At 25.4% G+C, this 144,179-nt stretch overlaps 2 protein-coding genes across 13 annotated transcripts; both read right to left on the bottom strand.

The window, feature by feature from the left end:
* Positions 1-16,855: 16,855 nt before the first annotated feature.
* LOC129607299 (uncharacterized) lies at positions 16,856-20,674 on the bottom strand. Its single transcript, XM_055518204.1, has 3 exons — positions 20,646-20,674; positions 20,108-20,576; positions 16,856-16,888 (listed from the first exon to the last, which is right to left on the bottom strand). Exons 1-3 carry the CDS (start codon positions 20,672-20,674, stop codon positions 16,856-16,858), a joined length of 531 nt encoding a protein of 176 aa, XP_055374179.1.
* Positions 20,675-38,469: 17,795 nt separating this feature from the next.
* Positions 38,470-137,616, bottom strand: LOC129606310 (bromodomain-containing protein DDB_G0280777). 12 transcript variants are annotated; one of them, XM_055516611.1, is made up of 14 exons: positions 137,461-137,616; positions 128,358-128,622; positions 94,231-94,725; positions 90,721-91,143; positions 90,415-90,579; positions 86,828-86,893; positions 82,435-82,641; positions 64,304-64,391; positions 60,776-60,958; positions 56,470-56,694; positions 54,693-55,105; positions 52,268-52,382; positions 48,740-50,491; positions 38,470-42,536 (listed from the first exon to the last, which is right to left on the bottom strand). In XM_055516611.1, the coding sequence occupies exons 2-14, from the start codon at positions 128,430-128,432 to the stop codon at positions 41,449-41,451; spliced, it is 5,295 nt and encodes a 1,764-aa protein (XP_055372586.1). In that variant the 5' UTR covers positions 128,433-128,622; positions 137,461-137,616; the 3' UTR covers positions 38,470-41,448. The 12 variants fall into 12 exon arrangements, with proteins under 12 accessions (XP_055372586.1, XP_055372553.1, XP_055372544.1 ...); XM_055516578.1 differs by having other exon boundaries at positions 90,415-91,143; positions 128,358-128,556; positions 137,301-137,616; XM_055516569.1 differs by having other exon boundaries at positions 90,415-91,143.
* Positions 137,617-144,179: the final 6,563 nt, after the last annotated feature.

Raw genomic sequence — 144,179 nt, 5'->3', positions numbered from 1 at the left:
TTTCTGTCGAAAAAATATCGATGTGTATGATATGACCGGGATAATTTGGGATAGGAGTAGGGAAAAGTTCTTGCTTGTTCGGGTGGCGTTCGTATTTATTTTCTTTACAGATGGAACAACGTTTTATCATATCTTTGATTTTTGCTGACATTCTGGGGAAAAAATATTTGCGAATAATTTGTAACCGATTTTCAGAAGCATTTCGATGTGCTCTCCTATGAACTCTGAAGATCGTTTCAGTCTGTTCTTCTTCAATCTCTATGTCTTCTACTAAAGTGGAGCTAAATCGAACCTTATAACTTCGAAAATGCTGGGGATAGATGTTTTGTATTTTACCCATTATTTCTTCGGGGGCAAGTATTCCGTTAACTGCTTGAGGGCTTAAGTATCCCTTAAGGATTCTTACAAGTTCCCTATCGTTATAAGACGGTTTTATGAGGATATGTCTTCTATATTGAGAGGAGAAAAGTGGTTTGAACTGGTAGGAATCTTCATTTCCGATTTTAAAAATTAGTTGATTTTTGAAAACGTTTATAGGTGTTTCGACGGAAGGGATCAGGTTATGGGGGGAGCTATGAGCACTATGTTCTGTGGTTGTAAGGGAGTTTAATTCTGTTTTGGTCGGTAATCTCGAAAGTGAGTCAGCTACGACATTGGACCTTCCGGGCTTATACTTAAGCTCGTAGTTGTATTCTTCCAATGCCGCTTTCCAGCGCTTCATTTTACTATTGGTGTTTTTGCTACTAAGCGCGTAGGTTAAAGGCTGGCGATCGGTGTAGATTTTTACACATCTTGAACCGTATAAGAAGTTTCTTAGCGAGTTGAGAGCCCAAATAATGGCTAACATCTCCTTTTCATTCGTCGCGTAATTTTCCTCCGTTTTATTGAGCGTACGAGATATAAAAGTGATGGGCCTATTATTTTGCATCAGTACGGCTCCTATAGCATAGTCTGATGCGTCAGTGGTTAACTCGAACGGTTTTTCAAAATCCGGATGTGTCAGTATGACTTCTTTCGATACAAGCGCGTTTTTTAATTTCTCGAAAGCATTTAGGGCGTTTTTGTCAAGATAAATACGCAAATTTTTTGAGGCGTCTTTGGGCACGCGTCCCTCCTCCCCACGTAAAAGGGATGTCAGGGGTTGTTCTAATTTCTCCTTTGACCGTGGTGGTATAGGTCAATCCTCTGTCAGGGTCCGAAAAAAGATTTGGGCATTCGTATATTATCTTGTTTAATTTGTTTTTCTCGCTTTCGTCTAAGTGAGAAGTCCTGATATTGTTGACATTCTCCGTGAGGTGCTCGCGCAGTGGAATCTTTTTGTCTGATTTTATTGTCATGTAGCCTTTGTTAGTATGTATGATGGCCTTGAGTTCCCTCAGACTGTCACTCCCTACGATACCGTTAAAAGTCGTCAAGCTGGGAAGTATGTAGAATTTTAATTTGCCAGTTCCGTCACCGAAAATATTGATGTAGGAATGGCGGGAAATTTGGACGCTTCCTCCTACAGAGTTCGCGAGGAATGGTTTTTCATTGGGAATTGGGTTGCGGACATGTTTAGTTTGGATGTAATTTTTGTTGGATCCGGTGTCTATTAGGAATTTAAGAGTCTCTCCGTTGCCAATTTCATATTCGAAATAAGGCAGCGAAGAGCGTTTCAGTCTAAAAAATATATATCGTCTAATTGTTGTGTCTCATCTTGGTCATAATTCTCATTTACGCATGACGTACCAGGTTAAGGATCTAGATTGTGACTATTTAAGTTGGGGTTGTTAATTAGTTCTATGTCTTCATTTATGATTGAATCATTATGCTGACTCAGTCCTCCGTGTATCATCAGTTCGGTATTATAGATTCTTTGTGTTTTGTGAGGATTATGGGTCTGCTAGGTTATTTGAGTTATTTGTGCTTCCAGCGTTTCCGTTTAGGACAGCTGGCTGAATTATGTCGTCTGGCATTTTGTTTTAAAAATTAAATATTTTTCTAAGGAAACAAAGCTTGGTAATGCAAAGGTAAATTTTAAATTTTTCTTAATTTCCGTTTAATTAAAAGGTTATGTAAATATTTTTGTTTAAAAACTATTTTGGTCTTTCTCAACTATTCTTGTTTACAAGATTATTTGTAGTTTGTTTATAGAAAATTTTTTTTTATAACGATAATTATATTATAAATATTTTATAAAAATTTTATTTTATAAAAAGATTTTATTTAATAAATTTTATTTTTAAAAACAATTTTTATATAATGAAAAATATTTTATTTAATAAACTTTATTGCTTTTTCTTTTTTTCCTCTTTTCTCTTTTTTTATTTTAATTAATTAATTTAATTTTAATTAATGAAAAAGATTTTGTTTAATAATTTTTATTTCTTTTTTTTTTTTTTAAAAATTTTATATATTCAAAAAGATTTTATTTAGTAACACTTTTTCGCTTATATTGAAATATCTTATTTTAAAAATTCTGATTTAATTATTATAAAAATTTTTCGGAACTAAATTTTCTAAAATTTTTTTTTTTTGAAACTAAATTTTATTTGAGCTTATTTGTTTAATTTTTATTAACTCCTTCGTTTTTATTGATGAGAAAAAAATTTTATTTTTTATAAAAATTTTTATTTTTGTAAATTTCTTTTTTATATTTCTTTTATTTATTTTTTCTCTAAAACTTCTTTTTAATTTTTTTTTCTTATAACTAAAAAATTAAAATTTGGTTACTTACAGTAACAATATAGTGTAATTGGTTAATCGTGTGGGTGACATCAAGTTGGTGTTTACCTCGGCTGCGAAGGCGGCTGAACTTGTTACAAATCAATGTTGTATAAGAACTCCGTTTCCTCTCCTGTGCTGGAGCTACTTCGGGACCTCGTTCCTTCGACGTTTATCTGCTTCAGTTTTACACCTTGTGAAAAGCTGCTTTTTCTTGTCCTTACTTAGTCTCACTTTTTTATTTATGATTTGTTAATATTTTTTTCTTATTTTTATTATTATTTATTATTATTAATTTTCTTTTTGTTTTTATTTTAGTTTTACGTAGGTTTAGTTTTGTTTAATTGTGTTTATTATTATATTAATTTTATTTTTGTTTATATTACTTTAGAATTTTATTTTAATTTACGTAGGTTTAACTTTTATAAAGTTCTGGTCACTACGATTTTATTTTTATACAAAAAATTTTATTATATTTTTATCGTAATTTAAATTACTGTTTTATTATTTTAATTTATTAATTTCTTAATTTATAGTTTCTGTTTTCAGGAACTTTTTAAAATTCACTTTTCACACTTGAGCCCCACGTTGGGCGCCAATTAATATTATTACTGTGTTATTTTATAAAAAAAACACAAATTTAATTTTAATATTAATTTATTTTTATTTTTTCTGTATTTAAATTACACTATATAACAGAATAATAAGATGTTATGCTGACTGTTATTACTTTATGATTAACAGACGATTAACTGACGATTAACAATGTTTAAATCTTAGGTGCTAATATTTATAACGTAAATATGCTAAATAAGCATATTTGCCTATTGCAACATTCTTGTGAACATTATTGTGGGAAAATATTTTGGAATGTTTTGTTTGTTACGCGTGGTCACGTGGCAGTGCAACGTGAGTTATGGAATGTTTGCATTTTTGGTGTTAACTTATATGAAAAACTTTTTACAGGGGGATTGATAAGCAAGTTCTAGCACTATTTCTTTTCCTTACACTTAATATAAAAATTGGTCACATTTAGCAAAAGTGAACAGAGAAAAATTCTTCTAATCTGATACACGATATTCACATAATTTTAAAAAAGTGTATTCATCCAGCAGAAATTCAAAAAATTGTGCTGAAACCCTGAAACAAAAAAAATTGAGCACAAGTTTTGAACGGGACTAAGTTGTATTCTAAGTTTTATTGTAATATGGGGATCTTGAATAAATTATATCAGTGTAAAATCTTGTTTTACTATTTCTTTACATAAAACATTGTCTGTATAAAGGTATTGGTATAGAGGTAAAAAAAACTACTACGCTAATTTGACTTAAGTACTGCAGCCTGCGGGACTTTAATTTAAAATGCATGAGAATCGCTCAAGTTGGCCCAAAATTTTCATTATATCTTTTTACACAACAAACTTAAACTCAAATATTTTGTTCGCAATATAGAATATAGAGCGTGTTAAATACAATATTTGGAAAAAACACATACGCACACGACTTATTTAGACTACGCTACGTATTTATTGAAAATATAAAGAAATTAAGTATATTAAACGGTAATTTCAATTTTAAATTTTTTTTGTATTATAACGAACAATAATTGGCGAAAAACATAAAAAGAATAAGCAAATCATATATTATATGTACATACTTCTATTATAAATTATTGAAAACTAAGTATTTTAATGAAACTCCAGTTTCTTAACAGTTCATATATTAATTCAATTTCCATTATCGTTTCGCAAATAACATTTCAATTTGACTCATATTTCTGATTCCTATTATTTAACAATTTTATATTTATTGAATTACATATTAATTATATACACTCAAGTCGACTCAAGTTTTTGAATGAAACGCTATATTCTGCCCTGGAAATTATTTTTTTAAGTAAAAAACTTTGAATTACCTTGCGCGAAATCTGACCAAAACTAATATATTTTAAGTATACATATGTATATAATTTAAAAACTAAGCGATATTTTTGAAGGCTTGAACTGTTGTGTGTAAATTGGAATTCGAATTTCAATGTTACAGTTTACCAAAACGTAAAATAAAAACTGTTTAAAAATTGTTTGGTTGCTGTTTTTACAGTCGACACGCAATTTACCATGTTATTTGAACGTTATGTTTACAGTCGGTATGTTGTTCAGCAAGCAATAATAATTCTAAGTTATTTGTGTTTTCATATTTGTACAAAGTGCTTTAAAAATTTACGAGAAATTTAAAAAAAATATTGTCACATAAAAATTTTACACATTTAGTTTTATAATTTTTTATGAGTATGGTTAGTTAGTTGTTATAAGTCTGTTGGAATGCCTAAATATATGCTTGTGTCTTGAATCTGTTTCGAAATACTTAAATCTTCTTCAGTTTAATAAATAAATGTATAAGTAATTCATTGATCAGAAAAATCACAATTCGTAAAAACAAAGGAATATAATCAGATGCTTTCCTTTGGCTTTTGTTCAACTTTGATAGCACATGCATTTCAGATTAGATATTTCAATGCTAAATATAATGTAATAGATTGACAAAGTTATTAGACAAAGTATGCGATTGAAGATTTATGAGAATTTTAAGAATCGTAAATAATTTTTTATTTTAAATTCTTTAGTGAATTAAAAAAAAAATCTATGGTTAAATTTAAAAATCCTTTAATATGAAAATAATTCTATGACATAGAAATTTATGTAATATGAATATTCTTCAATCACTACAATGCAAAAATAATATCCATTTTCTATGTAATAGAAAATGCATATGTGAATTGTAAGCTACATACATGTATAACAATATGACATGTATTTATGTACATAATTGAAAAATTTAATATAAGAAATAAGTAAGCAGGTACTAAAAATTAACAAAGCAATATAATTTTTAAATTTCAAAAGTAATTTGAAAAAATAAAAAAACTGAAAATGGCTTTATTTCCAATTTAAAAAAATCTATTAATTGAGAAAATATTTGTTGATTGAAAAAAATTTTTGAAAAACAAGAAAAAATAAACACGAAATACAAAATTAATACTCGTATAACTTACAAAATGTAAATTAACTTACAAAACACATTAATTTTAAGGAACAAATATAATATAAATTTTACGTTTTGTTAGCAAATTCTATAATATTCTCTGTTGAAAAGAAAATAATGTTCCCAACTTTTGTTTCTATTGTTGTTGATAAAATTAATTTACTTATCAAGGTGGTTCAATTAAAGGTTTTTGACTGTCAAATAAAATAAAATACTGTTTGTATTTCTAGATAAATTTAACGAACCAACTCGACGGTTAGACTGTTAAATCAATTTCATTTTTGAACGTCTTCTGCCGAACAAATTTTTAACTATCGAAAACAACGGTTCACAAACTGTGACTGTAGGAAAATATCTACAGTTTCAACTGTTAATTCCAAAAAAAGAAAAGAAAACTTCTAATTCTCTAAAGAATTAGAAGAAAATCAGCTTTGATAAAGTGCGTATGTAGCGCACGAAATATATTAGCGAAAAATAAAAGTATTTTATTCCGAATAAAAGGAAGTTTTCTTTTCACACCAATTAAAAAAAATTATATTTCGGAAAAATTATCAACCATTGAAAAAAAAAAAAAAAATTTTTTAAATCCAAAAAAAGAATTGAAATTTAAAAAAAACAAAGTGCAATATTGGTGATTTATTTACAGTCATTTTTGGTTCAGTGAAGGTTGCAGTACAACACAAAGGATGAAAGCAGAATAAAGCAAATAACAGCAAGAGAAGCACAAGGATCGATTTTGGGACCTGACTTATGAAATATATTGTACGATAGCGTATAGAGATGCCAAGAAACATTGTTCTTGTAGGATTTGCAGATATCCTACATTGCAACGGTTATTACAACGACAAACATGGAAGAAGCACAAATTAAACTTAACCAGGTAAAGAAGAGCGTCAACACATGGATGGAAGGCCACGGTTTAATACTAGCAAAAGCCAAGAAAGAAATCTATTTATAATTATAAATTAAATATTTTATTTAGATTTGCAATTACCCCGTTTTTTTACAAAACTCAACGCGATTATTTCGTTTAAATTAAAGCAACCTGAATATAGTATTGCAAATTAGATTGTAAGTGTTGGAGATATTGTAAATTATATTCACGGCTTAAATAGATTAAGAAAAGCCGCAAAAATTAATAAATAAAAAAACGCAATTATATCCTTTGTTTGTACTTTAAACTTTGTAGAGCTTATATTTTTGTAATGTTTTTAAATCTCAAGAAGTTATATTATTTTTTTTATTTAGTATTTATATATTTTGTATTATTATTTATTTTGTATTATATTATTTACATATTTATTTTGTTAAATTCTTTTGGTTTTCAATTATTTATTTAGATCATTTATTTTATTAAAATAAAATTAAATAGAGTTTAATTTAATGTGTATTTGTAATATATTCCTACTTTAATTTATTATTTGAAATCAACATGTAAAAAATCTCCAAAAGGTATCTTTATGTTGGTCTCACTTGATCGCGATCAGACTTAATCATAATGTTGAAACAATCTTCCTCATAAACTTTTCTTGTAGTACAATTTCTCATATGTTTACTGAAAAATAATATAATTTTATTATTTTGATATGAAATTAAAAGACGTTTGTTTTATTTTCATTTATTCTAAATTTTATTTTGATTTATTAAAACAATTTTCCTATAAAATAAAAATTTTGGTTCTTAAAAAATGTTCTTAATTAATTATTTTTGTTTTACACGATCTTTTTAATTTCCTAAAATTCAATTACTCAAAGTTACACTTTCACAAGATTCTTTCTTTTACTTTTCACTTCCTAAAACGAACTTTTTATAACTTCATGTTTAATAATTTTGATTCTAACTTGAACTTATTTTTAAAACGACAAACGTTTTACAACAAGAAATATCACGTTTGCCATTGACCTATTTATAATTACGAAATTTTAATTTAATTTTGTTGTTTTCAAATTTACTTACTTAAATTAAAGATACGTAATAACCGATTAGAAATACCAAAGGAAGGAGCATCTTGAAAAAACAATGAGTTCAAATTTTTTCTAGTTGCCTCTTTCTTTGCTTCGAGAATTGTCAAATTTATTTTCTTGTCTGGCCTCTTGTATAAAAAATGTGTAATTTGTAAGAAAGATAAGTTAAAAATTTTTTCTAAAGTAAAAACTAAAAAATATTTCAAAATATTTTTTCATTTTAGATATCAGTGAAAAAAAAAAAAATTTAAACAAAATTCGTGATTTTTTTTTACGTAAATTTATACTATAAATTGCAAATATTTATAAGTATTTTAATATCACAATATTTTATGACCCTCGAAAATAAACATATTTTGTTAAAAATTTTTTTTATATTATCAGTTTTGCTTAACAATTTTATTGAACAACTCTAAAAAATATTTATAACAATAAATTTAATATAAATACATATAAATTTTATGGACTCTAAAAGAGTATAGTTTCTAACAAATTTTAATTAATATGATGGTTATTACTTACTGAAGAAATGCGGTATGTTGTCGTATTCTTCCTTATTCAATAGTTGGACTTCACATACTAATTCATTCTAAAACAATATATTTTATAAATAATTCATGATAATATTTTATCTACTTACTGGATTCAACGGCATCGGAACGTCTTCATACATTTTTTTGGTGACCAAAGCTTCACTCTATATGTTTCATTTCATTATTTCTTGGAAAAATGTGATTATACAAAAAAAAATCTCGATGGAATTTCTTGAAATTTGGTATTTGAGTTCTGGTTGTTACCGAAACTAATTTGTTTTAATTTTTTTATAAATTTCTATAAAATAGTATTCCTTCTTTAACACTTATTATTAAATATTTTACAATTTTTATTTTACAAACTGCACTAATTTTATAAATAAAATAACAAAATCTTTTTTGTTTAATTTTATATAAAGGCGTGTAATTTTCTAAAAAACCACAATATTTGGCATTAAATGTTAATTTCAGTTTTCTTCGGTCGGAACAAAGAAAGAGACTTACTTGATGTCTTCACTATGTTTTTTATCAATGTACGATTTTTTAGGGAGTGTAAGTGAGATAGAAACAACTATATGCTTCTTCTTTAGTATTTCTAATTCGTTGGTACGTAATACCTCTAGCCCGGCTCGAAGAACAAAAATGATTTTAATTAATTCTATTGATTTAAATAACATTATTTTAATTATCTTTTTTTGTAAATTATAATAGATAAATTTTAGACAAATAAAATTTGACAGTATAATATCTCGTTTTTCTAAAATTTTTTTTTTGTTTTTTTTTTTATTATATTTATTAGTACAAATACTATTAATTATCAGTACAATTTATTACATATTTCATTAAATATCTTGCTAACAAAATAGATTTGTAAAAATTCAAATTTTTATTCAGGAACTTTAAATAATTCAATTCAAAATTATAAAATTAAAGAAACTTAAAAAATTAAAAAAAACTTAATAAAAAAGAAAACTTTAAAAGAATTCTTAATAAAATCAACAATAAATTTTAAATAATGTCAAGAAAATACATAACAAAAAAATTGATGAAATTATAAATTAAAAAATTAAATTTCTTTATGAACTAAATATCTAATTATTGCATTTTTAAAGTGATTCAGGCGGCTTTCATTTCTTATTTCAGCAGGTAAATTGTTGAACATCCTTAGTCCTCTTTGGAACAAATTATTTTGAGTGTTTTGCCTTCGGAATAACGGCAACCTGAACGAATTAGTTGATCTCAAATTGTAGTTCGTAACTTCCAAACGTAATTTATAATATTTTTGATGATACTTTGGAAGTACAAATCATATTTTATTTTAAAAACGAATACCAAAACATTGAAACTAAGTCTCTGTCGCACTGACATCCATTTTAATTCTCCAAACATGTACCTAATATTAGTTCTTCGGTTGCATTTTAATATAATACGCATTGCCTTATTTTGTAAAACTTGTAATTTATCTTTTTTCCCTTCGTTGCATAAAAACAATAAGAATGAACAATAATCTAAATGTGGTAATATTGTGGAGTTATAAATGGTAATTGCACATTTTAATGCGAGTTGGTTTCTTATTCGACCCAAATATCCGACTTTCTTAGCTAAACTCAATTTTTCATCTATCAGTACTCCCATATACATAATTACTCTTAATATTTAAATTAACATGACGAATGCAGATACCGTATGTTATAATGTAAAATGCTTTAGGCCTCTTTGAAAACTATGTCAAAAAATACGATTGGGCATTGACCTCGAGTGTGAATTCAGTGTTCTTTTTTTTTTCTTTTTCAACTTAGGTCACTAATAATCATATTATGTTTTTGTAGCGTTAATCATTTTTTGGTACACTCGATCGGCTAGGTAGTGCAAGAATTATATGCTGAAATAAACCAAGATGTCAGCTGCCATTGGACACATATATCAAAACAATGGTAAGATCACTTTGCATTTTTTTTTGTTTTATCTAAATAACTTTATATAGTTAAATTGTGCCTAAAGTAAAATAAATATTATTAAAGTGTATATATATATATTTATAGTGTTTTTTTTGCAAGTGCCATCCCATTTGCAACGTATTTTGTTAATGCATTATACATTGTATTTGTTTACATTTTAGTTTTAATTTTGTTTGTAATATTTTAGTGTAAATATTTTTTTATTTATTTTCTCTGTTTCAGAATAAAATGGACCATTGATGGAGAACCAATAATGTATACGGCCAATGATGATGGATCGCAATAAGTAGCAGGTGAATATTTTTACAAAATAATTATGTCTTATTAGAATACGAATGCATTTTAATCTTGTTCTTGCTTTCTATTTTTTTAAGTTTTTGTAGCAGCTTGGACCGAAGCTGAACAATAGTAATAATATTGTTAAAAAGTTACAGGAAATAAAATTGAAATTTAAAGAAGAACTAGCATAATGCTTGATTTTAAGGGTTGATTGTAAGAGTTAAGAAAAATAATTATGTTTTTTTATGGCATGAAATTCACCGTTAGCTTTCAGCTTTTATAGAAATTTGAAAGAGTTTGTGGTTTCGGAATTAAAAGATGCCAAATATTCAAATTTTACAAATTTCGGAGCTGATAACTTGAGAGGGGGTGGAGATGGGGAAAAATTTTCTTCTAACGAACTATTTATAAATATCTAAGAACTGCTAAAACTTCAGACTATTGTAATGTACGATGTAGAAGAAAAAGGGTATCAAAAATTTTAGAAAAAAGGGATTTTAGATAACGGCAAATTTTAACGGCCATATTGTTTTTTTAAACTTCAAAAACGGTATGCTGCGATAGAAGAAGCCAGCCAATATTTTTCTACTTTTGCAAAATTTGAAAAATACTTATGGTTTAACTGCAACAAATAGTTAAAAGCTGCCGTTTTTAGTGTTTTAGGGGGGTATACCAGTTAGAGGGGGAGATATAGGTGAAAATTTTGTTCTATGAAAATAAGTTTCTGGTAAAGATCTATGTTCATATAAAATTTTAGCTTTCTATCTTCAAGAATGTAGAAGTTTTGTAAACAGACACACGGAGAGACGGTCGGACGGCCGGACGGAGAGTGAAACTAATAAACACTTTTTTTCAAATTTTTTTTGGAAAAATGCTAAAAGGTATGCTTATAAGTGTACTTCACACCATGTATAAAAATATTGTAAATAAAAATTATTATCAATTTCATAAAATTAGATCAATGATAAAAAAATTTAAACTACCTAATCAAACAAAACTTTTATATAGCCATAAGTAATTACTGGAGACCTAAAGTTGAAAAAATAGTTCACTCCAATAAATATTTCCTAACTTAAACAAATTATTTCGAAAAAACAGAAAGTTTTAACATTAATTTTTTGAAAATAAGCGATGAGGATATTAATGGACTAGAGCATGTAAATATGTGAAATAAAGATGCTGAAAATAATTTTATAGTAAATAATGAACAAATGGAACAAATTTTGGCCTCAACATTCTGGAAAAAAAATTGCTTAATGAGGCTGGAAACGAGGCTTTAAATAATAAAGTGAACCAAATAGTCGAATCGTTCGAGTAGTCAGAACAAAATAATGTCATTCTGTGTGTGCACGGGTGTAACTCAAGTTTGCCTGAACCGCTTTTGATGAAATTTTATATGTAAGTTTATTTCGACTAAGCTTCATTCGACCGTTCGCGAAAACTTCTAACTTTTGAAAAAAATCAGACGTCAGCAGTTGTACATTTACAACGGGCCAAATATATAAAGAGAAATAATCAACCGATTTCATTGAAATTTAATATTTAAATTCGAGGTGTTAAAACAATGAATTTAGGAAGAGCATAGGGCTTTAGAAGGAGCATAGGGCTGGTGCATGATTTCTCATGCACTAGTTTCATAGCGTCATAGGGTTTAACTAAGTAGGTGACTAGAATGCCGTAGTTTTTATTTATATATTAATTATTTGAGGTTATTAATATTTACTATTTATTTTTCTTAGTTTTTTTTTTTTAATATCGAATATTAGGAATATTTGAAAATTACTTGTATAATATTTTTATTAGTATTGTATATTAAGTTATAATAATATTGAATATAATTTTTATAGTGACCTGACCGGGGTTTGAACCCGAGACCCTTCGGTTAAAGGACCGGTGCCATAACCACTGCACCAATGGTCAGATTTTTTTAATAATTTTAGGATCACTTTATTCAGCATTAGTTTTCTATTAATAGTAAGGCGGTTTTTTCCAGACTTTTAACATACATTAGAATTTTTTTTTTTTTTTATTTACTTTATTAGTATGAATACTATATTTAAATCTAGGTACAAAATTCATATAATTCATTTTTGATTCATTATTATAACAAATTTAAAAAGTTCATTCTTAGTTAATTAAATATCAATAGATTTGGAATATAAAAGATAAAATGGAAAATTCAAAATAAATTCAATAATAAATTCAAAAAATTCAATACAAAATTCAATACAGCAATCCCTCCTATAACGTAACCTCTTACTATATAATTTCGATATATGTAAATTTTATTTTTCCTACCTACTTTCACTTAATGTAATTTTTACCTCGTTTTACGTAATTTTGAAATAATTTAATATGCAATAATCTATTTTTTTTCATTTAAATTTCTTTCTTTACCAACTTACTAGTTTAGGCAAATATCAAGTACATACATATGTATGTACATACATATTAGTCATATTAGTTTAGTTGGACCTCCTATAGTGTAATTTCGCTTAACGTAAAAATTTTTCGGTCCCAAAAATTACGTTATAGGAGGGATTGCTGTATAAGTTCAAAAAAAGAAAGACTAAAAATTAGATTTCGTTACGTAATAAAAATTTTACAAGACTGGTTTTAAAATTATTCAGCATTGCTTTATTCTGAAGAACTTGCAGCTTATCTTTTTTCCTTTGTTGCTTAAAAATAAAATAGATGCACAAAAATCCAAATAAGGCAAAATTGTTATTATAAATTGTTACAGCGCACTTTAGAGTTAGTTGACTCCTTATTCTAGCTAAGTATCCGATTTTTTGCGCTATTTTGTTGGTAATGTAATCTGCATGCTTGTCAAATGCGAGTTTATCATCTATTATAACACCTAAGTATTGATTGAACTGACTCTTTCAACAGATGTATTACCAATCTTAACGTTAAATAAAGTTTGTGTTCTATCATTCATTACCATACATTTCGTTTTATTAAAATTTAAATACAATTTGTTCATACATAGTCAGGCAAATAAGTTATTTAAATCACCATTCATTTTACTACAACATTCTTCAACACTTCGTTCAACAATATAAATAAGGACATCATCGGCAAACAGGACTATTTTACAAGACTGGACACTCAATTTAATATCATTTATATACAACAAAAAACATAATACACCTAATATTGCACCTTGTGGAACTCCATCATTGATAAAAATACTATCTGAATAGTTATAGTTAATTGAAGTTTTTTGCTTTCTGTTTTCGAGAAAACTTTTGAACCAGTTCAGTTCATTATCACAGATACCATACATTTCCAATTTTCTAAGCAATATTTCTCTTTTTACCGTCTCAAATGCTCTCTTAAAATCTAAAAAAAACAGCTAAAATGACTATACCACCATGTCGTATACCACCATGTTTAATGCCAATTCGCATGAATGTAAACCACGAAAACCATTTTGCTCATCACACAAAATGTCGTTTTCGCTAAGATAATTTTCTAATTGAAGATAGACAACTTTCTCAAGAATTTTTTCATTCAATGGAATCATATTAATTGGTCTACAATCTTCTGGTGTTTTTGGCCCTTGCTTTTTCGGAATTGGACGGATAATTGTTTTTCTGCAGATTAAAGGAAAAAAACCTTGTAATTAATAATATGTACAATACCATCTCCAAATGTACTACATAATTCTAAAATGATTTTCTTATTAAAACCCAAAAAATCCGTTTTTTCATTCATCTTTTTTACAATCTCAAACAATTCTTCTTTGATTACCTCTTTAAATCAAAATCTGCTTCTTCTTTCTCGAATTAAGTTTTGATATTCTACAAAAGTGATATTATTCCTAATTTCAATAATACTATTTACAACAAATTGGTTCAATTCACTGGCTATGAAAGGAGTTCCACTTATGACTTCATTATTTACATGTAGCTCATCAATTGTTTCATTTGTATTGCTTTTCGTAACATACAGTTTTATCGATTTCCACATTGATTTTAAATAGGCACAAATTATATTTTTATTCGATGTTATACAACGATCCTCAAACCAATTTTTCAATTCTTCAGAAAACTCAGCAATGCTAAATTGAGAGGGTGATTTGTACAAAATTGTAAAAAACCAAAATTCTCCATTCAACTTAATTTTAATTTGTTAAATCCAAAGCTTATTATTGAACACATATTTTTTTTCATTATAAATTTTAATAGAATTTTTGACGTAAATCATTACACCGCCTGTGTGTCTTGAGTGAGAAGCGCAACGGAATAAATTATAACCATCCAAAGAAATTTCAGCATCTCCAATTTCCTCTGTTAAATGTGTTTCACTTAATAATAGTAAATCAAAAGAATTGTTGCTATTCATGTATTCTAATGATGACAAGTTTCCTGAAACGCCATCTATATTTAGATATATACAGTTTAACGATCGCTTGTTTTTTTGGTTATAAGCTGAAAATTTTTCTGTTTCTCAATTTTGATTTTCCTAATTAGAAAAGGGCATGATTTGTGCTATTAGCTCTAATACAATTTATACATTTGATCATATTTGTGGTACAGCTCTCAGCTTTATGGTCACCTCCACACTTAATGCACGCAATATTTTTTGCTGAACTTGTTTTAATCGTATGGTTGTACGCCAAACATTTTAAACATCGCTTAACATCGTAACTTTCGTAAATTTCACATATATTCCAACCAACTTTTATTTTCCCTATTAGCATTAACTTTTTGAAATCAGCTATATTAACTTCAACAATAACATTGAATCTACCATTTTTCGTTTTGTACGATCTTACAACTCTAATTCCATTTTTCTCTACAAAATTATTTTGAGAAATTATTTTTGTTTTTAGCTCATTTTCATTATAGTCTTCAGATATTCCAACTACAAGTATTTTTGGTTTTCTTTCTTTTGGAATAACTACATCATATTCTTTTAATTTGCTTTCTACTTGGTTTTTTAAACATTTCACTGACATCGTTACAAAGTACTGCGATAGTGCCATTTCTCTTTTCTGACATTCCATTAATATTTAGGTTTATAGGGTCGATATGACGTTTCAATTGTGTTTTCGTTTTATCAGATGTTTGATTTTTTTTTGGTTTGACTAACACAACTGGATCTTTCTTTACAATATCAGCGTAAGAAAACTTTTTATCACCAACATTACTTGCACTTACGTTTAAATTACCAACTATCTTTTTAACATTTTCATCAGTCTTAATCAGTTTCTTGTTACCTTCTTTAATATCATTCATTATATTTTCCAGATTATCCATCTTTTGGTAGAAGTAATTTTTAAAATGCAACCATTCATCAGATTGAAAAGTAATATGAGGTTTTTCGATCACTAATCTGACATCATAAGCCGCCAAATTATAGCGAGTTGGATGAAAAGATCTTCCACAAATCCCACTGCATTTAACTTTAGAACCAGTCATCAATGCTCCTTCACACTTTCCGCAATTCATTTTTGGTTATTTACATACATACATACAAATATTGTATCATGTATACGAGTATTACCGCGAAAAATAAGAATAATAGCAATTTTCCGCTAGTGAAACTTTCCGCTAATCAATGTGAAAAAATATTTAAATTATCAATAAATTTATTAGTTTTCAATAATCTACTCGTGAAAAAAAAAATTCTTTCTATATGAAGCTCGAATTTTCTTAATATTCCAGTGTAAATAATTAAATTTTACCGAAAAAATTAAATTTTAAATGAATTTTCAAATGTATGAAGTAAATTCTTGTGTGCATTTTCCGACAGTCACAGTTTGACTTGAAAATTATAATTAGTACGAGTATTATAATTTTCAAGTCAAACTGTGAACTAATTGAATTGATTTAAGAAAAAGTCACTGAGAAAAAAGTCGATAATAAATTTTCCCATTTTTATAAGAGCCCTTTTTTTGGAAATTTTCCAATATTTTGAGCCAAATTACTATATTTTTGAGACAATTGCCTATTTCTTTCTGAACCTTGACAATAGCAATATCAATTTACTCACTTGGTAATTTTTCTTACTTGGTAAAATAATAATCTATCTCACTATATAGTAGTAAGTTTGCTTCAAATAATATATTTTAACAAATGAAAATCCTTATATTTATAAGATTATTTACAATAATTTTCTTATAAATATATTAGAAGTTCATATTTGAACAAGAACGTTTATATGTTTTTATAGTAATATCTCCAAATTAGTCTACATAATTGGTTATTTTATTAACGACCAGAATAAAAATAAGTATCACAAATTCCTAATAGTTGTAGGAATTTTTATCAAATAAAATGATAATATCTCCTATTAATAAGGTAAACGGTAAGTTCATTGTAGCTAAAATTATTTTTTATATAGGAATATTTACAAAAAATTTTTCATTACATGTTATTAAAATCGTCATTTTGATTCATCTTCAAAATATTTAGAAAAGTTATATTTTTTGTAGAAAACTTCTCCTACTACTCGTACTAATAAAAACTCTAATAAAACATAATAGTGACTCTTATTTATTTAGCAGATAATCTCAAAATTGTAATAATATGTTTTTTGTTGTTAGTAATATGTTCAAACATTTAAATATAAAAAGAAATTAAAAAAAAATAGGTAAAATGTTTTCTAGCGCATCTTTAAATTATTTTTTAATTATCATTTAGCATACAATAAATATTATAAATATTAGATAGACTCAATTATCAGAAAATGTTCTTGAAGTTGGCAGAAAATGTTCTTGAAGTCGGTTTTGGTTCAAACTAATTTGTTTATATTCCTTTTTAACGTATTTGTGTATGCATATCGGAGCCATTCAGGAATATTGTTAAATCCCCGAACAGCAATGTTGAAAACGTTACTTGACCCAATTCTGCCAGTTCTTATGTCGTTTGCTGTTCTTGTGTTGTGTTGATGCATTATTATTCCTTGTGTGAAGCTAATATTTGATAATATACTTCCGTGTTTTATTTTATGTATGTGTTGAATCTGGTTTGCTTTTAGCTGTTGTCTTATATTTAAAATGTTATAATTTGCGTATATATTATTAGTTGGTGTTCTTATTTCAAGTCCATATAGGTTTTTTATAGCTTTACTTTGCAATTTTTGGATTTTGTTCAAATTTTTATTACTCGTATTTCCCCATATTAATATGGCATATGCTATATAACTATGAAATAAACTATAATATAGTGCTCTTCTTTGTTTTTCGGGGATAAGGCCAGATATTTTCCGAAAAATGCCTGCTACTCTCCTACAAGTTTTCATTAATTCATCAGTATGATGATTCCAGGTGAGTTTGCTATCTAAGGTTATACCGAGATACTTATATGTCGTTACTGTTTCAATTTTATTATCATTGAATATTAAATTAATATTTTCTTTATTTTAGCACAAAAATTTTTTGAAAAAAAGTGCTTATTAGTTTCACTCTGTCTGTCCGTCCGTCCGTCCGTCCATCCGTGGACACTTTTTTTGCTTACAAAACTTTTACACTCTTGAAGATAGAAAGCTGAAATTTTATATGTACATAGATCTTTACTAGAAACTTACTTCCTTAGAACAAAATTTTTACCTATCTCCCCCCTCTAGAAGTTATACCGCCCCAAAACCCTAAAAATGGCCGTTTTTAACTATTTGTTGCAATGAAACCATAAGCATTTTTGAAATTTTGTAAACGCAGAAAGGCAGCGGCTTGCTTCCACTAGCGCGGTATACTATAATTAAACTTTAGAAAAACAAAATGGTCGTTAAAATTTACCGTTATCTAAAGTCCTTTTTTTCCAAATTTTTGATGTCGTTTTTGTTCTAGACTCCAGCTTGTAGAAGTTTGAAATTTTAGGGGCTTTTAGACATTAACAAATAGTTTATTTCGTCAGAAGAAAATTTTTTTCCATCTCCACCCCCTCTCACGTTATCACCCTTTGAAATTTGTAAAATTTCAATTTTTGACACCCTATATTTCTGAAACCGCAAGCTTTTTCAAATTTTTATAAACGCAAAAAGTTAACGGTAAATTCCATGACATTAAGAAAAATAATTATTTTTCTTAACTCACATAATTAAACCTTAAAATCGAGCATATTATGTTTACCCCACTTTATATTAATTTTTGCTTTATTTCATTTCATTCATTTAAGACTGCATAAATCGTTCATCCTAAATATATGGAATCCTAGGAATAGTTTTATATATGAATGAAAATAATTTTAATAGTGTGATAGGTATACATAGACTGTATTAAAAAGCAGAATTTTCACTTGTTGAAGGGAAAAGTACTACAATACAAACCATTGGTTTGACCCAACTTTATTATTTTTTAGTAGCATGTATTTGGTTTTGTCTATACTTATTGTAAATTTGTACTTACAGAATATCTTGTATATTATTTTATTATCATAATTTATTTCATATTCCATATTTTTAAAGCTATTCGCTAAATATTAGTAGGTCGTCTGCATACAAAAATATTTTCCCGTACAGTTTTAAGTTTGCAATTTCATTTATATAACAAAGAAACAAAGTTGGCCCTAGTGAACTACCCTGTACTATACCACAATTCACATAATTCCCTCTAGAACTGATTTTTTTTTTGTTCAGTGAATTGGGTCCTTCCTTGAAAGTAGCTTTTAAGCCAGTTGTAAGCTGATCCTAATATACCATAACTTTGCAAAACTTTTAATAGTATATTTCTGTCAACCGTATCAAACGCCTTTTTAGCACTTTTCCAAAAATTTTTTGAAAAAAAGTGCTTATTAGTTTCACTCTGTCCGTCTGTCCGTCCGTCCGTCCGTCCGTCCGTCTGTCCGTGTGTCTGTTTACAAAACTTCTACATTCTTAAAGATAGAAAGCTGAAATTTAATACGTGCATAGATCTTTACTAGGAAGTTATTTTTGTAGAACAAAATTTTTACCTATCTCCCCCCCTCTAGAAGTTATTCCCCCCCAAAGCACTAAAAATGGCCTATTTTAACTATTTGTTGCAATGAAACCATAAGCATTTTTGAAATTTTGCAAACGTAGAAAGTCAGTGGCTTGCTTCCCCTACCGCGGTATACTATAGTTAAACTTTAGAAAAACAAAATGGCCGTTTAAATTTACCGTTATCTACAGTCCTTTTTTTTCAAATTTTTGATGTCGTTTTTCTTCTAGACCCCAGCCTGTAGAAGCTTGAAATTATAGGGACTTTTAGACATTAACAAGTAGTTCATTTCCTTAGAAGAAAAGTTTTTTCCATCTCCACCCCCTTTCAAGTTGTCGCCTCTTGAAATTTGTAAAATTTGCATTTTTGACACCTTATATTTCTGAAACCGCAAGCTTTTTCAAATTTCTATAAACGCAGAAAGTTAACGGTAAATTCCATGACATTAAAAAATATAATTATATTTCTTAACTCACACAATTAACCCTTAAAATAGAGCATTATGCTAACCCCTGTTTATATTAATTTTTGCTTTATTTCAAGGACTGCATAAATGGTTCATCCTAAATATATGCAATCCTAGAAATAGTTTCGTTTATAAATGAAAATAATTTTTATAGTGTGGTGGATATACATAGACTGTTTTTAAAAGGAGTATTTTCACTTGTTGAAGGGAAAAGTGCTACAATACAAACCATTGGTTTGACCCAACTTTATTTACATCGAAAAACATAACACCAATTTTCTTTTTTTCACATATTTGTTGCTCTATATAAGAAATTACATCAAACAAAGTGGTATTTATATTAGAATTTTCCCTAAATGCGTATTGTCTTTTACTGATTATAACTGATGATACAGATATGGGTCTGAAGTTGTCAATATCACTTACATCACCCTTTTTATATATCGGCACAATTTTACAATTCTTACTTGCTTTGGGAAATGTTACAAGTTCAAAAGACGTGTTAATCAAGTCTCTAATGTAGTGTACCAATTCATTTATAGATTCTTTTAAAATTTTTGAGTTTATATTATCTGCACCAGCAGAATTCGTATTTTTTAAACTTTTTATGCATTGATATGTGTCACTTAATGTTACTTTTTCAAATTTGAATCTAGCATTTGTTTCTATCTTTAAAAAAAATACGTTGTGCTTTATTTTTGCAGATAGAACTTCACCTATAGTGCTGTAATATTCATTAAATGCATTTAATTTTTCAATTTTTTTTTTTTCAGTGATACAATCACTAAAAAACATGTTGTCTACATCTTTCTTATTCGGCATTATTATATTTTTAATATTTTTCCAGTTTTTTTTGCATCATTTTTACAGGACTCAAATTTACTTTCATAGAATTTTGTTTTCTTCCTTCTTTTCAAATTAGTTAATCTGTTTAACCAGTATTTATATTTGGTTTTTATGTATTTGTCCTCGTAGTTTAAAGTCAATTTATTATGCCACTAGTTTTTCTTTTTAATTAAATCTATAACCTCAGTAGTGATTGATTTCACTACAGCCTCATTAATTTTTTTTGTCAACATGTTGCATTTATCATCTGTGGTAAGTTTGTAGTTTAAACGGTAAATTTCTTCGTTAAGTAAATGCTCTCTTAATAAGTCATAATTAATTCTCTCAACTACTTTTTTTGTTTCAATGTTTTTGTTACAACTCTTAGTCTTGTAGCACTTATTTTCGATAAATATTAATTTGTGGTCAGAGATATCATAATTTAATTGAGTAATGTTAATTTCGTCATTGATAGAATTATAGTTAGTATTATGGTCTAAGCACGTGTTGGATATCGGTCGTGTTATTATTTTGTTACATACATATAAGGAATGCGTTTGATTTTATTATACTTTTATAATTTTTTACATTTTCATTATTCCTATCTAATAAGTTAAAATTAAAATCGCCGATAATAACAGCTGTTTTATTACTTAGTGAATCTAAGTGCGTGTCAAATAGTTTAAAAAAATCATTTATGTGATGATTATCTTTAACAGGTGGACGATATACAATAGATATATGTATTATATTTTATGTTATGGCTTGAGTACAAATTTATATTTATTAAGCTGGTGAAATTGTCGCAAAACGTTTTTTCACTTTTAAAGTTTAGTTTATGGTGCACAAATATTCCTGCACCACCACCTCTTTTATTCATTCGTGAACATATAATTTTTTTATATCCATAAAAATAAGAAATATAAGAAATATAAGAATATAAATATAAGAAATATGAGAAATGCAAATATGTATAAGAAATTTTATAAATACAAAATTTATAAAAAAAAAAATTTCTATGTACAAATTTCTTTTTATTCTAATCATATAAGTATATCTGTATATCAATATTATAACATAAAATACGTCATACAGAAATCAGATTTTTAGAAATGGAAAATAACACTGTTTTCATAATAATAATTTCATTATTTTTTGTTTCTTTCACTGATGAAAAAAAATTGAGCTTGGTAATTTGTTTTTTTATCACTGGCAACCTTGAAGCTAAACATTCTTGAACAAATTATTGCGAAAAGTTTTTTTTAAGACAGTTTGCCTTCTTGTTTACAAATACTGTAATTCAATGACTTGTTGGTTCCTATATCTTTAGGAAGTATTCTTAAAAAAAAATGAGGTAAAATTTTTTTCGTTTACAAGTAAAAATGTTTACCAATAAATATAGGAAATTTTGTTAAATCTAAGTGATCATTTTAAAAATTTTGGAAATTTCCTCAAAATAAAGACAGCGTTCCAAAAAGTATGAGAAACTTTATTAAAAGATAGATTCTAATATAATGTCAATGCCACATATAGTCAAGTCTCAGCAGAAACTTTGTCAGAGTTAAATTCAAGCAAAACGAAACTGGGAAGCATGCGAAATATTCACTTATAAGTAAAAGAATGTTGGCAAAGATTTGCTACAAGGCTTAAAACTTGCCAAATGTTTAAAAAGCGAAATACTTATTTAGTATACAATAAATATTCATATAATTAGAAGTATTTTCCAGATCGCAAAAAAGTTTGTTTCTATGAAAAAAAATTTAAGTTTATCAAATTTTAAATGAAAATTTTACTTTAATGCAATAAAACTGTAAACCAATTGGAAATTTATTAAAAACGGTTTAAAAGAATATTAAATTGAATGATGCGTCAAAATTTCTGCATAAAAAACATGAAAACCGATTTGTGGCAAATTTAACGCAATTTATTTTTGTGTGAATTTTTTCACAATATTTCTTGTTTAGGTAAATTTTATATCCCTAAAAGATTACTTTTATAAATAAAATAAAAGGTTTATCGAAATAAAGTTGGGTCAAAACAATGGCCATTTTTACCGACCGTATTGTGTAAACAATAGGTAGGTTATGTGATGGCAACAAATTTTGCATATCGAATTTTCGGTGGGAATGCACTTCTCCATAGTAGGGAAGTGTAAGTAAACTATTTTTAGCAACCTGAGGGTCCGTCGGTCTGTCGGTCTGTCGGTCTGTCGGTCTGTGTGTGCGTGCGTGTGTCTCAAGTTCTGCTGAACCGATTTTGATGAAATTTTATATGTAAGTTTATTTCCACCATGGCACGGATTGATCAACTTTTAGGATATATCAGGCCTCGGGAACTGCACTTTTTAGCGGGCCTGTTTTACATTTTTGAACATTTTGAATAAAGTATTCAATCGATTTACTTGAAATTTCATATATAAGCTTTGCTCGACCGTAAACGAAAATTTCCAACTTTTGGAAGCAATCAGGCATCAGCAACTGGGCGTTTAGTACGGGCCAAATATACATTTTTGCGTATATAAAGGGATATAATTGACCGATTTCATTGAAATTTAATATTTAAATTCTTCGTATTGAAACAATGAACATACGAATTTTTTAGAAAGATCATTTTACATTTTTCACCATATCTAAGGAACGAATTGATGGAATTTCTTGAAATTTGACATTTGAGTTCTGGTTATTACCGAAACTAACTAATGGCGAGCATTTCAGTGAGTTCGGGTAGCACAAAGCGAAATTCTACTAAGAGCCAAATTTACATTTTTCTAGATATGTTAACTATAAGCTTACTAAGGTCCTAAAAATTGGAAAGAAGTATTTAACAGACATTTTTATAATATTGTGTAACATTTTCACTTAACTAGACAATACACATTGCGGTCGGTTATGTGCTGACCACATTTTTTTTTTTAAAGTTCAAATATAGTTTGCCGTGATATAAGAACCAACCCACTGCTTTTCGGCGTTTGTAAAATTTGAAAAATGCATATGGTTCAACAACAGTAAACAGTTGAAAAATGGCATTTTAGACTGACTGACTGACGGACGGACGGATGGACGAACAGAGTGAAACTAACAAGCACTTTTTTCAAAATTTTTTTGGAAAAGTGCTAAAAAGTTAACGCAGTTTTTACAATTTGAAAATTAGCAATTATTAGGTGCTACATAATAAATGAAAGTAAAATTTTGAGTTACTTTGAATGATTTGAATAAAATTAAATCATATTCAGCAAAAATGCTTTCTTTTACAAGTAAGAGTGCTTACCAATAAATATAGTGAATTTTCCTAAATCAAAGCGATCGTTGTAAAAATATAGGAAATTCTGCTAAAATCAAGGAGATCGCTGCAAAAACTGTGGGAAACTTTCTTAAAAAGAAGAGAAGTGTTCTTTAGTTTTTACCAAAGTATATCTATTAATAAGTAATTCGCCTCGTTCCATTAGTTTTCGTCCGTTAGTTTTCGTTTGCATCTTGCTTCCAAATTCTTAAAATATTCCAGTTTTTTAGAAATAGATGGTAAGAAGAGTTGTGTAGGCAAGAAAAAAACAAAATATTGTAAACAAACGAGTGTATCAAAAACATTGAACTGAAATAAAATTAAATTAAGTTAGGTCAAAATTTTGATATTTTTATTTTGATAATAACAAAATTTATTTTTCATTTTACTAAAGTTAGGTAAAAAATTCGAATGTATGAAAGCAAAAGAGTTTGAAATTTCATGTATGAATGTACACATGCATGTACCTGGTACAGTAGATACACAGTATCAGGTTGTGACATAGAAATAAAGTAATTTATAAGGAAAAAAAAGGTGTATGCATACTGATTAATTCTTTATGAAATATAATAAATTATTACCGATTTGTGGGAAAAATGTGCTAAATTTAGGAAATATGTTCTAAATTTATTTTTTTTAATTGTTTAGTGCAGTGAAACCATAAGCATCTTGGAAATTTTGCAAACGTAGAAAGGCAGTGGCTTGCTTCCTTTGCGCGGTATACTATAGTTAAATTTTAGAAAAACAAAATGGCCGTTCAAATTTACCGTTATATAGAATCCGTTTTTTCCAAATTTTGTGATGTCATGACAAAGAGTTCATTTTGTTAGAAGAAAATTTTTTTACATCTCCACCCCCTCTCAAGTTATCCCCTCTTGAAATTTGTAAATTTGAATTTTTGACACGTTATATTTCCGAAATCGCAAGTTTTCGTCGTCAAGAAATCGTCAAATTTCTATAATCGCAAAAAACTAACGGTAAATTCCATGATATTAAAAAATATAATTATTTTCCTTAACTCACACAATTAACCCTTAAAATCGAGCACTATGTTAACTCCTCTTTATATTAATTTTTGCTTTATTTCGAAAACTGCATAAATCGTTCATTATTTTCATTCATAAACGAAACTAAAAATAATTTAAATAGTGTGGTGGATATACAAAGACTGTATTTAAAAAGCAGAATTTTCACTTGCTGATGGGAAAAGTGCTACAATACAAACCATTGGTTTGACCCAACATTATTTAATTACAATAAATTAAATTAACAATCATTGAGGTACATGTCGCCATAAATAAAAATTTAAACGAATAAAAACTAAATTATGAAATTTGTGAACTACGAAATCACTGATTACTGTAACTGAAATCGTGATCTTTAAATTATTATTAAAATATGTATAATACTTAAATTTATGTTACTATTCGAAGTATAAAGAAAAGTTATTTATTTTATAGACACTTTCTCCTCATATAAGAATCTTGACTTGAAAACAAATTAAATAAGTTATTATGGAATTCATATTTTATAGATAAATATATTAAAAGCTTCAGTAAACAAAAATAAACAAAAAATAAAGAAAAATTTTACTTGCATATTGTACTTTAATTTAAAAATTAAAAACTTATTTTAGCCGAAAACATAACAGAGGAATCATTTAAATTAATCCAAAATGAAAATCTGAAAGAAATCATCAAGAAAGCGGGACTGTGAATCTTATATTGGAATAAATTCCAAAAGGAGTTTAGCCCGATAGCAGTAACAACTACCGAGGTAATTTTCAAAATGAAGTTAAAAAAAGTTAAGTTAAATTTTAAAAGTTATTTTACTAATATAAAATTTTAATAACAATGAATATGTAATTATTTGTTAAATATGATATTTGAGTTTGAATTCTGGTCTATTTTAAATTTTTTATACATAAATATTCTTTTCTACAGCTCTTTGTATTCTAATCAAAGTGCTCAAAGTGCCCTTTCTGAAAACTTTGTTGGACCATCTACGAGGTCTCAAGGACGAAATTTAATTTCAGATAATCTTAATGATAGTTTTTTCACAACATTACTAGAAGTTCCTTTAATTACATTGCCAAAACCGTGTGTTGCCAAATATTTAAAAACTTTTAATTATTTTTGCAGAACCAACACAGTATCAGCAGGAAAAAATTGCTGCAATTCTTCAAACACAGAAATTTCAACTAATATTGCTTCTGATAAACCAATTGAAGACAAACTGAATTTTAAAAAAAAAGTATTGAGCGATGGAAAACAGTTAAATTTTTCTGGAATACACTTACAGGTATAAATACAAGTAAAAACGTTTTAAAAATTTTTTTAATAATGATATTTCTTTTATTTATTTTATTAACTTTTAATATTTATTATAACGCACAATTTTACACACAACAGCAAAAGCATTTTCCTTTTTTTCCTGTTGCTGGGAAGAAATAAATATTGTAAAACTATTTGTAGAAGAAATAAAAAATTGTTAAATAGTGTTTAAAAAAATCAAATAAAACCAGAAAAACAACCATATAAACTAACTAATACGAAAGTTCCAGAGTCATTTTGCATCAATGTAAGACAAATAAATTGTCTTAAATAATTTAAATAACTAAAATTCAAATAATTATTTTGTCGATGAAAAAATTCAAATAATTTATTTGTCGGTCAAAACTTTTTTTAAGTATATAACTTAACTTTAGAATTATTTTTTTTATTTTTCTGCATTCTGGGGAAACATATAAAAAGCTTACATAATTATAAATGTGTCTGTGCGACATGAGTTTTTTTCCGGATTAATTGTAACTGCTGCAGCATTTTAAATTTTTCATCCCAACTGATTATGAACCTGTTTGGTATTTTATGCAAAAACAAAAAGTATATGAAATTTTTAAAAATATCAACGAGTGTTCCCGAGGTAATGCAGCAAATTAAAACAAAGTAAGGAGTATTTTAAAACATAATTAACTGTTTTTATACTAAGTTCACTATTTGTTCTATACTAACTATATGGTTTAAACTTAAATTTGCTGTACTACTAAAAAATGATTACTTATTAAGCTAAAACTACATACAAATAGTTAAGTAGAAATATTTAAAATAATTATGATTTTTTAATGCAAATTTCATAAATGAAAATCGCTGGGTAACGGTAATAACGAAATAAAAATCCATTCTGTTTTAAACTTGATTGAAAAAATTTGCTTCCAGAATTAAATAATGATTTTTATAATTAATAAAATGATTAAATCTTATAATATATTAAGTATAAGTCAATATCAAACTTTTATTTATTTAAAATAAAAACATTTATTTTTAAGAATAATAATTCATTTGATTATAAAAAATGCTAAATAAATTTTCTTATTTTTAAAACAATATATATTTGATGTTTTGATTTTAGCATATATTCCTATACAAAAAACAGAAAAACTTCCTGTAATAATAAGAAAAGCTATTTTTTTAAGAATCGTTGCTAAATTTGTAATAAAATTTTTCTTTTTTTCCATTCAGTACAAGCTTTTTTGGGGATTATTGCAACAAATAAGAGAAATTTTTCTGTTTTATTGCTCAGTTTTTCTAAATTTTTTCAGGTAATAATTCAATTTTTTCAGGAATCTTTGCTATTGTTTTAGTAATATATCTCATGTTAACATAAAATTTGTTTCATTAATATTAGTTAATACTATAATTAGGAGAAATTTTCTAGTTTAGCACTAAGTTTTCCTAATATTTTTCAGCTAATTATCCATTTTTTTGTGGATATATTGCTATTATTATAGCAATATTTCTCATATTGGCATTAAAATTTTAAACAAATCACCTGACAATATATATGAAGTACAAGAATTTCTGAAAATGATTAAGTTTGACTTTAAAGTTTTAATGAGTCCGGCATTGAACAGCTTTTAAAAGTCGATATTCAAATCATATCGTGAACATTTATAACATTGAAAATTTTCTAAATTTAATTTTAACATATGACATTCCTGTAGTTAGTATAAGTTTCTAATGGAATATAATTTGAACTTTATAAAGAAATATTAACTTTATGGAAAAATTTTATTTACGGAAAAATTTCGGTAATTTCTATTGTGTAACAAGTCTGAAAATCGAACGCGTAAAATTTCCTGTAGAAAATTTTTACATTTTACGAGTACTTACCTTTTGTGTTCTTTATTTAATGAAAAACTTCTTGAAGAGAAAAAACTTAAATTTCGGCAAAAACAACAAAACAACTCTTTTACATGTTTAACATAAAAAAATATTTATTAACGTCATTACAGATTACCTTGCGTTTTCATCATTAAATTAGCACAATATTTAAAAGCAAAAAACATAATGTTGAAAAGATGGGCATAATATGCTTCTGCGAAGCCTTGCCTGTTAAGTATATCCGGAACCCTAGTAAAAACTGAAATCCCATTTTGGTCAACGCTCGTTTCAATAAACATTGTAAAACCTTGAATTGTAAAAAAGTCATTTATTGTTCTAATGCCAATTCTGTTGTCACTAATGTTAAGAATATCCTCAAAAAAATGCATAATAAGAGTATGGTTTGGATTACTCATGATTCGTTACTAAAAACCTGAATTAATATCTAGAAGCTTATACGAAGTATCAATCAACAGTTTGTAACAATATTTTATTAATTTGATTGTTTGAATTATTCAAAGTTTAGCAGAGGTTTCTTTTTGCCCCATTCAAGTCCCGTGGTAAAACTAATAAAAAAAACAAAAACAAATGTAAATTTTATTTTTTCATTTACAGTATACAGACTAAGTTTAAAATTTAATCTGTTATGATTGATAAATTTAGTAAATCATAATAATTGCTTTTATATAATCTTATTAAAACCTCTATTTGATGCAATAACTGGAAAGAAATGTAAATAACAATAAAGTTTTATATAAGAACTATTAATATTGTATATATGTATATTAATATTTGGGATGATTCTAATTTTTAGCACTTTTTTAAGACAATTTTAAAGAAAAGTGCTTGTTAGTTACGCTCTGCCTGTCCATCCATTCGTGGACATTATAACAAAACTTTGATGATCATGGCACATTACTTAAAAATTACTTAAAAAATTACATAGTTTCGGAATACGTGGAAGGGATTACAAATGTTTTCAATTGTATTTGAGTGACCGTATTCAGCACTGCCAGATAGGTAAGTGTAGTGCGTCATTTTGGTAAAATGATTAAAACCTAATTAAAAAAAACCTAAAAGAAGTAATTGAATATGAGGTACCAAAAGGCAGTATTCTTGGACCATTAACCTTATCAATTTATTTGGAGGAAATTAACGAAATTATTATGAATGCAGAGGTTTTTCTTTTGGCTGATGACGTTTGAATGATCTTTAACGAAGATAATTATGTTGGGATACAAAATAAAGTTAATAAAACTCTTGAAAAATTAGTCGAATTGACTTTAAAAAACTAAATTCTGATTATCGATCCCACTGCTTCAGGATTAAAAAATGCAATTTCTACGGAAACTTTGGAGCAAGTAGAATATTTAAAATATTTAGGTCTTTAGATAAATTAAGTTCTCAATTGATAAGCATACACCGCATCTTTATGCAAAAAATTGGCATCTAGCTAGTGTTTTCAGAAAAAGATCATATTTTTTACCTTCCAACGTGAAAACATCGGTGTACAAAATAGAGTATTTAAGAATTTATTCACTTATAATAGGTTGACGCATACGGAGTATATTCATAAGCAACATAATATAATGCTACTTGAAGATTTCATAAAATATAAGTTAATTCCACAAATTCATGAAATATTTAAAGAAAAAATGCATTCCATCACAAAACTAAAAAAATGGAGGAGATCATCATAGTTTTAACACAAGAAAAAGGCTATTTACCTGGACAAAAAGTATACTACAAAATTTTGCATATCGATTTCGATCAAAAAATTTTGTATATCGACTTTAATTTCAGTGTATAATGAAATTCCTAATCTTAATAAACTTAATGAATTGCAATTGAAAAAAGACCTTCGAGAAAAATATATTAACGAATATAGTAAAACAGCAAATAACTTCAATTTATAAAATTTAATTTATCTGAAAATTTGATTTATTTAATTTATTTAATTTATCTGAAAATGGTATCTATAGATGCTAATAAATAGTAATTGCTTCTTTGGAAGAAAGCTTTTTTCCACTTCGATCTCATTTCAAGTCAAAAAAATAGTTTAAATGGTAATACCTAGATTGTTTTTAAAAGCAGTAATTTCACTTGCCGAAGGAAAAAGTGGTACTTTACAAACAATTTGTTTGATCCAAATTTATTATTTTTTATCACATTTTCAAAACATTCTACACGAAATGTCCCTAATATTTTCTCACTGTATGTAAAAAATAAATATTCTTATATATATATGTATACTCGTATATGTAAAAGAAAAGTATGGTAGAAGATATTTTTTATAATTAAAACTTTACAAATACAAGCTTTGAAATTATGATGGAATTCATTTGTTTTAAAATAAATATTGAATAAATATAACATGGCTTTACTCTAATTACCAATATTTATAATAAATATTTTTCGAATAATATAAGCTTGTAAACATTCGTTACTTCGCTCTGATTAAAATAGGTTTCATTCATTTTACCAAAATTACGCACTATACTTATCACTTATGATTTTAACTTTTATTTTAACTATTTTTTGATTACATATTTTCCTTTTCCAAAGGTGATTATTTCAGTAGTAAGTTACACTTTTGATTAAGTTATTAAAAAATAATAAATACATTTTTTATAATATCCAATTGAATTTTTAAGAAATTTCCAAATTAAAATGTACTTACTATCAATTAAATCCAATACTGTGTTTAAAAAAATAAATTCAATTATAAATTTAAAACTTTCAATTTCAAACGCTCTTAATTAAATGACTAAGCCCGGTTAAATATCTTTTTTGAAATATAGTTTGTTTACTTTAAGTTGGTAAGGTATTTTTTCTTAAGAAATTATTGCAGTTGTTATAATTTTTAAGAAAAAGTTTTAAGAGTATTACAAATTTAACATTCATTTGTAATGCTAAGAAACAAATGTCTGAGACATATGTGAATTTTCATTATATTAATTATATTTACGATTAGCGCCGAGTTCTGACTTGATTATCAACCCCTGCGCCGATTGTTTACCCGTCTGTCCAAGCGATAAATTTTAAATATATTGAACTAGCCTTATTAAATATTTGCAAGACTCATTTAAAGTTGTAGAGGAAATAGTTAATTAAAAATGAATCCTTTTGTTAGGTGTGATATTACTCTTCGAACACATAAATACTCATAGAGGTGATATGTTTAAAGTTTTATTATAAGTTTATCACAATTCATCAAGTTACAAGCATTCTTTACTTCTTCGATTTTGTTTTTTTATTTTTTATTCAAAATATTCTATGTAAATCTGTATAAAACAGATTTATTTATTTGTGCGATCATCATGTAAGAATAACTATGTATATACTGGAATTATTCTGACTTCTATGTAAAAATAATTCCAGTGTATACTTTTTATTAACTCATTTTGATTTTCAAATTGTATGAAAATTGATCATTCTACTAAAAATTAAGATATCAGTTCACTTTTATTTAGGAATTTTTGAAATTTTCGTAATAAATATTATTCAAAAATAGAGAGAAGCAATAAATGCAAAGGGATGGAAGGAGACGATTACGCTAAATTCATACATATTCATAGTTAGAAAACTGATCGTAGTATTAAAAATGTTATAAGGTTTATGCAAAAAATAAATTTTTTTATTTAATAAGACAAATTTTAAGTACAGAAACTTGAAAAAAACGTATACTCGTATCAGTTTTGAAATGAAAATTATCTGAAATTTTTTAATTTTGTTGGTTTTGAAATTTTTATATTTTTTTTTATATATAAAAAAGATTGAAAACCATCAAAAAAGCATTTGATTTGAGTCCCGAAACTGTTTATTTTATAGGAAATATAAAAAGGAAAAAGAACAATAACTAAATGTAAGTAAGAACTTTTTTTTTTATTTTATCATGAATTCATTGGATTATGTTAAAATTATTCAATTGAAAATTAAAAAAAAGGTTAAATAAAGGGGTTTGTCATATAGTACAGGATATTAAATCTGATTTTGATAAGAGTTTTCCAAAAAGTTTGCATTTTCCGAGATTTTTGAGATTTAAAATGTTCAGATTCTGTTGCTCCTTTTAAGAGTTTAACTCTTACACTGCTTTAATGTTTATAAGAATGCCAGGATGAAAACGGTAAAATTCTTTTGAGATTAAATCGCGGTAATTTTTTCGAAAAGTTTTTTCGATAAGCAACTTTAATGTTTTTTATTTATATTTTATTTATTTAATTATTGTGTAAACACTCAAAGAGAGCATTAGCTTGCACAGAGTGTGTAAATGTTTATGTTATATGATATTAGATTAAAATAAAAGTTTGAAAAATTATAATAGTATTTCACAAATAGTAGAAATAGTAGTAAAAATTTTAGAAAATTTAAAAAAACAAAAAGAAAAAATAGAGAAACTGAAAAATTTATCAATTTTTACCGACCGTATTGTGTAAACAATAGGTAGGTTATGTGATGGCAACAAATTTTGCATATCGAGTTTTCGGTGGGAACGTACTTCTCCATAGTAGGGAAGTGTAAATAAACTATTTTTAGCAACCTGTCGGTCTGTGTGTGCACGCGTGTATCTCAAGTTCGGCTGAACCGATTTTAATGAAATTTTATATGTAAGTTTGTTTCCACCATGGCACGGATCGATCAACTTTTGGTATATATCAGGTCTTGGGAACTGCACTTTTTAGCGGGCCTGTTTTACATTTTTGAACATTTTGAAGAAAATATTCAACAGATTTACTTGAAATTTTATATATAAGTTCAGCTCGATCGTCCGCAAAAATTCGTATGTTTTGGAAGAAATCAGGCATCGGAAACTGGACGTTTACTACGGGCCAAATATACATTTTTGTGTATATAAAGAGAAATAATCAACCGATTTTATTGAAATTTAATATATGAACTCCTCGTATTAAAACAATGAACATATAACTTTTTTGGAAAGATCAGGGCTCGAGAACTGATTTGCGGGCCGATTTTACATTTTTCACCATATTCACAGAACAAATTGATGGAATTTCTTGAAATTTGATATTTGAGTTCTGGTTGTTACCGAAACTAACTGGCGAGCATTTCAGGGAATTCGGGTAGCACAAAGCGAAACTCTACTAAGACCCAAATTTACATTTTTCTAGATATGTTAACTATAAGCTTACTAATGTCCTAAAAATTGGAAAGAAGTATTTAACAGACATATTTATAATATTCTGTAACACTTTCATTTAACTAGACAATACACAATGCGGTCGGTTATGTGCTGACCACATCAGATTTTTTTTTTTTGCTTTTGTAAGTTAAGCTATGTGATTTATCATTATATGTTTATGTATATTGATTTCTTAGAAGCTTCTTAGTTATGGTTTTGAGCATTTTAATTAATTTTTGTAATTTAATTGGTAGTTTAATATATATTCTGTGATAAACCTCCTATATATATTATGGTTGCCTCTTCCGATTTTGTACTCAGCTGCGTACCTATAGTAAATCAAAAAAAGTATATAAATTCTTCATGTAAATCCTTGAGTTACACATTATTCATTTATGTTTTTTTTTTCTAAATGTGGTTAGCTTATATTGTTATTTAATAGAAACTTTTAATATGTTAAAATTGGTTCCATATCTAAATAATAATCATAGTAATTCTTAATAGCTTAATTTCGTTAAGTTTGAATTTTATTGACTTTTTGCTCAGACTAAGAAACATGTTGATATAAAGAGCAAATTTCACAGTAGACGGTTAAGTATTACTTACTTTAAATAACATACACAGCAATCTTCCTGCATTTTTTAGCGATTATATTAACATCATGCTTCCAATTGAGGACTATCTTTATCTATTGTAATATGCCGTTAGCAGCAGTTAATCGCTGTAATTATAGCTATTGGAAATTACAATAGTTTTTGGCTACTTTATTTTAGTATTTTCGTATTTAATATGCAGATTTATAGTCAGTAGAAAAGTATTTTATTATCTAAATTAATATTTGCTTCGTTATTATTGTAACTAGTAAGTAATAACTTCATTATGAGTATAAATTTGTTTCTTACTAATTGCAAGTTTGCTAATTCATTGACATGGCATAGGAACTATGTGGGTCCAAGTGAACTATATGACTGCTACCTTTTTTTCCTGATTCAGATTTTCCTAAATTTCGCTTATTAGAATAAATAAAATCAATTCGCTTTTCGAAATTTGGGGAAAACCATGTATTGTCTCCTACTTATTATACTATATTTATTATGGCATTCTGTAAGCTAACTATTATAACTTTAGTTTCTAATATCTTTCTGAAAATAGAAGATACTGCAATGGGATTGAAACTATTAATATCCTCAAAATGTCCACTTTTATAGATCGGTATGATTTCGCTACGTTTTAGAGTTTGCGGGAAAATGACAGATGATTTTACAAAAAAGAAAATCTAAGATATATTCATCAAAAATAAGTATTGGTCTGTAGACGACTATATTGTTGTAGCGTTTAGATAGGTTATTTTTGTGCTTGAGAAATTACCACAGAAGATATCAATTATATTAAAATTGCTATAGTTTTGTGGATCAAAATGCCAGATTCACCACTATTGCTATTAAATCTGGAATACAGAACCTTTTTGTATCCTAGAATGTTTTTTTAGGTATTTTTCATCATTTACAATCCAGGTAAGTACAATAATATGAATAGTTTCGCATGTCATATCTTGTAAATATAACACTTCATCATTATTTTTCAAACGTTTAATATTAGCATAGATAGGTTTTGGTGGCTGGTTCAATAATTTTATTTATTCTTATATTTTCTTGATGAAAGGGTAATAGGATATCAAGATTATTGAGGTTAATGGCTAACACTTATGAAAGTTAATGCTTTCATTAGCCATTTTCTTCTCAATTGTGCATATGTTGCAGTTTAATGTTTACAAAAAAAACCAATTTGTTAAAATTGGTATGATAAAAAAAATATTCAAATTACACGTATTTTTCTTTTTCTTGTTATATTTCTAACTTTAGTTACAGCTTTTAATAAAAAATAAATAGAAAATTTTTTTCTTTTCTTCACAAAGTTCAACAAAATCACAAAATCTTTTGAATTGTTTTAGTGTACATTCAAAGTTTACTATTTACAGCGATAGATTAATATGTGTAGATAATGGGCGATCTTCTTTGCAATTGAATTTAATTTCTGCATGGTTTTCTTCCTTTTATAATATCTGGAAATAACTGCTGTGCAATGATGAAGTTTTTTCTGACCAGCGAAAACCGAAACATGGAGTTTCGGTTGCTAACGTTTTCTTCTTTTCAATTGGCTCAACGCACTTGTAATGCAATGTACTATTTGTGTAAATTTTATTCCAATACAAATTGTTGTTGTATAATTTTGCATTTTGCATGGAACAGAGAAAGTTTTTCTTTTCGCTATTTTCACTGTGGAAAAATTATAGAGAGAAACCAAAATTTCGGCAAAAATAACAATGCAACTCTTTCACAGGTTTAATGCGAACAAAACATTTAAAGGATGCTGCATTTATAGCTTTTTAAAACATTTTTATTTCTGTTATTATCGTCTTAATTTATAACTTGAGGATCACTTTGCATGTTCATTATTAAACGAGTAACCTCATACTTTAAATTAACAACCATATCGTTGAAAAGATCGATGTAATACGTTCCTGTGAATCCTTCTGTGCTAACTGTAGTTTGCATAGACATAGTCAGGCTATGAGGAATAAAAAAATCTTTAATTGTTCGAATACCATTTCTGACATCACTCAAGTAAATGCATAATAATGATATAGTTTGGTCATCATTGGTATAGATTCGGATATCATAAAATATATCTTTGCTTAGAGCGAAGTTTACATTTTGAAAAAATGTTTAAACGGCTTTTACTTCAATTCTCTTATTGTATTTAAACGGGTTTCTCTCAATGTTTGTACTTGTTTAATGTTTGAAAACTACTACACATCCTGCCTTCTTCGTCATCCGTGCCATGTTATTGTTTTTAAAAATTGTTCTTTCTAAAAAACCCCCGATTTGTACATTTTCCTCCATAATTCAGGTAAGATCATTCGGTTTATAGCCATGCTGTTTCTAATAGTTTTTAATATTCAGTATGGAAAGCAAAGTTAGAATGTCAAGCTTCACGTAAAAAATTTTTTAAACCACATTTCGCAGACTAAAGAAGTCTTTGACAACAATGTCAGATTGCTAGAAGGTGAATCCCATGAACTTCAAAATAAATATTCACGAAAATTATTCTGCTTGCCACATTTCCCGAGTTAGGTGTTTACAGGCCAAAAAAGAAATAATGAAATAAATAGTCAATAAAATTACAAAGCTTTTATTCATGGTACACTTCCAATAAACTTTGAAAAGAATAAAGCTATTATATACACTCTATCCGTTCGCTTATCGGTTTGTCAGCTTCTCATACCCCGCTTCCACTCCAAGCCATAGCTCTTCAAAATAAAAAAATTTTTCATAAAATATTATGTCTAAACAAAAACAATTTGCAAATTCCTCTACCATAAATTTGCAAATTCTTCTACCATAAAAGAATATAAGGAAGTATTTGGCTATTGAATTAATACTCAAAATTAATCATAAACTCAAACCGGAGTTTTTTCTTATTTTTGGGGCAAAACTTACATAGTAACTCGTGAGTTTTTCGAAGTTAAACATTTTATAGATATCAATGAATTTTTATTTTACTAAAACAAAAATTTTTTGTTACTCCACTCTCTTATGAGTTATAGCCTGATAAATTAATGTGAATAATGAATTTAATGGTTCACTTAACCAAAAGTATCCCCTCTTGTCTTAACTAAACCAATTATAAAGTTAATGTGAATAATGAATTTAATGGTTCACTTAACCAAAAGTATCCCCTCTTGTCTTAACTAAACCAATTATAAAGTTACGAACACAATTTATATGCTTTCTATGATTTAAAATTTTTCTAAAACTGCTACTTCATGATTACTTTATATATGCAAATTTATTTGATAATAAGAGAATTATTTCAATAGATGTTTTTCATTACTTAGATCTTAAGTTACATATATAAGTACAAATTCCAAACTTCAACAAGAAAATGTTGCATTTTACAATGAAAACTTCCCTTTTTGCAATGAAAACTGTTTTGAAATACAAACCATTTTAGTATCATTTGATCTTATAAACCATTTTAAAATAATTCAAAAGACAGCTGGAAAACACTGTCCGACACTGAGAACGAAGATTTACTATTGTACTACATTTTTTATTAATTTGGTTTCTTGTTTGTTTGTGCGGAAATCAAATATAATTGCATTTTTTAGAAAATTTTAAACTCTAATAACTCAGCTCTTAGATGAAGAGAGCTCCTATGGAGCTAGGAAGGGGCTTGTTGGAAAGGTTTCGATAACAGCTTTAATCCTATTGGCTCCAAATATCTTAAGGGGCCCCAAATAATCCGAAAGTAACTAAAGACTCCTAAATCTAGTGAAGTGGGGTACAGTCTAAAAGGTGGTGTGTCAATAATAATTACATTATGTAGAGTACTTAAATATTATATATTTAATTGAAAAAAACTTGAAAACGCGAACTTGAAAACTTCCTATCCATTAAAACGCGAACTTAGTAGGTAATGTGAGTTTCTTACATTACCTACTTACAAGAAGAAATGACATTTTTAACTGACTTTATTGATTATTTTGTTTTGACAAATAATAAATATGTATTTATGAAACGGAGCGCACTTTGCCAACGACTGCTGTAAACCAAAAATTACGAGAAATCTAGTTGTCTAATTAACCTTGTAGTAGAAAGTAGGCAGCCTAAATTTTGGAAAATCCTTAAATTCATATTTAAGGATTTTCAAAAATTATTACATATGCACATATTTACATTTTTTATCTAATATTTACAGAAAATCCACGTAAAGTAACAGAGCCAACTATTTGTTGAATAAATGTTTGACTAAAATAATTAACACAATACATAAATACCGCGAAATAAGAAATTATAAAAACGAAAAAACAAAATGGTCAATAGTAAAAATGAACAAAAAACATTTTCATAATAAGCACGATAAATTTCTTTATTTTTGTATACTGTATACATTTCTTTGTAACGGTATTTTAATTAATAACGTAAATAAAATCATTTTAATAATAATAGTTTTTATTTTCTCTGAAGTTAAGATCGTAATTGATATCCCAAATATCGATTTTTTTTATTAAATTTGTTTATTGGTTTTCTTATTAATTTATTTAACATATATGTATATATATATATATATATATACAACTTTAAGGAATATATAAATATATATAAAAATTCCTTATATATATATATATATATATATAAATTTCTTAAAGTTGTATTTAAGTAACAATGTCGCGTCGAGATTAACAAAAATAAATAAATAAATAAATAAAGAGAATTAAGAAAACAAAATTGTAAAAATTTAAACAAAAATTTTTAAAACATTATTTTTTTTTAACTTCTTTTTTAATTTTTTTTTATTTTTGGTAGAGTTTTAAGGACAATCTTCCAAAATATTCGAGTCACATTTGTTTTTCTTCTTTTTGTGTTTATGTAATTTTTTTTGTTTGTTTATAATATAATAGTATATATAAATATATGATGTACGTAAGTATTTTTCATATAAATAAAATATAACTAACATAAATAAGTTATACACGACCCTTTTAAGAATATCTAAACATCAAACAAAAATTAAAAAGAAAAATTATGAAAAAATCAATATTATTTTTGATCAAATAACTTTCAATTTTGACATTTCAAATTGTTTTCTGTTAAATTTTATAAATTGTATTGTTACGGTAAAAGGTAATTAATTAAAAATAATATAAATATATATAAATATATAATTTAAATAACTAAAAGCGTTCAACAAACAGCTATAGTAATAACAAATTAACAAAAAAAAACTAATGTTTTGTTTTTCTAGTTTTTGTTCATATAATAACTAATTTTATATATGTAATAATATTAAAAAAAAGAAAATTTAAAAATAAAACAAGATTATAATTATTTGATGTTCAAATCTAAATAAAATGTATTAAAAAAAGTTAAAATTAAATATCTTATAAATTATATTAAGCAAAAAAAAAAATGTATTTTATTGAAATACTAAAAGTAAATTTCAAATTTAAAATTTCAAACTCAAACATATTACAAAACGTAGAATGGTTTTAAAAATGTTATAGCAATTATTTAAAAAAAAAAAATAATTGTGATTATAATTTCACCTAATCTATGAAATAACAGTTTATGACAAAAAAAAATCTGGTGTAATTGAAAAAAGTATCAAAGATTTAAAAAAAAAAAAATTTTTTGAATTTTCCTATTTTTCGTCAATGCATAATTCAAAACAACATTTGACTATTTAAAAGCTGGCACATTGCTTGATATTATAAAACTATACAAAAAAAAAAATTCAATTTAAATCAAATTTCTTTAAGGAAAAAAAAAATTAATTTCACAAAAGTACTAAATGAGGAAATTAAATGAAAATTAAATAAAATCTAGAATAAATTTTTAAGATATCTGTTCATTTTCTTATTACAATCGAAATAAAAATTTCTTATATAATAATAATGTTAAACATTTTCTTGTTTTTTTAATTTGAGTTGAAATTTTTACATTTTTAATATTAAATTTTAAATATTGCAAAATTTATATATATATGTATATTATGAACATTGTATATAAGCAATTGTATATTAAACATTTCCAAATTTAATTAATTTTTCAAAATATAATTAAGTTATTTATTCATATAACTTTACATAATTTTATGTCACCATGATAGTTTGTATTATACATGATATATATATAATTTTCTGTACTAGTAATCATTGTATAATAGTTAAGAAAAGTTTCTTTATGCAATGATTATTGCATTTATTATAAATAAACAAATGCAAGATGAAAAATGTAACCTAAAAATCGTAAATGAGTGAGTTCAATCTCTACATTTAAGAATATATTATTGATTTTATGTCAAAAGAGAAATAAATCGAAAAAAAAAAAACAATATTAATTTTTACAATCGTCTAAAACGAAAAACAAATTTATTTATTAATTAATTAATAATCCAATATATAAACAATTTTCAAATATTATCAATCAATCTATTTTTATTTGAATTTGAATTGAATTATTTAAATATTTATAATTATTAATCCAATCAATAAGATAATTTTTCTTGATAATGCTTTAAATGATGATTTCATATCATTTTCATATCATTTATAAAATTTTATTATTAAATTTAACATGATAAAGGTTTAAATTGATCAATTCTATTGCGAAAATCGTTTTACAATCTACTGAAAGATGTCAACGTTATACAAAAAAGTTAAAGAGTAAAATTTGAAATTATAATTTATCAATTGGCCAACAAAAATATCCGTAATGATACTAAATACAATATTATTTTTTTTTTAGTTTTTGGCTTTTCTAGTAAAAATAATATAACAAAATACATTTATATATATGTAATTTTTATTTTGGTATTAATTATAAATTTCAATATCATTTTTATATGTTCAAATGTTGTTCTTTTTTTTTGTTACTGACAAATACTTTAACTTAAAAATATTACGCAAATTATTTTCACTAAGCCTTTTTTAAGAATCAAATTTTTTTATTGATATAAAAAATCACTTTATTGAAAATGTTTAAAAATACAGCAAAAATATTCGTAAACAAAAAAAAAAAACAAATTAAATTATATTTTAATTGATCTTGTTTAAGATTAAAAATATTTGATGTTAAAATCTTTATTTGATTTTGTTTGAAAAACAATTTGTTTTTTATACATTTGTTTTGTATACATACAACGCCATAATTTTCTGTACGTTCATTTTAAGATAAAATGGTTTTAATACAAAAAGTTATAGTTATTTGATTACCATCTTCAAGAATAATAATAAAAGAACTTACTATCAATTATTAATAGCTTTTAGAATAAATAGAACACATATATTTATGTCTAAATTTAATTTTGTTTTGAATATATTATCTTGACTTTGAATCAATGTAAATTTTAGTTTTTAAAATTTAAGAATGAATAATGTTTCTTTCTAATCTTAAATTAAATAAAGAGAACAATAATTTTTAGTTACTATAAATTAAATGAAATATTATGACAAAAATGAATAAGATAATAAATTATTAAAAGAAAAAAAAACAAACTAATAAAATAATATATACACATATATATGTATGTATACACATAATATACATATATAAGCCAATAACAGAATCTTTAATTATACAATTTTTTTATAAATTTATTTTTTTTTAAACACATCTAGATTTTCTTTTCTAAAAATCTGTATAGGGCATATTAGCACCACCAGTTGCTGTTATACCAACTGAACCAACACCAATCCCCGGGCCATCAGATAAACCAAATGTTATCGGTTTATAACAATTTGATGATTGTCCCCAACCACGTGCGGCTGTATTATAATTTTTACATTTATTATAACTACCACCATGATGATGATGAGATTTTGGCGCAACTGTTTGAGATGTTGTTGAGGAAGACACATTATACGATGATGTTACATTTAATGGTGATGATGATGATGTGATATGATGACCCCCAATACCACCAACAGCACCACTACCAACTGGTGCTGAACTTGATAAATATTGACCTGATGGTGATGATATATTGCGTGGTTTTGATGGTGAACGTATTGGTATATGATGTCTTGGCGGATAATATGATGTAGTTACATCATCTGGATCTGGATTTTCAAATTTAGCCAATTTTTCATATGGCAATGGTGATGGATTAAAATTAGTTGATGGATGATGATTAACAACACCACTAGTTTGTTTCCAATTATTAATTCCTTTATATGATGGTGGTGATGAATAATATTGTGCTGATTTATTCGATAATGGAAAATGATGCTGCTGGCCACCAGCACCACCACCACTACTACTTTGAGATTGTTGTATTGTTGTTGCTGAATATGATGATGAGCCACCATATTCATTATTACTGCCACCAATACCACCACCACTTGTTGAACGAGTAATTGCTGATTCATATGCTGAATGTGTTGATAATGGAAAAGATTTTGTTACTTCATAATGTGATGATGTGTTATCAGTTGTACATGATTGACCATAATCATTATATGATGCTAATTTTTCATTGTTTGATGTTAATTTTGTTGTTGTTGACGATATTGATGAACCATAATTTGTCGTTGGTAAACCATAGTTTGAATATGATGTTGATGATGTTGAATAATTACTTGATGTTATTGGAAAACTACTAGTACCACCACTACCATAACCAGATGATGAATATGCTGATGGGTTTGATGGTAAATATTTTTCTGTTGATGGTGGATTATAACCATCTAAAGGTATTTCTTTAGGAACGTATAACTCTGTGAGAAATCAAATAAAAATTTTACATTAATTCATAAAAATATTTTATTATACTAAAGTTAATAATATACAAAAGATCAGGAAAGGGAAAAAAAAAAACAAAAAATTTGTTAAAAAAATTAAATGAAAGCTTTATTATTTTGTATATGGTTGGCAGGGAATGTTTTTAATTTATTTGTTTGTTGATAATATGTGTGGTATAATGTGTGATATTAATATGTATAATTGTAAAGCATTAAGAATTATTATAATTTATTTAATAAAATGTATATATTATCAATATTGTTTTAAGTTTTATATTAATACATAGCTTGTACAATGTACATATATTTTTTATTAGAAACTAATATAGGAATACAGCTCTTACAAAATTTGAAATAAAACAAGGCCTCTTGTACAAACCACTTTTCAATTTTTAAATCAATTTATCAAACATTTGTAAATCTTCTGTTGCACCAAATGTCAAAAATTAAATGTAGAAAAAGTATTTTTTTAAAAGTTAAAAAGTAAAAGTGGTTCATTCAATAGAGCCCAAACATCACTTACAATTTTAACAATAAGTTTTCGTTTTTTATCTTCTATAACAAATTGTATAAATTTAACATGAAATAGAAATAAAGAATTACACCAAATTTAAGAACTCAAAACTTATAAAATATATATAGATACGTACACAAAATGCAAAATTTGGAAAAAACTTTAACTAAACATCTCTAAATGATATATTTGGATCAAAACCAAAAACAACAGAACTAGGATTTATTTCATTGCTTTTGATCAAAAATAAATAATTGGTAGCCTTTTTCATTTTTCATTTAGTTTTTTAGAAACGGAAAAAAATAAAGTCATTTTGACGATCGATTGACAATAATTTGATTTCATAACATCTATTTGCATGATTAATGTCTTAAATATCAAAATTCGTTATTGAACAATTACTTTTTTCAAATTAAATAAATTTTTGCTTATCAAAAATGCGTTAATTCGTAATTTAAGAAACGATATTCTACAGAAATATAGAATATTTAGTGAGTGCTAACTACGGTTTTTCGTCTTAAAACTCATAATATATGTAGTATCACGTAGCATACGAGTACGAAGAATTTGTAGATAAATAAAAACCATACAAATCGTAAGTTTTATGTAAATTTTGGAATTTTGTTGTCGTTTCGTTTTTAGTTGTACGTTAAGATCAAAAATCTTTTCGATGAACCACGAAATGTAAGTTAAAACAATTTTACATTTCGATCCCAAAATGAAGAAATCTTAAAACTTTTTTCGAAATATTTAGTAGCAAAAAGTTTCATAAAATTTTGTTTTTAGAACAAATAACTTTTATTTTAAAAAAATCTTGTGAGATCAGCACATAACCGACCGCATTGTGTATTGCCTAGATTAGTAAAAGTATTCCAGAAAATTATGAAAATGCATTTTAAAAACTTCTTTACAATTTTAAGGATTTAAGCTTTTAGTTAACATACCTAGAAAAATGTATGTAATAGTAAGTAGAGTTTCATTTTTTGCCATTCCAATTATACGAAAAATTCGTCAGTAATTTCTGATAATAACCAAAACTCAAATATTAGATTTCAAGAAATTTCATCAATTCGTTCGTAGATATAGTTGAAAATGTAAAATCGACCCCAGATCAGTTTCCGAGCCCTGATCTTTCTTTTAATTTATAGATTCATTGATAATAAATATCAATTTCAAGATTCATTGATTATAGATTCAATGATAAAAAATTTATAGATTCATTGTTTAAAAACCTGGAATAGTTTGAATATTTTTCTTTATATACGCAAAAATGTATATTTGGCCCGTAGTAAACGTTCAGTTCCTGGCACCTGATTTCTTCTAAAGTTAGGAGGTTTCGCGTACGCTCAAATGAAGCTTATATATGAAATTTAAGGTAATATCTGTTAAATGTTTTCTTCTAACTGATTCAAAATGTAAAACAGGCCCACTAAAAAGGCCAGTTCGCGAGGCCTGATATATCCCAAAAGTTGACCAATCCGTGCCATAGCCAAAGTAAACTCATATATAAAATTTCATCAAAGTCGGTTCAGCCGAAGTATAAAACTCGATATGCAAAATTTGTTGCCATCGGATCACCTACCTTATTGTATACACCATGTGATCGGTAAAAATTTAAGACATTCTCTATTTACGATTAGCGTTAATGTAATTGTTGTCTTTTATATGTATCCTTTAAATATTATCTAATTAAATATTTAATAAATATAAAACTTTAAAAAATGTTTAATTAATAAATAACTTTAAATGATATTAAAAATTAAAAAGGCTTTTCATTTTTGTTTTATATAGAAATAAAATAAATTTCCTTTTTATTGTTCCAATTATTGTAAAAAAAAATATTATAATAAGAGTTTTCCCATAACTATGCATCGACGTAAAATAAAATCAGAAAATATTATTTTACATTAACGACTAAGAGTAAAATTCAAATTGTAAAGTAAAAAATTACATGTGATTGCTATGTTAACTGGTTTAAATGTTTCGTGGTTCGTTTCCAGAAATTTTTACCCGTATTTCTAAAAATATATTTGTCAAACGAATTTTCTAAATAAATAAAAATATGCACGAGCAAATATTTAAATTTTGCACAAACGGTTTGAGTCAAACATATTTTAGTCTATTGGAGTCTGTTTTTCATACATGAAACAACAACAATATCAGTAAAAAATTTCCACAAATGCTCCGATACTTCGATGCTAGACTAGCTTGCAGTGTTACTTGAAGCTCTTTACATACATATACATATACATGTATGTATATTTTTATGAGTAATAAATTTATTTACAAAAAAATTAAAAAATATTTTTTATATTTATTTTATATAAATTTTACAGAGTAAAACAAAAAAGCCAAAAAACAAAATTTTATGACAATTTTACAGATGACAAAAAACATTTTTTTATTGTTGTTGTGGTTGGGTTTAATTTTTATACGAGTATTATGAAACGCTAAAACATATCGCAAATTTTTAAGAAATAAAATTGTTATTTGTAGGTTTAGCAATTTTCCCAGTACCAGCAGAATTTGAAGAATGTTAATTCATTTCTGCAGTCTTTTCTATAACATTTTGAACTCGAGATGATGCTCTAAAATAACTTTGAAAATACATAATGTATATGAAGACGTAAAAATATTAAAATTCAGAGAAATTTATTTTAATTGAACGTATGTATATTAAATATGATTGAATACCGTGGAGTTGTTGGGGATGAATAGGAACCGGGTTCATGCTATTGCGAATTTCTTATGGAAACGTAGCGAGGTTACAATAAGTCGAAAGATGTTTTCTTGCTCAAATCGTTTCTCTTGAAAAATTTATAGATCTATACAATCTTTAATATGATTGAATATTTTTTTCGTCATGTTTAAAAATCGCAAAATAATTAAAATTAAAAGAAAATTACCGAATTTTTTTATTTGATATATGTACCTCCAAAAATGTAAATTTGTCTCTTGTTTAAAATTCGATTTTTCTAAAAAAATTTTTTTTTAATGTTACTGCGACAAATTGAGCGCAAATATAAAATTTCAAAAAAATTTGATTGTTTAAAAACGTTAGATATAGTTTCTCTGAAATGAGGTCGAGGTAGCAAAAGTGTATTAAATACTAATTTTCTTTAAAATCATTTAAGATGGGTTTGAGATATCATAACGGCACAAAAGTCAACAAGTGAAATTTTGTGAGATCTCATAAAACATTTGCCTGCCTTATGCGATAGATTTGTAGCGTTCTAATACATTTTTTTTAAGTTAAACCAATCAGAATAAAATTGATCATTTTGCCAATATTTAGATAATATTCTATATAATTTTGAGATATGGAAACCAATTTGTTTTAAACATTCAATTACTTTTTTTCTTTAAAAAGAAGAAAAAACAAATTTATAATTATTTTTATGAACTTATAGTCAGAAATATATAAATATATTTTTGATTATAAGCTTATATTATACATTAACGTATATATATACAGGGTTTCCGGAATTCAATGGTATTCCCGAAGCAGAGTGATAGAATGCATGCAGACGAACAAAAAACATCTAGTGCCACTTTTCTTTTTGCGCCCTTGCTATCGAGTTATGGTGCCTCAAAATTGGAACATGCAAAGACCGTCTAATTTTCACACTTTTATTTATAACTCGGGAAATATGACAGGTAAATCCAACTTTGTGAACTCATTTTAAAGCTAATAAAACTCTTCTTCCAACGGTGTAACAGTAGTTGCAATGACTTTTTTAGTTTCAATTTTTTTTTAAATTTGATCTTGAATATCCCTCGTAGACACGATATTTCTGAAACTTTTAGAAATATTTTGTAGAGAAATAAAGATAATGAAAATGTCTTTCGTTTTGAAAAAGAAAAAGTGAATGTTAATAATGCATAATACTTCGTAATAAGGATTAAAAAAATTTATTTTCTTTGAAAAATACTTTGTTTTAGTTAATTTTCTAAGGTTTTGAGCTCAGTTTTCGCCTAGTAGACATGTTATTTCTAAAATTTTTTCCTCATTAATTTCCCTATATTTTGCCTTCATTTTGTATCAAAATGAAGTTGGATATAGAGCTCTTCTTTCGTAAAAAAAACACCATGCTAATAACGTGGAATTATGAGTAAATGATGGTTAAACGAAAATGTAGAAAACAAAATTTTAACAAATTTTGACTTTGCACTTGAATTTCTCTGAAATTAAAAAAATAGTTACAACCGTTGCTATATAGCTAAAAGGAGAATTTTATTAGATTTAAAATGAGTATACAAAGTTGGATTTACCTATCACATTTCCCGAGTTATAAATAAAAATGTGAAAATCAGACGGTTTTTACATGTTTCAACTTTGAGGGCCCATAACTCGAGAACAAGGGCCCAAAAAGAAAAATGTTATTAGGTGTTCGTCTGCATGCATTCTATCACCCTGCTTCGGGAATACCATTGAGTCCCGGATACCCTGTATATATACACACATATATATATATATATATATATATATATATATATATATATATATATATATATATATATATATATATATATATATATATCTACATGTATAGATATTGCATCACCAATTATAAGTTGGGCTATCTAAATATAGACCTAATGTTAGACTTTAATTTATTCAGTTAGTTGTGTATTGCGTAATTGTTTATCAATTCGGTATTACCGTAATTTTGAAATCACGGGATATTAGATTTGTATTTATGCCCCTACCAAAGTACAGATATAATGTAGTTAAAACAGTATTGCTGAATGAGTCAAGTTAGAACTAAATACGTAGACCTGCAAAGATCTGTCAAACATTAGATCTACATACGTACACAAAGATACGACTCGAACCCGACTTAAAACTTATTAATTGATAACTTACGAATTTCTTTTTGTATAGAAGGTATTCAGATTTGGTATAGAAGATGTTCCTAGTCATTCGAGTTTTGAAATGCTATAATACTTTAATTATTCATAAAATCAAGATAGAGTATATACTTATAATTGGGTGATTCAATATACAATATATATATATAAATAATCAACAGATATGTACATATTTTCAAAACACATATAACCAAATGTTACATTAGAACCTTGAAATATACATATAGGTATTATACTATATAATAAATACAAGTTTGGTATAAACAAAAATATGGAGATGATCTATAATTCACATATGTACTGGAACTTCTAAATTAAATCTTAAAAATCTTTTTACATTTACATCTGCAGAAACTGAATATTTTACTTTTGCAGATTTGTAACAATATACTCCAGTAATTCTTTGATATCCGATATTTTTCTTTTATATGCTTAAAAAAAATTGAAAAATTCTTCTAGAACCGTAAGCGCAATAATTGTCATTTTCGAATATGCTATTTGTGCAGATTTTGTAGTTTGGATTTATCGAACGTGCTTTATATTAAGATAAACATAAGTTAGAACTATGTTCCTGAATATGTATTTTGAATTATCGAGAATCCCCTATTTCTGTTTAACGTTTATATACAATAATTTGATTACCTTACGGACAACAAGAATTGTTCAAGGTTCTAATAATGTAATCAAAAATAAAAAGTAAAAAAGAAAAAGGAAGTGGAAAAACTAAAATTAAGTCTTTCTTGTATGTATAATATAAAATCGTGTAAATTAAATTTTATAATTATGTTCTTGCCTTTATTATTATCATTTTCATCAGTTTTATTATCGTTATCATTTATTCGTTTAACATTATCATTTTGATCCATTTTATTATTATTATTATTATTATTATCTTGCTTTAAGTTATCATTATATTTATTACTTGTCTCTGCCTCAATGTGTTGTAATATGAAATTATTTTTATTTTCAATATTATTATTATTATTATTATTATTATTATTATTATTATTATTATTATTATTATCATTTTCATGATTTTGTAACATATCTTTATTATTATCATAATGGTTATTATTTACATCATTGTCATTATATTTATTTGGGAACCATATGTTTAATGTTATATTTGATGAACCAGATTTCTCTTTCATATATTTTTCTAATTGTTCTTGATATTTTCTACTTAATGCAAGTTTATCTTTTGTCTGATGTACTTGATGCTCAAATGATGATATTAATTGTTTAACTGGTATTTTTGTATAATTATTATTATCATCATTATTGTTATTATTAATATCGTTATTGTTACTATTGTTATCGTTTTTATAATTATTATTATTATTATTTTCATTATTATCATTTTTAGTATTGGTATTATTGATGTATAAATCATTATTAGATACATTTTTATGAATATTGTTATTATTATTAATATTACCATTGTTATTATTATTATAAAAATTTTGATTATTCTTTATTATCATATTATTATTTTTATATTGAGAATTTTCTTTGGCAGAATTTATCAAAAGAATTTGCTCCGTATTATTACTATTACTATTATTATTATTATATTGTGTTTGTTCTTCAATTTGGTTTTGTTGCTGTTGTTTCTCCTTGTTCAATAGATATTTTTGTTGAAATTGCTGTTTCTGTTGATACTGTTGTTCCTTTTGTTTCTTTAATATTTCATTACTTAATTTACGATGATGTAATATGCGTAATTGTTTCTCTTGTTCTTCAAATTTACGTTGTTGCTCCTGTATTTGCCTTTCAAATATTGCTTTTCTTTGTGATACTTTAACATCAATTATATTATCATCAATCATTTTTTCATTATTATTTATGACATTATTTCTATCATATTCATGTTGTTTTAATTGCTCTTTTTTATAAGTTTGTTGCTGATATTGTTGATGTGCTGTTTGCTGTTTTTCCGATTTTATTGATATAGTATTAGAATTTCTATCTGAATTTTCATTTTCCATGATTTTATCTGTTATAACATTTGTATTAGATAATGTAGATTTAATAATACTTGTATTATTAATACAGTTTTTGAATGTTGCATATTCATTTAATAAATATTCATTATCATTATTATAATTTACAACATTATTATCAATATTATCATATTTTAAATAATTCTTATCAAAATGGTGATTATAATCATATTCATGATTATCAATTTCATGCGATTGTTGTCTTTTATATTGTTTTAATTGCTGTTGTTGAACGAAAAGTTGCTGTTCTATAGTATTTATTGTTTCTTGATTTTGTTTATGTTTCTCCAGTTGATGTATTTGTAATAATTGATGCTGTTGATGTTCCTGCTTTAATTGTTGTTCGTGTTCCTCATGCTGCTGATGTTGATATACAATACCACTATCTATTGATGTTGTTGCAGATGGTGATTCACTACTTAAATTTTTTTTCATTTGATTTGTGTTACGATATTCCATATTACAGTTATTATTGTTATTATTGTTTTTATAATCATTTATATCAAGATTGTAATCTACATTATAATCAGTATTATTAATATCTGTTGTAATATCATTAATATAATTATAATCATTATAATAATTATTATTGTATTTATTATTATTGAAAATTTTATGAGAATTATTATAGTTGTTATTATTATTATTAATATGAAAATTTCTGTTATCTAAAAATTGTAATTTATCTAATATAGAAGAAGCATAATAAGCTGATGATGATGTTGATGAAATTGGTGATATTGCTGATGAATATTCTTTTGTTATCATGATAATTTTATTATTATATTATTTTTAATTCAATTTTAAAAAAAAATAAAAATTTTATTTATTAATATTAATTAATTTTATAATTTTAATATATTTAAATAAATTTTGATTTTTATAAGTACATAAATATCAAGTAGGTGGTACAAGATACCAGTAATCAAAAAATAAATAAAGTAGCACCCAACAAGTGAAAATACTGCTTTTAAAAATAATCTATTATATTATTAAAACTAGTTTCATACATATTATACCAAAATATTTCTAATATTGCATACATTTGAGATGAAGCCAAAAAGAAATTAAAAAGTTGTTAACATGATGCTCGAATGCAACAGGTAATTGCGTGAGTTTAAAAAAAATATATATTTTTGACGGCATGGCATTTGTTAGCTTCCTGCGTTTATAGCAATTTGGAAAAGCTTGCAGTTGCGAAAAATATGGTGCCGAAAGTTCGAATTTTAAATATTTCAAGAGCTGATAGCTTGAGAGGAAGCTGAGGTTGAAAAACATTTTCTTCTAACGAAATAAACTATTTATTAATATCTAAGTGCTGCTATCTAAAAGCCTATTAATATTTTTTGGTAGCAGTAAATTTTAAGAGCCATTTTGTCCTTACAATACTCAATTATGCTATACCGTGGTAGAAGAAGCCTGTCGCAACATTCTTCATTTGCGAAGTATGAAACGTTTTTGGTTTCATTAAAATAAATAGCAAAAATTACATTTTTATATTTTTGAGGGGCTAAAATTTTTTGGACGGGAAGATAAGTAAAAATTTTCTTCTACAGAAATAAGTTTCTAATAAAAATATAGTAATAAATTTAGGAATAGTTGACAATTACGGCAATTAAAATCAATAAAAATCAAAATTATTGAGAATTTTTTGATTTTTCACATTTTATTAGGGTCCTTAAAATGTTAACATAGAAATGGTTTGCATGTTACATCTCCTGTAAAGTAAAAGCTTTTCCAACGTTTGAACTTAAATTACAGCTTAAGAAAGTGGCTGTAATAAATTAATACATAAGTGGCTGTAATAAATACAGCTTAAGAAATTCTGAAATAAAAGAATATCGATTTTTTGAAACTTTGACAAAAAAATGTGGGAAGGATTAAAAAAAATTAAAAAAATATAAAATGGAAAAAAATGCGGTTTTTCCAAAGTTTTCCGCTGAGTTTTGCCAACTCTAGTACCAAACAAAAATTTTACCCATTTTTGTACCTAAACAATAATAATAATATAATATTGTACTCTTTACTGAATCACCCGGTATATTTATAAATAAAATGAATTGTAAACTAAAAATCTTTAAATTTTAAAATGGAATAAAGAATCATACTTATTATTATTATTATTATTCATATTATTATTATTATTATTATTATTATTATTATTACTATTATTATTATTATTATTATTATTATTATTATTATTATTATTATAAAATTCGATGATGCACTACTTATGATACATTATTTTTCATTAATTTTATTTAAATGAAATAATTGAAAATGAAATTGAATAAAATTGAATTTGAGGGAATTCTTACCTCTTGGTAAAGATGTTGCTGGTGCATTCCAACCTTGTGGTATACTTGGTTTATAAGCTAAATCTCTTTGGCTATTTGGTTGCCATGCAGTTCTTGGTTGATATGGAGAAGTTTTCTTTAAAAACAAAAAAAGGGGCAAAAATATTAAATAGAACTAAATTTTAAGATATAAGAACAAAGCAAAATATAAAATGGAAAACGTTTTATAGTAGAATTTTAAATTTATAATACCTAACAACTAGTTTTTATATAACCTGAAATTTATATTATATTTTCGTGTCAACATTTTACTTTAGTAATATTTCAGTTTAAGTCTTTATTTTTCAAAAGTTTTTTATACAATATAACAAATTTATAAATTAATTAAAAAAGTACAATAATAAATAATAAATTAATTAAAAAACTATAAATAGGAGAAAAGTTATTAGCAATCTTTAATTGTAAAAAAATTAGTGGCATAAAAAAATTAGTGCTATAAAACAATATTACTTAAAAGAAAAAATTAAAAAAGGTTATAAAAAAACAAATTTAAAAATGTAGCTCATTAAAAAATAAAATTCATTAGTGTAAAATTAATTAGGTAATTTGGGGTTAATGAAAATAAGAATATATATAATTTTGGAGAAAAATAATAGCTGTTAAAAAATTTATTGAAAATTTCATTTCACACTAAGATCAACATTAAGATTATTAAGCATGGAGTGTTTATCTAGTTAAAACAATATTTTTAAATTTCTTTAAACGCAAATCATCTACGTTACGGATTCTAGAGCTTACAACACGTAACTTTTCAAAAATAATATTTTAAACTTGCAAATTTATATTAGATGTAGCAGTTCGATGAAAAATAAATTCTTGAATCAAATTCGAATTCTGAATAAAGTCATTAATTATCCTCCCAGCGATAACGTAAAAAAGGAACTGATTCAGTTTTTATCAAGCGAACGTTAGCAAATAATTTATATTGAGAAATAGTTAAATCGCGGGAACTATGAAGGGAAAATTTTATTGTTAACCTTTCAAAAACGTAGGTAATAATAAAGATCTAATGCTTTCATAGAAAAATTAGATTTTTTAAGGTCTTTCTTTGGAGTGAGGTGCTACAATATTTTTTTGTCGAGAATGTTATTGTGGAAAAAAAATTAAAAATATCTTAAGTGAAATAACTTTAACAATTTCTGCATAATAGAAGACTTAATGGGCTGGGAGAAGGATGGTTTCAATGAAACAATCCTATTTGATGTAGGTGGATAGGCATTTCCTTTCCGTTATTAAAAATAACATTGGAGTAAGGGAGAGCGATTTAAGAGAAAAAAAGTAATAATTTTCAATAGAATTAATGAGCCTACTGTCATTCTCAACCTCTAAAAGTAAATTCATATTTTGAATAAATACTGGACATATTTCAAAATATTGTGTCTAAATTTGAAGAAATGCTTAAAGTGAAACCAAACACTTTGAATGAAACTTCAGAATTTGATCAAAGCCATTTCTCAGCAGTATATTAAAAGGTTTTTTTTTACAGAAGTTTTTATATATGTAGTTTTATATGTAAATTTATTTTAAAAGGCTTTTTAGTTTACATTTTCATGAATTCAACAAATTTACTTCAAATTTCATAATAAGCCTCATTCGACACGTTTTGTAAGGTTTCATGCGAAACCTTGTAACTTTTGGAAGAAATCAGCTGTCACTAACTGGACGTTTACTACGGGCCAAATATACATTTTTGTGTATATAAAGAGAAATAATCTATTGATTTTATTGAAATTTAATATTTGAATTCGAGGTGTGAATTTGAGGAGTTCTGGTTGATACCGAAACTAACTGGAGCGCTTTTCAGAGAACTCGGAGAGCAAGAGCAAAATTTGCATTTTTCTAGGTAAGTTAACTGAAAGTTTACTAACGCTTTAGAAATTGGAAAGAAGTATTTAACAGACATTTTTGTAATATTCTGAAACACTTTCAAGGTCGGTTATATGCTGATCACACTAGATTTTTTGAGTTGAATTGTTATAAAAAAAAAAAAATGAAATTTAATGTAATAGCAATTATTTAAAAATTATAATTAAGTATTGCGGTCAATAATTAAATTTTATCCGCAATAATAAGTAATTTTAAGATTTTGAAGCAATTTTCTTATTTTAAAGTTAAATTTTTTATTAATCGAATCAAATATTTATTAGTTATTTGCTAATAAATCATATAATATAATTTCTAAACTTCCTGCACATATACTTGCAAATATAAGAAATGTAAATTAATAAATTTACATATTACTCCCAATAAAACTTTTGGAAAATATTTTATTTTTTTAAATCACAATTAATGTGATTTGAAATAAAATGATTAAATTTCATTCCCAGGTAAATTAAAATTTATATACATTAATAATAAAATAAACTTAATTTTATTTGTTTTTTACCGGTAATTTGGTTGACTCTGCAGTTTCATAATATGATTGTGATGAAATTTGATTATAATCAGCAGCTCCACCATAATTTTGTGATGATGATTGAAAACTAGATGGTTGTTTAAATGTTGGTACATCACTTTCGAATGCAGCAGCTGCTGAACCAGTTTCTAATGCTGCTTCCCATGGTGTTTTTACTAGTTTAACACGTTGATGACCATATTGTTGGGCATATAAATCAGTTAATTGATCTTGATGCATATTCAATTGAACACGTGCCCTTCCAGCTTCTGAATATGCTGGTAAAATATTTGGTGACGTTGTTGCATATGGTGTTACACCAGATGGGCTAGATTGTGCAGCATTTGTTTCATCAACAATCCATTTCTCAGACTTCTTTCTACGTTTTGCGAACAATTCAGCTCCTAAAAAAATTTTTATATGAATAATAAATAGAAAAAAAAGAATAATTAAAATGACATGATATATAATGGTTTATTTTCGTTAAAACAGGCTTTTTAATTTATTATTGTTGTATTATTGTAAAATTTATTATACAAAAACGCTGGATGACGGTGTAGTAAATTTTATATTTGTTCTCTCTTTTTGATTTCTCCATACAGAGCAAACTTACATTACACATTTCTCTCATATTTAAATTTTATTATATATGTATTTAGTCTTATTATGAATTACGAATTTAGCTACGACGCATACTTTTAAATTATCACAAATTACTTTCGTAGAGATTATGAATCAACAATGGCAATACAATTTTCCGTGTCAAAATCAGTATTTTATTTCAACTTTCAAATGTGTATTTATGTTTTTTATTGCTATTTGGGTGCAAAACTTGCATAAAAAAGGATTTTTTTAAAAACGGAGTTTTGCAGGTTTTTTTCTTTTCCAGTTTTTTGAAAAGTGGCGAAAATTTTTAAGGTTGATTAAAATTCGATATCAAAATTGTTTCTCTCGATATCAAAATTGTTATGTGCGCTGTTCTCATAGCTAGGACAATGCGATAGCTAGAGTTTGTTTAAGTACGAAATTTTTGTTCTTATGTTCTTTTTTAATTTTTCTTTTGAAATTATAATATAACGTTTCCTATTAAACGACAAATATTCAATTTTCTCCTGCAACATGCGCTATCGAAAGCTGTAGCAATATAAATTACTCTATTTAAATAGGTGGATTAAATAGTATTCTGTGTAACTGCTGCCATGTTGTAGTAATGTGAAGAGCCCTTTACATAAACCACGTTATTAAATAGACAAATAAAAAAAATACTATAAAATATATAAGTATTTTCTATACGTAAGGGCTGTTATTAAATACTCACTATCACCTCAATCGCATAAATAGTGCGTAGTACCACAAATTTCAGCAAATAACTATTCATAAGCGGAATTGCGCGGCAATGCGGTATTATATTACAATTTAAGTGTTAGATCATGATGTTTTTTAAGCTGAATTTGTATGTTATTTAATTGTGATTTAAATTAAAATCACAATTAAATATTTCACAATTGGTAATTATGCAAGAAATTGATAATTTTATTAATTATCATAACATTAATAATGAAATCTACAAAAATTATATGAAAATAATTACACCTAAATTTTGTAATATAAATAAATATTAAATAACATGTTGGATATTAAAATTTATTTAATTGTAAATTTAATTGAAAATATAATGAAAATTCGAAATATAACTTTACCATTTAAAAAAAAAATTTTTAATTCCCTCAACATATAATAAGCCTGTAATTTAATTTATTTATTATACCTTTTCCTTTTGGAGCGTTTAAACCAGCAACAAGTTCAGCACATTTATCTGGTGATAACAAACCGGATTCCGTATTATATTCTTGACGTACTGAGGAGAAATCTCGTACTTGACCACGCGGATTCATAACCAATTTAAGTGGTAATTTGTCATGATAGCTATACGATTCATTCTCTTTATGTTCTTCATGATGATAACCATTGAATTCAGGGATATCAGCACATCCTGTATTTTTTATGGTATAAAGAAATTACAAAAAACAAAAACAAAATTTTGGTTTTTTTTTCCTCTTAACAATTTTCATGAAAAAACTTTTTTTTCTTTGCAAAAAATTTGTAATTTTTTTTGTATACAAAATCAAGAAAATAAACCAAAAACTTAATTTGCTTACAATGATTAAAAATACTTTACAAAAATACAAAATAATTTGGAATGGTAGTTTATATTTTGATATTTAATATATTTTAGAAATTAGTTCATAAAACAAAATCTAAAATTTTTGTAGCAAAGTTAATAGAGGGAAGTGTTGCCAGTTTATAAAGAATTTTCTCTCAAATCGATTTAACTAATAAATTAATAGTTGGACTTATTTTGAGAATCGAATAACTAAGTTATAGTGATAACTATTGTAAAAAGTTTGATATTATTATTCTAAACACAAACCAATTCCTATACATGTCCACAATAAAATTATTGAAACTTTTACAATAAATATCACGATCACCTAATGATTCGATGCTAAGAATAAGGTCCAGTGTTTCTGATGTAATGTGAGATTTTCATTATACAAATTGTTTAACTAAATTTTTTTGAGCGTATAGGAAATAGATGTCAACAAGGTGGATATATTTTCAACAATTTTGTATTGTTCGAGTTGTTATAGTACTAAAGAATAATTAGAATTTTCGTGATTAACATTCAATTCGAATTCTTGGAAGTGCCGCATTTAATATTTACAGTATATATCGAAAATGTAGTAACACGGTAGTAATATACAATTAAATAATTACAACTCATAAGTTGAGTTGAAAATTAATACCGTATTAAAGCATTTTATAAGTCATAGTTAGAATATCTGTAACTACCAATTTTTTTATATTATATCCCTATAAATATTTATAATTGCTTAAATCGATACTGTATTTTCTTAACCTTATTACTTAAATTAAAAAAAAATCTGATGTAGTCAGCAAAAATTTGAATTCGGCCCTCAGTTCGGTTCCCGAAACCTGACCCTTCCAAAAAATTTATATGTTCATTGTTTTAACACCTCGAATTTAAATATTAAATTTTAAGAAATTGCTTGATTATTTCTCTTTATATTGGCAAGAATCTAAAATCGGTCCGGATAAGAGACCAGTTCCCAAGATCTGATATATCCCGAAAGTTGATCGAAATAGTTTTGAGCAATATTACACTTCCCTACCATGGAAAAGTACGTTCCCACCGAAAATTCGATATGCAAAGTTTGTTGACATCACATAACCTCCCTTATTGTTACAATGTAGTCAGTAATTATTTACTCTTGTGCTTAATTGATTTTTTTGATTTCGCTCATGAAATCTCAACAAATTCTAATAAATATAGCGGCCACTTTACCGTATTTGTTTTTGCAAAATTTCAGAACTGTATAAGATAGTTAGTTTTTAAGATAGTTAAAAAACTTTTGAAGTTGTATGGCAGCTCCCAGAAGGAGTCAAGCAATTCCAACGACTTTTATTAAACACATTTTCTCTACTGGTATATTCGGCTGTGCGCAATTTCAATACAATAGTTTATAATTTATAATTTCTGAGACATAGTCAAATAAATTTTGAAGTTGTATGGCAGCTACCTGCCAGTACCTCGATTATATTCAATTTAAGCAGGATTCTGGCATTATGATAAATCATTTGTGAAAATTTGGTGAACTTAGCTCAATTAGTTTTTAAGTTATCATTAAGACCGACGGACGGATAGATATGGTGAAATCGACTCGGAATTTGACACTGATCAAAAACATGTATTTAAGTCTATATGTAAGCCCATTATTTCTTAGCGTTGCAAACGGTGAGGCAAATTTAGCATATCTCTCGAACATAAAAAATAGATCACGAATTTCAAATACAAGGAAATTAACCATCGAAACCTAATTTTAAAATTAGGGATTTTGACTTATTTGGACAAAAGTCACATAACTTATTTTATTTATCCATGAACTTCTATTTTAATTACATTTATTTTTAGGCGGTTCATAAATACTAGATAATAAGGTAAGTTACTTAATACCATTCCAAACATAAAAACAAAAATTTAGCCAAACTAAAAAAAATAAGAAAAAGAAACCAAAAAATCAAATAAAATTAGGCTCTTATATAAGAAAAAAAGCTGGGAATGTAATAAAATAAGCTGGGAAATAGTTTCTGATTTTTAAAAAGCAAGCAATGCAAATTCAAAATGAGATATTTAAATAATTATCTCTACATAAATATAAAATAAACATATTCTATATCTAATAATCAAATCCATGTGAAAAACATACCACGCAAATTAAAAAAAAAACTGTACATAAACTAGGGCTTGGAGGATGAGGGGAATCCAATGAATATATTATAAGAATTTATTTCGTAAGACTAAAATATTAAGTTAAAAAAAAATATAATGAAATTAAAACTTTAACCCATCTGATGTTAGATTTTTTCATGATCCCGATTAAAACAAAATCGAATTAATTAATATGATAGTTGTTGCGCAAAGTTTACAAACATTTTATTAAAGACACAAATCACGAAAAGTTCTTATGTAACAATAATTTTCAAATTTACATGTCAAAAATGTCAATTTCAATACGTCATAATGCAATATATTTACCAATTAAATGGTGTTTATTCTTAGCATCAAATCACTAAGTGAATGGTATTTTTTATCGTACGAGTTTCAAAAACTTTATTACAGACACGAATCATTTGTGTGAATTGCCTTGTGTTTATTTTAATAATGTTGAACTTTTTGTGGTAATTATCACTATCATTTAATGATTCAATACTTAGAATAAGCCCCATTATTTAATTCAAGTGCACATTTTTTATAACGCATTTATTGTGCAAATTCAACATCAATTCGATTTATGATGATATATTGCTAAATTAATTAAACTGAAGTTTAATTTTCATTTGGATAGAAGCATACACAATCAAAACATTTGTAATGAAATCAAATTTGCGGTCATATACTATTTGTGACTTCAAAAATTCAAAAATGTAGTCTATTTGTTATACATAATAACAATTACAATTCATAAGCTGTGACATTGAAGTCAGAGGCTGTATTCCTATAACATATCAGATTTTAGTATTCATTCAGTTTACAGTATTTCTAACATAAAAATTCCAGTAATACTTTCGATATTAATTCATAATTCAGAAATTTATAATTATAAGCTAAATTGTTTATTAATACCATATTATTGCATTTTGGAAGTCAAGGTATATTATTAGATAAGTTAGCTTATAAGTTTTAATTGCTGAATTTTGTAGTGATATATAACTTCGATTACCCATACAGCAAGCACGCCTAATATCAACCCTGTTTAATATAATAACGGTTAAGTTCACAAAATTTTTGACAAGAAAATCTCAATATACTTTTACACATATTTGAACTCGCTTTGAAGATTTGAAATCTTTTTGTTTACGACATTATGTTGGCAATTTTTTTACAAAACTATTAAATGTTAACGGATTTTTTTTAGAAGTTTTACAAGTTTAAATAGCTGTCAGTTATGATTTGTAGTTGTCATTGTTTTCAGATTTCCTATTTGTTTACATATTTGTCAGTTAAAAACGTTTTTAGATAATTTCAATGTAAGTACGTAAAAGTATTTTAAAAGCTGAGCATCGCTTAATTTCACAACTCGCCTAAAATTACAAATTCTTAGACATTTTTTTATGTGATATTAAGCTTGTTCGTTTGTATGAAAATTTAACTTCAATTATAAATTTCATTGATGTTGTTTTTGAAAAACAAAAATTATTTATAGAAATCATTTTACGATAACCTAATATTAGAAATTACGATATTTGAGTTATACATCAAATGAGTTTGTGTTTGTTAAGCGTTTATTATTTCATTTATATTTTTCATTATATTATTTCATTTTATTTAAAAATCATATATTTTAATTATAATTTTACAAAAAAAAATATATATATATTCTTTTTATTTATTTATTTTATTGTTTTATAAAATAAAAAAGATTAAAAAAAAAAACGAAATTTATTATTTTGTTTTTGCAGTTTTTTTTCTAATTTTGTAATTACATATATACCTTCACCCTCATGAACCCATTTGACAGATCGCTTCTTACGATTAACATACATCGTTTGACCCTTCGATTGTTGATTGCTAATATCGCTCAATGAATGTGAAATCCTGCGAGCCAACTCAACCTGATCCTCCACGGTTGGATGGAGGTTAGGTGAGTAAAATGCCGAGGATGCATATAGTTTTCCTAATATATGTAATATAATATATATACATAATAAAATGAATATACTTGTTGTTGGTTTTTTTTTTTGTTTTTGTAATTTATTCTTTTATTTTATTTTATTTTGTTTTGAGTTTTTCAATTAATTTTTGTTTTGTTAGTTTAATTATTCAATTTCGATTAAAAAACTGATAATGTAGATTTTGCATTTTTTAATTTTTAATTTTTCTTCTTTATTTTAATAATTTTATTTTGTATGTTACCTTTACATATAGATAAATGCGATTTTTTATTAATAAAAATTTCTAATAAAAATAAATTTTAACTTTTTTTGACTTACAATTAAATCTTGAACAAATTTTTAAGTATAAAGAAAATTTTTGTTTTATTATAAAATAATTAAAAAAAATTAATATCGATTTTTAATTGAAATATCGCGCATATGTAAATATTGTCAAAAAAATGGTCATATTGCACCAACACTTTTTCACTTTTAATTAATTAATCAAAAAATTTAAAATTTTTTTAAATAATCATTCACCCACAAATTAATATTCAACCTGTCAATATCGAAGTTGAAAATTTTTGAATTCAATAAAAAGGTGTATTGACTTAAATGGCTATAACTTCCATAATTGTTAACGGGTTTGTAAAAATTAATATACAAGTCAAAGATGAAAAGTAGATCTTTATAAAAAAAAATATTTTTAGGTAATACTTCAAATAACACGTCAGATTTTTCACAAGGTGATCAATTAGTAAGAAAAATGATGCTATTCAATTTCTTTTTTTTTAAATTTGAATGATTTTAAGTTGGTCTTCAAATTAGCTTTTTAATAATTTTTTTGTGCGATCCGAATTATCCCCGTTTCCGAGATGATTCGGTTGTAAACTGAATGGCTTCCATGAAAAATCATTATTACCTGTTAAGCTTTATCTTTGGTTTAGTTTATTTAACTTATTTAATTAACGTAATTTTTAGCTAGAAAAAAATAACAATTTTTCATTCTTTCCACTGTATATTAATTACCAAACGCATTGTATACAATGAGGTAGGTTATGTATTCACAACGTTTTCGGTGGGAACGCTTTTCTCCATGGCAGAGAATATGTAAATAAACTATTTTTAGCAACCTGTTGGTCCGTCTGTTTGCGTGTGCACGCGTGCATCTTCAGTTCGGCTGAATCGATTTTCATGAAATTTTATATGTGAGTTTGTTTTGACTACATCACGGATTGATCAACTCTTGTGATATGTATATCAGGCCATGGGAATTGGATTTTTTTCCGGGCTAATTTTAGATTTTTGCCCATATAAAAAGAAATAATTAAGCAATTTGCTTGAAATTTAATATTTAAATTCGAGGTGTTAAAACAATGAATCTATTAATTTTTGGACTCAGGGCTCGGAAACTGATCCGGCGCCGATTTTACGTTCTTTACCATATCTACAAAACGGATTAATGGAGTTTTTTGAAATTTGATATTTGAGTTCTGGTTATTACCGAAACAAACTGGCGAGCATTCTCTACTCTACTAAAAGTAAATTAAATCTACTAAAACCAAATTTATATTTCTCTAAAGGTTACTAACGCCTTAAAAATTGGGAAGAAGTATTTAAAAGGCATTTTTATAATATTCTGTAACAATTTTAATTAACTAAACAATACACAATGCGGTCGGTTATGTGCTGATCACATCAGATTTTTGTTTTTTAAATTGGTGAATAATTATGGAAGTTATAGCTATTTAAGTCGACACATTTTTTTGTCGAAATCAAAAATTTGTACTGGGACTTTTGGGGTTATATATCAATTCGCTTTTTCTGGTAGCTGCCATACAACTTCAATAGTAGTTTCTCCATATCTTAGAAAATATTAAAAACACCTTACTGAAATTTTGCATAAATTAATATGATAATATGGCAACTTAAAATCGTAGTGTGTCCCATAGTCAACCATGGCATATTTATTCCCACATAAGATAACAAATTCTTAAGGATATCACAGAGTTGACACGGTCAACTCTATTTTTTCTCGTTTTTTTATTTATTTTGATTTATTTATGATTACAAGATATGAGAAGTTTTTTATGCCAATATATAATATATGGCTAATAAATCTAGCTTACCATATATCTATATTACAACTGCAGTATTGTGTAGTAAATCGCTGTATTACTGTATCTTGCATGTAAAAAAATAATGAAATTTCAACAGATTCGGGTTTGTTTTGAATGCATTTTAGCTTAGAGCAAAAATTGCTTATTTTTATTTAAGTTTAAATTTTAAATTAAATTTAAAAAACAATAATTATACTTAATTTTGAAAATTGAGAAAACCAAAGATTGCAGTGTATGTGGTCATTCGTGTGGTTTTAAATATACAGGGTGACTCGTAACAAAGATCACTGCAATATGCCATTGTATAGGCCCCCATGAGTAGACAAAACTTTTCACAAACGCTAAAATTTCTCAAAGCTGGAGAAACAAGGGTCCGAATTTTCTTCCAACTCAGACAGTTTTCCGGGATGTACAATAAAAAAAAATTATGTATTTTTGTTTAATGGTTAAGCTTCTAATCCTTTTCATTAACTAATATTAAAAAATAATCTAAAATAGAATTATGATTAAATATTTTCGTCGTACAAAACCAATTAAATTGCGATCATACGTGTCCTCCCTAATTTGGTCAAAATATAATGTGTCCACAAGTTTTTGTCTTTGACAGCGTTCATCTCTTACAAGTTTTACTTTATTTATTATTAATTTTGTTGTTATTTATTATCCCCATTTTAACGTGTTTCTTTCTATTTAATAACGTGCGTGACAGTATTTTCGCAGTTCAGATATAATAAAAATTTTTATCTCAAACTTGCTGCGTAATAAACGATTTATTTCAAGGCAAATCTAATGTCTTTTAGATTTATGAACAATTAATGATATTAATTATTGACAATATTTACAAATTAAATGACTATTCGCAATATTGTGACTTAGTATTAATAATTTTCTTATAAATACATAAATACATTCACGACTTCAAAATTTCAGTCACACGATAGGCAATATAATAGTTCAGCTTATAAGTCTGAATTGGAAATCACTTATAATAAATATATAAAAACACTGATAGTTTTCAATTATTCAAGATTTAATTTTGTAAAATTTTGAAAAGTTATTTATTTTTTAATTTAAATTTTTAAGAAATTATATTGTAATGTAATTGCTAAAGTAGAAGTATTTTTGTTTTTTTTTTCATTTTTGGTGTTGATGTGGGATAAAAAGGCTTAGAGGCTATAAGAAAATGGTTTCTATATATCAAAAAAAAAAAAAAAAAAAAAAAAAAACTACATAAATTTTATTACTTACGATTTGATTTGGGTAAAATTTCGTCAGCATCTGTTGCAGGGGTGAAAATTTTTTGTAGATCTACTCTTTTTGTTGTTGATGATGTTTGCTATAATAATTTTGATTAAAAGTTTCCGAATTCGTAATATAATAATAGAACAAATTTATTTTGAAAAAAAAAATTAAATTAAGTGAAAGAACAAAAAGTGAAACAACAAATAAAGCGAGTTTTTTTTCTAAAAAATAAATCCTGTTTTACATCACAAATTTGAACAAAAATTTTCATAAATGAAAAGCTTAAAAAATAAAAACACAAATTTAAAAATAAAATGTAAACATATTTTGTTTTCAAATCATTAATATTTGAAATGTCGTTGGAACTGACAGACCTATGCTTAGATATTCAAGATCGACAAACTATATCAAATAAACTTCATCTCATTCTTATATATCTTGTTATGTTGTATTACAAAACTTGTCAGATGGATCATGGACAAAAAGCAGTAGGGTGAAGTAACTATTTTCTGATCACTTGCAAGGAATTTTTCAACCAAATAAACTGAATTCTAGTGTTTATTTAATATTTAGTAGATTTTGTTATGGATGAAAGTACTTTGGCTCTATCTAAAAAGAAAAAATTTTCCGTAAAGTCGCTTAAATCGAACAAGGTTTTGATCTCATTGCTGCTGAATTATTAGGAGAATTACCGAGAAAGGCATTGATATTTTAAAAAAAAGTTTTAAATAGAGCAGTTAACATAAGGTATGTTTCTAGTGTTTGGAAAGCAGCGGAAGTTATTATGATAGGAAAACCGGAGGCTACTAATGATATCAAAATTTTTTGAAAAATGTATGTTAACAAGGCTGATGCCGATAATAGAAAATAAGAAATTGATTCCAAACTATCAGCAAATAACAAATAGTGTGGAAAAGGCGTTAGAAGAATGGGAAATGTATTCGACAATATTTCTGGAAGTAGCCAAGGCGTTCGATAAGGTTTAGCAAGACGGTTTATTATGCAAACTTAAGAAATTGATACCTTTGCAATTTATGAAGTTACTTGAATCATATTTATCGGACAGGCTTTTTCAAATCAAATAGGACGAGGAGTACTCCACGTTTAGGGAAATCGGGGTTGGTGTCCCTCAAGGCAGTATTCCGGGTCTATATTACTCGTGCTTTATACAAGCGATTTGGAAGATTTAAAGGATGTAACTGTGGCTACATTTGCAATATTGACAGTAGGATCTAGTGTTGAAGAATCGACAAAAACACATTACAGGAAATAAGTAACAATATAAGTAAATGGATAAATACTTAGAAAATAAAGCTAAATGTAAATTAATCTGTACATGTAAATGTCACAAGCAAAAAATTAGTAAACCCACCATAATCGAATTTGAATGTAGCTAAAGAATCAATCCAAAGCACAGCGAAATACCTAGGCATGACTTTGGATTTCAAGCTCAGATGAAAGGAACATGAAAAAAAGAAAAGATTAAGATTAGAAAACAAATATAGAGAAAACCATTGGCTCCTGGCTCGTAGGCTAGATTGGCAACACAAAATAGAGTGTTGATATATATCCAAATGACAAAGCCTACATGGGCGTATGGATTGCAGCTATAATAGATAGAATCATTGTAGCTTATATAGATGTTAGTAAATTACTACATTAATTTGAAGCACAACGCGCAGAAGAAAAAGCAATGAATATCAAATCTCAATTTCGCTTATTTTGCAATTAAATTGCTAAATAAGTCAAGTAGATTTAAGAACTCTACTTAGTTATAGGCACGAACCATTTTACACATAATTTGAAGTAAATTTCAAAAGAACAACTGTTATTGCATGATATGCAAATTACTGCAATAATATCGTATTTTAATATTAATGAAAGAGAATGTAAAATTGCAATTTTGAAGTTAGGAACTATGTTAATATTACTATATATGTATAGAGGGTGACCGGGACTCAATGGTATTCCCGAAGCAGGGTCACAGAATTACATTTTTAGTGACATTTTTCGTTTTGGGCCCTTGTTCTCGAGTTATGGGGCCTCAAAGTTGGTACATGAAAAAACTGTCTAATTTTGACATTTTTAATTTATAACTCGGGAAATGGGACAGGTAAATCCAACTTTGTACACTCATTTTAAAGATAATTAAATTCTCCTTCTAATACATAATACTGCGTAATAGAGATTAAAAGAAGATGTTTTTGTTTTGAAAAATACTTTGTTTTAGTTTGTTTTCTAAGGTTTTGACCTCAGTTTTTCGCCTGATAGACATGTTATTTCTAAAATATTTGCCACATTATCTTATATCAAAATGAAGGTTAGAACATAGAGCTCTTTATTCTGTAAAAAAGCGATAAATTAATAACCTGGAACTATGAGTATATGACGGTTAAAGGAAAATTTAGAAAAAATTTTTTTTTTAAATTCTGACTTTGCACTTGAATTTCTCTGAAATTAAAAAAATATTTACAACCACTGGTAGACCGTTAGAAGAAAAATTTCATTAGCTTTAAAGTAAGTGTACAAAGTTGGATTTACCTGTCATATTTCCATGAGTTATAAATAAAAATGTGAAAAATTAGACGGTTTTGCATGTTCCAAGTTTGAGGCCCCATAAGTCGAGAACAAGGGCCCAAAAATAAAAATGTTACTAGGTGTTTTGTGTTCGCCTGAATGCATTCTATTACCCAGCTTCGGGAATACCATTGAGTTTCGGACACCCTGTATATGTATATATATATATATTATTTTTGTTATTTTTACCTCTTTACTCCATATTTGACGACTTAGGTCTAATAAAAATTGTCGTTTAATTGGATCATTACGCAGATCACTTGGTTTAAAACCACGTTTTTTATCAATTGTACAATTACCAACCGTATGTGATCTCTTAATATTACTGCTACGATTATTTATTCTTAAGTAATTTAAATAACCTGGTCCATCAGTTGATGGTGTACTTGCACTTCTCCTCATTAAATACATTTTTTTTTTATTTTAATTTAGTTTTACTATTTCTAATTAATAAGAATTTCGTAAAATTTTAAAGTTTTAATGTAACATTACATGCTTCTGAGATGGTATACTACCTTTTAATTCGAAAATTTAAAATAATAAGAAAAAGGTATACTTAATGATATCTATTGGATTATTTTATAAGATTATTAATTGATAATTATACAAAAGAAATCTTTAGTTATAAATACAATTTCAGTGACAGATAATTGAAATGTAATCAGCATTCATTATGACTCATCTATCATATCTTGTCTGGTACCTTTTTTTCAACAAGCTGTATATCGAGAACGAACATATCTGCACCCGCATCCCCCGATCCATACAATTTTTTTCAGGAAATTGATCAAAAAATCATCCCCGAAATTATTCGCCACTCTATGCGAAACACCTTCTATATTTAGTAACAAATTATAGTACGAGTATAATGGTCTTAACCCGTTTTAGCTCCGTTATATGTCACTATTGTTGCATTTTTCTTTAAGAGTATATAAACATCCCAAAATATTGGTGCATTAGTTTAGAAAGAAAAGTGAATGAAAATCTGTTTTATAAGATTAATGTTAAACAAGAGTAGAAAATATTCTACAAACTTATATATTTGACTTGCATGAATTTGAAATTTATTTTAGATATCAGAAAAAAAAATATAGTTATATAAATCTGAATTCTCGTTTATTCGTTAACTATAATCTTCGATAACTTCTCCTCCTCAATCAATCAATCCTTTAAACAGGCGACTGTGAGCAGTTAGATATTTTACATTTTGAATGCTGTTTATTTGGTGTGTTTATATGCAATTACAAAAATCAAATCCCCTCTCTTTATTTGAAGAAAACAGGAATCATACCAGAGAGAATAAATCTTCGATGCTTTTTATAAACTTTTAAGATGCAGTATTACAAATTTGATAGCGCATATGATTCATATGGTTCATTTTTTGACAAAAAAAATATTAATCAAGAAAGAAGTAAATTTAAGTTGGTAAAATATGAAATGAAAAAATTATATGCAAAAAACATATTAATTATAATTTTCACATTTTCGATTTGAAATTTGTATGTGTGTATACGCTCCACAATGAAATAAAATATTCTGCAAACTTATATATGACATAAAAGTAATAAATAAAGTTTCAAAGGTCTGTTAAAAAGCGATTTTAAAACTGATTCTTTTATACAAGTTTGAGGCGACAGTATTTTCATATATTACAATTTTGGGTAATGAATATGAATAATTTAAAAGATGAATTTATAATCACACTGTATATATTGATTAAATATATCACAATTGATTAAATTATAATATATATATAGAGTATATGTTGCTAAATATAACATTTAATTTAATTGTTTAAATGTATACTAATTCTTTTTTATTTTCTTTTATTTTTGTGTACTAATTAATTTAAAAAAAACTTTGTTATTATATGATTATAAAAACTCGTTTAAGTTCAGTTCGTTTTCGTAAATTTTACATCTATGTATGTATGTTTATAATAGAGAAATAATTCACTTATTTGATATTTTATTGATATGCAATATCACTGTTATCTATACATTAAATTGTATACTTTTTTCCCCTTTAATATTGAGACATACATACACACACATATATACATATATATGCATATGTTCTTATATACTGTATATAATGAATTATGTATACAAAAAAATATATAAAATATTAATTAATTATAAATTATAAACGAAGTATTTTATTATTATTATCATATTTATTATAATTATTACAAATATCGAAGTTCATAAAATATGATATTTAAAGAAAGAGAAAGTTGTAATACAACAATTTGTGAACTGCTCAAAATGACAATTTTATTACATTTAATTTCAATATTTTCCTCAATCTGAGAACTTGTGTAGTGAAGTGAATTCTACTATTTAAACCATATTTGGGGTGACGAGAATATACTGTATATTGTAAAATAAATATAATATGAATATAAATTGTTTTATTATATATTTTATTCAAATAAACATTAATATAATGTTAATTATCCCTCACATTCAAAATTTTAATTTAGTATTAAAATAAATTTAACAAAAAAAAATTTGCACAATGTAGCAAGATCAAAATTGGTAAGAATTGATAAATGGGCTTTTATTTCGCAGCTGGTTGCATTGAGAAAGCAAATAGCATAATAAAAATATCGAGACTACAATGCAGTCGTTTCCAAAGTTTCACAACGGTGTTAATACCGCAGTTAAACTGTAGTCAAATTTCTTTTCACTGTATTTTAGATGTCACGGTATGTTGACAATCACAAATTTATTTGAAACAAAAAGCCTGCCTGTAGATATGAATAGAGTAATACAAATAAAAAAAATGTTTTTTTTTTTCTCTCTCTCTCTCTCTCTCTGTATCTCTTTCTATATTTTTCTCTTTTATTTTCATTAGATTTTTAGTTTAACTTTTAATTAATATTTTATTTAAAAATTATATTTTTTATTTTATTTAACATGAAAAAAAAATTTTTCCTTGAAAATTAAAAAAAAAATGTTCACAATTTTCACAAAATGAAAACATTTAAAATATGTAAATTATATTGAAATTTTGTTATTATATTAATTCATTCAATTCTTCTGAACAACTGATTGACACACAAAATAAATAAAATAACAGTAATAAAAATGGTAATAATAAATATCACAACTAAATCGTTATTCTTTTATTCCGAAACTACCATGAAAATATAGTTTTCTATTAATATTAAAAGGTGAAAAATTAAAAAAATTAAAATATACATATATAAAAAAGAAAAAAAGAAAAATTAGAACAAAATATGTTTCACTTGTTTTTTTGAAAATTTCGCAAAAGAAAAAAATTCAATATAATTTTATTTTTTTTTCGTTAATTTTTATTTTTAGTAATAAGTTAGCTAAACGTTTACACAGGCGATTTTGTATTTTTTATTCTTAAGTGTGATATTTCTCCATCTCTGTTTTTGTTTTTGTTCAATTTTTCGATATTTTATCTCTGATGTTTGATGTCATCTATAATTTTTTTTCCTTATTTTTCTTGACTATCAGTACCTACATACAACCCATTTAAAAAAAATTTAAATGTATTTAATATTGAATTGAAATTGTTTTAATACAGGGCGTGAAATGCATTTTGGAAAGGGCGAACCTGGAAAAGTGATATAACTTTTCGGGGACAGAAAGGTGGGACATATTTATGAAAAAAATCTAATCTTTCTTAGTTCTAAATAAATCAGATTTAAAATTAAATCTCCTAAAAACATTAATATCTAATTCTGAAGTTCTGATTGAATCAAATAAATATTTAACCATCAAAATCCGAGTTTAAAATATTTGGTTTCGACAAAAAGGTGTACCAGGTTCACAAGTTATTTAAAAAAAATGGACTGAATAAATAAATTATAGAATGAATTTAGAATTTTGGGCTTTGAATTAGAATTTATTTTCATATAATTTTTACATTTTTTATTTTTCAAGAGCTCTATTGGATATCTATTTATACCATTGGATATTTACTGTTGACTTTAAAAATAAATTTCAAATTGTGTTAAACTTAATTTTATAAAAATTTTGAAATGTCAGAACCATCAAATTGTTAATATGTGTTTTTTTAATATACAGAGTATTTAAAAAAAGTACACAAAATAATTAATTTAAAATAAAAACATTTCGTACATAGTACAAAAACCCAAAAATAGTGTCCATGAATTGAAGTATATATGTATTTTGTACGTGTTCGGCAATGAATTCAAAATTAGTTTTCTTTTGCAGACTAAATATAAAATAACCTTTCTATTATGAATGAGAATATTTCAAATTTCTCTTTATTTTATAATTGTTTATTTAATTATAACTTTAAAAGGTTAGAAACAAAATTATTTTGTTAGACAAAACGATAAATTGTCAATAATATGAATTTCAATTAAGTACCTTTGGCATTTATCTACTTTTTATAGTCTATCGTTTTTTAGTTTTTATAAAAACTTCATATGAAATGAAAATTTTTATAGCTCCGAATATAAATTTTTGAGTACTATGTAATTGTGCAAATTCACCTAAATCTTAAGTAGACGAATGAAAAGCCAAAAAACTAAACGAATGAAAATTCGTTTGAATAAAGAATGAAAAAAAATACTAGATTATAGTAAGCTCAAGTAATTTTTTGATTTCTTATAGTATATATAACAGCAATATTTAAAAGTTTTTAAGTTGTTAAACAGCATTTGCGGTTATGATTTGGAAATGTTCCATCAAGTTCATTTAATTCGTTTAACTAATTCGTCGATCATGTGGTAAGGCAATTTTTTTTAATTAATAGAAAAATTAAAAATTTCAACAATGTTGTTTATAACTTCATGATTTTTTTATTTTTTAATACCCTTGTTTTTGTCTATATATTTACAGTTAGATCAGTTAAAATCTTTATTGCCCATATACATACCATATTTTAGATATAAACATAAACATAATATAACGAAGTCCTCTGAAGAAAACTCTCAAATCCAATCCAATATTAAAAGAATATGGAAAACATCTAATATAAGAAAATATTTTAAAATATTTTCCAATTAATAGAAAAAAAGCTATTCAAATTCATATCACTTGAAATGTAAGAGTGAGGGTTTGGGGGTTTTTCACATAAGCACTTTGATATTTTACTTTTTATATAAGAAAATCACATTTTAGTTGAAATTTTGTAAAATAAAATAGTAAAAATAATATGAAATATTTTTAATTTTGAATTGATTTTGCTTTCTTATTATGATTCTAATAATTATATATATTATTATTATTATAAATGTCAATATTTAAAAGTTTTTCCTTTTCCAAACTAACCATACAGTTATTGTTCTTAAAAAATTAATAGGTGTTATCAATAATATAAACTTTATTTTTAATAATGCTTTAAATTATTACAACATGTACTCGTACCTATACGAAAGAAATTTAAAATGAAATATACAAGGTTGCCTAGAGTTTTTGCCTGTGTAATTACTGCCTAACAATTAATACATATTATGAATATTTATAAAAATATTTTGTTTAATATAGATATCTATCTACATAATATATACATATATATAGAAACACCAAAATAATAATTTTTTGTGATTTACACAGTTTTTTTTATAATTTTTTATTTTATTCTATTTTTTTTTGTTTTTTGTTTCTTGCATGAATAATTAAGCAATACGAAATACAGCACGTATTTTTCTATGTAGAATATATATGCAAACAGTTTTCTCTTTAAATATGTTGTAATTCTACATAAATATGTATTTGTACACTACCGTTAAAACATATACATACACCTTTAATGTTTTTAAAAGTACAATATATGAAAATTAATTTGTATGACCGCATGCATGTGAAATATTTATTAAGATGTACATATGTACAAATCATATACCTAACAATGTAGTTTTAAGTGTTACAAATTAAAGAAATTTTTCAAAAAATTTTATATTGACACTTGATTCAAAAAAAAAAAACAGTGAGAGGAAGAAAGAAAGTCTTCAATTACATTTAAAAGAGAAGATACAGGCACGCAATTTTACAGAACATCACACGCAATTTGCAAACGCCATGAATTCCAATATACTTTTTGACGCTAGCATCATGAAGTTTTTGTTACTAACGTGATTCTAATTTTAATTTTTTGCATTGGTTCATGTTGTATTGCATTTACACAAACTAATTGTTAAAAATGACAGATTTTGAAATTAAAAAGGAAAACTGGTAAGAAAACATCAGCTGACAAGGGATGCTTTATTTGCATATGACTGTCACTTGCAAATAAAAATAATTGATGGGACTTATGTGATCGTCAGATTGGTAATGTTCTGGGAAACGTCAGTTAAAGGGTTTTTAGATATTTCAGTTTTCTATAAGTTGGAATTGCAAAACTTTAGAGATTTTACATTTAATATACATGTTTCAACTTTGTAGTTCATTAAGAACCGAAATATTCAAAAGTTCTATCATCTATTCTATCAAATAAATTTTTGACAGATTCTGATTTAAAAAAAAAAAAAAACTTGCAACCACACTTCAAAGGATTGATAACTAAAAGAACATACATATACAAAACATTTTTATTTATTAGAAACAAATAAAATTTTTTGAAACTTCAGTCTGCAACCATGTGCGCATTTGCTCTGTTCGATAATCCACGATTTTTTTATTGTAAAGCAGTATTTTTTCAATATGAGAGAAAAACTCTATGTTCTTTATTTTGTCAATGCAATTTAAAAGTAATTAAACGGAATATGCATTTAAATCGAAAAATCTTAAATATTTACTTTTAAAAAAATTGGTCTGTTTTTTTGCAGCATTTAAACGGGGAACGCATTTTAGCATACTACATATACAAATACAGAGTATGATTGCATGTACATACGTGTAAATGTATTATATTATTTATTTACATGTGTAAGTCAAAAAATCAAAAAGAAAAATCAAAATAAAAACTTAAAATGTAATTGTAAAAATATTCGATACAAAAAAATAAAAATAATAATAAAACAATTTATTGATATATGGTTGTAATACATAAGTGGAGCATCTAATCTAATTACATTTAATTATAAAAATTACAAATATGTGAAAATAATATAGAAATTACAACTAAACGGAGAACAAATTATAAATCTGAACAAGAAGCTTTACTTATTCTAAGTAAATCAGATTTAAAATTGAATCTCTTAAAAAAATAAATATCTAATCCTGAGAGTATGATTGAATTTTTTATTTAAATATTAACAAAAAAAATTTAAAAACGCAATTATGAATTTTTGATTGTTTTTTTTTTTTTTGCTAAGTCTGCTTATTGTCAACTCATATATGCAAAGCGCGAATTTAAAATTTAAGAATTCACATAAACTTCTTTTCGGGAATAATTTTGAATTATAGAAACTTGAAATTGAACAATATAAACTTAATTGACAATAAATATCAAACTACGAGGTGTGTTCATTCCGCTTATCTTATGCTTATATGCCTGTACCTTCGTAACCTACCTACGTACGTATACGCATATAAGCTATCCTAAGCACTATGCGTTGAACACCTATTTAAGTAGATTCCGTAATTTTAATAACGAATATTTTTTGACAAGGTCGATGAAACCATATCAACTAAAGGTACCGAATCTTCTTGTTATTAACGGTACTTATACACACATTAACTTTTCTTACTAAACGACTAGAAAGTTTGGAAACTGAATTATTTTTTTTCTCTTTCGTAAAATTATTGCTTCTGATATTTAATCCGAATGGTGATCATTAATTTTGTAGAAGTATATTGTGGGTGTTTAAATTTCACTTTCCCCCCTAAATGATATGCCTAAATGTATGCATGTGTGTCATGTACATGTTTTAATAATTAACGTATAAAAGAAACAAAAAAAAATTAAAGAAAATCTTAAATATTTCTTTATATTTTTTCTCTTTCATTTACAGATATTCTTATATTTGCATTATACAAACTTTTTCACAATATCTATACCAGATAGTCATGCAATATAAAAATATAATATGCGAGAAACTTATATATGTACATATGTTAGTTTATACTATAAAATATTCCTTTGGTTTTTTTTTAGAAATTTTGAAACAATATCAAATTTTTATAAAATTCTAATTTTTCTTTTTTTTTTTTTATTTTACATAAAAATTTTATTAAACGAAAAATTAATATTGCCTCGTTTTCTATTATTATCACCATAATATCTACATACTTATTATACGCACGTTTATCTTTGCGTGTATAATAAAAACTTTACTTGCGTTACAGATAATATAGCCAATATAAATTTATTTTTAATACAAAAGATTTTCAGATTCGGTATAATATAATCGAAATTTTCAATACAAAATACCATTGGGGTGGTATGGAAGATGTTGAAAAGAATAGAAAAAATTAATAGAACTTAATTTGCGTCTATGGAATAAATATAAAACAAAAACAAACCACAAAGTCTCCAAGGAAGAAACGAAACTGTCCAAGAATCTTTAAAGCAATTTTGTAAAAGTATTCAAAAACATTTTAGTAAAAATATTCAAAATCTCCACACTTTTTTTGTAGATTGTTGTTAAAATTCAAAGAATAAATAATTATGTATTACGGTAATACAAAATTTTGAAAGTCGGTGATATTAAAAAACACGTTCGCTCTGGCCGATGAACGACCGTTGATATACGCATATACTTTTATATATATATATATATATATATATATATATATATGTATTTACATATTGTGTATATATATATACACTTATATATATATATATATATATATATATAAGTGTATATATATATGTACTATATTTATATATATATATATATATATATATATATATATATATATATATAGAGTTATATATGTATATTTATTACCTTCCATACAAAAAAAAGGTTGAAAATTTAAGCAACATGAAAAATATTTTTTAAACAAGAAAAAATGATGTGGTTAAAAATAAAGTAAAGGCAATCAACCAATAGAACTGAGAATGAAAAAAACCATTTTAGAAAAACATTTTTTAATATGGTACACAAGTAGAAAACAGTTTTTGCACGTGTACGTAAGAATAAAACCACACTTATATATTTTAGTAACGTAATAATGACGAATAAATCAATTGAAATGATAAATTCGGTATGCTTATTGCCGAATTTACTCAATATCAACTGATGGAATTGCATACATAAAACTACTTTTGGTGAGATTTCGACTTGTTTATGTATGCATCTTGTATCCCAGTTTCGGCTGAACCGATTTGGATAAAAATTAATATCCAATTGGATCTTTTTTCGGGTCGATACTTGATATATAATAATTAAGATAATTATTATATATATCAACACACATTATAAAGAAATAATTAACTAATTCACTTGAACTTTCTAATATCGGGCAACTCTGGTTCTTAAAACAATGAAGCCGAACTTTTATTACTAGCCGATTTTTAATTGATTATTTTTTAATATATTCCAGGAACTGATTAACATAATATTTTTCTGCCTTTCTATTTGGTAACGCAATTTTTGCGGTAGGATAAAAGAACACTTTCCCTGACATTCAAACAATTCTGACTATACACAATTTAATTTTTTGGCAGTTTTATTGTAATTTAAATATGTACCTAATTTATTAATAATATAGTTATTTATATTATTTTAGCAATTAACAAATAAACGATAATGTAGGCAAAATCTAATTAACCTGCAAACTTAAGTTATTTAGCATTTGAAATTAAACCGAATAACTTAAGTTAACTCGTTGAATTTACAATTATGTAAAAGTGCCTAGTTCATTTCAGTTAAAATTCACATAAAATTATGGTTTATTATGAAAGAAACATAAATCTATTTTTAATAAAAATGAAATGATTCACCGCTTGAGTTTGAGGGGTAACAAAATATTCGGTTATCTGAATTACGATTGGGATTAAATTCAGTATATTTATTTTCCCATCGGATTATTCGTAAATTTCACTTCTACCCAACTATTTTTATGTTGGCTTACTTTAAATTTCGAATAAATAGCCCATAAAAATTCGACACATAGTTTTTATGCTTTTCATATATGAAAAATTTTGATTTTGTAATAAATAATTTTTTTTTAGAGAATAATATTGATTTAATGATTTTAATACAAACAAAAAATTTTAAGTAGATAAAAAAAAGAAAGAAAAATATACAAATGTTCTATCAAACGCCCAACCGAGTTAAATAAATGTCAATAATTTTGAAAGTTAAAAAAAAACCAAAAAAAATAAAAAGCACGATCACAAAACATAAAAACTTTAGTAAGCAGGTATGTAGAGCGTATACATTTCAATGACTGGCGGGCGAGCAGGCAGGCGGGCGTGCTGGCACATTCCATATTTAAAATTTTCTTTTTAATATATTGACATTCATTTAACAACGTTTGATATTCCATATTGTATAACTCAATAGTTAAATAAAATTCTTGATTTTAATTTTAATATTTTGATTAAATTTGTTCAATTTGAAAATTTTTTTTTGTTGCTTTATTTAGAGTCTGGCACATTCCTAATATTATAAAACATTCATTTTAATTTATTTTAATTTGTTTTAATGCAAAACGCGCACAAATGCTGAAAAATGTAAATTTAAAATTGTATTTCATTCATACATTTTGTAATATAATTTTTTTTTTCGATAAATGAAAAACCAAAAACAGAAAATTGTATTTAGTTTTGATTGTACTCATTCGCACTACATATTTTATAATAGGTAACTCTGGATTCATATTGGAAAAAGTTCAGTGTTGCCAAATTAAACAATATAACCGCATAATTAGTTTATGTTCATATAATTTCATTTCGTTTATCATTATTTTGATTAGTTGTATTTTTTTCAAAAAAAAAGTAAGTAATACAAAATTCTTTTAGAATTTAATTTTCCAAAATTTCCTTTAGAATTTAAGTTTATTTCCTATTTAAACGACCATCTTAATTTCTGCTTTTCTTAGCATATTTCAATAAAAAATTACAAAAGATTGTGGATAAGGCGAAGAAAGGTGGCAATTTATAATTGTGTATAACATGGGGAAAAAAACGTTTTTTGTTCTAGTGAAATATAATGTTAATTACACTTTTTCAAAAAAAATTTTGAAAAAAGTGCTTATTAGTTTCGCTGTGCCTTTCCATGTCTGTGTACATCCATTCGTCTGTTCATGTATTTGTTCACAAAACTTCTACACCTTTGAAGATAAAAAGCTGATGAAGTTTTATAAATAAATATAAATATATTTATATATATTTCCGTAGAAGAAAATTTTTGGCTATATCCCCCTTCTAATAGTTATAGCCCCTTAAAGTCCTAAATATGGCATTTTAATGACACCATATAAACATTTTTTAAATTCGACAAACGCAAAAATGTAGTAGTGAGATTTTTTTACTGCGGCATAGTTTTGTTGACCTTTGAAAAAGCAATATTAACCGTTATCTAAAATCGTATTTTGTTTTTTTCTTCTAATTATTATTATATCTTTTCTTCTAATCTTCTAATTATTATTATATCTTTTGTATCTTTTCTTCTAATTATTATTATATTCTGTAAACTTTTAAACTATTAAAATATTCTATCTAACTATTATTATTCTATTAATTTTCAGAAAAGTTGTAAGAGTCTAAAATATTTAGATACTAAGCAGTTAATTTTGTTAGAAATTTTTTACTAACTCGATCCCCTCTTTAGTTATCGCTCCACAAAATTTGTAAAATTTGAATTTTCGGCGCTTTATATTTCTGAAACCGCAAGCATTTCCAAATTTACTTTTTTTTAAACACACTAACTTAGCCGTCTAATTCAACCATTGTTTTAAAGCTTCTTCCAATTTTTCTTTTTTTGATAATCCTAAATGTATGCAATAAATTTATATAAATTTGGTATATACATATATTAAATAAACTAATTTATGACCTTTATATACTTCGTATCAGGATTAATTAAATTAAATTTCATATATTAAAAAGGTCACAAATACTCTTAATAAAATTGATTTTTTCAGTTATTGGAAGCAAAATTTCATAGAAATCTTTGGAGCAGGACTCCAAATAATCCCTAGTAACAGAGCATTCCATAAATATATGTTTAACATTTAAAGTATTGCCACAAAAGGAACAAGTCGGCGCACTAGTATTATCAAATAGATATTTCTTCGTGCGTATGATAACAGCGTATGACCTAGACGCAATCTGCGAGGTTTCTATAAACCTGTTACCTATCTTGTATACCTGAGGAGCATAGCGCGGCCAATGGCATCTAAGAAAGCTAACAGCGGTACACCACCTCTCCTGCCTTTTGATATCTATGTAATTTCTTTTGCCTTAGTTGCTCGAAAATAAATAAATCTATTGAAGCTAGGACTCCCTATAGCAGATCTGGCCTCCCTATCCGCAAAAACATTCCCACTTATATTGCAATGACCCGGTATCCTTACTATTCTAATTCTTTTAGTGCAAGAAACAATAATATTACGAAACGCCCGAATGATTGGTTGTCTACTTCTTAAATTTCTCATTGCATTCAGAGTGGAAAGACTATCTGAGAGTATTTTTATTGATTCGTGATCGAGCCCATTATAGTGCAGAAGTGCCTCGTACAAGGCAGTGATTTCCGCATTGTAAATCTCAACATTTGGTGCCATATTTTTCCTAATTAACAATTTTTGTTCATCAAATACAGCGTAAGCTGCCCCCTCCGTAATTTTAGAAGCGTCTGTGTATATGAATTAGGATTCGATTCTGTAAGTGCCAAAAAAATGCTAGTTGTAACTATGAGCACTCGTGCTAGACTTCAAAAAACGAGATATCGACGTATCGGAGAAGTGCTTCCTTACAAACCATTGGTTTGGCCCACATTTATTTAATTAAAAGTAGTCTCTAAATATTTTTTCTATTTTAGAAAAAATATTTTATTTAAAAATATTACGAACTTTAAAATTTGAAACGGTGGCAAATCTGTTTAAAGTTTTTTTAATTTTTTTTTCTTTAATAATTCTTAAATGAATACCAGTTGAAAATTGATTATTTGAAGTAAAATGAGTACAATCAATTGAATGCAATTTTCAGTTATTTGTTGGATTTTCATTTTTGTTCTTAAAAGTTGTTCTCGTTTATATTCTATATTAAATAAATTTCTGAATTATTATTAATTGATTTTTATATAAATGATAATTTTATTATGAATGATTTTATGTGAATGAAATTGTGTTTTTTAAGCGTTTAATATTTTAAATAATTAAGAAAAGCAAAAAAAATTTTATATTGTTTTATTTTTTTTTCTAAAACCTTTCAAATAACATTTCTTTTTCAATTTTATTTTAATAAAACTTTTTTACTACTTTCTTTCTAAAAAAAAATAAAAAATATCGTAGTATTCCGTATTGTCAAAAAAAAAATTATTATCGTCTTTAAACTGTACTCAAATCGAACACTTGACACAATTAACAGTAATTACAATTAATTTACAATTTGGGGCTGAAAATTCTGATTTTTTGATTGACATTATAAATGAGAAATCGTAACTATATTTGTCACTCTTCTTAAAATTTACAACCTATGCGGATTTTCTACACCAAAATCTCAAAAATTTGTTACCGGTTTTCTACATCAAAGTTTTCTAACCCAAAAATTCTAACCAAAAAAGCTATGTTATTTTATTTATAAACTAAAGCTGGCTGATAAAAGCTTTTCGTAGCAAGTTTACAAAAAAAACCTAAAATTTTATAAATATATATTTTTTTTTTCTTTGGTTTCAAAAGTGCATTTTATACAATTCAGAAAACGTTTTTTTGTTTTGCAATATGGAATACTGCTTATGATATATTTTAACCAACATTCTGTTAGATGTATACAGTATGAAAATAACGGATGATATTTTGCTATTCTTCTAGTCATAGACATAATTGTGTCATGGTGACAAGCAGTGTCAAAAGCCCGTGCCATGCGCTATTCTGTTATTTTTTATGCGTACTGATAGTAATTTACAAAATACTATAATGCTAAGTTTTTTTTTAACTATAAAAATGTACTCAATAATAGATATATTTTATATACATACATATGTATGTTTGAAGTAAATGCTGTGGTTTTTATTTTCAAGTATTGTAATTAAAACGAGTTACTAAATGCACAATCTTAAGTTATTTTTTGTAAATCTTAAAAATAAAAAAAAGCGAATAGGATTATTTCTTATAGTGCATAGAAAGTTCAAAGGGATTTAACAAATTTTACAACATATTTTTTGAGCTGACCCCCTTATAAATTTCATATTTGCTACAGATGCTGCAATTTTAAAATTTTTATGCTTGAGGCAGCAGAGATTTGATGTAGGCAACTAACAGAATGTTGGGCTTTGTAATTTAATTTTAACATTAATACATATACAATATATACATAATTTATTAATTTAATTTTTTTTCTGAACGTTCCATTTGCATTATAATTATTAATGAATCAATCATATATACACATACACATATATATATATACATAAATATATATATATATATATATATATATATATATATATATACAATATTTAGATCTGTAATAGCATCAAAATAATTTAAATAAATAAACGAGTTGAAGTCAAAATTAAGTTATTGAAAAAACAAAACGAGAATTAAATTAAATTCATTAGTGAATTATAGTATAAAAGTTATAACTAAACAATGTACTTTTTATTCAACTTAACTTCAACTAAAGGAATTTTTTTGAAAGAATTATAATTTAATTATAAATTACCTATACTTAACACTTCTACTTCAATAATAAATCTTCAATAAGACTTTTATAGCTTTTTTTTATAATTAAAATTTGTCTTAAAAACAATTATAATTAAAATTTTAGAAAAATCCGATTTTGAAAATTTTTATATTTATTGATATAAAGTAATAATCCTAATTATGAGATTATAAATTATAATAATAAATAATTGAAAAATGAAATAATAAAGTAAAAACATTTATTGTTTTTAAAAGAAAAAAAAAACAACAAAAAACAATATAAACACAAGTTAATTGTGAAAACAGAACACAAGCAAAAGGAAAAAAAGAAAAAAAACGTCAACAGTGACTAATTTAAATTGCTGACCCCGAATGACATTTAAAAATAATTTTTAAATTAATATTGATGGGATCATTGTCTGTGCACGTGTTCATTATTTTAGTTGAAATTTATATTTCTAAAATAATTGATTAATTTTCAATTAAATTATTGGCATAATCATTTATGAAGGTAAATAAAATAAAAACTGGAGTAAACAAAGTTTTTGAATGAAATGAGCTATGATTAGCTACTTATTGTTTTTTTTTTGTTGCAAAATTGAACAAAATGGAATGTTTATATGTACATATGTATATTCTTTAATTAATTGAAAATTTGGTACTTAAATATTTTAATACAAAATAAAAGGAAACTCAACTTAAGTAAACTTTTATTACTTATTAAATATTTTTTTTTCTATTTATATTACAGATCTATAAATTATAATAATAAAATTAATTTGTTATAAATATAAAATTTTTTAAAATGAAGTATAAATAATATAAAAATGAAAAGTTATAATATTTAAATACCTCGGATACAAATTGATTATGTGAAGGTAATGACATTGAACGATGTCCTTTTAAATCAGAATCATTTAAGTAAGGAATATGTTGTTGACGTTGTTGATGTTGTAGTTGTTGTTGATAGGGTAAATTGTTATAGTATGGAGGATTAGTCGATTGAATGATTGTTTTCGTTTCGGTGCTACGAACTTCAGTTCTTCCGTCACCATGATCCTTTAATATTTTTTTTTCATTTCCGAATCATTTTTTTTGTGTTACAAAATTAAAAAAAAAATTTTTTTTTTTTTGCGTTTGGATTTTGGTTTTTGTTTTAATGTGTCAAACGGTCAACAATTAAATTATATATGAAATAAAATAATAAATAATTATTAAAAAAAATTAAATTATATTATTAAATTATTAATAAAAATAAATATTTTATAATTCAAGTTTTACCATGTACACATATATGGTATAATAAATAATATTTATATCAAAAAAATATTTTATTATCATGAATAATAAAATTAAATTTAATTTAATTAAATTAAAAAAAAAAAACATAAAAAATGAGACTCAAAACTTCTTCATTCAAAAATTAAATGTTAATATTTATTAAATATATTGTCGTCAAATAAATGGAGGAAGACCTATATAAATGAACAGTGAAGAAGATGGATCGAAATAAAATGTATTATGCATATGTATATGCAAGTTAACAACCAGGTATTTTGTTAAAAATTAATTTGTTTTTAATTTAACATAAATCCTTATTGCAAATATTGCTTAATACACTGAACTGATTCGGTAGTCAAATATATTGCAGTATAACAATTAAACAATAAAATTTTGTATTATAACATTGTAATGTACTGTAATACAATAATTTATATTTCTTATGAAATATTGAATTAGATTTTACAAGATCAAAATCGAAATATAACGGTAAAGCACTACACGTATCACATAAAGGTACTATATATAATGGAATTATTTATTTGAATTTAAATTAAAAAATTCATAATTTATAGGAAAAATGGAAATTTTTCAATTTTTATTTTGAAATTTAAAACTTCAAAAATTGTAGGAAAAATTTTGAAAGGTTGGAAAAAATAACTTTTGTAATAATTATTATAGAAATATATTTTTTTGTCGGAAAATGTTTGTATGAAAAAAGACATTATTATAATAAACTTATCTTCCTTATAATACGATATCTACTTTAAAGCAGCAGATCTAAATTAATTTGATTTATTCAACGAAAGAATTCTAATTTCTGAATAAAAAAATTTCTGGTTAATTTACAAGTAAATGATCATAAAGGTAATTTTTTAATTAAAGTATTACAAAACACCTATACTTCATCATTGCTCCTCCAACTTATTTACTCACTTGTAAATCATAAAATATTTTTTATTTTATAATTATATAAATAAATATTATCATTTCTAAAAAAAACTTTAAATAAAACTTTAAATACTATTAAACAGAAGCTTAAACAAAATTTTTGTAAGTATAAAAAAAGCGCAAAATATAAGCGACATATCGATAAAAAAAATTGGCAAAAAGTAGCTTAAACTTTAAAAATGAATTTACGAAAAAAAAAACCTTAAACAATTTTAATGGAAAGAATTTATGAAAGATTTTTGTTGAAAAAAGAGTAAAAGAAAAAAAAATTTTATAACTGGAAGTTTTTTTTCTTTTACATGATTTTTATTTGATTTAATTTTCTTTTTAATTCACGTAATATGAACTAGTGTTCGGATCTACTTTAATATCAAAATCAATATATCAGGTAAAAATTAATTTTTGCTATCGATATATTTGTGTAAAATTAATTACCATTTAAAATAACTGTAAAGCTTTAGCTGTTATCGATACAATGCACATATACTTATATAACAATAACACCAATTTAACAATAAAGGATTAAATATTAAAATTTAAAAACAATAAATTGATAGATTTAAACTCCTATTATAAATGTTTACTTTTAGCAGAGTTTTGTTGAATATAAAATTCGTCTTTTATTGTAATTACTTTTCTAATAGGTTTAACAGAGAAAACAGAACAGAAATTTAAGGAAAGTAACATTAAAATATTTCCTTTATTTTATAAAATATAAATTTTTAAAAGAATTTTTGACAAGAGGAAATAGTAAAACAAAAAATAACATAAACATTATATACACTAACACAACATAATAAAATAAATAAGATAAGTTACGTTATAATCAGCACTAAAATTTTGACAACTTAGAAATAAATTACATTTTAAATTAGGGAAATATTTTTAAATTAGTGAAAATTAAAATACAATTGTTAAGTGAACCTTTTATTTTGTTTAAATAGAATTATCCATATTCTACGTATTATGCAATGCATATTATGTAATTTCAGTAAACATTTATAATTGGAACTTAAATAGCTAGATGTATATTAGATGTAATTAAGAAAGTGAGAAGAAAGTAAGTAATTATACTTGTATAATGTAACTTTGGAGTGAGAAGTTAAATTTCGAAATTATTCCGATTGCGTATCTCGTTTTTTTTTAATTGTATACAAAAGTTTTTCACTTTCTTTTTGAAAGTGAAGCATTCAGTCGATAATTTGAGAAAAAATGCAAAAAGCTAATTAAAAAAATGAGTAATCTTATTGGAAAAGTAAAACATCAATTAAAATACTTATAATTCTGATTTGAAAATGAATAAAAAATGAGTAAAAAAGCGAGATACACGATCAGGCTGTAAATATAAATATTTGCAAATATAAGAACGTTCTATTATCACACATATAAATAAGTAAATTACATATTTAATAATTGAAATTCACATAAAATTAATAATTTAATATATACTTAAGTAAAACTAACATATTTATTTATATAGCAACAAAAAATTTTGTTGGCATTAGCATTTTTGTTTAAATGGTTCTCTGTATATATTAAAAATAGAAATTCGACTGTTTGCTATAATATTAAAGATTCAATTTTCTATGATAATGAAATATGAGGATTAAAATGCTACTGCTAAACTAATTTCTTTACTATATACAATTAAAGTAATATTATTATCCCATTGTATATGTATGTAACAATTTAAATGTTGCTTTAAAATAATTTTACATTTTTATCTGTGATATATTTGTGTTTTGTTATATAAATGTAAAAATTATACATACTTATACACATGTAAATGTGGATCAGATAATATAACGTGATAAAACTAATTATTGAATAATATAATAACATGGCACCACCCATTCTTATATATTGTAATACAGTTTTAAAGTAAAACATGGAGCTTATCATAGATTCTAAAAGTTAATTAGTAAAAGTTTTTTTTTACTAATTTAAAAAATTTTAAAATTTCAAGGGATGCAAGTTAACCGGCTATCTGAATTGCAGTTAAACCCTAATAGGTTTAAATCTTAATTTAAGTCTGCTTGAGTCAGACAGACATGCAATTTTTAGTTTTGCAATTATTACTTGATTTTACAATCGTTACGTGCACATCAAAGCAACTAAACTATTGCGTCAATCCAAATCGATTGCGTTAATTAAAAATTTCAATCAGATTGTTAAAAAATTACAAACTGTTTGATTGCTTAACTGAGTACGATCATACAATTGCATGTGTGTGCGCTTGAATATAAACCTATGGAATACAAATAAGCAATTAAACAATTGTAAAACTAAAAATTGCGTGCCTTAATTACAAATTTATATTTAAAACATTGATTTGTATCTTAAAAAACTAAGAAAAACTCTTAAATATGCTCCCTTTTTAAATGCCTTTTTTGGCTAACAATATTATGTACATATAAGAATTTGTGGCAGAAAATATAAGTTTATGTTTTATTTTATTTAAAAGAATTTACTCTTTGATTAAATTATTTTTAAATTATTGCATTTTAACTAATTTTAACAAATTTCATTACAATTTTTATAATAACGTACTAAATTAAAATAGTCTTACTTAAAAGAACGACTTCAAATGAAAATGTAATTTCCTTTAATTTTCATTTGAATTTTCATTTGAAGATTAAAAGAAATTATGTTTTCGTTTTTCTTAATATGTTTTAAGAAAATCATGTGCTCTTGTTTTCTAACAAATTTTATATATTTTTTATATTTACGCCAAGTAGACGTGTATTCGGTTGTTACATGATATCATGGAGTAAGTCACTTAGTTCTTTATAAGCGTGATTAGTACCTATTAAATCTTTATAAAATGTAATTATATAATATTACGCTCTCAGTTTACATACATATATAATTTAATGAATTACTAATATTAATTCTTGAAAATAAAACAAAACATAATTATTTACAGCAAAAAGTAGAAAAAAAAATTTAATTAAATTAACAATATACAATAGAAAATCAATACAATTGGTTTTTTTTTATATAAAATGCACACCTGACTATAGAAACAAAAAGCCGGGTTGGTACATGCGCAAATATGTTTGCATTTGTTTGGCTTTACCTTTTTAAAAAATAAAAGAAACAAAAATTTATATTGAAAGGATAATAATTTTTTAAATTTTATTTAATTATTGAAATCCTTGGTTGACCACATTATCGAGGAGTTCATTTTCAAAAAAAGAAAAAGATTAATAATTGATTTGATATTTAATTCATTTGAATAAAAAATATTTAATTAATTTAAAATATTATTATTCACTCACGTTCTGAAAATTGCGTTACTAAAACGATAGAAATATCTATTCTATTGAGCACAATGTAGACTTATTAAATAAGGAGACTAGCAATGGAATATTATATTTCAGTTTCTCTCTAATTGGAGGTTTCCTATTTACGCATTTACTGCAAAAATAATTTATACATTGCTTGGATTTGACAATCAGTTATTTTAGTAAATTAAGTGAAATTTAAAGTGGGACGTTTAAGATTCCTTAAAAGAATAATGTAATAAAATATGAACGAAATTATACAGCGAAATGAAACTATATTGTTTTTGCATGAAAATTTAAATTAAAACAAACATTTCTTTCAGAATAAAAGAATTTTCCTTCTAATCTGCCACGACAATACAAAATTTTTTGGCTAAGAAGGAAATTTTCTTTTGGCAATAAACCATTCTAGAAAAATTTAAAACAGGGAATTCGCCCGCATTTCTATTTTAACCAAAAAATTGTTTTTTATGTTGACAATCTATGTTTCATATATTTGTTCTTAATATTTCAAATGCGTTAGAATCTCTTATTTAGCGTTACAAACAATATTCTATTTGCTTCTCATGTCAAGTTTATCAATGGAATCGCACTTCTCCATGGTAGGAAAGCGTAAATAAACTATTTTAACTCTGTGAAGACATGTGAATTTCAAGTTCCGCTGAACGAATTTTGAAGAGGTTTTATATAAGAGTTTATTTTGGCTATATATGTTACGGATTTATCAACTTTTTGAGAGTCAGAGAAACCCCCTAACTTTTAGGAAAAATCAGATATTAGCAACTGTACTTTTTCTATGAGTCAAATGTATACTTTTTCGCATATAAAGAGAAATAGAAAACAAAGTACCATAAAATTCAATATTTGAATTTAGAATGCTAAAACAATGAACGGAATTTCTTGAAATTTAATGTTTGAGTTTTGTTTGTTATCGAAACTAACTGGCGAACTTTTCAAGGAATTCAAATGCCATAAAATTAATGTCCACTAAGAGTCAAATTTACATTCTTTGTAGGTATTTAATTAATAGCTTACTAGAGTCCTTCAAATTGAAAGTAACTGTTTAAAAGAAATTTTGATAATCTTGTGCAACACTTTTGCTAAGCTAGGTTTTTGCAGTGATACCCTGACCATATGAGATTCAGAATGTGAGTGATTAATATTTTATTTTTCTTTTCTTCACATACATAGCTGTTTCTAATTAATATAAAATTCCCAACATAACTATTTATCTTACATTTAACCTAAAAATTAACATTTAAAATACTTTTATTTACATCATTTTTAAAAAATAAAATGTATATTTAATTAAATGTAAATATTATTTACAATTTATGTAGACATTATACTTAGACATGCATGTGCTTATATACAAAATGTTTAAATATTTTAATATTAAAAAAAAAGATTGAATTTTTGAAAATCAAAAAAAATAATAATAGCAAATATAACATAAACGAACTATATAAACACATATACAGTTTTTTATCTTCTATATCCTAATAATGTAGAACACATTATCAGGACCGGAGTACAAGTTTTTTCATAAAATTTTTTGAAAAAAGCATCTGTATATGAGTTTTAATTTTCTTGCTTACATTATCTTTGATAGTAGTATGGGCAGTTAAAAAGTATAAAGATCAAAGCTCTATTATATGAAAAAAATTCTGTGAGTTTTTATACGAGTATAATAAATTAATTTATCTACATGAGATGTTATAATTACAGTATTATCCAACAATTTAAAGAATTAATTAATATAATTCTAATTTTTTAGTAATTTTTTAAAAAATAAATTTATTTGCGTACGTTAAACACTTTATCATTATTTAAATTTTATATTTAAAATTGAATTAAAGTTTAATTGAATAGTTTAACCCGATTTAGTGATTTTAAAAAATTCTCAAAATAACTCTCTGTACAATGTATTTTAAGAATTTATTATTAATTTTAACAAATACTGTAATTATACTTTATATTGCATGCAGGGTGTTTCACATCAGGTGCCAAATAATTTCAGGGATGATTCTTTGATCAATTTCCAAAAAAAAATGTATGGGGCTGGGGTTATAGATATAATCTTTTTCGAGCTACAGCCTGTTGAAAAAAAGGTAGCAGATTTTTCCTGCATATAAATAAATAAGTATAACTTCGGAACTATGCGACATACTATCACCCCTCACTCATACAATTTTTTGCTGGAAATTGATCAAAAAATCATGCCTGAAATTATTTTCCATCTTATGCGACACACCCTGTAAAAAACAAAAAAAAAGAGAAAAATTTTTCCGAAAAATATATTTGCTTTAATAATAAAATGTTTTAATAAAATGTTTTAATTAAATGTTTTAAAATTTTAAATATGTTAAAATATAAAAATTGCATATATACTAAATAGTTTCAAATGAATAAAAAAATTTTTACTGCGCAAAGAAAACTAAAATATAAAAAGAAATTATAAAAAACTTTAAAATTTCCCTATCAAAAGATATTTTTAGACTATAAGTTTTTTAAAAATTTTTAATTATTTATTAATTATTCGAATAATAAATGCAAAAAAATTAACTTTTGATGATATTTTAAATTTAACTCTTTATGAAAATAATGAGTTCTAACTTAGATCTCATATATACATATGTAGGTATATATGTTTGATGAATCAAAACTACAAAATCTTCAAATGTAGCATGTTTGATAAATCTTTACTGCAAGATGAACCGAAAATCGTAGCATGCTTAAAATTCTTAAAAATTTAAAAATTTTTTTTTTTCAAATTCTGCAAAAGTATTTTATATTTGAAAAATATCAATTTGAAAAATTTTAAATCTAAAAAGATTTGTATAACTCCTCTGGAATGAAGCAAAAAAAGATTTTTGAGTTTTAAGTTAGAACTTTATCAGAATTATCGAAAACGTCCTTTAATTCAAAGCGTGATTTTTAGTTTAAAAAAATATAAAGATAATTTTTCTCTTTTCTTTAAAATTTTGTTTTGCTTTTCATAGAAATATTCATATATCTCCAAAAGATATAGAAATATTTCCAATTATAAGTTAAAATATTTTTGTTTCGAGTCTCTTCATCTAATTTCAAATATATATATATATATATATATATATATATATATATTTATATAGTACATATATATATATATATATACATATTATTTTCATTATATACATCAAAAATTTTACTTAATTATTTGTTTTTTTTTTTGTATGGAAATTTTTAATAAACAAATTATTATTCTCCATATACATAATATATAAAAAAAAAAAATTGATTTTATTAAAAAGAAAAATTTTGGAAAACTTACTTGTATTTCATTTCTTTCAATTGTTTCACTTTTTTTAATATAACCATCTTCTTGAGTTTCTTCACGTGTTGTCAAATTTGATACCTGACGTTGTTGTGGCTGTTGTTGCGGTTCTAATTGTCTACCTGAAGATGACAATGAGGTTGGTGGTGGTATATCTTCATCCTGTTTAATAATACGATCAATATCTGATATAATATCCTTTAATTGATTTTTAATATTCTGCTTTATATCATCAGATGATGTACAACTGTTAGATGCTAAGCTAAGCAAGCTATTTTGTTCAACACAATTTTCTGTTCCTACCTTTGTTGTTTGTTGTTGTTGTTGCATTTGTTCAGATGATTGTTGTTTTGGTAATGGTGGTTTTGTAATAGAAACTTTTTCACTTGCTTCTATTTTATCTTCTATGCCATCAACTGGTTTAGATGATGGTACTTTATTTTCAGTTGATTTTTTAATAGATTCTTCTTCAACTTCTTCTTCCTCTTCCTCCTCTTCTTCCTCTTCTTCTACTACTTCTTCAACTTCCTCTACTTCTTCTTCTTCTTTAACAGCTTGAGAAGATTGTTTTGTTGTTTTTTGCTCAACTTCTGCCTCTTGTTTTTCTTCTTCTTCTGGTTCTTCTTTGATTATTTCCTTTGAAATTGTTTTAGGAGCTTCACTAGCTTCTTTTGAAGTCGGTTCACTCTTTTCCTCCTTTAAAGCTTTTTCTGGTTTTTCTTCCACCTAAATTTTTTCATTAAAATAATTAAATAAAAAACAACACAAAATAAATGTTTAATAAAATTGATTTAAAAAATTGTATAAGAACAAAAAATAAAATTTCAAAATTTAATTCAACTTTCCATAATATATAGGTAAATATATTGCGATTATAAATTTAAAAATTTTTATAAAATTTTAACTCCGTGATGCCCCTACAAAAGTTTTTAAAAAGCTATATGCTAGTCTTAACAAAAAATATCACTATAAACATTTTTTAGAATGGTTTTATAACTAAACTAGTAGGGTTTAAAACAAACTTTTTGCATTTGTATGGCAACTGTTACAATAACTTATAAAACTAATATACTAAATTTTTTTGAAAAAGTGATTTTACACTTGTTTATGGCAACAAAATTTAAATAATGTAAATAGGTCAAACTGCTCAAAATTTTTTATATGTTTTTAATTTAACTTATATAACAATAATCAAATTTTAATGGAGTAATTTTAATATTATTTCATTGACGCGAAATTTTAATGTTGTTTACTTTAGAAATAATTAATACTACTATAAATACAGTTCATGCCGTAATAGCTGTTAGTATTTGGTGAAAATTAAGCTAGTCTAGCTTTTCAAGTTTTTGAGCTTGCGCTGAGACGAACTGACAATTAAAATTTGCAAAATTCGACACTTATCAAAAACATACCCTTGTGTCTATAACTCAGACGTCTATTTCTTATCATCACAAAATACAAACTGGGAGATAAATTTATAGCTCTTAAAATATTCTTTCGAATGAATATAAAAATGGTTTTAAAATAATGAATTAAATAATAATTTTGATAAAACATTATAAAGAATTACAATATTAGACAATTCTTAAATCAAACAAATTTGGTATGCTATTTTCTACAATTTATTATTTTTAGTTCCTAAGAGATCGCCATTTCTATATTATAGTGTATAATTGTGATTTTCTGATTATGATATTGTATTTGTACAACATTCTCTAATAACATGTGCCATCACGGATTTAAAGTATTTTAAAAATAAATATTTTGAATTTTTTGAATTGCTTATGTTTATGTTAACAAGTATTTTGAAAGTTAAATTAAATTTTCAATTTAATAATTTGCTAGTACTATATAAGATATTTTTTTTTTTTGGAAATATGTATGTACAAATTGGGATGAACAATAACAATAAGGATTATTTCTATTTTTTTATTTTTATTGAATTCGTCAATACTTTTATTTTTAATTTTAAAATATTAATTTTATGTATTTTTATTTATTACAAATAAATTCAAAGGAAAAAAAAGAAAAAAGGACAGTTTTTTTACTGCATTTTAACTACTTTCAACTTTAAAATCAAATCAAATCAAATTCAAAAACTAGAAATTCAAAAAAAATATATATATAAATATAAATTAATTATAAAAAAAATTATTTACAAATTTACACAAATCGCAGAAACAAAATACAATTAAAAATTTACGCTTTGGACAAAACAAAGTTCTAAAATTATAAAAGAAAATAAATTAATTAAATAGATTATAATATTACATTATATTATATTTTACTTAAATTAATAAAATAATTAAAAAAAACAATTTACCGAACCCAAAATTTATTACCTTGAAAAGACAATTATAATAATAGCAAATAATAGCAAATTCATAAGTAATTTTTTACAATAATTATTCTATACAACGGAAGTACTAAAAACAATATTGTTGTTTTTGAAGAAATGAATCAAAAAAGATAGACCGAATAATGTAATTAGATCACATGTACGCTGTGATTGACGAAACGTAATTTTGCCTGAATAATGTTTAATAATACATATATCAACTTTTGCTAATTTAAATTTTATGAGTTAATTTTTTGGTAATATTGGTTTTATGTATATATACATACATATATATGTATATATAAAATAATACGGGCATTTCATGTACATTCGAGGAATATTATTTATATTATATATTCAAATATAGACCTTCCCACATACAGTAAAATCTGCAAAAGGGGTAATTTGTTTGGAAACGGTAAGTGGTCATTGACATACAATATAATATGTATTAAGTTTAATATGAAACAATTTGATTAACACGACTTTGTACTGCCGTGTTTTTCCATTTTTTCAATTTACACTATTCAAGAAGTAGAAAGATTTATCTTTACTTTCCTTTTCACAGTGCTTTTCCAAAAAGGAGTTTTTCTCTCCTTTTCTCTCTTTCTTTGTGTTCACAGGAGAGGAGCTGTGAATTTCCACTCTCATCTTTCTCTTTTTTAGTTTCCTAATTTTGTTCCAACTTGTTGCGTGGCTTGTTAGTTAAAGATTTTAGATGTCGGTTTATTGTTGTTTTGTAATTTTTCTTAATAAAATTTGATTTGTTCACTTTATATTAGAATGCGTGAATATTAAGAAGATAATGTTTTTAAAACTAAATACACTGTTATGCGATTCTCTCTTCAAGATTTTATATTTAAATGTGTATACATATGAAATGAAGAAAACAAGAGAAAAAACAAGTTCGGAAATAGTTAGTTGTAATAAAAAAGGAGCATTTTGAAAACGTCAATATCCAAATTAGGGATTTGGTGTATTTTAGAGAAACAAGCCGAAACAGGAAGCCGAAAAGGTGGCAATATTTTCTTTTTTCAATAGAATTTCAGTTTACCACAGCAAAAAAAGCTGTCTTAAAACTCATTTTATTTGCGATTCCATCACTAACAGATCTTGTAATATGCTTGATTTCCAAAATGCAGTTATACAGTATATATACACAATTCAATTTATATATGTGAATTGCTGAATTGTGTATTAACACCGTACTAATTCTTTTTGAAAATCATATTATTTATATAATATTTTTATATATGAATATGTGTGTGTATTTATATACATATGTGCAAATGTACATGTTCTGCGAAAACTTGGTTCATATAAAAAGCCTTAACAGATACGTAGTTAAGTGATCTGATTTACTTAATATGTATATTTATTAATATATGTATATGCACATCTTATGAATGAATATGGACATATGAATATGAATATGTGTATAATGTATGTGTATGTATTTTTGTAAGAAAGAACACCTTTTCTTTTTGAGGGCTTTCAGTTATTTTCTTTTCATCTTCATCACTTTCAATTAATGTTGATGTTCGTGGTGATTCTTTTTCAGATTCAATACTTTCACTTTTTGGTATAATTATTTTTTTCGTTATAGTTTTTGTTGTTGTCGTTGATGATGCTTCGCTATCATTTTTATTATTTTCATTATTATTACCATCAGATGGTGACGATGATGATGTTTTTTTTGAAACAACAACTGTTTCTACAACAGTTTCAACATTACCATTTTCATCATCATCACCTTCAACATATTCAATAATCTCCTCTTCAATTTCTTCATTTTCATCGTCGTTTATTTCAACTTTCTTTGTAACAGTTTCATCAACATTCTCTTCAGATTTAGTTTCAGGAGGATTTTTAATTAAAACTTTTTTTTTTACAACAATTGTTGTTGTTGTTGATCCATCTTCAGCAGTTTTTGTTATTTCTTCTTTGCTGACAACAATATCCTTACCATCCTTTTTTTAGTATAAAAAAACAAAAAACAAAACAAAAATTTCCCAAATATTTTCTATCTTTAAAATTGATTGATTTTTTTTTAAATTTTCTATTGTTCCCTGATTTTTAAATTTCATATTAAAGAAAAAAAAATTAAAAATTATTTTAATTCATAGTACCTAAAACCATCTACTATAGGATTAATATCGTGGGCATTTTTTTTAACAGTAAGTAACACTTGAACTAAATCCTGGTGTAGAAAGTTGAGGTGAATTGTAGTTAGGACGTTATTTTTTATGAAAATTTTACTATAATAAAAAAGGGGCAAATCACAGATTGCAGATCTTCAGCATTCGGGCAAGAGTACACTTCGACCATAATAGAATCATGATAAGATTTTATTGCCGTCTCCGTCAGCCTCTCTCTCCACGCATACTCTACGGATGCCTTCCCCCTTTAAAACTATCTTTCCCATAGGCTTTGTATTTTTTCCTTAAATTGAACTAATTAAAACTGATTCTTGTAAAAAAAATTTAATTGCATTTCTTCTTTAAAATGCGATTACCTTAATTCTGTGAAAATAAGGAAAAACAATGTACTTAAGGCTTTAAAATTTGTTTAAAAATTTTCTTCTCTATTTTTATTAAAATATGCTTCTTCTACCGTAACACAGTGCAAATGAACATCAAAATGACAAAACGGTCATTAAAGTTAACCGTTATCTAAACCATATTCTTTATAAAATCTTTTGGTATCGTTTTTCTCCTAGACAGCAACTTGTAGCAGCGTTAAATTTAATATATTTGAGACAATAATGAATAATTTAATTTGTTGGAAGACATTTTTCCACCACCATTCCCTTACAAGTTATCGCTTCTTGAAATTTGTAAAAGTAAAATTTTCGACACCTTATATTTCCGAAAATACAAGCTTTTCCAAGTTTCTATATAAAGGCGAACTAAAAGTGAAATTTCTATTAAAAAGGTTAATGACATGCCAACGAAAAATATAATTATTTGCTTCAACTCAACCGCCGAATTCGCCAATTATGTTAACAATTTTTTTTTTTGTTTTTTGCTCATCCTAAATCTTTGCAATAGATTGATATATTATGGTATATGATTAAAAGTAAATTAAATAATGTAGTAAGTAGACTGTTAAAAGCAGTACATACATTCAACTGTTTTAGGGAAAAGGACTTCTTTACAAATCATTGGCTTAATCCAACTTATTATTTAAGTTGTTTTTCCTTATTTTCACAGAGTTTCATTCAGGTTCTCCTATATTGCATCAGTTTCTTTCGAATATATTTGAAAACACGCAAAAACAAATAAAAAAGAAATAAAAATGAAATTCAATTTTCTTTCCTTATATCATGAAATTATAATATCTGAGAACAATAAAATTGGCTGAATGCCATGTCTTCGTTTTAATAATTAATTTTTATATAATTTTTTTTTTTTGTCGAATATTTTAAATGCATATTTTTAAATAGATTATATTAAATTTGAGTTCTTTAAAAGAAACATAAGCTAATAAATAAATATCTTACATATAAAAAAAATAAATAATTTTTACAATGAAAAATAAAAGTAAACAAATAGCCAATTTAGTAAGAGATTTTCTTTATAAAATATCAAAACGCAAAAACGCAAAATAAAAAAATAAAAAGCATTTGCACTAATTTCAAAAAAAAAAAAAAAAAATCGCCATTTTCGCTTCAATTTATCAAAAATATTATTCTTTAAATGCATCTACATATAAACATGTATGAAAAAAAATAATTATGGAAAATTTTTTGATTATATTGAGAAATTGTTTATTGCACCACAAAAGGAACAATACAACACATTACAATTATAAACTAAAAAAAATTGTCTTCATAATGTTTTTCACATTCTTATACAAATAATAAAAAAAAAATAACAGAGTGACATGACTCAAAATTGTACAAAATCTCTATAATATTGGAAGTACGACATGCAAAATTCAATTAAATTGACTATTATCGGCTTTATTAAAAGCTATAGTTAATAGTGTACGTCGGCTTTTTAACTTGCAGAATAAGAAGAAAATGATATTTTGTAATGTAATTTTCAAATTAAAAGAATTGTTTCAATTAGCGTATCTGATTTTTTTCCAAAATGTGTACAAAATTTGTTTGTGAAGATGATAAAATAATTTATTAATTATTTAACTATTTCCAAAAGTTGAAAATACACAGTTGAAACTTAAAAATAATGATAAACTGGGTATCATTTTTAACATGATAATAATGGATTTTATCCACAAGAAATACGCACTTTTTGTACAATAAAAATGCATTTCCTTTCTTTTATGCTCTTACATTGTGAGCAAAGCTTGCTTTACCAATTAAAGCAAACAGATATCTCAAGGCAATATATTATTGAGGTTATAATAAACGGAGATAGTAATTTGATACATATTAAACCATATTTTGTTGGTCGCTCAGTCATATTGAGAAACATGCTAACAAAAAAAAAATTTTTTTAACCCTGCACCTTCGTGAAAGGTATGTTAACTTTGGTACGTAGTTTTTAACCATTTGAGGGAGTCATCTGCGGTATGACCATGTATATGTATATATTCGTGCTCAGCGTAAAATTTTGCTTGATTTAGATATATTTGTAAGTTCGTTCCTCCGTCCGTCTGCCCACTTGTCCGTCCAATCGCACGATAACTTAAAAACGAATAAAGAAAATACCATCAAACTTTCACAAGTTTTTTGTTTTGTGCCGAGGATGGACCCTTTTGTAATTGGACAAATTCGGGAAACGGGTTCGGTGAGCTACGACACTATTTTCCTGCGACAACTCCAAATATTCGAAAAAATAATAAAGTTAGGTTCATGAGATTTGACTGAGATTTGACGGTCATGTGTCCAATTATAGGTCAGACATATTCGTGAAGTTTTCGTCAGACATATTCGTGGAATGGTTTGACAGGTTCGACTAAGCTCCATCAAACTATGAAAGCTTATTCTAAATATTTGAAAAACAATTTTATGTGCTTAAATTGTCAAGGTGCAGGGTATAATTCAGTTGGTTAAAACTGACTGAAACGCTTTTACTTGTTTTACAGTAATTTTGTAAATTCATAAAACTGCACATTCGAAACAGTTCAAATCCATTGGAATAATAACAGCATTGAATATATTGAAATATTAGAATAAACCGTAAATTTTTTGTTTAAAGTTTCTGGAATTCTAGAGAATTTAAAAAAAGGTTTCAAGATTTTACTTAAAAATTTGAAAACAACTTCTGTTAATTTACTAGAAGCTCAAATTTCTTCGTATTACTTATTCTTTATACTCTGTAAAATAAAAAAACTGCAATCATTTATTGATAAATTAATAGAGTAAAAGTTTTAGTATAAAATTAATTAAATAATTTTTTAAGAATTACTAATATTGCCGATTCATTTCATTTACATACATTTAAATTAAAAGACCTTGACAGGATAGTTTATAGAATACAAATATGATAAAAAATGACTATCACGTCAAATGAAAAGTTATACAGAGATAGCACTCGCGATGGTTTTGACTAAACCCATATATTATATCTACCAGGCCATCAAGCCCAGAGAGCAAATCAAAAATAAATTCCAAATTTATTTGGAGTCTAAATGGAAGTGTTCTCGAAATTTATTTGTGTGAAGGAAATTGATCAATATTTTTGGCTCTAGTAATTCTACATAATTTTTTAAATTTAAAATTTAAATATTAAAAAATCGGTTGGTAAATTTCATATGAAAAATGCATTTAAAAACAAAAAAATTGCATTTTTTAACGCAGACAACCTTTCTTGTCTTCTAAATGAAAGTGTACTGAATTACAGAGTAAAATTTTTGAATAAGAAATAGAATTTAAGAACGAAATTGAAAAAAAGGCAAAAAAATAATTATTATAAAACTATAATAAATAAAATGAGAATCTTGCAGAATACTCAATAATTTCACAAAAAAAATAAAAAAAAATTGATTTTGTAATTTTTTCCTGAATGTAAAATTTCGGAAAATAATTTCAGCTTGGTGGCCTGATAGATATAAATGGCATTAGTTTTGACATTTGGTATCACGTCAAAATTGATACCACTTTAACTATCAAATGTAACGTCCTCTGTTAATCGTATAAAGTATCGTATAAAGTAACACCTCTGTAATGGTGTTACATTATACGATACGACTACCAGAATATGGGATTGTATGTTTGACAGATCTTTTTATGTAACAGTTTTTTTTTTATTTATCAAAAATACTAAGTGGAAAACACTGTCAAAATAATAATATAGAAATATTCAGTCTGATCATGAATTTCGTTTCAATTCAATTTAAATCTGAAATTCGGAAAAGTATGAATATCATATTGCCTAAAAATATCCTTTTGTAAGAAAGTTGTTTACTTAAATAACAATAAAAACATAAATAAACATTTGACAGTGGAAATAAAATACTGAATTTTGTACTCTGAAAACATTGCTGATTCATAATCTCTACGAAATGAATTTGTGATTATTCAAAAGTCTTAGTCGTAGCAAAGTTCGTAATCCGTAGGATTCTACGAGTGGAATTCATGATAGGGCTGAATGTTTTTAAATTAATTCAACAATAAATAAAATGTCATTAAACTCAGAATGCGCATGGCAATAATTTTATATTAAATTGTTAATAAATATTATATAATTTACATTCATATACTTGCATATATAACTTTGTATATATATACAACTGATATAATACGCAAAACCGAAAAAATAATTTTGAAATAAGTAATTAAAACATATAAGCTAAATCGAAAACCATATTTAAAAGAGAAAAAATTTAAAATACAATTATTATTTTATTATTACAAATATAATCAAATTACGATAGATATTTAAACAAAAAAAAATAGTTTTATTCTTTCAATTTAAAAAAAAATATTGTAAACTAAAAATGCTATTATTTTATTGCTCAAAATAATTGATCAAAAAACCGATATGAAAACAAAACTAAGGAGAACTATAGTAAAATAAATAGAAACGGATGAAGATAATGTGGTAAATGAAAAAGCAACATTAAAATAATATTAAGGAGAAAGAAAATTCTTGAAAAATAAAGAAATAGTGAAAAGAAAATGTAGTTTCAAAAAAAGGAACAAATCAGAAGGTGAAAAATGATTGACATTCAAAGGCAAAACATAGATAAAATGAACAAGAAAGCAAAAATGCATGATAAGGAAGATGAATAATATAAAAAAACGAAAACAAAAAACAAACACAACAACCAATTAAAGTTACGGCGATGGGTGGGAGGCGGGGGAGGGGGCAGTTGTTGGATCTATCAGCTGACAGAAATGTTTCCGAACACAACTTTGCTTTAGCTTCAACAACTTCGAAGTTATAAGGGAAATTGGTCGTATTGGTCGAACTCTTTAAAACTACCCTTAAACCTCGGACAAAACCTCGGACGATCCGAGGTCCTTCCACCCCAACGTATAACCTCCAAGAGTTGTACCACTTGTGTAATATATAATCTCTCGTTTATAGCACAAATAAATTACATAATATTAAAAAAATAAATTTACAGTTCAATTGTCTGTTATTAATAGAATTGTAACCCAAAATGGAAAATGATTTTAATTGTAAAATTTACTTAATGCCTATGTACTAAAGATCAACTTAAAAATAATTTTATAATCTCTGAAGAGAACTATTATTACAGTTCAAATTTGCACAGACCTATTTGTAAATGTATTGTTAATCAGTACTGCTAATGATTGGTATATTATGAGTCAACCGATACAGTATAGATGTATTTTTTCTAGACTGGCAAAACAAAAAATATATTCCGCCTTAAATTTAAAAACAAGCAAAAACGTTTCAGTCAGTTTAAACCGATTGAATTATACCCTGCACCTTTCGTTGTTGTATAGCAATTACTCAAGCCTGTGAAGCCATTCTATAGAAACTTCACGGATATGTCTGACCTATAACTGGACACACAACTGCCAAGTTTCATGAATCTGACTTTATTATTTTTCCAAATATTTAAAATTAGCTTATGTAGTTGTTTGGCAGGTACCCGAACCTGTAAACCAATTATACTAAAACTTCAGAAATATATCTGACCTATAATTGGACACACAACTGCAAAGTTTCATGAATCTGACTTTATTATTTTTCCAAATATTTAAAATAAGCTTTTAGACTTGTATGGAAGTTACTCGAACCTGTCAAGCAATTCAAACAAAATTTCAGAAATATATCTGACCTATTACTGGACACACAACTGCCCAGTTTCATGAATCTGACTTTATTATTTTTCCAAATATTTAAAATTAGCTTATGTAGTTGTTTGGCAGTTACCCGAACCTGTAAACCAATTCCACTAAAACTTCAGAAATATATCTGACCTATAATTGGACACACAACTGAAAAGTTTCATCAGTCTGACTTTATTATTTTGCCGAATATAAAAAGTTAGCTTCTGGAGTTATATGGTAGCAATTCTTAAATTATTATGTATTTTAAAGATTATTTTAAGAAAGCTGATGTTTTTTATACTCATTTGTAAACACTTGATGCAGTCGTCTCCGGTAACGACATTTTTATATATTCTTGCTCAGCGTAAAATTTTGCGTTGATTTAGACATCTATGTAAGTTTGTCCCTCCGTCCGTTTGACCGCTCGTCCTACCGGTCGTACGATAACTCAAATACGAATAATACAACCGACACCAAATTTTCACAATTTCAAGAACGGCTGCTACTGTAATTGGACTAATTGCATACAACTCCACTAGAAATTTTTTTTTTGATTTGCATTGTTATTTTGATATCTTTAATTTTTTCTTTAAATTTTTAAATAATATTATCTAGAAATATGTATAATTTGTAGAATTGTTAGAACTCTATACGAGCTTTAAAGCTCTTTTGAGTAAATATTGAATTAATAATAATAATAATAATAATAATAATAATAATAATAATAATAATAATAATAATAATAATAATTCGGACGTGGGTTCGCGTAGGTGCCATACAACTCAAAGAGATTATTATAAATATTTCAATTGTAATTGTGTCCAATTACATTTTACATTTATTCTAAAATTTTTAGTGAAATGGCTTCACGAGTTCGGGTAGCAGCCATACAACTTAAAAATTATAAAGTTAGAATCATGAGACTTGGCAGTTGTACCCAATTACAAGTCAGATATATCCCTGAAGTTTTTGTGGCATTGCTTGACAGGTTTAATTAGTTTGCATACAACTCCACTAGAAAATTTTAAATATTTGTAAAAGTATTTGCAAAGTTAGATTAAAAATTGTAAAGTTAGACTAATAAGATTTAGCAATCATGGGTCCTATTATAAGTCAGACATATCCGTGAAGTTTTTGTAGAATGATTTGATAGATCCGAGTAATTACCATACAACAATGAAAGCGAATTCAAAATATTTAAAAAAAAAGTTTTTTAAACTCAGATAGTCAAAGTGCAGGGTATAGTTCAGGCGGTTTATACCAATTGAAACAGTTTTACTTGTCTTAAATTTATAATGAGAATGCTTTGAATTTTTTAAAATCCAGTGGAGACGCTTAACGTTAATTTGAAAAATTGGATCTTTTTTTTTTCTATATTATAGTGCAGAAAAAGAATTTGAAAAATGCCTAAATAAACTAAAGTATTTAATTTTAAATTTTTATTTTTATTTCGAATTTTATTAAGAAACTATAGTTTTATTTCAATTTCAAATTTTCTTCCAATATTATAATATTCTTTTAGGAAATCTGGTCTAGTAGTTTCATACCAAATTTTGATTCAATACTATAAATTACAATTTCATTACGGAAAATTATAAAATTTTGTTATAGAAAATGGGTAGATAGGAAATTGCATTAGAGTAAAGCAGTGAAAGACTCTACTGCCAGTCCATTGAACTAGTAGAAGAATCGCTTAGTTCTCTTAAGAGCACAGTTTGCACATCTGTAGCATTATAAAAGTATGTGTCAATTTTGAAGTTACAATTTTTTATACCCGTAACTTCGAAATTGCAATTATACTATGCTACTGCACATAATTGAGAAATTATATAACTCATATGTCACTAATTGTTTTTTTATTAATCGTAAGGAAGCGAAAATAAACTATTTTTAGCAACCTGTCGGTCTGTCGGTCTGTGTGTGCAAACGAGTATCTCAACTTCGGCTAAATCGATTTTGATTAAATTTCATATGTATGTTAAGTTTATTTTGACTATAGCACGGATTGATCAACTTTTAGGATAAATAAATCGGGAACTGCACTTTTTAGCGGGCCTTTTTTAAATTTTTTATCATTATTAAGAAAATATTTAACAAATTTACTAGAAATTTCATGTATAAGCTTCGCTCGATCGCCCGCGAAACTTTCTAACTTTTGGAAGAAACCAGGTGTCAGCAATTGGACGTTTACCACGAGCCAAATATACATTTTTGCGTATAGAAAGAGAAATAATCAACCGAGTTCATTGAAATTTAATATTTAAATTCTTCGTATCAAAATAATGAACACACAAAGTTTTTGGAAAGATCAGGGCTTGGAAACTGATCTGCGGGTCGATTTTACATTTTTAACCATATATGCGGAACGAATTGACGGAATTTCTTGAAATTTCATATTTGAGTTTTGGTTGTTACCGAAACTAACTGGCGAGAATTTCAGGAAATTCGGACAGCAAAAAGTGAAGCTCTACTACGAGCCAAATTTACATTTTTCTAGGTATGTTAACTATAAGTTTACTAATGTCCTAAAAATTGGAGAGAAGTATTAACAGACATTTTATAATATTCTGTAACACTTTCACTTAACTAGATAATACACATTGTGGTCGCATCAGATTTTTTTCTCTTCATATTGTTCTTCAGCCTTATAATGTTTTAATTATAAAAAAAATTATTTTGAATTGGCTAATTTTGACAAGGCTATTTTTAAATGTATATTAAGTATTTAGAAAACTATAAAATAATTTAAAAGTCTATAATATTATTATAAATTTTATTTTCAAAATAATTTGCTTTCAGTATATGCTTTTTCTTGTTTTAATTTTTTATTTCAAATTTTGTGGACATATGTAGATTAGCAAAAAGTTCTAGTCTAAAAATTATTCCGTTGAAAAATCATAACAATGTAAAAAGGTATAAAAGAAGCAAATCATTCTTTCTTTTATTGAAATTTTCACAGCTTTTCAAACACAATATATTACAAAGTCTAGAGTTTAACATGTATTATGCACAAAAATCTGCGGTGCATTTAGTTAAATGTAGTTTGTTATGCGTATTAAATGTCTTCATTCTTCGAGCATAGGAAAATTTATATATGTATGCTTGTTTTGTCACAGCTAGTGTGACGGTAATGATGCTTAATTTTTACGTTGCTACAGCTAATATGACACAAAATTTTATACGCCCACACTTCACGAACTTTTTTTGCAATGTAAATAAATGCAAAGCATATTACAATGTTATATTAGATGGTAGTAAACATAATAGTGTTGCAGTTATAACGCATTATCTGCTCAATTGAAGATCGAGTTAATTAGACGTACTACTTGAGGTGACTGACATTGGGATTGTCCCCACAATTACTTTTGAACCATTTATTCAAACCCCGGTCAGTTCACTATAAAATTATATTCAATATTTTTATAGCTTAATATACACATACTTACAAAAAAATAAAAAAATTGGTACACAATTTTCATATATCTGCAATATTCGTATTTCATAAAAATAATATTAGCAAGAATATTCATAAATACTATTTGTGCTAATATTTTTGCGCTATATGCACTTTATCAAAATAAAAGTATTTATTCCGAATAAAAGCAAGTTTTCCTTTCATACACCAAAAAAAAAAAAAATTGTTATATTTCGCAAAAATTATCAACATTTTCATTGCAAAATTTTTTGAGCATCAAAATATATTTGTGATATTTATAATATATTTTGGCTTTTTTATATTTTTCTTATTTTCTTGTTCGTCTTATTTATTTTATAATTTATACATAAATATTCATGAACGCATAATTTAATACATAATGTACATATGTATATAAGTTTTTTATTTATAAACTTAAGGTTGGATCAACAAAATCCAAGTAATTAGTAAAAATTTCTCATTATATACTAATTTCAACCTATTAAACGTTTTCTGGGCATTTTTAATAAGTTAAGTGAAAAATTTCTCAATTTACACAATAATAATTCCATTCCAATTATACATGTTTATAGTTTTTCAATGAATTTTCTCTTTTATATCGCTAAAAAACAAAAATCTAACTGAATTTAATGAATCAAAACCTACAAACTTAACTGTAAACTAAATATATTTTCAAAATAATAATGTTTAATTTAATAGTCTTTAAAAATTTATCTATTTTTCGTAACTCTTGCAGTCACCCATCAAGAATTTACAAATTAAAATTATTACATACATACTTATTTCATAACTTAAACAACTTCATAAACTGGGATATCGATTTCGCACTATCGAAATTTTGATGTAAAATATTCGAGATAAGGCATTTTTATCTTTGTTAAGAAAAAAAATGTTATATTATAGAATAAATCGAAATTTTATGCACATGCTATAAAAATAACGTGTATATATATATTTATAAAATTTAAAAAAAGTATTAATTCAATTTTTTGTTATGAAATTTTAAGCAGATAGTAGATAAAAATGAAATTGTATATGGATAAGGTAATAGTCACATTAACTTAAGAATAGTAAATTGTTGAAATGCTTACATAGTGAATAATTGTTGATGATCTTACATAAAAAAAAAACTAATAATTGAATTATTGATTTTTTGAAGAAAAAGATAGATTCCTATATTACCGATATACTCATTATCCGAAATAATGAATTAGTGGTGGTTTAAGAAAAGTTGATGATTTCTACCATGACTCTTTATTTTTTTTTTATTATTTTATTTTACATTCTGAAAGAAAAACAAAACTAAAAATATAATTTTGTCATTTTTTGGCAATTCGCCAATATTTAAAAGCAAGAGGAAAAAAATTTATATGTCATGTGTTTTTTGTTCTTTAATTCTGATTTTTTTTTGCTTTATTTTTCTCTTGAATGTACATACAATATATAAAAATGCTTTAAAATATTATTTATCAAGACACAATAGGTTTAAATCTATCAAATCTAAACAAAATATCTTAAAAAAAATGAGATGTATTGTTATTTTTAAAATTTTATAAAATTTTTTTTTCATTAAATGTAATAGTGATAATACAACATGTGTATGTATGCATGTATATATCACTATAGCATGCATAATGTTGTGAACATAATATGAGTTTAAAGCATAGATATAAAATATCATAGCCACTTATATACTTATACATTGTATATATGTATATTGAATGCGTATTATACATACATATATTCTTAGCATACAGTTTACTTGATTTCAAAATATTAAGAAAGATTAAAAAATTTAAATAAAAAATACAAAATTTTGAATATGTATTTCAGAAACTAAACTATAACAATAAATATTGTAAGATATTTTATATCTTGAATAATCTTGCTAAATTGAAAGAATTCTGATTGCAATACATTAATATAAATAAATGTGCCGATTATAAAAGTTTCAATATTTATGTACGTTTACATTATAGTTAGCAAATAGGAAAGAAACAGATGTAGGTTTGAGAATGCTAAGAAAGATAATATATGAAAATTGGGTAACATCAAAACAAAACAAGTAAAAACCTTTCAGTCGGTATAAACCGATTGAATTACATCCTGCACCTTTCATGAATCTAACCTTATTATTTTTCAAAATATTTAAAATTAGCTTCTGGACTTGTTTGGCAGGTACCCGCACCTGTCAAGCAATTCCACCAAAACTTCGCAAATATATCTTATCTATAATTGGACACACAACTGCCAAGTTTCATGAATCTAACTTTATTATTTTTCCAAATATTTAAAATAAACTTTTAAACTTGTATGGGAGCTACTCGAACCTGTCAAGCAATTCAACCAAAACTTCAGAAATATATCTGATCTATAACTGGACACACAACTGCCCAGTTTTATGAATCTGACTTTATTATTTTTCCAAATATTTAAAATTAGCTTCTGGAGTTGTTTGGCAGGTACCCGAACCTGTCAAACAATTCCACTAAAACTTCAGATATATATCTGACCTATAATTGGACACATGGCTGCCAAGTTTCATGAATCTGACTCTATTATTTTGCCGAATATAAAAAATTTGCTTTTGGAGTTGTATTACAGCCACCCGAACCGGTGCAGCCATCCCATTAAACTTTTTAGAGCATGTGTAAAATATAATTGGACACATGTGTACAAAACTTTATATTTATAACTTTATTAGTTTTTAAAATATTTAAAATAAACTCTTTGAGTTGTATGAAAGCTACCCGAACCCGTTGTTCGAATTGGTTCAATTACAATAGGTTTCGTTCTTGGCACAAAAAAATCAACTTGTGGAAATTTGGTGTCAATTGCATCATTCGTTTTTGAGTTATCGTGCGATCGGACGGACGGACATGTCTAAATCGGCGCAGAATTTGACGCTGAACAAGAATGTATACATATATATGTATATGTCGATACCGGAGACGACTCCTTCAAGTAATTACAAACTCCATACCAAAGTTATTATACCCTTCACGAAGTGCAGGCAAGCAATGTTTCGTGTAAACAAATACAAATGACTTTTTGTAAAAAAAACTTGATCGTATAGCCAAAACTGCTTTGGAACTTCAAAGTAGCTTATGCTTAAGTAATGGGTACTTTGCAGTAGATTCAAAAGTTTTTTTATTAAAAGTTGGGTTGTAGTGGTTCCAAAATTAAGCAGTTTGTGGAACTTAAACAGCGATGTACCGAATGACAAAATTATTATGTTCATTGCGCGTTCTATGATGTCATGAAAATCACTAGGTAAAGAAAGTAGCTACTAAGGTAGCAAAGACGTTGTTATTTTTTTTAATATTCAGTACTGTCGCAAATTTTAGTATTCGCCACGTTTTCGCCACTTTTTTGTGTTAAAAAATTTTTTGTGACTTTGCATTAGATTTTAATAACAAACACCTAAAGATTTGCGACTAATTTTTGACCCAGTACGAGTATAAACATATTCTTATATCATAAATAATATTAATTAATTTTTAATACGAAATTGTGTAATTCAAAAATTAAAAACAATTTTAAATAATAAATATTAAATTTTGCATATTTAATTTGAAAAATGAAAAATATACATATATTAAATTTTTGAGAAAACGGTTGTTTCCAATCCTTTTTTTCCAAATTACTTGTTACATACATAATGTATAAATTGCAAGTAGGTGAGTGGATGGTAAAACACACATTTGTTTAAGTTAACAAAAAAAACTTAAATGGCGTCAGTCACCTGGCTAAAATTCATTTTATTTAATACAATTCCTATATACATAGTACATAATATGTAGGGTGAAATGTTCAACATCTTAGCTAGTTTTTTTAATATTGCTATATTATTGCACATCATATTTTGCGAATTGCAAAATTAAGGATGATTTTGAAATCTTAAAATATTACATTTTAATAATAAAAATAATTTTTTACAAATTGAATTAAAATAAATTAATTTTTATAGTGAATATAAAAAAAAGGAATTTATTTTAACGTTCAGCCTAAGTTATCCTAATGTCAGCATTTTGTTTCTTACTAGTAGGCCTATGTTTTTTCAATAGAATGATAAAGCACATAGTGTACAAATTATTCCTAATAGATATTTAAAACAATATCAAAGTGTATTTTCATTTATAAATTGTATTATAAAGTAAAAATATAAAAATAAAAAAAGAACTTAATGATTTACGAGTATTAATATTGAACTAATATTTAATTCATATTGAAAAGCATTCAGGGCAGGAACTACCTCCCCAGATTTATTTTTATTTTTGCAATGCATATTAAGATATGTTGCAATATATTTTGATATAATTCCTCTGACCATGGCTGAGGAAACCATAAAATTTTAGTATTACCTTTGTCCAGCTTCCACTTTTTTCGATAATATTAGTATTATTTTATTAGTATTTTAACCAAAATATATAATAAAAGGATATCTTCTCTTTCCGTTGGTAATAAAATTATGAAAACGATACTAAAATTGAAACTTTTTCTTCAATTTCCTCAAGAATACACAACAAATATTAAATTTAAAAATCTTGAGAAATGTTTGAATTTTCCATGCAACAATAACATATTTTACAAATTTCGATTATTTTTAAAATTAAAGTGAAAAGATAAAAAAAAAAATAAATAAATTACCAAAAAATGAAACATATTCTTATTTCCAACCGTGTTTACTTAAAATGGTTGACAGTATTGATTGCGGCTGAACTTACGTGTTTTAATCCTACATACTTGAGAGAACACACAAATTTAAATATGTTGTATAAATTAAATTTAAAAAAAATAATTTTATAAATTTCTCATGGTATATATTGACATACATATATATTTATACAATTATACAATATCAAATCGAAGTTTATCTGCAAGTTGACAAAAATCAAAAAATTGAAAACAATTAACTTTAAGACTTAACCGACATGTAATTAACTTAACACTCCCAATAATAATAAATACCTTTATATATAGAGTACTATTTTATTAGGATTGATTATTAGGATAGGAATTCTTCTTTATGGAAATTAGTTTATTAAATTTATACATATAAAGCCTGATCGTGTATTTCCTCGCCAAGTAAGAAAAAAGTGAGTAACTATCATATATTTTTATAATGTAAGTTTCCAGTGATAAAAATTACATACTTCTCATTGCGTATCTTGTTTTTTCTACAACTTATTCACTTTGTTTTTGAAGGTTAGACGTTTTGTCGATAATTTCAGAAAACTTCAAAAATCTAATTGAAAAAATGAGTAATCTTGTTGGAAAAATGAAAAATCCATAGAAAAACGAATTATTCTTATTTAAAAGTTAATAAAAAGTTTGATGAAAAAGCGAGATTGGACTGATAAATTAAGATTTACCTATATACATATGTACATATGTATCTACATATATACAAACACAAGTATTTAAAATTTAATATTAATAATTATAATTATTCTTCTTTTATCTTTTATTTATACATACATATTTAAACTGGTTCATCCTTCAAAGAACTCGGTCATTTTAATAAAGAGTTATGTTTGTACCTTATTTATATAGTTTTTTACACTCAAATTAAAAATTAATTCATCATTCTTTCATTAGGATTGAATTTATTATGCAAATAATAATCACTAATTGCATGAACTATTGAAGCTTGCCCCGTGAAAATTTTTACGTCTATTTTATCCTTCTAATTCCTAATATTAATTGAATTGCAAATTTAAAGTTTTATTCCATATAAGTTTGTATGCATATTAAATATTTTACTGGCGGCAGTCCAAAAAAATAATTGACAAACAGCTGTTAAATTTATAGATTCTCCTAGAGTTCTATTCCGCTAAAAGATATTTTATCCGCCAACAAATTTATTATTTTCACAATGGTATATAATTTTTTAAAATGAAAACCTTCAACGGATAGGTTATCCAAGTGACGTAGTTCTGAAGAAAAACTGGATCCAAAATATCAAATGCTTTTTATAAGCAAATAGAAAAATATTTCTAAAAAAGATATAGGGCTCATAGTATTCATTTTGAAAAAAAGTATTTCGAAAAACATTATAGGTTTGGTCATGCTATTTTAAAATAGGACCCATCTCAGCAATATTCCGAAATTTGAACCAATGGGAAACATAAGTATAAACAATCTTCTAAAATTACATACTTCTCATTGCGTATCTTGTTTTTTCTACAACTTATTCACTTTATTTTTGAAGATTAGACGTTTTGTCGATAATTTCAGAAAAATTCAAAAATCTAATTGAAAAAATGAGTAATCTTGTTGGAAAAATGAAAAATCCATAGAAAAACGGAGAATTCTTATTTGAAAGTGAATAAAAAGTTTGATGAAAAAGCGAGATTGGACCGATAAATTGAGATTTACATATATACATATGCACATATGTACATATGTATCTACATATATACAAACACAAGTATTTTCTTCACAACAATCTTAAAAGTAATGTATGCATGTATATAAATATGAACTAACTAATTTTAGTAAACGTTTCACTGTGTTTAAAAATTAATTTAAATCTAAGTTTAAAAATCTTTTTGAACTTTTATTAAAAAATACTTTTTAGTTTTGTTTCAGTTTCAAACTTATTATTATTTTAAGGTAGTATAGTATTGCTTTAAGGGATCTGCTCTAGTAGTCTCATTCCAAAGTTTAACTTAATTTACTAGTATAATGAATTATTAATATAATGAATGAAATATCTAAGTTCAAGAATTATAGGTCTGTCTGGTATAAGAAAGCTTTTGCTTGCAAACAATAATTTTTTTTCAAAACTTTTTGTACTAAAAATGAAATGAAATTAAGATAATGGTTTCACAAATAGCTTTTTCTAAGTTTCGCTCTTTTATAATGCAAAATCAAAATTTTCGGCTTTCTACATAACCTAAAAATATTTTGAAATTTATCGTTTATCACATCTGGTTTGCAAGCATCCGTCTGGGTTTTTTATTTTAAATGAGAATTTTTTTTTTTTAGGAGAAATTACGTCTTTGTTTCTCTTTTTAAAGTTTTTTCAAATTTTATACCAGGCAGACCTTATAAGTAAAAATCTTTTTCGGAAAATGGCAACCCCATTAACAAGAAAAGAAAATGTAGACTCTGGTATTTTCATATTACAATCTAAAGTTGAAAACCGATCTAGAGTGATCTTCCGCGGCGAAATGACAGAATTCATATAGTGAATTCTATATGAATTCACTATATGAATTCTGTCATTTATGTCAATTAATATTCAAATATGACTGCTCAGAATCAAGCGAGAATTGCAGCCGCAAATTTCATCGCCGGCAATGAAATAGCCTAAATTCATATTTTACTGCTGGCGGTTTTTTTGACATTATCTGTTTCCATTTGTGTATAACATACTACGCAAAATACTAATCAATGGATTCTTCCGTTCCGCTGTTGTTCTGAGTTAACATTGAAAATCGTCTGTCGTTTTCGCTCTCCGCTTTGGTTCCGTTTTCGCAGTAACACAGTAGTAGCTTTTTTGGTGCTTTAGCAGAGTAGCCAACCTAATATTTTTCAGTTAAATCTGTCCGATGTCTTTAATTATTTATGATGTATTAAAAAGTCCAAAAACATAAATACTTTTATTTATTACATAGTAATGTACTCATAATAATCAATGTTACAATATTTTCATTCTTTTGCATAAAAATAGAAAATCCCAAAAAGAGAGCGATTTAAAAAAGTTTAAAATTTTCGAAATTTCGTTTAAAGATTAAAAATTATTTTTGTTTTGTGGAATTTCAATAATGAACTTATATGTATACCAACTACCAATAAAATTTTTATACATATTAATGCAATAACTTTTTTTATATATTTTTTATATCTTTATATGTTCGCTTCAGTATAAAAATTATGTACTCATTTGATGAAAATTTGAAAAATGAAATTTCAAATCAGCCCAGAAAACTTTGAATAAAAATTGTATAATAAATTAATTATTTGAAAAAATTTTTAAGCTTTCTTAAGTATTTTAGTATCTTTGTAGATTTCATTCATAAATACATATATATATAATATGTATTTCGGTATAATAGTTTTATTCCACGAAAACAGCATTTGAAATGTCATTGCCCAAAAAGAGAATTTTTTAAGTAGTAATGTTCCTGTCAATATAATAAACCGTCTAGTATAAGACTTGGAAAAACTTTAAAAAGGTAAAACCGAAACAAGAAAAAAAATTCTTGTTTAAAAACTTTATACAATTAGTAGTAAACGTCCAATTTCAAAATATTTATCAAATATAAACAGAGAAAAATGTGATATTTTTTGACAGCTTGATAATTAATATTTTTTGACGCTAAAAAAGTAACTAGGTTTTCTAAATAATTAAAAATTTAATAGATGGAGGTTTTATATATTAGTGTCCGCTATTTTCTGGCTCAAAACACGAACAAATTTTATTTTCATTATTGATATTTAATATTTTGACAAGTTTTTCTCACATTGAACATTAAAAGTGAATTATGCCTACAAGGAAATCAATATATGAAAAATGTGATTTTTTTAACGACAGAATCTAAAATAATCTGATGAAAGTCTAATACATGAACATGGTTTGACATCAAACTTTACTTGAAGCAAATAATAGAAATTACTGTATTCTCATCATATGGGAAGAATAGAGTAATGATTTACAACGAATTTAAATGAATACAAAAAGCATCTTGGATTTTGACGTACAATCTGAGCTCCGTCATATAATTTTGCGCGATAATATATTACGTTCATTAATTTTTAGGAAAAAAATTTGTTTGTTTTGGTTATCTACAATGAAATAGAAAAGTAAAAATTTCAATACCTTATTCATAGTTTAATGTTACTCAAATTGAGTTATTTGAAAACTAATCTTACGGCCTATTATTTTTAAATTATTATAAATTAGTTATTTTCAATTTGTTCAGCTATTTTACTTTTATGAAAAACGTAGTAAACGTTTTATATAGTTTTTTTTGCTTAAGTCCGGTTTCGTTTTTTTGTATTTTTTTGTTGTTTGTAATCATAGAATAAAATTAAATGTACCATACTACAATACGTCTTGATTTTCAATGCCTATATTTGAGTTTCTTTAACAGATTTGAAAACATTGTCTTACAGCTTTTAAAGCACATTTATTAATATCTTCAGTTCCATATTCAAATGATAGTAACTGCAATGAACAAAACTTATCATAGCAAACATTAAGAGTCTGATCGTATATCTCGCTATTTTACTCGCCTTTCTTTAAGAAGAAGGCGTGTAAATTTCATTATATTTGTATTATGTAATTTTCTATTAAGAAGAATTATTCCTTATTGCGTATCTCGATTATTGGTTACTTTCAAATCAGAACGTACAATTTTGATTTGAAAGTAAACAAAAAGTCTCATTAAAAAGCTGATACACAATTGGGCTGTAATTTTTCGTGTATTTTACCTCTTTCAAGTTTCTCAAATAACGGTCTATACGAAATTCGAAAACTATTTTTTTTTTAAAGTATGACTATTCCATTTTAGTTTGATTTGTGTTCTGTGAAAATGCATATAGTTATTTATATAAAATTCAATTAGTTATTTATATAATATTATTATGACCCAAATTTACAAATATAAAAGAAAAACAAAAGGAAAAAGCTATAAAAAATTGTGAAACTTAGCAAATAAAATTTTCCTTTTTTATTATTTTACTTTTTTTTTCGTTCTCAGTATTGTAAAAGGTTGTAAATATTAAACTTAATTTTTCTTCTATAAAATTCTCAGAGTGAAAATTAACAGTCAAAAAATTTTGTTTCGAATTTGTGGGAATTACTACCTTTTAAGAAAAAAAAATGGTTCGAAGCTTTCAATAAATTTCGTGCAACGCGCTAATAAGTTAATTACAATACTTTCGAACATGTCACTACAATTAAATCTGAATTTAATAATAATCTGATAAAAATAGTATAAACGAAGTGTGACATCCGATAAAACAGAATCATATTCGATTATCGTCAGATTTTAAAAAATAACATGTGGAAAAATAAATTTTTGAGAATGTTTTATATCAATTGATTTTTGTTTTTTTTTTTTTTTTTGTAAAATACTTCTGTCAAAAGTCTGACATTAAAATAAATAATAAAGATGTGTAAATGCTTCTCAAATTTTATTCATTACGATTTAAGATTAAATCGTCGATTTGGTCCGATGTGTAACTAGTACATTAAATACGTTAAGTGAATAAATATCTCAATGGTCAAAAATACAAATACGTAAGAGGTAGTAACGTAATTTAATTATCATAAATCGTGAATAAATGTCATATTTGTATAGTAACAGTAATTTTTATCCCTATGAGGAAATCGTTTGTAGGTATTCTATAATATTACGGACTAGTTACGATTTTTAAGCTACATCTTACTCTTTACGACCAAATCTATGCTTTAATCTGAACCTGATAAAAGTCGAATATCTAAACCCTTTTTGATATCAGTTGGAAAATAATGTAAATTACTGTATTCTCATCAGAATTTCTGTCATATTTTTAAAAATAAAATAATAATTAATTTTTTGTGGTAGTTTGAAGAAGCAATTTTGTTATGATTATAATATTCGTATCAAAACTACTAGACTCTACTTCAAATTTTGAAGTAGAGTCTGAACAATTCGTTTATAAAGTTGTGAAAAATTCTCAATCAATAAGAGAATCACAAAAATAATACCTGCAAATTGTAGATTCTAGTTTAATGAAGAGAGATATTGGTGAAGGAACACCTCCCCTTCGACGCAGCCTACCAAGGTTAATTGTAATCCCATACCATTTAAAAAATATTCTGAACTTTCATACAAATGAAATGAAGGAATAGATGTCAGATAGCTCATTTATCAAAATAATAAAATAATTTAATTAAAAAGTTACTTTTTCATAACGTCGAAGTACTTGTCAAAATATTATATATACAGTATTTTTTTAAGAAAAGAAAAACATAAAATTGAGTTAAAATTTGACACGGCTTCGTGATAGGAGCCTTCACGAAAATCAAAAATAAAAGTAGAATATAAGATATAAATACATTTAATATGTTAATCATTAATGTATAATATAAGCATATATATATATATATACGCATATGTACATACCATACAGATTTATACATATAAAACGTTTATACTATACAAGCATATGTGTAGTATAGCCATATAAAATATTTCGTGCAATTTGTTTTTGTAAATTAGGAATAAAAAGCAAAATATTTATATAAAAAAAAAATCTTGTAAAAGTGCCAAAAATTTTTTGAATGTTTTCCCAAAATGAGCGTCTATCTATTATTGAACAATGAGCGTCTATCTATTATTTAACAATTTATAGGCAGTTGTATTTTTTGTTGCTTCATAACAGGACATTAAAAGCGTAAGAAGAATGTCATAGTTCAATACATAATGTTGATGCCAAATATGATTTGAAAAACATGGTATTTTTATACATACATTCAAATTTTTCAAATTTCCAATTAAATAACTTTAACGATCGGATATTTAGTCAGTTTTTATTTAATTAATTATTGAATTCAATTTACTTTAACAAAAATCAAGGGAAAATCGAAATATCAAATTTTTGTTATTATGATAAGATTAAATATGATGGAATATGACATAAATGGATGGAACATTTTACTGCTTAAACTTATTACAACGCAAACAAAAAATTATAACTTCAAAGTCTTTTTTATTGCAAAAGACAAAAAAAGTAAGTAAAGCTTAAACGTATTTTGTAAGTCTAAACTTCAGTTCAAATGTTCATTTGAATGAAGATCTAACGAATGCTTTTCAGCATATTTTAAGTTAATTCAAAAGTTTAAAACTTTCGTACTCGGTTATTATAAAAGACTTTGAAATTGATGTAATATTACAATTTTATTGAGTTATTAGTTAAATTTTTGATAAATTCCAAAATATGTTGTGGAAAACTTTCTAAAAGAAGCAATACATTTCAAAATCATTTTATACTATAATATTTATACATACATACATATGTACATTATTCTTATCTTTATCTTGCATATGTCAAACTTTTCATTTTCATGAAATATACCTCGACGCTTAATCAGAACGACAACTAAAACGTGATCAGCTGATGTCGGTGAAATATCGCTCAATTGGAACGACAAAATTCAACGACTTTTAAAAAATATATATTCTTTGCTTGTATATCAATATAATATTTTAAATATAAACAAAGAATTAAAATAATATTTTAAATGTAAGCAAAGAATATATTGATGAACAGTGATTTGACAATATGGCTTGCTACCTCCAATATTTACTTTGCTACTTTTGTAAAATCAATTAAAGTAAAAAATAAATTTATTGTTAATAATAATTGTTGGTTACACTTGTTCAACAACTTATTTAAATTAATTTGCAAATATACATGCTAAAAACTTATTAATACATTTATTAAATTTAAACATATTTGATATGTTCGTTTATACAAAACGTAATTTCTGTTTTTGATTTTTTATAAATTGAAAAACAGCTTGACATTATGTATGTTCCAGTTCCATTAAGCTCCATTTGTCGAATTTCCAACTACAACGCCAAAATAAAAATTTCATTTCCGAAATCGAAAATCCGAAAATTTGTTTTTGTAATATCTAGTCGATGTAGTTGTTGTTCTCATTGAGCGTCGAACATCTCGACCAAATTTCAAGTTTTTAGCTCTTTGCATTCTCAAATTAGCGCTTCAACAATACACGGGCGAACGAGTATAGCTATCTCGATTTAAGATTTGAATATGTATACTCCATGGAGTCACACAAATTGCCATTTTGGTGTTACATACGTAGTTAAAAATTAAATATAAAAATTGAATATACAGGATGTTCAGTAAAGAGTACAATATTACATATATGTCATTGCTTAGGACATTAAAAATGGGTAAAATTTTTGTTTGGAAACAGTTGTCAAATCTCAACGGTTTTCCAGATACAGGGATATTAACGAATTTTCACGAAAAATCTACCTAATATCGCATATATCGTATTATATATGTGAAAATAATAAGCACTATGTTTAAATAAAAGAACAATTTATTAAATTTTTAAAGTATTATTCAGCAACATTTGCTTCAATAAAATTCCAACAGATGTCAAATTAAATAAAATTTTGTAGTAATAAAATATTAGTGATCCAATTCAATAATATTATTATTAGAATATGAAATCTAAAATAATATATCCTGAAATCTAATTTCAAATTACATATAATATATTATATATAATATATATATATATATATATATATATGTGTATATATACGAGTATAAGTAGTTTAAAATTATTCATTTCAAAAATAATAGTTAATATGTGTAAATAATTATGTTGATATATTTTTCATGTTTGCAATTAACAAAAAAAAACAAGACAATTTCTTTTATTCTCATATATTTTTTATACATAATGTAATTTTAACAAAATATTCGCTATAAAAGTGTGCATGAAAAACAGAAAATTAAAAAAAACAAGAAAACGGACGCAAAATTTAGCGATTTACGTAAACAACATAAACATTATTATTTAAAATATCGTCATTATAACAAAATAAAAATATATTTTCATTTTAAAAACCCATATGTAAATAAATGTCTATTTAAAATTCAATTTCTTCAATTGAAGTGCCTTCGGTTACGCTTTTCATTAATGAACTGGATGATGTCATTTGGCGTGTTGATGTTGAGCTCACTGATATTGATGATGATGATGTTATAGATTTTTGTTGAACAACACTTTGTTCAATTTTGGATTGACTACTAACTGATTTAGCAATACTACCGGTTGAAGATTTTTCAATGCTCACCTAAACCACAAAAGTCATCGTCATTTTTAAAATTTACAAAAAATAGAGTCGTATTCAATTGAAAAAGTAAGTGAGGGATAGAAAGAGAGAGAAAAAAATTACAAAAAAAATTAGAGAATAATTAAAAATTCGTTTTCATTTTTTTCAATTTATCTTAATATTTAAAAACATCGGACAAACCAAAACCCAAAATAAACAAAAAAACCAGAACACAGCAAATATTTAAATAACTGGCTCTTCTGTTACTTGAATCAGTCCCAATATTTTACAATATAATTAACATAATCGAAACAAATTTTAGAGCCGAAATCAACTTAATGTATAACATCGCCTGTACATATTATCATATTAAAATATTGTCCTAAATGGTACTTGTGTAATAGAACGTTTTCGCAGTAACTAGGTTAGGCTAGTTCAACAATACAATTTTAATATATAATAGAATAAGTCAAATTGACATTAATTTCATCTTCACTAGGTGTTTGTTCATAGTCTTTGTACAAAAAAACTCAAAATGCAATAATAAAAATTAAATGTAATAATAGAGATTAATTGCAAGCAATTAATCTCTATTATTACATTTAATCCCGCAATAAGCTAAAATGCTGTATCATTTTAGATAAGAAAAAAGAAGAAAACAAAGTTCAAAATTTTTAAAATAGTTCAGTTCTACAAACTTCAAAGAATTTTTAAATTATTCTTAATATTTTTAAAATTTTTTAAAAATTAGGAATAATTTTTAAAATTTACATTTTTAAGCTACCGCTCGTGTTGACATTGTAGTAAATTAAAAATGACTTGTATGTAGTAATAATTAATATCCACAGTTTTTACAGGAAAAAAAATTTCAATCTACATACAATACCTTGCCAATATTCCAAAATGAAATTTAGAATATAATAAAATTAATATGATAACGTGTACAGTATATAATAAGTATATAATTACATACAATTAAAAATCACATTAAGTTTGATAGCAAAATTTTTATTCTAGGGCCTAAATAAAGAAATAAATTAAAAAACAGTATAACATATATGAATAACAATATCAACAAAGTTATTACAAACAAAAAAACTTGTAACACTTAAATAAAAACTGTAACGAATAGCAAATATTGCCAGGTTTTTTCACTTTCTGTAAATATATACATTTGCACATAAAGTCTTCATTACGTAAAAATGTATTTTAAGTTTTTTAATTTTAAAATTACGACCATTTGTTTTTTATTCCAATATAAAAACTAATATGATTTGTAATGTGACATTGAAATTTGAAATTTTTACTGAACAGTAATAAAAAATACGAACTTATAAACGCCATCAAAAATTTTTCACACCCAAGGATATTGAGTACTTTGCGGGTATAATTTATATGAATTATATGTGTAGTTACAAAAGCTATAAATTCTAAACGTATACTTTTCCAACATAATTTTTAACAATGTTTTTTCAGTTTTTTCAAGTTTCGTTAGCTTTACATCAAAATACTAGATAAATTAATTCTAGAATATTAAAATTCTAATATGTATGCCGATTGAAAACATTCCGTAATTGCAGATTATTATTTGTGATGTCTACGACTGCCATACATTGTTTATGCTTTATATAAATAAATTCAAATAGAAACTTATATACGTACTTCTTACAAAAAAAAATTGTCCTGGATTGGAATTTTTTAAAAAACAGTAAAAGCTATTCCATAAAATTAATGATCAAAAAGTTGACATAATTTTCTATGCTAAATTATTAAAGCAATTTAATGTTAATCTACTCGCAAATATACTTTTCAAGTACTTTTATCTTATAATATACTTTTGTCGCATTAAAAATTGATTATAAAATATTACAGTTGAAGTTCAATCACTTTAATAAGGGAATTATTCGAATTGAATGATAAATACTTCCAATGAAAACAAAGATTAATGCGAAGTATTGTGACAAATATTGTGCTGTAAAATGACAGTAAATTAAAACAAAAATTTCGAAAATGATTTTCTAATTTTCCTATTATAAATTTTTGAGTCGCTCTTAATTAAATGCTGCAACTCTTAGGTGGTCGTTTTTAAAATTATATAATATGCATATTTTTTTTGTATACATAATTGTAAATGTACTTATATGTGCAATTTGTGTTTTTATGTATAAAATGTGTATTTATAGTGAAATATATGATTGCAGATATAACGAAAATTTTTTACATTAAAACAATTAAATCACGAAAATATTTAGAAAAAAAAAACAACAAAATTGGACAACATTTTTACAAAATAAAGACAAATAAAAAAACCAAAGATAACCACAATAGCGGCGTAGGGTATAAATGAAATAAATACAAGGAGTCTAGGAACATAATGCTTACATAGTTTATATAAAAATTATAAATACAAAAATAATAATTAAGTAACTAGCAATAAATAAGGTATAATAATATTTACAAATTATAAATAAAAATTTTTTTATCTTAAATTATTTAAATTATACTTGATTAACAATATCAATTGCAAAATTTCCAAATTAAATAATTTTAAACAAATTATGTCATTTTTAGAATAAATAATTCTTTTGACATGTAAAATAAATGAAAATTTTTATAAATATGACAACCACCTCTAAATTTTGTTGGTGTAGTGAATCTACTACAAAACTTGTTTATGCAAAGTCTAAATGCTGTGAAGACTTTACAGTTTTCAAGATATGACCAAATTATTTTTGTGGAGTTCAATGATGGCTTTTATAAGAACTTGTACGATTATAATCAAATTTTAATTTAATAGCGGCCCCTTTACTCCTTTCACTGATTTGAAAGTTTCAAGAACTTTGCATTAATTTTTAAAGTTGTATATGGCAACTACCTAAACCATTGTTTTGATTGAATCAGAAATAAAATAGGATATTAAATATAAGATTCCCGTGGTAACATCTCTAAGAAATTAATAAAAATTTGGTTAGCTTAGCTAAATAGGTTTTTGGCTGATCGTTGGGACGGACGATTGCTCGGACTAGCAGAACATAACTTAACTCTTATATTTTTTATGGTGCATATGTATCTAAAAATTTAATTGTATTACATAAATAAATTATGTAAAAATAGATTCATAAAAATTATTAACGAAACTGTTTTGCAAAATATAAACGAAGTTTTTAAATGTTTAGATATGTTAACATTTAAAACACTCTGTTTATAAATACTTACATAACTTTAACTTGTAAAATATAAAATTAATTAAATTAAATAATACTTTTTTTCTCTCTTGTACTTTCCCCTTCAACTTATGTATTTTGTATGTATTAAATAGTTTTATTTACTTTAATTATTTCGCGGCTAACATAAAAACAATCATTATAACCCTCATTATGATCGGAGAAGCGAATAGTTTGGCAAATCGAATGAACTAGACGAAGCAAATGGTATTTCAAATTAAGATCGGCAATTGGTTATGTTGGTCAGGTTTAAAACAGTGCTAGCTCAAACCATTACAAAATGACATTATAATAATATAAACATAATTAATACGATAAAAAAAAATTATTTATTTTGATTTATTTTCATTCGGCGAGCTTGTAGTACAGAATTTGAGAAAGAGTTTTGACAGCTCATTCGCATAAAGTTTTAGCGAATTCGCCATTCATAATACTAAAAATTCATATCCACCAAAAATGTCATTCGCTTCGCCGATAATAATAATTGCATATGTATATTATTACTCACTCTCCAATGACTCATTACGGGTGTTGTTAGTATGACATCAAATATGTGCATGAAAATATCAATAATACTTCATAGAACCGATAAAATACCATGGAGATCTTTCGTCGATATCATTCCTCCAGCCATATTATAAAGAATTATGCAATATAAGGAAACTTGACAACACTTGTTTTGTAACATTATCCTTCGATACCATATCGGAGAAAAAGTATAGATACACATGCGCATAATACATTTAATATGTATGTATGTATGTAGTATCAGTAGTGCGTATATATTTAATACTCATACCAGTAGTATCGGGAAGCTTCTAGGCATATTTCTGTACTCATTACATTTTCTTTAATATTGCTACCTAAAATAACACTCTATTTATATATATTAATGTATGTATGTATGTAATTAAATATGATTCATTCTTCTTTAATTATGATTCAATTATCGTTATTCATGATTTTTTTTTAATTAATTTTTTTTGAATTTAGGATATTAAATTTTCTACTAAGCAAATTAATTTTACCATAAAACAAAATTTGGTCGAAATTATGTATAAAAGTAAGATTAATTTTTAATATTTTTATTTGTATATAGATGCGATGGAATAACATGTAAAGCGATAAGTAAGTTGTGGCCAAAGCTAAAATTCCGCGCACAAGGGATCTTGATTGGCGATCATTCCAGGAGGATGGGCCGCCCCGTAAACGATTTCTGTAGTAGCTGCTGTTATTATGGGGAGAAAGAAACGGTGACCAGCCTACTATGCTCGTATCCGGCGTTAGAGAACTCCAGGCAGATTTTTCTTTGATGCCGCTTTTTTCGGCGCGCTACAAACTTAGCGAATGTAAATGCTAGGACCTGGTCAGTTTCCGAGGAGTTTGGGCTGCTTGTTATAGAGTTGAAAGAGATCCGGCGACACGACAACGGTTAAGCCCGGTAGCCTAAGTGTACCGTTCGGGGGGTTGAGCAATCTAACCTAACTTATGTTGTTGTATGTATGTTTGTGTTTATATTATTTTCATAGATAAAATTATTAACGCATCATCATATAAGGTAATGCATTAGATACATATGTAAAATAGTTCTAGACGTCGCAAGTGCAAATAACAAACACCTTACTTGTATTTATTTGAAAACGAAATCAGCTAAAGAATTTCTCATTTTTAAGTAAAATTTTTTTTTTCATATTGTTTATTCTAAACAAGAATATAATAATAAAATAAAACAAAAAGAAATATAAATCTCAAAATTTAGCACACACCTGTTGTTAAAATCATTAAAATTTTTATTATCCTATTTGTACTTGACGCATGGGGAATTGAAGAAGCCAAAAAAAAATACACACTTACTCATTATGCAAGTAATATTAATTTTTTTGTGTGTTGGTATATTTCAAAAAAATTTTAAATTTTCGTTTTAAGAATGTATTATCGAGTTTGTACTTTTCTTTGATATCATAAAATAATTACGAATTATATATAATTACATCACAGGTGAATTCAAGATAAAGTTTTTCTATAAAAAATTATGCTTTCGATTTTTCGATAGCTGCGAAAAATTGTAAAAAAAACGTACGAAAATCATTGAAAATACTCATTTACACAAGTTTATCTTAAACTGTAAAAAAATTATTAATGAAAAGAAACGTCAATAAATATTAAATTAAAAAAAATGTTTTTTAACCGGTATTGGGCCTTTGTACATTTTTAGCACTTTCGAAAAAATTTTTGAAAAAAGTGCTTATTAGTCTCACTCTGTCCGTCCGTCCGTGGACATGTTTACAAAACTTCTACACCCTTGAAGATAGTAAGCTGCAATTTTATATGTACATGGATCTTTACCAAAAATTTATTTCCGTAGGGTAAAATTTTTACCTACTCCCGCCTTTAAAAATTATACCCGCTTGAAAACCTAAATAGCGGCACAATATAGCTAAACATTAAAAAAACAAAATGGCTGTTCAAATTTACATTATTTAATATCCGTTTTTAGGCATCTTTTTTCCATCTCCACCCCCTTTTAAGTTTCTTGGAATTTGTAAAATTTTAATTTTTGGCGATTTTCATAAGGATATTTCCGAAACAGCAAGCTTTTTCAAGTTTCTATAAACGCAAAAAGCTATCGGTAAATTCTATGACATTAAAAAATATAATCATTTTTCTTAGCTCACACAATTAACCCTTAAAATCGAGCTTTATTTTTGCTTTATTTCAAAGACTACATAAATCACTCATCCTAACTATATGCAATCCTAGAAATAGTTTCTTGTATGAATGAAAATAATTTTAATAGTGTGGAAGGTATACATAGATCGCATTTAAAAGCAGTATCATTTGTTGAAGGGAAAAGAACCATTGGTTTGACCAAAATTTATTATTCTTAACATCGCTGCAAAGTTCTAAAGTTAACAGTTCAAATAAACACCAGTATTTTTCATCAGTTCTCACTTTGAGTGAGTAAAAATTTTAATTTGAAATTTTGTGTTTGGGCGTGTTTGGGCATTAATTTGAATTTGAGCGTGTGAGTAAAAATTTTAATTTGAAATTGTTAATCACGAAACCAAAATAATTTAAATTACTTAAATTCTGACCTTAACATAACAAAAATATCAAGGTCTGGACTAATGCCATATATATGTACCTATCAAGCCACCAGGTCCAGACAGTAACTCAAAAATAAATTTCCAATTTATATGCAGTTTAAATGGAAGTGATGTCGGAAAATGTTCATTTTTAGCTCTACGGATTCTACATATTTTTTATACCTGAACGAACGTATGCTCGAAGGGTATACTAAATTTGCCTTACCGTTTGTAACGCTAAGAAATAATGCTCTGAGATATGGACTCAAGTGTAAGTTTTTAATCAACGTCGAACTATGAGTTGATTTAGCTTTGACTATATCTTGGAAACTATAAAAGCTGTGGTATTGAAATTGTCTTGCTTCTTGACATGGTAGTTCAAAGAAATGCGTAAAAACTCGAAAATATACTTAATCCAAATTATAGATAAAATTTCGAGTTGAAATTTGATATGTTGCTCAGAATACTTCAAACTTCATTTTAATATCAAAATTGTTAAGTTTTAAAAACTTGAAATAGAAACACGCAAAAATTATAATTTTTTTAAAAAAAAAAAAGTGGCAAAACAATTTTAAATATTTATTTTTCGTCATGTTATTTTTAAAAATCTGACAGCAAATCTGATGATAATCGGATATGTTGCCATTCTTTTTTCAGATAATATCTGATGTCTAACTTCGATTAAACATAAGATTTTCATCAGATTTAGGTTTTAACGTAGATTAAATCTGATGTGTAGCGGGCTTCTAAGGCACTGCAGTAAAACTGCATCTTGGCAAACCAAATGTCGGACAGACATGATTGAAAGAAGTTAACCTTAAAGATAAAGAAATTAAATATAACTAAAAAAAATTGAAAAGAATAGCCTTCTCTTATCCATGAAGTAATCTAGCAGAATCTAAAAATGGAAATTTAATGGTTTTCCAGCTATTTTGGGTGGAAAAAATTTAAGCCTTACACGTCTACTGTTTAACATCACATCTTTGAATTTTTGGGCTTTTCAAATTAGGGCACAAATTATAAAGTGTTTACGTAGTTACGTTTATCTCATGTTTTCTGTCTTTCCTATGGCCGTATATGTATACTAAGAACTACAATGTGATAGTGTTAAAAAAAGTTTTCCTAATAAAAAGGCCTTTTTACAACAAATCTAAAAACTAAATAAGGACAAAATAAACAAAGGAAATATTATCAAAATAAAAAAATATAAGAGTAGCATCCAAGTAGTATTACTTTTTCTTTTTGCTTTAACTTACGTTGAGCTACATACTAGTTGTAAAAAAAAAAGGGTGAGTGGCAACGGCAGACTATTTCCGTTGTTAACCCAGAACAAGCGGAACGTTATAATCAAATGTTTAGCATTTTGCCTATAAAGTAACAAACAAATGCAAACATATGATGTAAAACAAATCACCAACGGCAATATATGGATTTAGGCTAGACTACTGCCGGCGAATTAATGCAACCGTTGTCGTCTAAAAATAGCTACTTATATTTTATAAAACAGGTTACAGATACTTAATTATTTTATCAAACTTCGCGCGTTTTGCATAATTCTTATTGGAAAAAAGCACTGATGTAAGTAACGCAAGTTGTAAATTAAGTAGGTGTAGTTTTATCGCTCTAAAAATTATTTTCCGTCATCATTTTAATTGTTTTTATTAATTCATAATTTAAATTAAGATAGTTTTTCTATCCGTTTATTTCTTTACTTTTAGGGAAAATAACTTCAGCGTTATCACAATATAGGGGATTTTTTTTGAAACTCCAACCAGAAAGTCTATTATCGAATTATGTACAAGGATAGAAATTAATACCCAATATTTAAAGTGAATAGTTTCCTACTGGACATCTACATACGACCGAATGCTTTAGGAGTCTGATATTTTAGCAGCTTTTAGACACTAATAACTAGTTAATTTGGTTGGAAAATTTTTTTTTCTACCTCCACCCCCTCTCAAGTTATTGTCTCTTGAAATTTGCAATATTTGAATTTTTGGCACCTTGTATTTCCAAAACAGTAAGCTTTTCCAAATTTTTATAAACTCAGAAAGCTACCGGTAAATGGCATGTCATTAAAAAATATCATTATTTTTCTTAACTCACGCAAATAACCGTTAAGTTCGAACATTATGTTTACACATTTTTCAATTCTCTTTTAGTTTATTTAACTGATTGAATACATTGTCCGTCCCAAAAGGTATGCAATTTTTTATATATATTCGTATATGAATGAAAGTAGCTGATTGTTCATAAAAGCAATATTTTCACTTGTTGAAGGAGAAGTGCTAAATTACAAACCATTGGTTTGTCCCAACTCTATTTATTTAATAATATCCCCTGCTGAATATTTAAATTTTGTATTATATAATATTTAAACAAACGTTTTGTAATATATGACAAAAACTTTTTTAGTATAATGCTTTTTAATGAAATGTAATAAACTAAGTACATTGTTATAATATTATCTAACAGTAAAAACTAAAGTTTGAAGCAAGAAAATATCTCATTTATATGTATAATATTAAATAACAATTTGCGTAACTATATCGTAAATTTAACAAATATGAATATTGTTTGAAAGTCTTTGCGTCCGTCACTTGAATTCCAACACTAAAGTTCTCAAATGTGCGAAAATAACAAAACTTCATAATTCAAAAGAATTTTTAATGAAAATATCAACATTTTTCCGAAATATAAAAATTTTATTTGGTGTATGAAAAGGAAACTCCCTTTTAGTTTAAGTAAATCACTAAGTATCCTTTACTTAAGCATTGCAATAATATGATATCAATACACAATTTAATATGTAATAAGAACACAAATGAAACTTTAATTGTGTATTAATGCATTACTGTAATTTTGAAGTCAGGATATGGATACTTTTTCCTTTTTGTTATTTGTTTTTTAAATAATTATTTTAAATAAAGACTTTCATTATGATATTGTGTGCAATAAAAATTGTTTAGAGCCTGATTGTGTAACTCGGTATTTTACTCGCCAAATGAGAAGAAGGCGAGTAACTATTACAAATTTGTATTATGTGAGAAGATTTATTCTATATTGTGTATCTAATCTTGTTCTAAAATTTATACAAAATTTATTCACTTTGATTTTGAAGGTTCAGAAGAAGGAAGACGTTCAGTCGATAATTTGAAATTCATTATAAATATGTATCCATTAGAAAAATGGAGAATTCTTATTTGTAAGTGAATAAAAATGAGATGAAAAGCGAGGTACACAATTAGGCTGTTAATTTAATATTTAAGTATTGAATGGGAAAATAAAATGCATTTGATTTTTTTTATTTTCATTTTTGTAAGCAAATTTATTTAAGCTGGAAACTTAAAAATTTAAAATAAAGAAAATCATGAAAGGAATAATTTGCGTAAGTTGTTGGCAAAATATTAAGCCTGTTCTTATTAAAAACGAACAATAAAATAAAAATAAAAATGTATTAGCAAAGAAAATATACGGTTTTTTTGGCATTAAAATATCAGCGAAATTAAGCATAAAAGTATATATGGAAAACGAAAATTTCGGTAATAATTTTTTTTTTTTTTTTTAAATACTTAAATAATGAAATTTTTGTTATATAACATCTAACATTGTTTTACCTTAACGCAATTCAGGCAAGTATTAGCTGAATTATGCTGCGTGCGAGTTTTTGGATTTTTTTAATGGTTAAAAATTAAAAAAAATGATACATAAAGTAAAATTAAATTCCCATGGCATAAGAGAAGATTACTTAAAAGCAGAAAAAATATTGCAGCAAAAAATAAGGGAACAAAAAAAAAAAAGAAATCAAAACTCTAATATCTCACCTCTTGAGAGCTTTCAGAAATCGCTTCAGAGCTCTTTTGAACACCAGAGTTATCAGATGTTTCAGAAACCTCCATTTTGAAGATCAAAAATTTCCTCCTTTTTTCAAATTAAACTTTTTTTTTTTTTATTTTTTGGTCGATTTTTTTTTTCAATTTTTTAGCGTCGTTTACTTATTTTTAATTTATTTTTGTATAATATCTATGTATATATTTTTATATATATATATCAGAGTGTATATATATATTAATATATATGTATGTAATACTTATTTATAATTTTTATAAAATATAATTGGAAAAAAAAAGTTTTTTTGTCAAAAGTTATTTTGCATATAAATATATATTTATGTATATATATGTGTATTAATATACTAATATTTGGGTTATATGATTATTTAATATTAAGCAATTTCGATATTTGATATCCGTAGAACTCTGCTCATAGTTAATTTTTAGCATCAAAATGCAACATTAGGTCTTTTCTTAGTAGATTAGAAATGTACAACTGATGTTAGCCATATGAATTCTAACGCATCATAAATTCCAATATACCAACACGTTCATAATACATTGGTTGCCAACGAAATTGTTTATTATTTTAGTTTTTATTTCTTTTGCATTTCTTTAATGGTTGATGCTGTTAAATTATATATAAACTGCTTTGAAATATATTGTATATCTATCCCGTTATGTTTTTGCAGTATTGCGTTTATGAAAATCTCTTTTATTATTATCTCATTATTTTTCTTTTTGACAAATTAAATAATTGCCAAAAATATATGAGCATACTTATAAGAAGAAGGGGCTACTTTTTTTTTTAATATTTAATCTCCTAAGAAATTGTCATTGAAATAAAATTTACAATTGTTAATGATTACAACAAATAGGACTGACAACCACATATTTGATTAATGACAACACAAAAACAAGTAGTCGTTAAGTAAAAATAATTGTATATTTATTGGAAATTGTAAAACTCGTTATGTATTATGTATTTTTAAATGTTGCAGAAACCACTAAATATTTAAAGTTTTCAATTTTAAATTTTTGTTTCGATTACTTATATTTACTTATATTTAATAATTTTGATTATTAAAATTTCATATATGCATGCATGCATGCAAAATAAATAGTGTACTTTAAAAATGCTTGAAATTAAAAATTCAATATTATAATTACATTACAGGATTCAGATATTGATATACCCTGATATACCTGTTTTAGATCAAATTATTGTTTAAATTTTTGAAATCAATTCAAAAATAAATTCCTATATGAAATTGCTACTGTGGTTTTACAAATTTTATTAAATTAATTTTTAATTAATGTATAAACTATAAATATTTCATATATACACATAAATACATGTTCAGGGAAAAAAAAAAACAAATTATTGTGCTTGGGAGTAGTGTAAGAGGGAAGTTCAAGACCAATCACCACCTGTAAAAAATGTAAAAAAAAAAGATTTTGTATTTTTGTTTTGTTGTTAAAATTTTGGTTTTTCGAACTTAATAGAAAATTAAATTTTTCTTTTTTAACTTTTAAGCATTTTTTAAAATTAAGCAGAAAAAAAATAGCAGAAATAAAATTATATATATGTATGTATGCCCTGATTTCAAAATTACAGTAATATTGCGATAATATACTATTTACCTTGTAAGTTTTAAATTTATAGTATATTAAGTATTATTATTGCAATTTTGATGTTAGAAATATTTGATATGCATGTATGTATAAATTGCGATAAAATGTTAAAAAAGTTTAAGTATTTTATTAATTTTAAAAAATAACGATGAGAAAAAGTTCTTTAAGATTCTTCAAACTGTGGATTTTTGATTTTTGTGGAACTGCAAGAACGAATCTGTAGGTTGAATTATCATTTTGGAAGATAGTCTAGTACGATGTGCCTACCAAAATCAACGTATCAAGAACGTATCCAAACTTAACGACGAAGTAATTTTTTATATATATTGTATATAATTGTGTCCGACCAAAATAGTCGCGCCCATTTTAGGTTTGTCTGGTGTAAGAAAGTTTTCAAAAACTTTATAAAACTTGAAAAAATTTTACAAAGTTTTTGCATGCAGGGATAATATTTTTGAACTAAAATGAGACAAAATTAAGAAATTTTCATTTACTCAATGTTTAAAATTCTTTCAAGTTTTGTTAATTAAAATTGTCTGTTTATCGAAATATAAAGCTTATATTTCGACAACTGCAACTTTCATCATTCAAAATTTTTTCATCCACAATAATCAATTTTTTCATCAAAATTTTCAAAAACTTTTTAACTAAAAATAAAATGAAATAAAGAAAATTACCAATTTTAAAAGTTTTTTAAGTTTTCCCTCTCGTTAATTCTTTTTTTTAAATAAGATTTTTTTTTCTTTTTGCGAGAAATTACGTCACTGTTTCTCTTTTTAAATTTTTTTTAAGTTTTATCTCAGACTTAGGGAAGTATAAATAAATTAGTTTTAGCAAGCTGTCGGTCTGTCGGTTTGTGTGTGCACGCGTGCATCTCAAGTTCGGTTAGACCGATTTCGATGAAACTTTATATGTAAGTTTATTTCGACTATGGCACGTATTGATCAACTTTTGAGATGTATCAGGCCTTGGTAACTGCAAAGATCAGAGCTCGGAAACTGATCTGAGGACCAATTTTATATTTTTTACAATATCTGCAGAACGAATTGATTGAATTTCCTGAAATTTGATATTTGAGTTCTGGTTGTTACCGAAAATAACCTGCGAACATTTCGTATAATTCAGAAAGCACAAAATGAAGCTCTCCTAAGAGCCAAATTCGTATGTTTCACTATATTTAAACTAAAAGCTTATTAAAGTCTTTAAAATTGTAAAAAAGTGTTTGAAACGCATTTTCATAATCTTCTGGAATACTTTCACTAATCTAGACAATAATTTTTTGTAATATTGCATTAGTAGAATTTGAGATATTTACATTGATATTATTTCTATATTTTATAATAGCTTAATTATAAAAACTCAGTGTATTGAAGTTATCCTAAAATTCTAAATTTTTAAAAATTTTTAAGAAACAAGTAAAAAATATAAAATGATTTTTTTATACTTAAAAGAGATTTAACCAGAAATTACAAAATGGAAAAATAATTGAAATATTTGTTCAAAAAAAAATGGATTATAATTGTTATAAAATATATAAAATAATGAAATAAGATTTGGCGCCTATTTAAATCAAAATCAGATGACGTCTCCTTCTATCGATGACGAACGAATTGCCATTGTATAGACAATAAAAAATAGAAAAACTAATTAAAAATTAGTTTTTTTTTTATATAATTTCAATAAAAATTTTGAAAATTGAAAATCCATTATCGTAAGGAAATTTATAAGAAAAAATAAATAAGGAAAAATTATTTTTGATAAAAACAAAAAAAAAAAAAACAAAACATCAAACTTCTGAAAAATTTTTAAAATCTCATATTCTGTTCTGTTCTCTCAAAATTGTTTTTATATTCGTTTTCTCTTTTCTCTGTTCCCTCTTAGATAAAAAAAAAGTTTATTTTAATTTTTTAAATAGAAAATTTATTTGTTGAAAAAATTGTCAAAGCGGTCGTTATTTAAAATTTATTTTTAGCATATTTCCAAAAAAAAGAAACAACTGTAAAATGTGTGTTTTTTAATTTCATTTTGTTCGTTTTTCGCCGTTTGTCTATATTTACAAATTTAACACTTTGAGGTTAAAATGAACAAATTGTGTAAGAAACATTTGATTTCCTTAAAAAAAACTCAGTGTATTTCATATTGTTTTTACGTAAACATAACCCTTAATGTAAACTTCTTTTAATTATCAATAAGGAAATTTATAATTACAACATGAGAAGACTTTGTAGTATTAGAATACCCTAGTTGAATTGTTGAATTATAAAATTGTAGTGAAATATTATAATCTTGGCATAAAAATTCCATTTATATTCTTTGTTACTACAGAATTCTGTTTTAAAGTGATAATTGCTAACAGTTTTAAATAAAAATTAATAATTAAATCAAATAAGAAAATATCGGATTTTAATATTAAAATATTACTTTAACCACACAATCCAGAAATTAACGTTTTAGCTGAATTGTTTAGTAATAGAGTCAGGAAAAGTTGTATTACAAAACAATTGAGATTGTTTAAATAATTTATTCATAGCCAATATATTAGCAGGGCCAATGTGTTTGATAAAAGTCGTTGAGATTGCTTGGCTCCTTCTGGTAGCTGCCGTACAACTTCAAAAGTTATTTGACTCAGAAACTATAAAAGCTGTAATATTGATGTAACACAAGCTAATATATTAGTAGGGCGGATTTGTGTTTTATAAAATTCCTTAAAATTGCTTGGCTCTTTCTGGTAGTTGTCATACAAATTCAATAGTAGTTTTGCACACACAGTATTTTAGAAAAAAAACAGTACTGAAATTTTGCATAAATTAATATGGTAATACGGCAACTTAAAGTCATAGTCTGTCCCATAGTCAGTTATGGCATATTTATTCTCACATAGAATAACAAATTCGTACGGGTATCACAGAGTTCACAAGGTAAACTTTATTTTTTCTCGTTTTTTACTGCACGCGGAACGCGGGATATCGCCGAAAAGATCTATAATTTTCGTTCCACAACTTTATTGAACACCGACCCTACAAGTATCATTAAAATCGGAATTGCAGTAATGCTGTATTTTACACATTTAGCATAAATGAACTGAAATAAATACTAGTGAAGTGTTGTTGTAATTTGATATTTGGGAGTATAGTTTGAAGTAAGAAATAAAGCTTAAATGCATTATCGACACTTAATTAAAAACTTTTTTATTACTTCAGTACTGGAGACTTGACAGTTATTTTTTACATAACAATGTGAAGTCATTTCAGTATGTTACATGACGAGAGAGACAGGCATGGGAATCATCAATACTTTTTCTGAGCTTTATAGTTATACCGTTTCACTACTATTTCAATTCGCATGCCAGTAATAATTTTCAGCTTTTTATAAGTTGATAAAATGTTAAGTGAAATGCTTGCAAAAAATAAAATAATTTACTTTCGCAGCACTCATATAGTTTGACTCATATAATAAGTTATACACTGTTTATAAATATTTTACACTTATATTTTTGTAATAAGAACGATTTTTTTTGATACCACAAAAATCCGATAAATTAGTACAAACATAAAAATTTCACCATTTTTTTTTATTTTATTAGAAATTTAATGCAGTAAATTTAAAATTAAAGCGATTTTGTATGGTCCATGTTTTTTTGTGTATGTTTTCGAGCTATGATTTCTCCTTTTATTTTGTTTCATTTAAGTTTTTTGTGCTATTTTGCTCTCTCATATTTCATTTAAATTCTAAATTTAGGCCTCTTAATGAATTATTTTGCAAAAAGGAAATTTCGTAGTTTTCTCTTTTTTTTTTTGTATTTTTTGTTCAAGAACACACACAAAATGCTATTATGCAACAATTTTTTAATTCAATTTTATTTATTTTATTTGCGTGAATTGTATACACAAAAATTGTATTTTTTTGTTTTATTTCATCGTATACGAAATCGTATAAGTAAATGTATAAACGCATTTTATATAACTTTGATCGATTTTACGAAACACTAGATCAAGTGTCAATTTTGCTTACTTGGAAATTAAAATTGTGTTGATGAATATGTCAAGTTGATGTTAAATCTGATTTCAGTATACAAAACCTAATATGTATTTTTATACAACGATTTTAAAATTGCAGTAAGTAACAGAATTTTTAATAATGACTCGTAAAACAATTACTTGAAATCAATTACTTTAAATTGACGGGCAGTTTATATATCCAGAGTAGCGGCGAAGTTCTGATTATGACATTAAATTGACATATGGAAACTTTAAATAAATTAGTTACTTTATTAACAATTATTAATTCACTGCATTTTCCTGCGATATTTTTTAGCATTTCTCCAAAAAAAAAAAAAATGGTACTTTTAAGATAGACAGCTCAAATTTTATAGACACAAAGAGAACCCTCCCCCCCTCCCGCTTTAAAAGTTATAATTTTTCAAATTCCTAAAAATGACATTTTTTAATATTTATTGTATTGAAATCACTAGCCTTTTTTGAAATTCAGCAATCGCAGGAAAGTAGTGACTGTGGCTTTTCTACCCCGATAAGGCATAGTCAAATAATACAATGACAAAATGGTCGTTTAAAAATAAATCTTTATCTAAAACCGGGTTTTTTTCAAATTTTTGATATTGTTTTCCTTTTAGACGTTGAGTTCGATGCAAAAATTCAACTTTATAAACCATTGGTTCGATCCAAATTTATTTTTGTTTTTGGCCCGTAGCACTGGGAAAATGCTGAGTAGCCCGGTAAGTAGTGCTATAGTCTCATAATTAGAAGGTTGTTAAGATCGTTGCAATCAGTGTTTTGGTTGATTGATTAATCATAATAATTTAAATAAAAATTGAAGAAGATATTACTTGCCGAACTTATTTGGTTTAAAATCGGTTTCATTTTTTAAATAAAAATAAAATGCTTTATTTATTGTATTTGCATGTAGGAGTGTAGAAAATCGGGATCTATTAGATAAAAATAGCAACTCGATGATTTGAAAATTGCGTTAATATTGTTTTGGTATACAATTAAGTAATTACTTTTTATGAGCTGCATCTTGTATAAATACTGTATTACTGTAGTTTTTAAGACAACTATACTGTTCCTGAAAATGACGTTGCAGTTATATTGCAAGACTGCAAGATTCAGCAATTAATAATATAATTTAATATTACCTCTGCAAATCTTAAAGTCATGTATTTGTTACAACTTTTGGAAAAATATGTAACAATGTTGTTCATATTAAGGTACATGTACAATTCTTAAGAAACTAAGCTTTTATATTTTTTGTGAAATAATATTAAAAAATTTTTTTCAGCTTGTTTCAGACACCAAACGATTTTTCTCTTCGGCATTAGTAATTATAAGTTGTGTTGCATAGCAATACATTAATATATAAGGCAATTCTACTGTTGTTTATCTTAATGATAATTTGAATATCAAAATTTTATTAAAGCTGAATTAATTTTCAATTCAGCTTGCTGTTTGAGTCAATCAATTACTGAATTGTGTAACAATACAGTATAATTTTAATTTTGAAGTTAGCAAATATTGAACGAACTTAAAAAAAGTTGATTTCAGAAAAATTTAGCAATCATTTCGAATGACTAATTTTAATCAAATAAATTTTTATTTATAGCGTTCTATAAAATGTTGTAGTTTATTTATACTATAAAAAAATCAAATTCCGAAAAAGAAAATAATTAAGTAATTATGTTTTTATGAGATTTATATTTTTTTTTTCATTGGACAAATAGCCACAAATTATTATAAAAATAAGTTAAAATAGGTTAAATTTAGCTCTAAGTTTTGAATAATATACAAAATCATAATAATTAGGTTTTTGAGTTCTTTCTACAATATAATTACATATTCCATAAATATAAAATGTCAGCCAAACAAAAATCAAAAAAGCAAAGTTGTAAAGAAGTTTTAGCACTTAAGAATATATTTTAGATTATTGTAAAAATGAATTTAACTAGAAACAATAATATGAATTTAATTGAATAAAATTATGAAATTTTTACACAGTTTTTTTTCAATTTAATTGCTTGAAATATTTTGTTAGAGTTTATAGTTTATCTATTTTTTTTTTGTTTGGTTTGGATCGCTAATACTCGTATTTGTGTATTGGCCCTTGAATTATTTTTTATTCCGGATTTTTAATTATTTTTGTAGATGACAACAAAATTACAAACAGTTGAAGACAAACATTTAATTATTTTTTAAGTAAGGTTTCCAAAATGAACCCATTTGCCGCCAAGAAAGACGATTTCTTAATTTTTTTTAATCCAATACTTAATATCCAATCGAATTAGAATTTATTTCCCAATTTTGGTTTTATTGTACAGAAATGTTTATCGGTCTGTTTTTTATCGTTTTTTTTTTTATTTTTTTATCGTTTCCATTATAAAATACAATGCAATTTATTTACCCGAAATTGTTATTTTCCCCTTGTTTAATTGATCTTTTGTATGAATTTCACTTAAAATTACACACTTTTTTTCAGATGAACTTTTCTTTCATTTATTCTTAATTCTGCGTTTATTTATTTCTAACATACGAGTAAATCTTGCTGAGTAAATCTTGCTATTTGTTGAATTTTGTAGTAATATAATCTTTATGCTCATAACTCTCATATAAACATTAAATATTTGTATAGTTTGCAATTTTGATTAGCAAACATATGTAGGTATGTAAATAAAATTCTTTGTCAATTACATTGGTCTACAAATTGCCAATTTTACGTTAACTAAATGTTATAGTATATATACATATATATATAAGTGTGTATACTATATATTTCAGTTGACATAATTTTGTTTGTCAATGTTTCTAAACAATTTAAATTTAAAAGCGCTTTTACTTTACATATTTATTAACTTTTTATCTTAAACTTCACGAAATTTGAAAATTTTTATAATTTTCTTAGTGAAAAGTTTTGAAAATCAAATATATGTATATGTATGCGTCTTCAAAATTATGTTTAGTTCAAAAAATTCAAAATTATGACCCAGCAAATTTGATATGCAACTGGTTTTTTTGCATACTCCATGTCAATAATTTATTGTCAACTGGTAAAGTATGTATGTATATTATAAGTCAAAAAAGTTCACAATTCTAGCCACATGAAATATTGTTGCAATTATGATATTAGGTATTATGATATCGGTAAATTTTTATTATTTAAACAAGAAATTAAGGCAAAATTGTTAATATGTAATAAAGGAAATAAAAAGCTGAACAAAACAATTGAAGTTAAAGCATTGTTGAAATTATTTTTATAATTTGATTTATTTTTGTTTTCTTTTTAAACTTACACAGTGTAACGTCTTAAAACCCAATGAAAAAAAAAAAATTTTAACTATTTGAATTCTTTAAATTTTTAATAATTTTTTTTTTTTTAACAGAACTGATGTTCTTTTTGAAGAAGAAACAAAAAAAAATAGTTGAAACTCAAATTTTGTGATCAATTTTTTTACTTCTTTGTTTTTTTAAAAAATGTTTTTTTTTTTTCTAAAAACAAATAAAAAAAAAAGATTTATCTATTTTTTTTGTTTGTTCTTAAATATTTTTAATTAGAAAGAAAAACAAAAACAAAAAAAGCTGAATCTTTAGCGTGTGTTTTTGTTAAAGAATCTGCGAGTCAACTGAAAAATGACTCTGAGTTGAAATGTAAAAAGATTAAAAAAAAAAAAAACAAAAAAATACATGGAAAAACAAAATAAAAGAATTTTTTCTTGATTTTTTTCCTTTTCTTTTTTGTTGTTATTTTCCTGTTACTTAATTTTGAAAAGAGAAATTAACTTAAAAAAAATAAGAGGGAAATAAAGAAATTTTTATTTTTTTAAATTCTTAAGTGAAGATTGAAAAATTTTGAATAAATTGTCAGGCAGAGCTAGGATTTTTTTCGTGTTTTGTTCTTGTCGACTAATTGCAATTTTCTGTATTTTCAAAATTTAAGTAACTAAAATGTAATTTTTGAGTTTCGTTAATATTAGCAATGTAATGAAAATTTTATTAAAATTGCGCATCGAATTGCTAATTGTAAAAGAAAAACAATGTAAGCATTAGATAGGCACACTTTTTTTGAATAATTGTCTATGTTAAAAATTTTCTTCTGTCAGTTATTTTTCTACTGGTATGGAAATCAAATAAATTGAAATTATTTTTTTCAAGAAATATCTCAATACTAAAGCTCATTAATACCTTTTTTATTTATTTTGGTAAAATAGTCTTTCTTCGATAACATTTTGCCTTAATAATTTATTATAACATAATTTTACTTACAAATTCTAATTGTTGAATTGTATTGTCATAAAGTATATACTGTTATTTATAGGTTACGGTTTTTGATTTTAATATTTCAGAAGAGTTTAAGGATCTAAGTATAAGTGTTTCTCACTCTAATACCCAAATCGCTGTACATAACACTCAATTGTTATACTTAAATAATTTTAAGAAACAATTAAATGAACTTTATATAATAATTATGTGTAATCTGTGTTTAAAATTGTATTTGTTGAATAATGCAAAAATGATGTTAGATTTGCACATTTTAATAAAGGAGTACCACTTGAGAAGGATTCAAGAATCTTATGCAAAAAAGTATAAAAAATTTGTAATTCAAGTTTACGTTTTTATTAATGATTTTAAATTACGGAAAACTTGTTAATTTATAATTAGCGTACGCAATATCGGCTCAACTCTAGCATAATCCATATCATTTCATTTTAACTACAATCCGTATTGTGATGACGAATATTGGACAACTGTACCAACCTTAAGTTTTTTTTAATTTGTCCTAACGTAGAGGACAGTAAACTCTTTTGCCCACTTAATTCAAGACATTTGTTAACAATCACTCTCAGAATAAATCGTCTAACTTAAGTTTTATTCATTTACGAAATTATTCAGTTTAAAATCTGTTACAGAACTCTAGGTCCTTATAGCAAGGATAATAACGGGTACGTAGCTCGGCTGCATACCAAAGAGAATGTAGCACAATTATCAACAACAATAGAAGAAGTCTCATAGAAATATTCAAAGAACCTAGTGAAAAAAGACTCAGCGCATTCCTAAATATTAACACTATTGTCAAATACACTCGCAACACTAAACGAACTTATCAAGTCACGTAAAGGTTTAAAATACTTTCGACGAAAGTAAGTATGATGTTATGATATTAAATATATGATAATGATTATAGGTGAAAGTTAGAACTTCATGTCTGAGCTTTCGAAAATAATCTTTTTTTGAAAAAATTATTTAAATATCCCAAACAAAATATATTTCATTTTTTGATATAGTCTTAAATTTTTATTATATAGAGTGTCCATATATTGGTATATATATGTTTATATAATAGTGAGTAGAACTTTGTTTGTAAGATGCAAATAGATCACAAAAACCTAAAATTTCCTTGGCTAACTTTAAAAGTAGTATTAAAATAACTTTGGTGGTGTTGGACATAATAGCATTTTTAGACATTTGCTGGGAAAATGGAATAAAAGGCTATTCAACAAGCATAAAATTAATAATACTTCATAGTTCTTTTACTTCCCTAATTACTGTGATTTGGTGTTATGTAATCTCGAAGTCATAAATTGTTTATAATATTTAAGTGCCTGCTTTGATGACGATGGTGAGAAAGGGGCCACTTATCAATATAGAAAACTTAAAATATTTCAAAGTAAACGTCAAGAAAACAAAGAAAATTTGTTTAAGTTAATTTATTGGGAGAAATTGAAAATTTTTCTTAATAATCACATTTTCGTTAATTTTTTTTTTGTTCTCAAAATATTTCATTGAAAAACATGACTTTTTTTTCTTTTTTAGTGTGTGGGCTAGAGAGAATTATTATAAATAGTTCCTTAAGGGTTAAATGCATTTTGTATTTAAAAATAACAAAAAAAAAACTCAACCAGCCAACAAGAAAAATAAACAAAAAGATAATTTTTTTTTTCTATTTCAAATTGTTGTACAACAACAATTTCTTAAAATAATTTTTATATTTGATTTTTTTTATTGTTTTTTTTCTGTTTAATTTTTTTAATTTTTTTTTAAACAAAATGTACCCGCTCAATAAGCGGTGTACGAAATAAATATGTAACGTTATTGGTACGGGGCAAAATTTTGGAAAATCAGCACAATTTCTTAGATTGTGTGTGAAATCGGTCGAAAATTATAAAATGTTGTGTAAAAGAATCAAAAAATGTTGTGTAAAAACAAAAAGTGCTGATTCTTGTATATTATATAGTTTTTGATTAAATCCTTATAGAGAAAGAAAACATTTCAGAAATGGCAATATTGAAAATAAAAATCTAAAAAAAATAATGCATAAGATAAACGATGATATTATTTACGTTTCATTAACATGTTCAAGCTATTCGTGAACATATATGCTTATATTTTGTAAATCAGAAATACTATTTCCGTCTACCAGTAAAAAATAACGTAACTGTACAGTTATTTTATATGCATTTGTTCGAGGTATTAGAAGAATTTTTGGTGAACTCATTATTTGTAGTTTTATATGTTCAAATGGAACGCGAATATTATTGACATATCATTTTTCGTATCAATAAAATGTCAAATATTATTGATACAACGCAATACAAAACGACAATTGCGTAACGCAATACTTCAAAAATGTAACGGAATGAATATACAATACATTTTTAATTCCGTAAAATGAAAACAGATCATATTATTGAACTGCACTACTTATATTCTTAACATTGTTTGTGAACAAGTTAGTTTAGCATAATTCGCTTTTAAGCACAAATATAGCGCAGTTTTTGCATACATACTACGCGATATACTTCGTTTATGCAAAGGACTATTATTTAGTGAATGTATTTATTGATAATAATAATATATTGTATTTTTGAGTAGATTATAATTTATTATCAGCACTACTTTTATTATTTTTTGTCAAAATATTTCATGATTTTTATTTGAAGAAAGTTGAAAATTTAGTAAGCTGATCAGCATAAGTACATATTATATACGTTTATGCCGACCAACGTGTAATTGTTAAAAGCTTTTACCCTATGTACATGTTCGTTTTGGACCTCTAATTGGCAGGAATGAAATTTTAATACTCAACTTAAATAAATACAATAAATATTTCTGGAATAAGGCAACAATATAAGTCTATAACTTGTAAATACAAATGCAGTATTAGCTATAAATAGTAAAATTGAAATAATTCTCTTGCGTTATTATAATGATATTACATATACATATGTATACGTTTTGAATAAATTTACAGTCCTCTTAAAATGTATTAACATAATATGTATAGATATGTAAATATGTTTCTACTATGAAGATTGAATATTAGATTGCTATTATAGAAAAATCTAATAATTATAAACATTTTGGAATTTCCTCAATTCTGTTATATTTTGTTAATTTTTATTGTAACAATTCAAAGATTTAAAAAAAAGACATTTAAATTTGATAAATTTTCAATTTACAATACTATAGGTCAGGCATGTCAAACACGCAGCCCTTAACTCTTAATTCTGCGACCCGTTATGATTTTTGAAAATTGTGAAATTTAATTCTTATAATTTTATTACAAATATTGATTTAGATTAGCAAGAAGGTGTTGAAACCAGAGTGAATATTCTGCAGGAGTTTTTATACATCCAAAAATCATATGCGAAAAATGCACAATTTCGAGATGTAGAAAGCGACTGTTTTATAAATCAAATACTTATGTATTTGAACCAGTTTAATTTTCTTATATTTGTGAACAGTAGACTAGTTAAGTAAATAAGAAATTTTCTGAATATTCTAATTAGAATGAATTATTAACGACCGAATTCGATTTTAATAGATGTCAAAATGAATTTAACCTATTTACTTTTCCATCTTCTGTTGATATTGTTGATATCTCAAGATTATCATTGTTTTAATATTGTTCACGTATATGATTTTTATAAAACAAAGAGGCCATAGCATTAAGTGTGTAATATTAAGTATATTTGGAAGCGGTATTATAATCTTATTCAATTATAAGATAAGGCTAAATGTTACCCAATTGAAAAGGTAACCAATCAAATTTGTTGTCAAAATTATTACTGACATGATTGGGGGTGCAGATATACTCGTTTTCGAGCTACAGCCGAGTTGAAAAAAACGTACTAAATTTTCTTGCATATAAATAAATGCTATGAAAAGTATGAAATGTTATTTTTTGCATGTTTTTAAACACGTTTAATACATTTTACTGGCAAAACTATGACAGATAGAGAAAAATGTTATATTGGTTAACTTTAAGCTCTCATTGTAGCGCATCGAAAAAAAAAACAAAAAAAATAATAACACAAGTTTTTGGAGAAATTTCGATTTAAAAAAAAAATAAAAAAAAAAAAAAAAAATTTTGACTATGACGAGCCTTACCTCCAAAACTATGGCTCAAATCAAATGTATCACCTGTATCAAATTATCACCCTGTATAATTATTTGTGTAATATAATATAAATTTAGCATTCAGATTTTCTACCCATAGTTATTTTATTTTTGCAGGGTACATCTTGTCCATACATATACATGCAAATATTTATAAATTATCTTTGTATGTGTTTAGTTTTGTATGTATGTATTCCTTTCGTCTATATTGTTTACATATATTTTTTGACTTTTGAGCTCGACGTAATCAAAATCAAGGCCTGGATGTATTTAGCGCTTTTGTAAACTTAATTTATGAGAAAAAAAATTAAAAATATTATTTTGCTTTTTTTGTTTCTATGTTGAAATATTTTCAATTAAATAAAAAAAAAATAAAAAGACAAAAAGGCAAAAAATCCGGGAAGACTCTTTTTAGAAAATAATTTTAATTTTCATATTATTTAAAAATTCTACTATAATTTTTTGAAAAAAATTTTTATTTTTAATATTTTTATTTTTAATAAATTGAATTATTTTGGAAAATGGTAAAAAAAGGTTTCCTGTACTCATATTATAGAATAAAATATTTTCAAATGACTATGACTTAAGAGAGCGAAAACAACAAAATTTGTTTAAAAATTTCGAATAAATACACTAAATTTTGAATTCACTAACCTTGACTTCTAAACTGTAATAATACTGTATTACTAAAATTCAGTAACATGGTATTACGGTATATCTACAATTTAGCAATTCATATTTACAAGCTGAATTGTGTATTAATACCAAATTACTATATTTCGGAAGACAAGCTAATTCTATAGTACGGCATTGAAAGTTCTCGAGATACGACATTTCGAGTTAGGACATGATATAAATTTGGGCCATTTTTATACAGTTTATGAAAGTTTTCCTGATATGACGTTAAAAATGTTTTATTTTTTTATTTGTTGACAGATTTTACTGATTTTTGATTGAAAATTTATACTTAATTCAATTATACGGCAAGTCTAAAGCACATACTTCAATAATGAATTCTTTCTAGTTAAAAACACTAGTCAGTAGTTAAAAACAAGAATTGAAGTATTATACATATCAACTTAATCAAATGTTAATTTATTCATTTTTGTTACAAAATTGAATTTTTTGGTTTCGTTAATATATTTGGTTTTTTTTTTCATATTTTTTAAATTTTGTAACTTCTTTTTTAAAAAAAGTAGGTGAATATAATATAAAATGTTTGTCTAATTCACTTTTTGTTTCCATACATTTTTTTTCCTCCTCAAGCAACATAAATTTCTGGAACCAAAAATGTCGCATCTCGAAGACTTAGCGTATATTAACATTATGAACAATTTCAAAATTAGGTTTCATGATTTTCAAAATCAGTGTTTTCATGACAGGGTCAGAATATTTTTCTGGATTCCATTGCATTCCTTCATTTCAAAACTGCAATACAATTTTGCTTATATAGGTTGTAATTGCTGAATCATGTATAGTAATTCAATATTAGTGAAATCATGGATTATTTCTAAAATATCTGGCTTTAAAATTACGAGTACTGTTACATTTACATATAACTTTTAAGTGTTATGTGTAAACAATAATCATAATATAATTGTAAATGGTAATATGATATTTCAGGATAAAAGGTTTTTTCAAAATTTATTTAAAAAATATTAAAAAACAGGGTAAAAAAAATATAGAACAACTCAGCACAATTGTATTCTAAAATAAAAATTTAAAACATAAGTTTATTGTGGTCATTGTAATTGTTGAAACGTGCTATATCAGTAAG

This window comes from Condylostylus longicornis, unplaced genomic scaffold, assembly GCF_029603195.1.
Source record: "Condylostylus longicornis isolate FDR11 unplaced genomic scaffold, ASM2960319v2 ptg000003l, whole genome shotgun sequence".
Lineage (NCBI taxonomy): Eukaryota > Metazoa > Arthropoda > Insecta > Diptera > Dolichopodidae > Condylostylus > Condylostylus longicornis.
This window is presented reverse-complemented; position numbering and strand designations above follow the sequence as displayed.

Bases quoted from the DNA above. Each gene is read 5' to 3' on its own strand.
- LOC129607299 (XM_055518204.1), bottom strand. From the start codon at position 20,674: ATGCCGAATAAGAAAGATGTAGACAACAT. The intron at 20,577-20,645 runs GTTTTTTAGTGA...TGAATATTACAG, and splicing joins AAGAAAGATGTAGACAACAT to CACTATAGGTGAAGTTCTAT. The intron at 16,889-20,107 runs GTAAATAAAGTT...AATATTTTGAAG, and splicing joins TTGGTGTTATGTTTTTCGAT to ATGAATCAAAATGACGATTT.
- LOC129606310 (XM_055516578.1), bottom strand. From the start codon at position 128,432: ATGGAGGTTTCTGAAACATCTGATAACTCTGGTGTTCAAAAGAGCTCT. The intron at 91,144-94,230 runs GTGTTCTTTCTT...GAAAAAATTTAG, and splicing joins AAAGCCCTCAAAAAGAAAAG to GTGGAAGAAAAACCAGAAAA. The intron at 60,959-64,303 runs GTAAGTAATAAA...TACATATATTAG, and splicing joins AATTTTACCCAAATCAAATC to GAAAACTATATGCATCCTCG.